Below are 140,013 nucleotides of genomic sequence, written 5' to 3' on the forward strand. Positions count from 1 at the left end.
TCTTTACCGGTATCGCTTGAAACTAACACATTTTTCCGCCATACAGAAGATACGCGACATATAAGTTAATTTCACTATTGTATTTGAATCAGAACTATTGATGTTTTTCGTTTTATAAAGGATCTGCTATATGTATATTGTATGCAGTAAAAAAGGTATTACTTTATATATTAAGCTTTTTCCCATTTCTAGGTTTCTAGTAAGTGCCATTATTGTACTCTGTACATTTAAATATTTTGCAGTAGATTCAATATTTGTATTGTAGTTAGATTTTATTAAATATAACTAATATAAAGTATAGAAATTATTATAAAGCAATGTGATTTATCAACAGAAATAATTACAATATTTAAAATTTATTATGTATATATGTAGAAGTTAAGATAGTGTAACCTCCCAATGGATTATTGGTGATCAATAAAGTCAACGAATGGAGTAAATGCCATGAATCTTTAATTAAACAAAATCACAAACATCACGGTTCACTGGTCACTGTGTGTCCGTGTGTCACCGTGGTACATAATAATAATAATAATAATAATAATAATCCCACATTCTCCCCCACCTTAATTAAAGTCCGTCTCGGACACTGAATCTTCATCATTTTCATCTGAACTTTGACAGCTTTTCCATTTTTTCATATAATCTGTTTCTGTGCTAGTTTTTACAGGTCCTTCACCTGAGCCCACCTTCAACACTTCATATCGGTTTGAACCACTTCTACCAGTGATACGATAGGATCCAAGGTACTTGCTCTTTATCTTGGATAGTGGAAGAAATTGTGTTTTTTTAATGGCAACCAAATCATCAATTCTGTAATTTGCTGCTGCCTCTTGACGTTCTGCTTCTTTTTTGTCCAGAAAACTTTTTGCATACTCTTTTTTTTATCAAATTGCATAATGGAAGTAGATCTGGATGTTTCATTTCAGTTCCAAATGTTAATTTAAATGGAGTCATATTAATTGATCGTTGCCATGAAATATACAATGCCATTTGTACTCTTGGGATATACTTAAACCATTGACCTGGATCATCAATAAACAATTTTGCTAATACCATTACTATTGTATCGTTCAACCTTTCAACCTGTCCATTTCCTCTAGGCATACCTGTGGTAATCTGTACACGATATGTGTGAATAATTACAGTACTTCTTGAAGTCTTCAGATGTGAATGCAGCACCACGGTTAGATATCAGACGTGTTGGATTGCTGAATGTAGCATGTAATATATACATTTTGTCCACAACTTCTTTAGTACTTCTTGTTGGAAAAAGCCAACAGAATTTTGTAAATGCACCAATAATAACTAGAATATGTTTATATCCACGAGGGGTATTTGTTAACGGGCCTAGAAAATCTATGTGCCACGTATGTAATGGCAGATCACCTTTGTTAATTGTGTTAAGGAATCCTTCTTGTTTTCCCTGTTTTCGATTGATCAAACTACAATATACACAATTTCTTATGAAACGTTCTACCTTTTCACGAACATTAGAAATTGAATATTCTCTATCTAACAATTCAACAATTTTCTTCACACCAACGTGGCCAATGTTATGTGCATTCCGAATTAACTCTTTTTGCATACCTTTTGAGATAACCAGTAATTTTCTATTATCTCGTACTTCATAAAGCAGATCATTTTCTACAATATATGAACCACATCCGTTCATCCTTGCTTCTGAAGTTAAGGTTTTTACCTCAATACCATCCTGCTGTGCTTTTATTAATTGGGCTATAAATTTACTATTGATAGTCATGCATATTGGATACCGGCTCAACGCATCTACATGGACCATACTGGATCCAGCTCGATGCTCAACAGTGTAGTTAAATTTGCTTAACAACAATGCCCAATGGACAACGCGGGTTCCTAGTTCCTTTTTCTTCAATGTTTTAGTGAACGCAGCACAATCAGTTACTATTTTAAATTGCAGTTCTAATAAATAGGATCTAAACTTTTTCATAGCTTCCACAATTGCTAAAACTTCTAATTAATAGCTATGGTATCTTTGTTGTGCTTGTGTAGTTTTCTTGCTCATAAAGTATGTAGGGTGCAATAAATTATCACAATCTTTTTGTAGAAGTATAGCACCGAAACCATACATACTGGCATCAGTGTGTACCTCAGTAACTGAATGCTGATTGAAAATTTTCTAATACAGGTACCTCTGTTAATTTTTTCTTTAGCATATTAAATGTACTTTCCTGTTAAGGTCCAATTATACATGGTGTCTCCCTCTTGAGCATTTCACTCAATGGACGAGCAATTAAGGCATAGTCCTCGATGAATTTACGAAAATATCCAGTGAGTCCTAAAAAGCGTTGTATGTGCTTAATACTTTGCAATCTTGGATATTTTATCACAGCAGCCAATTTTAATGGTGATGGACTCAAATTGTTCAATTCGGTATCCCAAGTAATCAATTTGCATATTAAGAAATACATTTCTTCTAGTTAATTTTCAAACCATGTTTAACTGAAGTGTTTAATACCATCTTTAATCGTTCAATATTCTCTTAAATTGTGCTTGAAATTATAACTAAATCATCAATGTAAACTAACAAATAACCCTTCCGTATTATGTCTCTGAATACATAGTTAATGAAACGCTGAAATACAGGTGGAGCATTACACAAACCAAACGATTTTTTCAAAATTTCATACTGTGCATCTGATGTAATAAAAGATATGTATTTAATACTTTCTTTGTCCGTAGCCACATGAAAAAAACCGTCCTTTAGGTTAGGTTAGGTTCTTTAGATCTAATGTTGTAAATATTTTAGCTCCTTGTAGTTTATCGAGTTGGTCTTCAATCAGAAATAAAAAAAATTTAAAAATAAATGAACGAAGAAAGAAACAAAAAAAATCATTCATGTTCTTCTAAAAAGTGAACAAAATTCCAATACGCTCCTAAACATGAAAAAGGAACTACGTTCTCGATAAGTTCCTAAAAAAGGAACAAAATCAAAGCAACAGATTCCTTTGAACGCGTTCCTACTGAATCTTAACTTGTTCATTTTGTAGTGACGTATTTTTATGAGCACAAGAAATGATTGATCTTAGTAATCAAATTAAAAATATAATCGTTTATATATATTAATATTACATTACTTATATTATTAATTATTGTTATACTAAGTGTAACATGAAATAGTTTTAAAATTAAAAATAATTATTATAGTATTCAAAAATTCTCTAACACTATTTGTAAAAAAATAGTTCACAAATAAAAACATAATTTAAATAAATACAATTAGTTATCACTTAAAAATTTAAAAAAAGTTAAAGTTGACTATCTTGATTTGATTTATTTGAATTGTCTGAAATTATGAACTTTTGTTTAAATAGAAAATTTATCATTTTCTACAGCATAAATGTCTAACAAAATAATTTTTTTGCAATTTAATATTTTAAATATGTGAAATGTACTAAAATAGTTATTTTTAGCAGCTCAAAAAAAAAAAAAGATAATAAAAATCAAATTATTTATATATATAATGACATTTTAAATCAAAAATATTGATACATTTAAATTATCAAAACGGATACCTAATATTATTTTTTATTATTAAATTTGTTATGAAATTACGATAATCTTTGAATAGCTAGAATTTAAATTTAAATGGATAGGAACTTTAAAATATTGACCATTTATTGTTCTAACAGAAGATGTCTTAGCCATCTTGGCTGATTGAATAGCATTGTATTATGATAATATGATGTCACATGAGTGTAAGATAATTTGAGTGATTTGATTAGTACAATTTTTATCATTTTTAATAACAGATTTGACTAAACCAAAAAGTACAATATTAAAAATCATTACATAAGTATATTTAAATTAGTTTTATTAATTATTATCTACTCATTTTCAAGAAAAACTTACCATATAGTAAAACAGATATGTTTAAACCTTAAGTTTTTTAAAGGTTAAGCGTTACAATATTTTCATTATTTTTTTAGGAATTAAAATAACGTAAATATTTATGTATTGAACACTATAATGAAGATTTAGATTTCTAATGTAGGAAAGATGTCCCTACTCAATATAGCCAAATTTATACAATACGTAAAACACCTTTCAAAAATCTGATTGAAATACTACTTTATTACCTAATCATAATAATTATACTGTCTTTTACACATTTTAATGAATCATTTAAAAATTTAAAATAATAAAAAAAATTAAAAAACCTCATTGATTATATCAAAAGTTTATTAATCCAGAGAAATATGAAAAAAATATTAATAGTATGAATAAATTTGTTTACAAATTAAGTTTTACAGTACATATTTTATATATAATGTTCTACACACATCAATTAATGTATCTATTAAATGTAGTTCTTGATATCATATTAATTGATTATTTTAAACATTTTTTGATTATGTCAAATAATAAGTAGTTAATAATAGTTCAAATAAAGGCCTCCACCAAACTGCTGTTGGTATACTTCAATTGTGTCATTATTCTTTATCCCTGCGTCTTGTAGAGTATTTATTCCATGAATTCGTTTTCCATCAATTTGGAATGTTATTGATGCCTCATCTAAACCCTAAAACAATATAAAACTTCAATAAAACAATGTTGTTAACTTCAATAATATACATCATTCAACACTAATATTAAAAACCCTATTCAACTTAAAATTGAATCGTCCTCTCGTATTTAGACTGTACCATCTCATACCCCAAAAGCTATTGGTTAACAATACTTCAGCGACAGTTATTGATTATTGGTGTCGATGCAATCACCATATATATGGAAAATTATAAATTTCAGTAGGAGCTATCAAGTAGTGGAAAAGTACCGATTTGAGTAAAATGAAACTAAATGCCAATTTCTAAGTATGAATTTGTCAAACATTTGTTAGTTGTTACAATGTTATTCATTGTAAACAATAAAAATAAGTGTGACGTCATTGCTTTTCTTAAAACTAAACAAGATATGCAGACAAATTCAATCAAAAAAGAGATTAAAACATAGTCAGTAGCTTTAAACATTTTTGGCTTTATTTTTAATGTTGAGGTTGTACGTTATTGGACAACAATTTAAATTCCAGAAAGATAACTTAGTTTATTTTAAAAAGGATGCTTCATTTGAATGTTTTGTAATATGGTAAATAGAATTCATTATTTTCAAGTTAATAAAACATTAAATAGATTGTATTAAAAAACATGACACTAAGTTGAATTGAACTGTTTTCCAGCAAATCAAATTGATTTATTATGAATTATTTAAAATACATAATATTAAGTAAAATTATTATTTGGGAGGATTTATTTAAAACATAATTTTGTAATAAATTAATATAACACTAAGTTACAAGGTCGTAACTGGAGAGATGATCCAGGGGTCCGGACCCTTCGCCCACAACATTTTTTTTTAAAAGTAGAAGTATTTTAGTGGAGAATATAGTTTATTGACTTTAAAATTTCAGCATTTATACCTAAAAAAATGTTAGACCACCCGCGAAATTTTTTTTCAGTTACGGCTTTACCAAGTTATATTTACATGTACAACAGTATATGGTAAAATACAGTATACATTATAGTCTAAAGAGAAATATGCAAGTAATATCACATGGTTATCAATTTGTCTTATCAATGTGTTAATATATAAGTGCTAATATTGGTTTTCAGTAATTACCTAATAATTTAAAATGATGCGGAAATACCAAAGATTTACCAAACTTATGTTTGCATACTCAAACACAAATATAGTTGACAAACGCCTTACTTTTCCACTATTTGTCAGTAATTTTAATCTTTTACTTAATTGATATGGCTACAGTATTCAAGTTAGCAACTACAGTTGCTAAACAACCGTGTTTTTGTTCACTGATAACCAATGAGTAAATTAACACAATTAAAATCAATAGCTAAATTAATTCTTGATTGAATATATTCTATTTAAAAAAAATGTAGTCTAATATTAATAGTTATTGTTACCAATGGTAAAAATTGCAATTATTTACTTCTTAATAGCTTATACTTACAGATCTTATGTAGTAAGCATCCATGAGCTTTTGTAAATGACAATGTTTCTTGATACTAAATTGGATAATATTATTATCTATGCCAAGAACATTAACTGTAATTTTAATTTCATGGGCATCCTAAAATACAAGATATTTTAATAATGTTTCATGTTTAAAAACTAACAAAATTATAATTTGTAACTAATGTTCTTATTTTATAAAATTAGATAAAATAATAATTCAATAACCATACGATTATGAACTTATAAAATCTTATGTAAGTCAAAAGTCAGTCGACTTATCGTCCTAAATATAAAGAATGTTAAAGATAACAGGGATTGAGGTACATAAATGATGGTAGTAAATTTCAGGTTCAAGGTAAATAATTAAACTTATGATTGATGCATTTAATGGTACCACCACTTCTGGGAATATCAACATAACGACCTTCAATGTGGTAAAATGACATGGTTGATCAGTACACACTATGCAGCGCTGTTGAATTTTAGAAAAACTTGATTGTTTAACGATACGTGAACGAAACAAACGAACGTGTGCGAGAATGAAATAAGACGTTAAAAAACCAGGTTGGGAACAAACGCTTAAGATGACTCCATACCCACATGTGTTGTCTCTGTCTTACTAACATACATCATAACAAATTTTGCGTTCAGAAGAACATATTTTATGTTAAATATTAGTTAGTAAGACAGAGACAACTCATACGAGTATGGCGTCTCCTTAAAATACTAGACAGAGGTTAAGACAGAATATGCGCGGGTACGATGGTGAATTGAGCACAAAAAAAAACGGGTGGACACAGGTGTCAACACGTACGGCGCGCACTAACACACGTCAAAACGGGTGGGTGGGTACCTAATAGATGCGATCGACCGTTGTGTTATCCATCGTCCGACGCCATTACAGAATGCCGACTCGTTTATTTTTCGCGCAATGAATAACTTGTTTACACTTACTCCTTTGTTTTCAGCCATTTTTGATGTGTGAAAAATCATTGCAAAACAGATGAACGGTGTTGACGTCTATGACGAAGAGAATACGGCTCCTTCAAAAAATAATGAACAATGTAGGTCACACACCAGACACAGACGCCAGTCGCCAAACGAATGATCTTGACAGAAAAAATCTCCGGTTCCATGGCTTTATAATTTTTAGTTTTTGTTATCAATATTGTTCTTATCAAATATTATGATAAAATGCGCGGCGATTTATTTTTAAATAATTTATTTTTATTTATAAGGAGCTTTGGTTAGGTTAAGCATTTGGATTGAAAGGACCAGATAGCTTTGAGGAGTAACTTGTAGATGAACCCAATAAGTTTAATATTTAACTTTATACAATAAAGGTGCAAACGATCTATCTAATCTAACCTCGTGGAGGGCTAGGTTTAATAACTTACAAAAAATTAATAAAATAACAAAAAAAGAGAAAAAAAATAAAATTTCTATTATGTATAGGTACTTAAATTAAAATTAAATTATTTTACGTTGATAGAGGTAGCTGAATACTATGCTATTTCTATAATACTATTAATTCATCATCAGATTCTAACAATCACTGAAAAATATTTATTTTAATATATTGATGGGCAGGTTTATTAAATGAGATGGCACGTTGTTACGTATTTTGGCTCCAATTATTTCGAAATGTCAGCTAGAAATGTTTTTTTTAGATTTAATAATAATAAAATTGTTTTATGCATTTCTTGTGTTTACTCTGTGTAATATTAGTTGTAATAGATTATTAGTTTTTAAATATATAGTAGTGATTTTTAAATAAATACTTATGGAACTAGATCACATTATCACGAATTTATTAATAATTATATTTATTATAATATGATAAATTAAAGATTTTATTGGTACTATGAAGTTAATATTATCACTATTTTGCTTTGAAAATTGAAAATTCCAGTAAAAACCATATGATTGGATCTAGTTCCAAGAATATCTACTAAGACAGCAGTAGTAATGCTAAAAGGAAAATATCCCCTGTACTCCGTCTGTTGTATAACATTTCGTGGTCAACGCCTCGCACCGTTCAACCTTGTCGTGCCCAGTCCTTTATATCAGATATTAGATATTAGATTCTTAGTCTGTGCTAATTACATTACGCATTTTATTTGAAGTTTGAATATAACCTTAAATAATACCCCACGGCCATCATCACTTTAATAAATAATATCAATATTATCACAAAACAATATATTGTTATAATTATTTTATTTATTTAATAATAAATCAATGTCAAATAACAATATAACAGTAAAACACTTATTTATTTTTTTAGGATTTATTAAAATACAAAATATCACTCAGCAATTTTACATTATAATAATTAATAATACTACCACAAACTATAATAAAAAATATCAATGTTACCATAAAATTAATTTTTGATTTATTTTGATTTATCATATGGATAGGGTATTACCTTTATTATGTACTCATAATAAATTAATAACATTATTACGTAACTTTTTGGCCACCAAAAATATGTTATCATAATATTAATAGTTAACATTGCTATAATATTTTTTTCATATATTAATGTTATTCTTATATTACCAAAATATTGTTTATGTATTGTCAGAACAATACTTAATGTTTAAAGAAATATGATAATAATATTATATTTCTGTTATTTAAAAAATATTAAAAGAATTATTTAGTACAATTATGTATTAGAAAGGATCTCGAGACAATAAATAATGAACAAATATTTCTTATTTATTGATTATACTTTATTTAAAATTGATTCCCTCGGTCAGTAGTGTTTAATGATATTAAACAATTTTATTTAAATGAAAAATTCCTTATATGGTATCTGTTTATACATATTATATAGTTTTGTTTAATTTTTTAATACGCCCACATACTATATACGACAATACGGGACTTACTACTGTATAACTGGCGACCGGTATTATCAATTCTTATTTTATGCTAATAAAATTGTCTAATTTTACTCTCAAGAATGGGTTAGAATTACAAACAATTCAAAATTAAATGAAACTATGAAAACTTATGGACATTTACATCTGAGTCTAAATTATAATTTTGGTTCAAATCATTTTAAACAAGAAGATTTTGTATCCAACAGGACTCCTAATAGGAATTTGTAAGTTGTATACTCATTCTATTCATTTATATAAGCATTTATTAATAATCTAATTGAATACTAATTATTAAATTTTTAATTTTTTGTTTATAAATAATATTTATAAAATATTTATTAAGATTGAAGTATGGAGTAATATCTTCATCAAATTTACCATTTATATCTTCTCCTTTAGAAATATCATTGTTGAAAACTAAAGGGTTTTGGATACTTTTTACTATAAAATATATATTATAAATAACAAAAAAATGTTTTTAGATTCAAAATTAAATTTTAAAAATATGTTTGAAAAAAAATTTAAAAAATTAGGTCATTTAAAAACTCCTAAAAAACTCAAAAGTTCAAAAAAATCATTACTTTAACATTTTCCGAAGAAAATAATATTTTATCTGAAGAATATATGATACTTAAAAATCCAATTCAGCGATCACTTTTGGATCAGATTTAGATGCATCAACATTCAACGTCAAATTTAGCAAAGATGTTACCAAAAGATGAACATAATATTATAGATGAATCAAAAGCAGTTTTGAATATATTATAATGTTATAGTTATTAAATATTTAGTTTTAGATCTGGGACATGGTTTGTGTTGTATTTTGAGGTAATGTATTATAAATTAAAATGTATTGTACTAATTCGTAAAAAATAAGTATTAGAATCTAAAGTTACAAAAGAAAAAAAATTAAGTGTTTATAAAAAAATAATTTATTTAGAAATTTGTAAATTCTTATTTAATTAATAATAATTTAAAGTATTATTTATAAATGTGTATTGTGAATATTTTGTGGATAAATGTTGCATGATTGTATCAATAACTGTTATATACTTATAATATATTTATGTGCAATATACTAATATGTTATGTGTTATATTGGTTTTAAGAACATCTTTCCTTGGTCAACTTTTTATTTTATCAATTGTACACACCTAATTTATTTTGCTAATATTTTATTATTTTACTTTTGATGATGACAATATAATATTTTTTTAAATAAGTATTTTATGAATACATATAATTTTTTGTTTTAGAAGTACTTCCTATGAATTTTTAAACAACAAAAGTAGAATCTCAAAAAATTATAATTCAACAACTAAAGGTAAAGTTAAGAAATGCTTAGAAATTAATATGTAAGAAGAAAAAACAATATTAAAACTGAAACAAAAAAATAAAAAAGAAGTGTATGACAAAAAATTCAAAATGGATCAACTTTTAAGATGTAAATGATGTAATATGATAGCTCGGTTTGGATTTCGGTTAAGTAAATTAAAAAAAACTGCAAAACGATATAAGGAAACAGAAAAGTCATTTGAACTGAGTCTATATTACCACTTCTTTGAAGCATATAAATTAATGAGATCATACCTTAATCTACCTACTGTTAGATTACTGAGGAGATGGTTGCAGGGCTTAGATGTATCATGTGGTATAAATGAAAACATTTTGAATATTTTAAGTTTAAAATTTAAAACAGCTGCAATAAAAGAAAAATTTGTTTCAATAATTATGGATAAAATGTTATTAAAAAAATTAATATCATACAATTGACAGAATGACAAATTTACTAGTTTTGAAGATTATGGTTCAAATATTTTTGAAAACCATTCATCACTAAAACATGGCAATCAAGCTTTAGTTATAATGATTAAAAGCCTTATTTTGTCATGGAAACAAGTATTAGGATTTTTTGTCTCCAGTGGTCCTGTGTCAGGTTATCGTCTAAAGCAAATTATAAAACATGTTATTCAAAAACTAATAGACTGTGGTTTAATTCCAAAGGTTATAATAGTTTGTGACCAAGGATTAAATAATATAAAAACGAGAAAATTGTTTGGAGTGACCATAGAAAAACTTTACATCACTTATAATAATGTTATAATATATTTTTTATACACGATCCTTCACAGTTATTAAAGTCTGTTCGAAATAATTAAAAAAAATATAATTTAAAAATGGGCATGAAAGTTATTGTTGGAAAGATATTGAAGACTTTTACAATACAGATAGTAAAATTAAACCACGATTAGCAAGTAAATTAAAAAAAATTCATATAGAGCTTCCACCCTTCTCACTAATGAGAGTTTGTTTAGCTGAACAGACCTTTAGTAATTCAGTTAGTGCAGGAATTTTAACATTAGTTTCATTTAATAGTTTGAATAACAAATCAACGTGTACTGCAAAATGTATTAAATTTTTTAATGACTTATTTGACTGCTATAATAGTATTAAAATTAGTGAATCAGTTGAATTCAAAAGACAAATAACAAAAAATTCAAAACATTGGTCACTTTTAGAAGAAGCTCAAGTATTTCTTTAAACGCTTAAAGTGAATAATAAAGGAGAAAATATCCCCCTTGCATAACTGGTTGGCAAGAAAATATTAATTTTATTAAACTCGTATACAATGAATTTAACATAAACTATGAAATTGATTATTTATTAACTAGACGTCTAACCCAAGGTTGAATTGAATGTTTGTTTTTAATTTTAAGATCAAAAGGAGGAAATAATGTAACTCCAGATGCATTAACATATTTTTCAGTAATTCTAATGTCTATGTGCAACATGCTAATCAATCCATCTAATAACAAAAATTGTAAAAAAAAAGTTGGTCCTCAATACACCTAAAAAAAAAATTCACAGATTTCGTAATTAGTATCTTATTAAAATAATAATATAACTGTATAATTATATATAATTATATAATGGCAAATCAATGCGTGTGATTTTTTTTTTATTACAATACAATAATTCTAGTTTATTGCACTTGTAATTTAAGTATCTAACTTTTTTCAATAATACAATTAATATAAAAAAAATGCTTTAAGCAATTAAATTATTAAAAATTTCAAGAAAGAAATTGTTTGTTTTTTTAAATATAAAATTTAGTAAAAATTGACAAAGAGTAAATTAAGTTTTTGTTTTTATAAGAATGATAAGTCATCATACTTCTGTTTGCAAAACACATTATATATACTTTAATAAACCTCGATTCAAATGCAGATTTTTTATAACAATCCATAAATATCTAATTATTATGTTGGAGCTTTCAGCAACGATTAAAATAATAAATAAATACAAATCAAAATAGTATTTTTTACTTTATTCTTTAAATTATTAAAGTTTATTTAAAAATAATATGATTTTGGTATAAATAAAGAAAAATAATTTATTTGTGTAACAATATAATAGTTGAAATTGTTGGAATTAAATGGAATACCACAAGAAAAAATAACCAACATAAAATAGTTGAATTTTTTTATTTTTATTGAAATATCCATTCATAGTTAAAATATTTATAGATTGCCATGATTAATTCTGAGTTGCAATTAAGATTTAAAAAAAATAAAAACTAAATTGCATTGATTTTCCTACATTTGGAACATACTAGATGTATACAATAAATAGTAATAAACATTTCAGTTATTGTTATAGTTATGTTGTTCAATTAAAAAAGTATCAATTATTTTCTATAACTGCTAAAAATTAAAATTACCAAATAGAAGTTGATGAGTATACAATGAAGAAAATATCAATCTTTTTTTTAAGACATATGTTGAGTAACTTTCAAGAACTTTATCATCAAACATTGTGGACAATAAACGCTTCACTGAGTCACCTACACTTTTATTAGTAACAAGCAATGACAATTTGTGTACCTGAAAATTAAATAATAAAAAATATTATGATTATTTTTTAAGCTCTTATTGTGTAGATGAAGTATACATCTTAAATGTATTCACGTGTGTCATTACTATAATAGTTTTAAAATTATTTTCATTTTTTTTTTTTTTGGAGCTTGAATTCAAATTCTTGTAGAGATTCATGATTTTCGATTGGAAGTATATCATTTAAGTCATAATCATTAAAACCATCATCTGATATTACTGCATTTTTGTTTAAATTTTCCAGCAATGCATTCATGTTAGCATTAATTTGTTGATTAGTAAGTACACAACAATTTATGTCATATTTTATAGTAAACAATGTGTTCATTACACATTTTTGAAACTCTAAAAACAATAAGACGAGCAATAAGATTAATAAGGTAACATAATATAAATTATTATCAAAGTAATTTAATACATACCAGCTAATGACATTGTAGGTTCAATACAAGTTTTACGGTTATTAAGCGTAAGACCTAGAGAAAAGAAACAATTAAATATCAGTTGATTAAGAAATTGTGTAATTATTAGTATTAATATTTACCTTGATTTGAAGCGGAAGATGATGTTTTCAAAGTAAGAAAAGTACTTCAATATAGTATGTTATAAGAAACATTGAAGCTTCCATATATTTTATCAAATGTCATTACAAAATAATCCAATAATTTTTGAGCATAGATTATTAAGTAATGATTAGAGAACGAATTTTATTGTAATATATAAATTAATATGTGTATCAATTTTTCTTAAAAAATGGAATAAAAAATCCAAAACATGTAAATATTGAAAAAATATATTAGTATTGAGAATTACAAAAAATAAATATTTCATAATTACAAATATTAAATAAAAGTAAAACAAATGATGTGATTGACAGAGAAACAATTAATAGCAGAATACTTGTATTAGACATATAAAACAATACATTTTATTTAACATAAAAATATGTTTTTTATTATATGATTTTTATAGAAAAACAATACAAAAATAAAATATTTTGTTGATAGAATATTTATGTATAATAGACGTATTATATTAAGATTTTATAGCCGCTATAGCAGCTGCGCAGCGCTGGACTTGGAGTGCGGCAACTATAGTAGACTGTAATATGTAATTTGTAGTGGAGGAGCCATGTATCTCATTATCAAAGTTTTATCAATAAATAACAATATAAGCTATCACAGTGACACTCATAGTCTACACTCTACTCCATAGTTAATACTTGATATTATTATGTTATTTATTAATTTATTATTAGTTTATTGGGGTATTTTTTTATTTAATTTATTGTTTGTCGGAATGTCTGATAACTCTCGTCGTCACTCGCAGCTTTCGCACTATCTTGTAATTTGTGTCTGCGTACTGTGGTTTCTGTGGTTTATTTTATTCTGTGACTATGACCTAGCAATGTACGGTGTACAACATCAAGATCAGCCTTACACCAAAATTAAAATTGATATTGTAAGTATGCCTAAACATCCTTATAAAGACTTTAAACACTTAGGTCGAGCTCAATGTTATAGACGATTAAATGGTATAAATGGACTAAAAGTCCCTGAAATAATAAAATGTACTGCGACGCCAGAACATTTAGTTGTAAAAATATAACGCCATAATAGTTTAGACGATTTTAACATTACCTCCTATGAAAGTGTTATTAAAACTACCTCATCTGAATGTGAAATTGAAATGGAGGGTAGTAGTAAAATGTATGAAGAAAATGCTCTTCAATGTAAATTAGCCACATTGGGTTTCAATTAATTGTGTCACTCTTAATGTAACTACCCAATTATTTAAAATTCTTAATGAATGTAATCCATCTGATGTGATTAAACTTCCTGCGAGAAATTTGTTAATATAAATTACATTTTATTTATCAGTACCTAATATATTTTAATTATAGGAACATACGAGAAAGCTAGAAGTCAATTACCAAAATATGACAATAATGATGATGCTAAAAGCTCAAATATTGAAAACCGGGGTCGTAGAACGCGTAAGAAGAAACTTTAAGACAGAGAATCAGATAGTCATTTACCATCAATGATAAGTATGTCAGAACCAGAAGCCAAACCAACTATTTGGATAAGATCCCTTGGTATAGATTATTTTATGTGCTAAGTTACTTATTACATGTGTTATTTAACATAAAAATATGTTTTTTATTAGATGATTCTAATAGAAAAAATAAATTAAAACCTTCTATTAACATCACAACTCCAGTTTCACAGAAATATAATAATGATAATAATTCAATTTCAATTTGACACAAATGAATTTACTTGTTGTTCAAGATATTTAAAATTAAATAATGTATGTTATAAAGTTATTACTTACTGACTTGTCAATTATTAATATCAAATGTATTGTAGATCAGTTACCAACAGAAACAAATTCTGACAATTGTTTATCACCACCAATGTTTGAAGATTATAATGAATCTCATATTGAAGGTAAATATTTTCTTTTGCATAAGTATAAATGTCATACATATTATAGGTATGTGTTACATATTTATATTTTATTTCGTAGAAAATGAACAGTATCAGTCTTCATCACCCAGAACCGTGAATTTGTCTCATACTATAATACATTTATTACAACAGCAAATTTTGTTAGTCCAACAAATTGTACGAGGTCAACAGATAACCAATAAGTTATTAACAAAATTAATCATGAGCAATGGAGAATAATAATAATAATAAAGAGCAATAATCTAACCACAATCAACATTCAGACGAAAATGTTCTGAACATTTCATTCTACCTGCTAAATCTATAACTGAAGTGTGTGATATTGAAGAAAAATTGCAATTGTCTGCTTCACAACAACTAATGGTATTAAATCACCCAATTATTAAAAACTACCATAATAAAACAGTAATTCAAATTTAATTTTAACTTTAGATCAGTAGATTACAGCAGTGTGGGGGAAGATCAAGGAAATAACACTACCGCATTGGTATTAAGAACATTAATCACAGACCATTGTGCATCTAACTACACTTTGAAGCCAAAACCCTGGAAAACATGCTTTCAAAGATTTGATGATGTTTAGCATTGTACTTGGTAAGACCATTTTTAATTTAAAAGTATTTACTTTTACTTTAATTACTCAAATTAATTATACTATTATTTTAACCTTTCAAGGTGTAACTATGATAAAACATCCAACAGGATCCGAAGATATGGTTAGATGCAGAATTAAAAATTGGTTACGCTTAGCATCAATCCGGGACAAATATAATAGTAATAAATAATAATATTAAGTGGTATTGTGGTTGGTAGGTAGTGTATATAGTGTATTATTATTAGGGCTGGGCCAATATCCAAACCGATATCGATTATTGGCTGATATTGGTAATATCGGTTTTATCGGCATTGGTTTTTTTTTAAAACCGATATGAAAAAAAAACAATTTGTCATTATATTTACAATCTAATATTATCTGCTCTGCGTGCAGTAATAACCACGGCTATTCATACTATTAATAGAATTTATAGCCGAGGTTATAATTGTAATCACTAAACGTATTTGCAATCATATTGATATTTTATCTTTTTTTTTCCAATAACTACCAGCAAATATATGTGGCTGATAAGCTTGTTTAATATAATATTATCATATTGTATTCATTATTCACTATTCATGTTAACTGTGTGAAGTGAAGTATTAAGACTTACTAAATATTCAACTATTAAGTTAAAAGTAAAAACTAACATGACTTCTGTAGTATGGAAATTTTTTACGGAGTGCCCTGATAATGTGTCTAAAGCACAATGTTCTATTTGCAACATGAAAATTTCTAGAGGTGGACGTAATTCTCGAACTTTTACACCTCAAAACTTAAAGTTGCATCTTATGCTTGAGCATAAAAATGAGTTCATGAAAGTTACAGCTAATAAAAAGAAAAGAAAAGTGCTACCTAAAAGTTATTCAGAAACTGGTTCAGAGGTATGTATAATTAAAATTTAAAATAATGTACTTCTTTAACATTTTAAAATTTAAATTATTTTCTTTTGGTTGCACCCGTCCACCCTCACTCCTAAATAGTTGTGGTTGATCACCCCAGTCATCAACTTAAGTTGTACTTGAGCTATTTAAATTAATCATTAATTCAGTGAATACTTATTAATATAATTATTATTTAATAATTTAATATATTTTAATTGTTTTATTAGTAATAACTAATAATGTTTAATTACTGGATAGTAGTTATAGGTACGTAATATAATGGTTCTGAATGAAATTTGGTACTTTGTTAATTTGATATGTAATAAATAATAATAGGTAGTTAATTTATAATTACTTTTGTAGGAAGAAGTAGATTTAACTGTTGTACAAACATCTAAAATATGTCAAGAAGTATCCAAGCCAACTTCTTTGCAAAACAAAATTCAACAATCAAAAGTATATCAGCCCACAATAAGTTCCATGTTTGAAAGCAAAGCTCCATTAGCATATAATAGCTCAAGAGCCTTACATATAACTGATTTGATTGCCAAAATTATACCTAAAGATCAGTTGCCTTTTTTATCAGGTTGAAAAACTGGTGATATCTTAGTTTATTTTACCCTTAGTTTTACTTTACTATGATTAAAGTTGTAAAGTTTAAACCATGCTTTGCGATTACATTTTTTCCAATAATTTAAATTTAAATTTTAGGTTTCAAAAACTTAGTTAAGTTCTTAGAAAGAGGTTCTAAGAACTTAACTAAGTTTTAACTAACTACACCATACCTGATCGGACCACATTTTCAAGAAATATTATTCCTAAATTATATTTAAAGGTATCTCAGAAAATTTGTGACGTCATAAAAAATATGGAGTTTGCATCATTTACAACTGATCTATGATCTTCAAACAATAATACAGATTATCTGTTATTAACTTGCCACTTTATAGACAACTCAAACAACAATTTTATCAGAGAGAATATATTATTAGAAATCATTCCTTTTAAACCCATGTATCACCTGGGTGAAGATATTTATACATTTATTATTGAAACATTGAAAAAGTGGGGAATTAAAGAAAAACAAATCCATGTTTTTTTTACGAGACAACGCTTCAAATATGGTGAAGGCTTTTAGTAACAAAGAATTCTTTAGTTTTGGTTGTTTTTTTCATTCACTTTAACTGGTAAAATATTTTGAATTTTCTATTTTGTTTATATAGTATATATTAGTCATATTAGATATTTAGATGTATTTAGAGAAAAAAATTGGGAAGGGACTACCGACAAATGTTATAAAAAAAATACCTGAGTACTAATATATTGTATTTATTCTTTTTTTGAAAAATATTAATTCAATCAAATTATGTATAAATTATTAATTATTTATGATATTATTATTTTAATTTTCAGGTAATAACTGATGTGTTATGGAAACAAAAAGATCATGAAGAATTATTAAAAAAAGTTAGACAAATAGTTGGCCATTTTAAGCATAGCATTTCAGCTAACAAATTACTCAATAGTTATCAAAAACTAGAAAAACTACATGAACGAAAATGTATTCAAGATGTAACAACCCGCTGGAACAGTACTTATCTTATGATCACTAGGTTTCTAGAGCAAAAAAATCTGTCATTGGTTTAGCTCCTTACATACATCTGAAAGTAACTTTGGCTAGCGAAGAATGGGTTTTATTAGATGAAATATCTAAAGTTCTTGAAATATCCTATTTGGTACTTTGACGTTATCTAAAGAAACCTCATCACTGTCTGAAGCCATACCAGTTTTAAGAAGCGTCAGTACATATTTGGAAAAAGAAGTCAGCAAATCTAACAAAAGTAGAATTGCTGAAAAACTACTGTCTAAAATGAATGAAAGGTTTAATGAATATGAACCAAATAAATTGCTTTTACTCAGTACAATTTTAGATTTTACAATTTTAAATGTTTGATTATATTAAAAATTAAACACTTTAACTGTTATAAAAAGACTTAAAAAAGGAATGTTAAAAGACTGAAAAAGGAAAAATTATTATTTTTCAAATATTATCTAAGTTGTTTTTTATTTGTTTTATTAAAAAGTTAAAATTATTATAAACTTATAAATTTATAACTTAAATTAATAAGTTATAATTTATTATCAACTAACAAGAAGAAAAGTGTTCATTTTAAGTACCTATTTTAAATTTTGAACTTTGTTATTTAATATTTATTTATTATGTACAACTATGTTAACTATTTGTATTAAATATTAATTGGATAATATAATTAAATAATTAATTATTATTTAATATTTATTAATTATTTAATTTAGTCATTATATAATATATAATAATATTGATTATTACAGTATTACTAGTAACTACTTAGTACTTATCGGTAAATATTATCGGGTATTTTATAATATCAGTTCATGCTTTTGGATAAAAATTCAAAGTTTTAAATACATTGGTTATCGGTTAAAAGTGATATCGGCCCATCCCTAACTATTATAATTTATAATTTGTAACAGTTTTTTTTTTTTTTTAATTTGACTAAATATAAATGTAAATTTCATTATAAACATCATTAAAAAAAAACTTAAAAGCTTTCATTAGAACAATTTAATTTTGACTTAACATGTTTAATTGTTATATTTTATCAAAATATTATTTACATATTATATATTGTATTTTATGGGAGTGCGCACTTTTCCAATTATTAGTTATTATTTATTTATACTTATTAAAATAAATTGATTTTTGTTTTTTAATATATTAATTACATTTAATGCCTATCCAATTGTAAATATGTACATTTACCTCAAAATTTATAATAGTAAATAAGTGGACTTATTAGTCAATAATGGTAAACGCAAAGGTTATAGTTTAAGACGAAAGACTATATTAAATTAAATTATATTAATTAGCCATGTATCATAATCCTATACAAATAATAGATATTTTATATACATCTAAAATGCTAGTTTGTATACCAATAAAAACCATCTTAAATACATATTAACAATATTCACTTAGAGACTTAAAATAGTTGTCTCATTTAGACTTATTTTTGAACGTAATAAGAACATCTATTACACATCAAAAATAGCTATTTTGATCTAATAAATTATATATAATAGACATTGGCATGTTTACTGGGAAGTTATCTACCTACTTTATTTATGTAGGTAATTTTATTATTTACTCTTTGGTAGGTCAACAATAAAGTACCTTAAAATCTAAATACAAATTACCTACTGATTTTTTAAATTTTTTTTCAGAAAGTTCATATCTATATAAGTATGCCGAGTTTTTAGCTGATACAGATGTGGGAAATTACGAATTGCTTACAAAATATTCTAAATGATGAAGATACAGTAACAAAAAAGTCTGCTGATGGATGCTAAATCAAGCAATCTCCGCGTACAGTCTACATTACACAGAATTGGTACTGGGAATGAAATAATTACCCAAAAGCAACTAGACTCAGCAATAATTAAATTTGTTGTTCATGATACACAGCCAATTAATATTGTTGACAAGCCAGTATTTTTAAATTTAATTAGGTTGGGACTACCAAAATCATTAAGTGTAATGTTCTCAAAAACATTAAAAACACGGTAAAACTCTGCAGCTGATTGAATGGTAGATAATAATTGCTAAAACACTGTCAAATATTGAATATATATCAGATACCGTAGATTGTTGGACTCAAGGTAAAAATTTTTGCTTGGAATAACAGCCCATTGGATTAATACAACAATGTTAGTTAGAGAAGGTGCATCATTAGCTTGTGCAGAGATAAAAGGTCGGCTTACTTTTGATATAATAACCAAAGAAATATATAATATAAATATAAAGTAACTAGTTATTAATTGAATATATTAACGGTTATACTTAGTTAATATTGTTATGTTACCGGTGTTTTAGATTTGATCACATATGGATGGAAAAAGAATTAGTGATCACTGCATGTCTTATTCCCAGATTTAAATTTTCTAATTTAATCATACAAACCTTTTTTATATTGATCTTAAAATAGCTTCTAATAGAAGTGTTCAATGTGTCATAGGTTTAAATTGTCTACTTTTAATTTTTTCTTTAAAGCGAGTAAAGTTGGTAGTAGATATCCCATATACAATGTATACAAAATCAAATATGTATATAATTAGTACACTAATTAAAGCTCTCTACACTGTAGATAGCTTTTTCACCTGGTCCAAATATATCACAAAATTCATTATGAATATAGCTTCTTCATTTAATAATCTTGGTAATGTATTAAAATCTTGGACTTAGTTCAATTTTTCTATGCCACCAGGTCCATTTATAATTCTATTTAGTTGAAGTCATGCATCAAATGTGGAATTCCTTCTAGTTTAATTAGGTATTCTCAAGTACACATTAATTACTTCATGGATTTTTTCTACCACAATTTTCGACTGATTTTGTTTTGACAAAATTTTTGTTAACTTGGCAAAGAGTTTTCTGTAGAACTTTTGAGTTGAAGAACATCGGCCTTTCTTTCATCTTCATTGAACCGTTTTTCAAGATCATTAGTTGCGACCCAGTTCAAAGTATGACTCGTCTATGAGATGACAAATTAACTTCATTTACAAAATCATAACGCGTTTAATTTTTGAAAGAACGTGGACGTGAACGAGTTCCTTTTTTGAGTACTGAACGTGAACGTGAACAAATCAATTTTTTTAGTTAACGTTCCGAACACTGCTTTTTTCATTAAGTGAACATGTCTAATGTTTGTGTTATTTATTCCATAATAATACACAGTGCCTTTAAAAAAAAAAAAAAAATGTCGTGCTTATCTTGAGCATTCAATTTCGATGATAAAAATGTTCGTAACATCATACCATTTACCAGTCAAGCTTGGCTCTACGAAATAAAGAAAATGAAGAGGTTAGCGTCACTTCTATAGTGTTGTATTGTGGTAGGCAGCCCAAACAAAGTCGTTGGCGGGAATACCATTTTTTTCCGTTATAAACCCACTATCGATAGTGTTGATACCTCTTGTCCAATCGTCCAATCATAGTCTTTCATTAAGTTGTCGAGATTGTATGTATTTGTTCTGTTATCTGTTGTTTGTCGTTCGATGGTTCACTGTTTTCTTTCATTTACTTGAATCCCGCTACACGGTTGACTTCTCCAACGCGGTAAACTCATTTAAGATATTTTCATTGACAAGTCTTCGATATGAATCCCAGGTGAGTAACAAATATAATATTTATGCACATGGTCGAGCTTCCAAATTTACGGTAACTCGGTTTTTATCCGCAGTTTTCGTTGTTTGCAAATGTTATCCGTTCCCATATAATCTGCTCATGACTGAGGTCCGAATAGTTTTTTTCAAAAAAAATTCATATCTTGTAATTCATCGGATATTTTGGTGATGTCGCCGCCATCATCATTATCCAAATGTAGGTAATGGTGGTTATAGGTAAATGTTCAATCGTACAAATAATTAATCACGAAATCCATTTCGAAATTATAATGGATGCCTATCAATAATTTTCCAATCGCGTAACTTGAGAGTTGACAGTATTAAGTGTTATGCATTGCCTTTCTCTTACTTTGTAGTCTTAAGTGACCAAGTAAAATATTCTACAATGCACATACGTCTTCACCTCCTGTTTACGATGGTTTTCGGACTTAGATACCTCATTTATGCGCGTTTCTGTTTTTATCAACTATCAGGATCGACCAATTGGTACACAAATGATGGTCGCAGTTTTGTTATCATTTACCTATCAAACAAACAAATAATAATAAAAAAAACTACTTTTTACTGCATGTATGTATACAAATGCATCAGGCATGAATATGTCTTAAAGCTACTGACTTATTTACATAAACTGCCCCTATAGGTGGTTCATGACGTCATGTTAATGCTCTCCGTGTCGAATAAATTTATAGAACATCCCCAACCGGCGTATCCATAACACACACATGTCAAAATAGTTGTGACTTGTCTGTTCTGTTGCCACTTTAATAAATAAGACACATCTAATACGCATTTACGCGCATATTTGTTTCGTGTTTTTCCATTAATAATGTGATTCTGCCATCTTTTGTCGGATTTCTGTTCACTTGGAAACTTATTCTTACAATGATTAGATGAGGTATTTAATTTGTTCTACATATATATAATTTTTATTTAATATATATTTTTTTTTCTAGTATTAACCATAAGTAATTAAAGCATTGTAGTGAATCATAAGGATAAAATTAATAATATCATACGAATTATATGATTTGTAAGCCATAATACTTATAGAGGTTACACGTATACAATAAAATGTTTAGTAACACTAGGTTAGTTGTCATCCGCAGCAACCTATTTCAAATAAATAATAGATCTATTTTGATGTTTCAATAATCAATATAATAATGTATTTTGATTACAGCCCAAACAAAGTCACTGAAAATGAAACAGATTCTAATTCTAATCATAAAGAACAAGAAAAGAAAAACCAGGGCTATGTTGTGGAAAAGATTTTAGACAAGCGTATTAAATATGACAAGGTGGAATACTTTCTCAAATGGAAAGATAACAGTGATACGGAAAATTCTTGGGAACCTATTGAAAATCTTGATTGTGAAGATTTGATTAAAAACTATGAAAAAAGTTGTGTATCAGATGCTGGTCCGCCTAGAGGATTATCTGTTCTAGATGATTTAATGGAGTGCTGCGATAGTTTTGATGAGTCTGATTATAATAAAACTAATTAACTGTTTTAATGGGAATAAGATTGATGAGTTTAACTTTTATTTTATATCAAATTTTATAGTAAATATCTTAATTTTTATTATTTTTTTATTATATGTAACAAGTATGCCTTGCAGATAAAAATAAAATACTTAAATGTTAGCAACTTAATATACTTTCATAAAATAATTACAATTTTTATTTCACTGATACAGTTTAATAATAGTGTATATTTAAATGTATTAATATTTAAATTTATGTTGATAAGTAACTAATTAATTATGGATTTTTTCATTATTTATTTGTTTAAATTTTAATGCAATAGCAAAAATGTATGTATGCTAATTTAAGTTTATTTACTTAGTATTTGGTTGTTTAAAATTTGGGTTAAACATTCAATACTTATTTTTTCTAATAATTAAAGCATTTTTCACCATTTCTCATCTTTTATTATTATTAGACAGAATCCTAGTACTATTGTATCATAGTTTTTTTTTATATTATTCATATACACGAATAACTAGTATGACCGAACTTGCTGATTTTCTAGCAAGTGGACCTATAAATATTTTTATTATTTCAGGTCATCAAAATATACCGATATTTACTCAGTTTCCTGCTTTTAACACAACTTTAAATAAGTATTATTTTATATTAATTTCAGTGGTAATTGTAGTCAAATTTATTTAATACTTTGATTATGTGTTTTAATTGTAAATAATTTAACAAAATTTGTAAATATGTATTTCACAAAAAGATTCAAAACAAACTACATATTCATATTCTATAATTGGTTACAAGTGGTTTATAAGATTTACAATTATAATATCATTACTAATGTTCAAATGAAATTTTATTGTTGTAGCACCATTAAGCAAAGATTTATTCACTTCACTATCCTGAATGCCAGCAATGACATAATCCATTAACGAATCTTCAAACACATCTCCTTGTTTTGCTATTTCCATCATTTTATACAAATACTGCTGATAAGATTCGTCATAATTTTTTACTCTGGCTGTAAGCTGTCTATGCACGTCAACAGAAGTTAAATTATTACGAAATCCATTCATCAAACGTTCCCGCAACAAATTCCTTGACTTAATTCCATTTTCAGAACGTAGATATAAAGCAACGGTACCTGACAATAGTCGTTTGCTATATATAAAGAGTTCAACATCAAACCATCCACATACTTCGCTTATTTCTTCCAAATCTTTTATCCATTTAGTGATCGAATAAGTATCATCACCGGTAAATATATTAAGAGATTCTCGCATATTATGAAATTTAATCAATTCTTTCACCTGACTAATGTTATCATTTTTTTCGATAGTGATAATACTTTCATTCGCCTTAGATTAGCGTGTTCTCGATATCCTATAACACCGACAAGTTTAAAATCACAAAATACAAAACGCGATTCACGGTTTACTTCACACACCCACGTCTACGCAACTTGGACAAAACGGAATAAAACACTAATTAATTTGAGGTTAGGATTTCAAGTTTACGTCCAATTCGTTAACAATTACTAGTACAAACCAACAACCGGACAGACCCTCAAAATGTAGAAATTAAGATAGTGTAACCTCCCAATGGGTTGTTGGTGATCAATAAAGTCAACGAATGGAGTAAATGCTATGAATCTTTAATTAAACAAAATCACAAACATCACGGTTCACTGGTCATTGTGTGTCCGTGTGTCACCGTGGTACATAATAATAATAATAATAATAAAAATACTAATAATAATAATAAGCCCATAAATATGTTTAATTAAAATACTTCTAAAATATAACTATAATAAGTTAAATCTTAAGGCATTTTTAGTAATTAAGTGTCTACCTAAGTAGATACCTACTTAGATCAATATTTTTACTTCGTTTATACAAATAATATTCATGAACTATTAATTATATAAAAACCTCCATTATATTTTAACTTTTTAGTAATTTTACTATACATTTTTGATTTATAAGTTATATAAAATATTCAGAGGCAGATCCAGCTCAAGTTAGGGAAAGAGGATTTATAATTTGGTTTATAGATTATTAAATATTTAAATATTTATCACATATTATCCTATATTAAATAAAAAAAACACAAAATTTACAAAATCTAATAAAAAAAAGAGTAGGAAGATACCAATAAATAATAATATGTCAAATATAAGTATTACCTAAGTATCTATACTTTTTCTATTGATAAGAAGTTAACCTTTAAATTTTAAATCCTTTATCCAAGAATAATTTATTATAACCTACACTTCTAAATCAAATATTTATAAATTATATAAATAAAACTAACATATAATAGTACATAATAATGTTTAGCTAATATAAATTGGCTATACAAATTATAACATAATTAACAAACACAGGTATATATTTAAATGTTGAATATGTATTAATAATGAGATAGAAAAATATTTAAATAAATAGCTATTATTCTTACTATTTACTATAAAAATAAACTAATTATATAACATTTGTTTAAATAATTTATAATGCTGAAAAAAATATAACTTTAATTACTAAAGATTAGTAACCATTAAAAATTTGAATGCTACATATTATTATGTCAGAGATAACTTTATAAACAAAATATGTCATTGAAGTACCCATAATAATATAATGTGTGAAATGACCAAAAAATATGCCTCTATTGTATAGACTAGGAACTAAATTCTTTACCGTTCCTTAATTTAATTAATTTAATTTAACTAAATTTCAAAAGAAGTTATACATTTTTAATGATTTAATTACTTTTATTTAAAAATAAATGAACAAAGAAAGAAACAAAAAAAATCATTCATGTTCTTCTAAAAAGTGAACAAAATTCCAATACGTTCCTAAACATGAAAAAGGAACTACGTTCTCGATAAGTTCCTAAAAAAGGAACAAAATCAAAGCAACAGATTCCTTTGAACGCGTTCCTACTGAATCTTAACTTGTTCATTTTGTAGTGACGTATTTTTATGAGCACAAGAAATGATTGATCTTAGTAATCAAATTAAAAATATAATCGTTTATATATATTAACATTACATTACTTATATTATTAATTATTGTTATACTAAGTGTAACATGAAATAGTTTTAAAATTAAAAATAATTATTATAGTATTCAAAAATTCTCTAACACTATTTGTAAAAAAATAGTTCACAAATAAAAACATAATTTAAATAAATACAATTAGTTATCACTTAAAAATTTAAAAAAAGTTAAAGTTGACTATCTTGATTTGATTTATTTGAATTGTCTGAAATTATGAACTTTTGTTTAAATAGAAAATTTATCATTTTCTACAGCATAAATGTCTAACAAAATAATTTTTTTGCAATTTAATATTTTAAATATGTGAAATGTACTAAAATAGTTATTTTTAGCAGCTCAAAAAAAAAAAAAGATAATAAAAATCAAATTATTTATATATATAATGACATTTTAAATCAAAAATATTGATACATTTAAATTATCAAAACGGATACATAATATTATTTTTTATTATTAAATTTGTTATGAAATTACGATAATCTTTGAATAGCTAGAATTTAAATTTAAATGGATAGGAACTTTAAAATATTGACCATTTATTGTTCTAACAGAAGATGTCTTAGCCATCTTGGCTGATTGAATAGCATTGTATTATGATAATATGATGTCACATGAGTGTAAGATAATTTGAGTGATTTGATTAGTACAATTTTTATCATTTTTAATAACAGATTTGACTAAACCAAAAAGTACAATATTAAAAATCATTACATAAGTATATTTAAATTAGTTTTATTAATTATTATCTACTCATTTTCAAGAAAAACTTACCATATAGTAAAACAGATATGTTTAAACCTTAAGTTTTTTAAAGGTTAAGCGTTACAATATTTTCATTATTTTTTTAGGAATTAAAATAACGTAAATATTTATGTATTGAACACTATAATGAAGATTTAGATTTCTAATGTAGGAAAGATGTCCCCACTCAATATAGCCAAATTTATACAATACGTAAAACACCTTTCAAAAATCTGATTGAAAATACTACTTTATTACCTAATCATAATAATTATACTGTCTTTTACACATTTTAATGAATCATTTAAAAATTTAAAATAATAAAAAAAATTAAAAAACCTCATTGATTATATCAAAAGTTTATTAATCCAGAGAAATATGAAAAAAATATTAATAGTATGAATAAATTTGTTTACAAATTAAGTTTTAGAGTACATATTTTATATATAATGTTCTACACACATCAATTAATGTATCTATTAAATGTAGTTCTTGATATCATATTAATTGATTATTTTAAACATTTTTTGATTATGTCAAATAATAAGTAGTTAATAATAGTTCAAATAAAGGCCTCCACCAAACTGCTGCTGGTATACTTCAATTGTGTCATTATTCTTTATCCCTACGTCTTGTAGAGTATTTATTCCATGAATTCGTTTTCCATCAATTTGGAATGTTATTGATGCCTCATCTAAACCCTAAAACAATATAAAACTTCAATAAAACAATGTTGTTAACTTCAATAATATACATCATTCAACACTAATATTAAAAACCCTATTCAACTTAAAATTGAATCGTTCTCTCGTATTTAGACTGTACCATCTCATACCCCAAAAGCTATTGGTTAACAATACTTCAGCGACAGTTATTGATTATTGGTGTCGATGCAATCACCATATATATGGAAAATTATAAATTTCAGTAGGAGCTATCAAGTAGTGGAAAAGTACCGATTTGAGTAAAATGAAACTAAATGCCAATTTCTAAGTATGAATTTGTCAAACATTTGTTAGTTGTTACAATGTTATTCATTGTAAACAATAAAAATAAGTGTGACGTCATTGCTTTTCTTAAAACTAAACAAGATATGCAGACAAATTCAATCAAAAAAGAGATTAAAACATAGTCAGTAGCTTTAAACATTTTTGGCTTTATTTTTAATGTTGAGGTTGTACGTTATTGGACAACAATTTAAATTCCAGAAAGATAACTTAGTTTATTTTAAAAAGGATGCTTCATTTGAATGTTTTGTAATATGGTAAATAGAATTCATTATTTTCAAGTTAATAAAACATTAAATAGATTGTATTAAAAAACATGACACTAAGTTGAATTGAACTGTTTTCCAGCAAATCAAATTGATTTATTATGAATTATTTAAAATACATAATATTAAGTAAAATTATTATTTGGGAGGATTTATTTAAAACATAATTTTGTAATAAATTAATATAACACTAAGTTACAAGGTCGTAACTGGAGAGATGATCCAGGGGTCCGGACCCTTCGCCCACAACATTTTTTTTTAAAAGTAGAAGTATTTTAGTGGAGAATATAGTTTATTGACTTTAAAATTTCAGCATTTATACCTAAAAAAATGTTAGACCACCCGCGAAATTTTTTTTCAGTTACGGCTTTACCAAGTTATATTTACATGTACAACAGTATATGGTAAAATACAGTATACATTATAGTCTAAAGAGAAATATGCAAGTAATATCACATGGTTATCAATTTGTCTTATCAATGTGTTAATATATAAGTGCTAATATTGGTTTTCAGTAATTACCTAATAATTTAAAATGATGCGGAAATACCAAAGATTTACCAAACTTATGTTTGCATACTCAAACACAAATATAGTTGACAAACGCCTTACTTTTCCACTATTTGTCAGTAATTTTAATCTTTTACTTAATTGATATGGCTACAGTATTCAAGTTAGCAACTACAGTTGCTAAACAACCGTGTTTTTGTTCACTGATAACCAATGAGTAAATTAACACAATTAAAATCAATAGCTAAATTAATTCTTGATTGAATATATTCTATTTAAAAAAAATGTAGTCTAATATTAATAGTTATTGTTACCAATGGTAAAAATTGCAATTATTTACTTCTTAATAGCTTATACTTACAGATCTTATGTAGTAAGCATCCATGAGCTTTTGTAAATGACAATGTTTCTTGATACTAAATTGGATAATATTATTATCTATGCCAAGAACATTAACTGTAATTTTAATTTCATGGGCATCCTAAAATACAAGATATTTTAATAATGTTTCATGTTTAAAAACTAACAAAATTATAATTTGTAACTAATGTTCTTATTTTATAAAATTAGATAAAATAATAATTCAATAACCATACGATTATGAACTTATAAAATCTTATGTAAGTCAAAAGTCAGTCGACTTATCGTCCTAAATATAAAGAATGTTAAAGATAACAGGGATTGAGGTACATAAATGATGGTAGTAAATTTCAGGTTCAAGGTAAATAATTAAACTTATGATTGATGCATTTAATGGTACCACCACTTCTGGGAATATCAACATAACGACCTTCAATGTGGTAAAATGACATGGTTGATCAGTACACACTATGCAGCGCTGTTGAATTTTAGAAAAACTTGATTGTTTAACGATACGTGAACGAAACAAACGAACGTGTGCGAGAATGAAATAAGACGTTAAAAAACCAGGTTGGGAACAAACGCTTAAGATGACTCCATACCCACATGTGTTGTCTCTGTCTTACTAACATACATCATAACAAATTTTGCGTTCAGAAGAACATATTTTATGTTAAATATTAGTTAGTAAGACAGAGACAACTCATACGAGTATGGCGTCTCCTTAAAATACTAGACAGAGGTTAAGACAGAATATGCGCGGGTACGATGGTGAATTGAGCACAAAAAAAAACGGGTGGACACAGGTGTCAACACGTACGGCGCGCACTAACACACGTCAAAACGGGTGGGTGGGTACCTAATAGATGCGATCGACCGTTGTGTTTTCATTCGTCCGACGCCATTACAGAATGCCGACTCGTTTATTTTTCGCGCAATGAATAACTTGTTTACACTTACTCCTTTGTTTTCAGCCATTTTTGATGTGTGAAAAATCATTGCAAATCAGATGAACGGTGTTGACGTCTATGACAAAGAGAATACGGCTCCTTCAAAAAATAATGAACAATGTAGGTCACACACCAGACACAGACGCCAGTCGCCAAACGAATGATCTTGACAGAAAAAATCTCCGGTTCCATGGCTTTATAATTTTTAGTTTTTGTTATCAATATTGTTCTTATCAAATATTATGATAAAATGCGCGGCGATTTATTTTTAAATAATTTATTTTTATTTATAAGGAGCTTTGGTTAGGTTAAGCATTTGGATTGAAAGGACCAGATAGCTTTGAGGAGTAACTTGTAGATGAACCCAATAAGTTTAATATTTAACTTTATACAATAAAGGTGCAAACGATCTATCTAATCTAACCTCGTGGAGGGCTAGGTTTAATAACTTACAAAAAATTAATAAAATAACAAAAAAAGAGAAAAAAAATAAAATTTCTATTATGTATAGGTACTTAAATTAAAATTAAATTATTTTACGTTGATAGAGGTAGCTGAATACTATGCTATTTCTATAATACTATTAATTCATCATCAGATTCTAACAATCACTGAAAAATATTTATTTTAATATATTGATGGGCAGGTTTATTAAATGAGATGGCACGTTGTTACGTATTTTGGCTCCAATTATTTCGAAATGTCTGCTAGAAATGTTTTTTTTAGATTTAATAATAATAAAATTGTTTTATGCATTTCTTGTGTTTACTCTGTGTAATATTAGTTGTAATAGATTATTAGTTTTTAAATATATAGTAGTGATTTTTAAATAAATACTTATGGAACTAGATCACATTATCACGAATTTATTAATAATTATATTTATTATAATATGATAAATTAAAGATTTTATTGGTACTATGAAGTTAATATTATCACTATTTTGCTTTGAAAATTGAAAATTCCAGTAAAAACCATATGATTGGATCTAGTTCCAAGAATATCTACTAAGACAGCAGTAGTAATGCTAAAAGGAAAATATCCCCTGTACTCCGTCTGTTGTATAACATTTCGTGGTCAACGCCCCGCACCGTTCAACCTTGTCGTGCCCAGTCCTTTATATCAGATATTAGATATTAGATTCTTAGTCTGTGCTAATTACATTACGCATTTTATTTGAAGTTTGAATATAACCTTAAATAGTACCCCACGGCCATCATCACTTTAATAAATAATATCAATATTATCACAAAACAATATATTGTTATAATTATTTTATTTATTTAATAATAAATCAATGTCAAATGACAATATAACAGTAAAACACTTATTCATTTTTTTAGGATTTATTAAAATACAAAATATCACTTAGCAATTTTACATTATAATAATTAATAATACTACCACAAACTATAATAAAAAATATCAATGTTACCATAAAATTAATTTTTGATTTATTTTGATTTATCATATGGATAGGGTATTACCTTTATTATGTACTCATAATAAATTAATAACATTATTACGTAATTTTTTGGCCACCAAAAATATGTTATCATAATATTAATAGTTAACATTGCTATAATATTTTTTTCATATATTAATGTTATTCTTATATTACCAAAATATTGTTTATGTATTGTCAGAACAATACTTAATGTTTAAAGAAATATGATAATAATATTATATTTCTGTTATTTAAAAAATATTAAAAGAATTATTTAGTACAATTATGTATTAGAAAGGATCTCGAGACAATAAATAATGAACAAATATTTCTTATTTATTGATTATACTTTATTTAAAATTGATTCCCTCGGTCAGTAGTGTTTAATGATATTAAACAATTTTATTTAAATGAAAAATTCCTTATATGGTATCTGTTTATACATATTATATAGTTTTGTTTAATTTTTTAATACGCCCACATACTATATACGACAATACGGGACTTACTACTGTATAACTGGCGACCGGTATTATCAATTCTTATTTTATGCTAATAAAATTGTTTAATTTTACTCTCAAGAATGGGTTAGAATTACAAACAATTCAAAATTAAATGAAACTATGAAAACTTATGGACATTTACATCTGAGTCTAAATTATAATTTTGGTTCAAACCATTTTAAACAAGAAGATTTTGTATCCAACAGGACTCCTAATAGGAATTTGTAAGTTGTATACTCATTCTATTCATTTATATAAGCATTTATTAATAATCTAATTGAATACTAATTATTAAATTTTTAATTTTTTGTTTATAAATAATATTTATAAAATATTTATTAAGATTGAAATATGGAGTAATATCTTCATCAAATTTACCATTTATATCTTCTCCTTTAGAAGTATCATTGTTGAAAACTAAAGGGTTTTGGATACTTTTTACTATAAAATATATATTATAAATAACAAAAAAATGTTTTTAGATTCAAAATTAAATTTTAAAAATATGTTTGAAAAAAAATTTAAAAAATTAGGTCATTATAAAAACTCCTAAAAAACTCAAAAGATCAAAAAAAATCATTACTTTAACATTTTCTGAAGAAAATAATATTTTATCTGAAGAATATATGATACTTAAAAATCCAATTCAGCGATCACTTTTGGATCAGATTTAGATGCATCAACATTCAACGTCAAATTTAGCAAAGATGTTACCAAAAGATGAACATAATATTATAGATGAATCAAAAGCAGTTTTGAATATATTATAATGTTATAGTTATTAAATGTTTAGTTTTAGATCTGGGACATGGTTTGTGTGTAAAAAATAAGTATTAGAATCTAAATTTACAAAAGAAAAAAAATTAAGTGTTTATAAAAAAATAATTTATTTAGAAATTTGTAAATTCTTATTTAATTAATAATAATTTCAAAGATGCATTAAAAATAATAAAAATCGTAGTGCTGAATAAAATCTTTTTCTAGATAATATTTGCAAAATTCTCAAAATTATAAATTCCTTATTATTATTTTTCTTTTCCGATTTATTTTCTTTGAATCACGCTTGCGGTGTACCGATAAGTAACAATGCAAGTGATTGTCGAAAAAAACACAAACACTAAAGGTCAAAGTATAGGTGCCTACAGGCTACTGACGATATCATCAGCATGGGGAATACTACTTTCAGATATTATGAAGATAAATTTATTTTTAAATTTTTTAAATAACGCATCAAACTAATATCAATTTTACTATTTTAGCATTTCCAGCGTATGTCAACATTGTTAACGTATTAAATTTGAGAAGTGCTCACAGGGTTTCCATTCACTTAGTAACAGGTAAGAAAATAAAACTGGCTGAGTTTGCATTAGACCTTTTCATTACCTTTTTATCTAACCGGTATTTTGGCGGAGTTTACATCGCCTGAACTTTGTATCTACTATACTGATTTATTTAATTTATATTGTATATAAATATAGGCACTTACACTGTACACTATACATTATTAACTATTAAGTTAACGTTCGTTTTTATATAAAAATTTGATTTATGTGAAATAAATAATGTAAAAGTATGTTACTCTGATAACTAATTATTATTTATTAAATAGTATACTCTCTAAACTAAGAAGTTATATTATTTATAATATATATGTACATATTATTGAGTATTGACACCAGTGGCGTAATTTGGAATTGGTTCTGAGGTCGGATTGGGATATAAATTTATACTATCATTACAATCGTTCTGGTGGCAAGCGCGCCCGAAATTCCAACCGGGGCAAGATCAAAATTTTAAGACCAAATCAAAAAGGTTATTTTAAATTTTAATATATTTCTACTGTCTTCATATTAAAATAGCATAACCTATACATAGAAAATAAACAACATTATGACATACTTCTTAAATGGATCTTGTTTGAACGCGGCTGAATTCTTGTCGAATTGTCTTCCTGGCGTCATCGCCAAAGGCTTTACAAGTCTCGCGCGATCGGTGTGGAATGTCCGCGACAGTCATACTCCCCTCTACATATTCTCGGACGGCTAATGTCCACTACAACTTTCTTAATTCCGTGCGACATTATATTTATTCATATACCCACGTCAAAAGGCTGTCGCCTTACCAGCCCGGATTCAAACGTGGTCGTGCAGAGTAGGGGAGCAGATTATCTTTTCTTTTTATTTATTGTTGTTGTTATTATTTATATTGTATGTAAACAAAAATCTGTTTTTTATTTATTATTAATTAATAGTATTGTTATGAATAATACCGGCCCGCATGTTTAATATTATTATTATCATATATACACTGTTTTTTATGGTTATTATAATAAGTTTAGCGCCCAACATCCCTTAAGCCTATTAAAATTGTATTGTATATTAATATTTCATACAGTAGGTGACACTCCTCCCGTCAATAGCATTACGCGAGTCGTTGCCTCTAACCGCGATATTAAAATTAGGAGCAGAACATCGCAGAGATCTCAATAATATTATGTTATAATTAATATGCGTGATATTAAGTGAACAATAGTTTTAAATAATTCCCGGTAGGGGCAATGACCCCTTTGGCTCCCCTGAGGGCTAGATTAGGAACATATTGAGCCCCGGGTCTGAAATTTCATTTGGGCCCTTTTGACAAAAGATGCTTCACAAAGCCGCTCGCTACGCTCACTAGAGGATACATTTTTCTAACTATTTCACAAACTGACAATTGCATTATAAAATTATAAAATTAATATGTGTAATTTATGTCTATAAAACTACCAATTGTAATATAATTAAAGTAAAAAGTTAATACTTCATATTTCATTAATTTTATTTCAAATTTTCATAGTTAATTTTAAATTTATTAACAGTATACTTATTTACATCAAATATCAAATAAAAGTTAATATATAAAACAAAAACTATTTTATCAAATACATTTTTTTCCTTGCTTACTTTAAGCCAACTCTCATAATACTTTATTTAAGTCTAATGATCTTAATAAATCATTCTCAGAATGTAAAATCATTAATATGTCTGTTTTCATTTATTGAAGACATTATTGTCTATTGATAAGAATAGAAATATCAAATAAATGTAAAATGCGTCATTTTTAGCATAGCGCTTAATTTGAAGGTATTTATTATTTAGTTATTTTTGTCAATAAAAAAAAAAAATGATTTTTAGAAAAACTATTGTTTAAAATCTAAAAGCGTCACGTCCGCGCCATCCTTACGTTGCCGGGCGTGCAACCACGATTATATTATACAATGATTTAGGTATAATCTATGGTGCAACGCTGAACGCATAGTGATTGCTATAAAATAGGAGCGGTAATAGAAGCGGGGTCTTGTGAGCCGTTGCCGTTTTAGTCTGTTTGGCAGTAGTGTTCGCCGCCGCCGCCGCCGCCGCCGACCTGGCGTCAGCTACTGTCGTATCACTATCGCGAACGCGGCCTCAGATAAGGTTATTTACATTCTATTTGTTGTTGATTATTATTTTGTTCGGCGTCTTGTGATCATACCCCGTTTAATTGTATATATTAATATTATAAAAGCAATTAAGTGACACGGTAATAATACTTTTTTTTTTTAACCATATCAGTTTTGTTGTTTTACTACATTTGATCATAGTTAATAAGACGTCCTACCCTAGACAAATGTTGCAAGTAACCAGCGACCAGCTTACGAAGTATTTCAATATTCAATAGCTCCGTGACGGTTTGAAAACATACATTTCATACAGCTAGGTGATTTAGAATGCAAATCTAAATTTTAGATAACAAAAAAAAAAAACGCAAAAATATGTACTCTCTATTTTGTGCTATATTGTGTGGTCTACGGCCGCCGACCGAATCCATATTGTTACATTGTAGCATACTGTATAACAGAACTCGGAGCCAGCAGGTAAATAAATTTTAGAAGTCACATCTCTTATACAAAAAGAAACTATTAATACAGGTGGGTGTAGATCTCGATATGAAAATGTATAGAATTATTTAATTTTGATAATACTATATGTAAACAAATATTTTTTTTAAAGATAAAATGAGATACACATAACTGTGCAATAAATTTTACACGTAAAATGTTTATCTCAATTTATGTGAAATTTAAAAAATTTAAAAACGCTGTTACGTATTAATTTATTATTATTAAGTATTTATTTTATTTTTTGTCATAATGATGTAATTATGTCCAAATTTTAAGGACATACAACTTTTTTAGTAGCCATCTTATTATTTATACGCTATTCTAAATGAGATGAGTATCGGGTGGCTAAAAGTTGTGTGCATGTTCTTATTGTCACGAAACAGAACTTAACACACTGGTGTACTGGGACGGTGTGTGCGGCTTCTGACTATTGTGAACAAAAACTGGTATAGTGATCCATTTTAGAACATAGTTTATTTAATAATTATAAATTATAATCATATTTACTAAATTATAAAACTCAAAACAATTCCTATTAACATTTGTTTGAACTTAAAAAATTGCTTCAATTGTTGCTATTTTCATTCGGTTCCTTTTATCTGTCCATTTGAATGTTTATATTAGCGAAAATTCTCATTAAATTTGCATTATGAGCTAGAATAGCATACATATATTGACAAAGTTTAAGTAATTTAATATACTGTTCACAACTGTTACAATTCCTAATGAAATTATCCAGTTTACATAACAAAATTCTATATTATTATTTAATTTGCTTTTACTGTATTGTTTTTAATCCAAATGACTTATTAAATAACTTAGCATCATCTATAATATAAAACCTTATATTCTTTATATAAATATATGTAGGTACCTACTATCAATATTTTCTCATTATGTTGAACTGTTTGAGTTCATACAAGAAAACATATATTATCGATAGGGCTAAATCCACTTATTTTTAAATAACCATAAGATATTGAGTAAAAGTCAATAATTAGTTAATTTGATTGTAGAGATATTTTGAGAAAATAAATATAGTAGTTTTGAAACTTTACACCAGTGTGTTATGTTCTGTCTCGTTACAATAAGAACATGCACACAACTTTTGGCCACCCGATACTCATCTCATTTAGAACAGCGTATAAATAATAAGATGGCTACTAATAAAGTTGTATGTCCTTAAAATTTAGACACAATTACATCATTAAGACAAAAAATAAAATAAATACTTAATAATAATACTTTAATAAGTAACAGCGTTTTTAAATTTTTTAAATTACTACATGAGTTATCTAAAATGTCCAAAATCTATTTCCTACAAAACATAATTTTTTTTTAACTTATAAATTAGACATCTGTATTGAACTTAAAATTTTAAAATTTAAATTATATTGTATCAAAGTTATAGCAGTAGTATACGAGTTTCATAAACATGTAAAAAATTCCGTACTAAAAGAAAGACTTACAGTACTTAGTACAACATACAGGCATTCCATTAATAATTAAATAGTGTAGCATATAATTTTTATTATATCTATTGAGATTTCTATCACAAAGATTTATGAGAAAACCTAATTTAATTATCATTGTTTTTTTTCAGAAACGGATGGATATTCGTGTCTTACTAATAAAAGTTGTTACAGTGGCTTGTACAAGCAAAAAATGGCATAAAATAATTGATTTAAACCTTATGATGAAAAGTTTTTGGGTTCTTTCATTTTATGAGCAACTAATTAAATTCTTGTGTTGCTATTTGAATATCATAAACAGGTATGTTATGTACAAGCTTTATAAATTTATGACAGAATAATACAAATTTCTCTACTGTTATCAATAACTGATTTTTGGCGATATCTTATCGCAAATATTAATGTGTATTTAACAATCAATATTTGCGATGAGCTAACGCTACAAATCTACTAAGTTAGTAAAATAATAAGGTATCAGTGTCATTATCAAGGTTGAGTAAGTTAATTAATTATTTAAACTCATTAAGTTAAGTTAATACAGAAAAATGTAAGTTATTTTTAATATTAAATGTTACTTTTTTTATTTAATTAACTTGTTAAAAGTTGCAATCACCCAGACTTAGCAATAATTACCTTCTTTTTTTCAGATACGTGTGAATTTGGTGACTTCTTAATAAAGCTTTTGCATAGTCTTACATGTGAAGAAAGACTTGTGAAATTATGGTGAATAATTTTAAGAAGTTTATTGGATTTGTCAAAAAAAGAGCAAGGAAATCAATACTTATTTTGATTTATTTTTTCAATGTATAAGTAAATATTTTAGCGTATAATTTTCGTTATATCTATTGAAATTGCTATCACCCAGATTTAGCAGTAATTACCTTTTTTTTTCAGATACAAATTAATTTGGGGACTTTCTAATAAAGCTTTTGCATTCGCTTACATGTGAACAAAGACTAGTAGAATAATGTTGAATCATTTTGAGAAGTCTTTTGGTTTTGTGAAAAAAGAGCATAGAAATCAATACTTGATTATCTCAATAATACAAATTGCTCTATAGTTTCAAAAAAAAAAACTGATTTTTGAAGGCAATTTATCGCAATCTTTGATAGGTATTCAACAATCATTATTTGCGATAACCTTAAACTAAATATTAGATTAATTTTTTACACATTAATGGGTAATCACCACGGGCATTTTATTATTTAAAAAAGTAGCTTAATATACAATTCATCTATATATCAATAAGACATATTTATACCTCATTTATCAAATTAAATTTCTACTTCTAAAATTCATCCCAAATACTTTAAACCATAATGATTGTTTTCTCGGTGAAACAAGTGGATAATGGAATTACAGTCCCTTGCACAATATGAATGTACCGAGTGTAATGGAATTTAACTACAATGTTATGGTTATGGTTTTTTTCATAAAAAAGCATAGAATATAATTCTAATTTTGCTTTATTTATTACATTAATAAGTAAATATCTTACATTATCATTTTAATTGTATCATGAATGATGTGAACGAGTTCCTTTTCTAATGACTAAACGTGAACGTGAACAATTCAATTTTTTTTTAGTGAACGTTCCGAACACTGCATTTTTAATTAAATGAACATATGTAATATTTGTATTATTTATTCCATATTTATACACAGTGACTTTTTTTTAAAAAAAAAATGGCGGGCTGGTCTCGAAAATTTTATTTTGATGATAAAAGAGTTCGTAACATCATGCCATATACCGTCAAGCTTGGCTCTACGAAATAAACAAAAAGAAGAGGTTAACGTCACTTCTATAGTGTTGTAGTGTAGCTGGCATCCTAATCAAAGTCATTGGCAGGAATACCATTTTTTTTCGTTACAAACACACTGTCGATAGTGTTGATACCTCTTGTCCAATCATCGTCTTTTAATAAGTTGTCGAGATTGTATGTGCTCTGTTATCTGTTGTTTGTCGTTCGATAATTCACTGTTTTCTTTTATTTACTTGGATCCCGCCACACGGTTGACTTCTCCAACGCCGTAAACTCATTTAAGATATTTTCATTGACCAGTCGTCGATATGACTCCCAGGTGAGTAACAAATATAATATTTATGCACTTGCTCAAGCTTCCGAATTTACGGTAACTCGGTTTTTATTCGCAGTTTTTGTTGTTTGCAAATGTTATCCGTTGTCATATAATCTGCATATGACTGAGGTCCGAATAGTTTTTTTCAAAAAGAATTCATATCTTGTAATTCATCATTTTTTGCACCACCTTCAGCATTTTCAATTATACTAGTTAAATTAATTAGCTCTATTTCTTCTGATATTTATTCTGATCTTCAACGAATAAGTTTTCCTCATAATTTTTATTAATTCCAAAAACCCTAAATCCTTTAACAAAAATTGCTACCATTATCAGTTGTAATATTTAAATGAAATCGGCTAACGACAAATTGAATACAGAATTATTTTTAAAAACTGAGCTTTCATTTTCTGAAAATGAAGTAGCTGATAGTAATTCAGATAGTGATTCTGATTCTGGTTCAAATTTTTATTTGAACCAGAATTTGTCAACAAAAAGCTATTTTTATAAAATAATGACTTCAGATCAAGAACTTTTAAATTTCTTAGAAAAAATGTCGATTTAAAGAGTTTATTTGCATTTCCTATAGAACTATCCAAATTCATTCAGTTTAATACAAGTTTACCCTTTAGTTATTATTTATTTATTATGTACCTATTTACTGTTATTGTTTCAATATTTAAAGTTTCAGATGAATATATTAGAAAATAAAATCATATTTTTCAATTCCACCTGAATTTAAGTATTAAATAGGAAATATTTTTTTCAACTGGTCGGCTGTGTGCATATTGCCGAAGTATTTGCTTAATTTTATCACTAGGAAATTCTTATCATAATGTATCTCAAAGAACACGTCAGATATTAAAAACATAATACAGATACTTTATAAATTGTAAATACTCTAAATTCTAAATTGTATTTTTATTTTTGGGTTGAGTCGTATATGTTTATGAATTTTAATATTTACTGCAGGTTGATTCGTAAAAAGAAATAAAAAAAATTAAATTAACGACCCAATCAACGCGTTTATTTTTTAAAAGAACGTTTACGTGAACGAGTTTCTTTTTTGAGTACTGAACGTGAACGTGAAAAAATCAATTTTTTTAGTTAACGTTCAGAACACTGCTTTTTTCATTAAGTGAACATGTCAAATGTTTGTGTTATTTATTCCATAATAATACACAGTGCCTTTAAAAAAAAAAAAAAAAATTCGTGCTTGTCTTGAGCATTTAATTTCGATGATAAAAATGTTCGTAACATCATACCATTTACCATTAAGCTTGGCTCTACGAAATAAAGAAAATGAAAATTGAAAGGTGAGCGTCCCTTCTATAGTGTTGTATTGTGGTAGGCAGCCCAAACAAAGTCGTTGGCGGGAATACCATTTTTTTCCGTTACAAACATACTGTCGATAGTGTTGATACCTCTTGTCCAATCGTCCAATCATCGTCTTTCATTAAGTTTTCGGATTGTATGTATTTGGTCTGTTATCTGTTGTTTGTCGTTCGATGATTCACTGTTTTCTTTCATTTACTTGGATCCCGCCACACGGTTGACTTCTCCAACGCCATAAACTCATTTAAGATATTTTCATTGGCAAGTCTTCGATATGAATCCCAGGTGAGTAACAAATATAATATTTATGTACTTGCTCAAGCTTCCGAATTTACGGTAACTCGGTTTTTATCCGCAGTTTTCGTTGTTTGCAAATGTTATCCTTTCCCATATAATCTGCACATGACTGAGGTCCGAATAGTTTTTTTCAAAAAAAATTCATATCTTGTAATTCATCGGATATTTTGGTGATGTCGCCGCCGTCATCATTATCCAAATGTAGGTAATAGTGGTTATAGGTAAATGTTCAATCGTACAAATAATTAATCACGAAATCCATTTCGAAATTATAATGGATGCCTATCAATAATTTTCCAATCGCGTAACTTGAGAGTTGACAGTATTAAGTGTTATGCATTGCCTTTCTCTTACTTTGTAGTCTTAAGTGACCAAGTAGAATATTCTACAATGCACATACGTCTTCACCTCCTGTCTACGATGGTTTTCGGACTTAGATACCTCATTTATGCGCGTTTCTGTTTTTATCAACTATCAGGATCGACCAATTGGTACACAAATGATCGTCGCAGTTTTGTTATCATTTACCTATCAAACAAACAAATAATAATAAAAAAAACTACTTTTTACTGCATGTATGTATACAAATGCATCAGGCATGAATATGTCTTAAAGCTACTGACTTATTTACATAAACTGCCCCTATAGGTGGTTCATGACGTCATGTTAATGCTCTCCGTGTCGAATAAATTTATAGAACATCCCCAACCGGCGTATCCATAACACACACATGTCAAAATAGTTGTGACTTGTCTGTTCTGTTGCCAGTTTAATAAATAAGACACATCTAATACATATTTACGCGCATATTTGTTTCGTGTTTTTCCATTAATAATGTGATTCTGCCATCTTTTGTCGGATTTCTGTTCTTACAATGATTAGATGAGGTATTTAATTTGTTCTACATATATATAATTTTTATTTTATATATATTTTTTTTTCTAGTATTAACCATAAGTAATTAAAACATTGTAGTGAATCATAAGCATAAAATTAATAATATCATACAAACTGTAAGGCATAATACTTATAGAGGTTACACGTATACAATAAAAAGTTTAGTAAGACTGGTTGGTTGTCATTCGCAGCAACCTATTTCAAATAAATAATAGATCTATTTTGATGTTTCAATAATCAACATATTAATGTATTTTGATTACAGCCCAAACAAAGTCACTGAAAATGACACAGATTCTAGTTCTTCTTCTAAAGAACAGGAAAATTTAATCATTACAAGTTGTACATCATCAGATTCTATGTCTTCTAGAGGACATACCTCTCTCCCACCAGAAGAAATGGATGTCAACCCTGATGAGTCCGAACATGATGATTCTAAACATCAGTATGAAGCAGAAAAAATTATAGCACTTACTAATTTTGGTGGGTCGTTGACGTTTTTAGTGAAGTTTAAAGGAATTAATGAAGCCGACTGGATACCAGCCAATGAAGCTAATAAAAAATTCCCACGAATCGTTATCGATTACTATTTGTCATTACCAATAAACTGGATTAAACAAAAATTAAATGACAATCAATAATTATTATAATACCAATAAGGATGACAAGTGTTCAAAAAGAGACTTTTATTTTATATCATATCTTATTATAAATGTCTTCAATTATTTATTATAATTATTTCAGTTTATTATATATTGCAGGTATGCCTTACAGATAAATTTATTAGTTCATAAATTATTAAATATTTAAATGTTAGTAATTAAATACTTTCATAAAATGTCAATTTTTTTTTTCATTTCAGTGATACAGTATAATAATAGTGTTCTCTTAAAAGTTGATTGTATATCAGTTTATGTTATTAAATAATTATTGGTTTTGAAAAGTTATTTCTTAAGAGGACACACCCGTATATGTTGTCACTGTCTTACAGATGTAAAACATAGCAAAAACTGTATTGCACGGGAAAGAACCAAACTACAGCAAAAGTTACTAAGAAACAACATTTTCACTACATAAAAAAGAAAAAATAGGCTGTGAAATATTGTTATTATTTTTAGATATCATGACTAAAAATAAAATTATTGAAATTATTGAAAAATTGGATTTTGTAACAATTAGAAATTATATAAGTGATATAAAATAAATAAAAACGTTATTTCACAGATAATGTTCTCAACTATGTTATTTATCAATTTGGAGTCTTAACTATCACTACACTCAAAGTGGTTTTATCCCGTGCTAAACAGCTTTTACTTTGTTTTACATACATAAGACGGAAACAACACGCGGGTGTAGTGTCCTCTTAAATGCCAAAACATGTTAATTTAAGTTTATTTATTTGTTCAAATGTTAGGTCTAAATATTGAATACTTGTGCCTTATTTTAATAATTAAAAGCATTTTTTCACCGTATATTATCTATTATTATCGACAGAGCTATAGTACCATTTAAAATCATCTAGTTATTTTGTTTTTTTTGTATTATCATTATAATTGTAAATGTATAAATAGTATGACCAAACATGCTGATTTTCCAGCAGGTATCCCAATAAATATTTTAATCGTCTCAGTACAGTAAAATATACCAAGTCTTACTCAACGTCCAACTTTAAACAAAACACAACTTCAAAAAATTTTTATTTTATTTAATATTCATTTTTATCAATTGTATATTAATTTTTAAAATGAATATGTTTTATCCATTTTAATTTTAATTGCAGTTGATTGTATTCAATACAATGATTATGTGTTTTAATTGTAAACAAATTGACAAAGGTTGTAACTTCAATTAAAAAAGTATCAATCATTTTCTATAACTGCTAAAAATTATAATTACCAAATAGAAGTTGATGAGTATACAATGAAGAAAATATCAATTTTTTTTAAAGACATATGTTGAGTAACTTTCAAGAACTTTATCATCAAACATTGTGGACAATAAACGCTTAACTGAGTCACCTACACTTATTAGTAACAAGCAATGACAATTTAAAAACCTGAAAATTAAATAATAAAAAATATTATGATTATTTTTTAAGCTCTTATTGTGTAGATGAAGTATACATCTTAAATGTATTCATATGTGTCATTACTATAATAGTTTTAAAATTATTTTCATTTTTTTTTTTTTTTGGAGCTTGAATTCAAATTCTTGTAGAGATTCATGATTTTCGATTGGAAGTATATCATTTAAGTCATAATCATTAAAACCATCATCTGATATTACTGCATTTTTGTTTAAATTTTCCAGCAATGCATTCATGTTAGCATTAATTTGTTGATTAGTGAGTACACAACAATTTATGTCATATTTCATAGTAGACAATGTGTTCAATACACATTTTTGAAACTCTAAAAACAATAAGACGAGCAATAAGATTAAAAAGGTAACATAATATAAATTATTATCAAAGTAATTTAATACATACCAGCTAATGACATTGTAAGTTCAATACAAGTTTTACGGTTATTAAGCGTAAGACCTAGAGAAAAGAAACAATTAAATATCAGTTGATTAAGAAATTATGTAATTATTAGTATCAATAGTTACCTTGATTTGAAGCGGAAGATGATGTTTTCAAATTAAGAAAAGTACTTCAATGTAGTATGTTCTAAGAAAAATTGAAACTTCCATATATTTTATCAAATGTCTTTACAAAATAATCCAATAATTTTTGAAAAATCTTTAGGTTATGATTAGGGAGCGTGTGTAATTGTAAGAAATAAATCAATATATGAGTATGTTACAATTTTTCTTAAAATATGGAATAAAAAATCTAAAATATGAAAATATCGAAAAAATATATTAGTATTGAAAATAACAAAAAATAAATATTTCATAATTACAAATATTGAATAAAAGTAAAACAAATGATGTGGTTGCAGAGAAACAATTAATAGCAGAATACTTGTATTAGACATATGAATAATACATTTTATTAAACATAAAAATATGATATTACATGATTTTTATAGAACAAACAATACAAAAATATAATATTTTGTAGATAGACTATTTATGTATAATAGAGGTATTATATGAATATTTTAAAGCCATTGTAGTAGCTGCGCAGCGCTGGCCCTGGAGTGCGGCAACTATAGTAGACTGTAGAATGTAATTTGTATTGTAGGTGCCATGTATCTCACTATCAAATTTTTATCAATAATTTAACAATATTAGCTATCACAGTGGCACTTACAGTCTACACTCTACTCCATAGCTAATACTTTTTGTATTATTTATTAATTTTTTATTAGTTCATTGGGGTATTTTTTTATTTAATTTATTGTTTGTCAGAATGTCTGATAAATCTCGTCGTCACTCGCAGCTTTCGCACTACCTTGTAATTTGTGTCTGTGATTTATTTTATTATGTGACTGTGACCTAGCAATGTACGGTGTATAACATCAAGATCAGCCTCACACCAAAATTAAAATTGATATTGTAAGTATGCCTAAACATCCTTATAAAGACTTTAAACACTTAGGTCGAGCTCAATGTTATAGCCGATTAAATGGTATAAATAGACTAAACGTCCCTGAAATAATAAAATGTACTGCAACGCCAGAACATTTAGTTGCAAAAATATAACGCTATAACAGTTTAGACGATTTTAACATTACCTCCTATGAAAGTGTTATTAAAACTACCTCATCTAAATGTGAAATTGAAATGGAGGGTAGTAGTAAAATGTATGAAGAAAATGCTCTTCAATGTAAATTACCACATTGGGTTTCAATTAATTGTGTCACTCTTAATGTAACTACCCAATTATTTAAAATTCTTAATGAATGTAATCCATCTGATGTGATTAAACTTCCTGCGAGAAGTTTGTTAATATAAATTACATTTTATTTATCAGTACCTAATATATTTTAATTATAGTAACATACGAGAAAGCTAGAAGTCAATTACCAAAATATGACAATAATGATGATGCTAAAAGCTCAAATATTGAAAACCGGGGTCGTAGAACGCTTAAGAAGAAACTTTAAGACAGAGAATCAGATAGTCATTTACCATCAATGATAAGTATGTCAGAACCAGAAGCCAAACCAACTATTTGGATAAGATTCCTTCATATAGATTATTTTATGTGCTAAGTTACTTATTACATGTGTTATTTAACATTAGCATATATTTTTATTAGATGATTCTAATAGAAAAAATAAATTAAAACCTTCTATTAACATCACAACTCCAGTTTCACAAAATCAAGTTAGGGAATCTACAAAATCTAGAACTAGTCTTATGACTCTAGTGTTCAAAAAAGTCACATCAATTTTCACCACTCCAGTTCCACAGAAATATAATAACAATAATGATTCAATTTCAATTTGACACAAATTAATTTACTTGTTGTTCAAGATATTTAAAATTAAATAATGTATGTTATAAAGTTATTACTTACTGACTTGTCAATTATTAATATCAAATGTATTGTAGATCAGTTACCAACAGAAACAAATTCTGACAATTGTTCATCACCACCAATGTTTGAAAATTACAATGAATCTCATAATGAAGGTAAATATTTTCTTTTGCATAAGTATAAATGTCATACATATTATAGGTATGTGTTACATATTTCATCATCACCCGGAGCCGTGGATTTGTCTCATACTATAATACATTTATTACAACAGCAAATTTTGTTAGTCCAACAAATTGTACGAGGTCAACCGATAACCAATAAGTTATTAACAAAATTAATCATGAGCAATGGAGAATCTAACCACAATCAACATTCAGACGAAAATGTTCTGAACATTTCACTCTACCCGCTCATTATAAAAAAACCTTAAAAGCTTTCATCACAACAGTTTAATTTTGACTAAACATGTTTAATTGTTATATTTTATCTTAATATAATTTACATATTATATATTGTATTTTATGCGAGTGCGCACATTTCCAATTATTAGTTATTACTTATATATAATTATTAAAATAAATTAATTTTGTGTAGGTATTAATTTTTGTTTTTTAATTTATTAATTACATTTAATGACTATCCAACTGTAAATATGTACATTTACTTCAAAATGTATAATAGTAAATAAGTAGACTTATTAGTCAATAATGGTAAACATAAAGATTATAGTTTAAGACGAAAGACTATATTAAATTAAATTATATTAATTAGTCATGTATCATAATCCTATACAAATAATAGATATTTTATATACATCTAAAATGCTAGTTTGTATGCCAATAATAGTCCGTCTTAAATATCAAACATGTATTATCAATATTCACTTAGAAACTTAAAATAGTTGTCTCATTTAGACTTATTTTGGAACGTAATAAGAACATCTATTACACATCAAAAATAGCAATTTTGATCTAATAAATTATATATAATAGACATTGGCATGTTTACTGGGAAGTTATCTACCTACTTTATTTATGTAGGTAATTTTATTATTTACTCTTTGGTAGGTCAAAAATAAATATTTTAAGTACCTTAATATCTAAATACAAATTACCTACTGATTTTTTAAAAATTTTTTCAGAAAGTTCATATTTATATAAGTATGCCGAGTTTTTAGCCGATACAGATGTGGGAAATTGCGAATTGCTTACAAAATATTCAAAATGTTGAAGACACAGTAACAAAAAAGTCTGCTGATGGATGCTAAATCAAGCAATCTCCTCGTACAGTCTACATTACACAGAATTGGTACTAGAAATGAAATAATTACCCAAAAGCAATTGGACTCAGCAATAATTAAATTTGTTGTTCATGATACACAGCCAATTAATATTGTTGATAAGCCAGTATTGTTCCAACCTAATTAGGAACTACCAAAATCATTAAGTGTAATGTGCTCAAAAACATTAAAAACACGTTAAACTCTGCAGCTGATTGAATGGTAGATAATAATTACTAAAACACTGTCAAATATTGAATATATATCAAATACCGTAGATTGTTGGACCCAAGGTAAAAAATCTTACCTTGGCATAACAACTCATTTGATTAATACAACAATGTTAGTTAGAGAAGGTGCATCATTAGCTTGTGCAGTGATAAAAGGTCGGCTTACTTTTGATATAATAGCCAAAGAAATATATAATATAAATATAAAGTAACTAGTTATTAATTGAATATATTAACGGTTATACTTAGTTAATATTATTATGTTACCTGCGTTTTAGATTTGATAACATATGGATGGAAAAAGAATTAGTGATCACTGCATGTCTTATTCCCAGATTTAAATTTTCTAATTTAATCATACAAACCTTTTTTATATTGATCTTAAAATAGCTTCTAATAGAAGTGTTCAATGTGTCATAGGTTTAAATTGTCTACTTTTAATTTTGTTCTTTAAAGCGAGTAAAGTTGGTAGTAGATATCCCATATACAATGTATACAAAATCAAATATGTATATAATTAGTATGTACACTGTAGATAGCTTTTTCACCTGGTCCAAATATATCACAAAATCCATTTATGAATATAGCTTCTTCATTTAATATTCTTGGTAATGTATTAAAATCTAGGACTTAATTCAATTTTTCTAAGTCACCAGGTCCATTTATAATTCTTTTTAGTTGATATTATGCATCATATGTGGAATTCCTTATTGTTTAATTAGGTAATCTCAAGTACACATTAATTACTTCATGGATTTTTTCTACCACAATTGTCGAATGATTTTGTTTTGACAAAAGTTTTGTTTACTCGACAAAGAGTTCAAAGTATGACTCGTCTGTGAGATGACAAACTATCTTCATTTACAAAATCATTTTCTGCACCACCTTCAGCATTTTCAATTATACTAGTTAAATCAATTAGCTCTATTTCTTCATATTTATTCTGATCTTCAACGAATAAGTTTTCCTCATAATTTTTATTAATTCCAAAACCCCTAAATCCTTTAACAAAGTTGCTACCATTATCAGTTGTAATATTTAAATTAAATCGGCTAACGACAAATTGAATACAGAATCATTTTTAAAAACTGAGCTTTCATGTTCTGAAAATGAAGTAGCTGATAGTAATTCAGATAGTGATTCTGATTCTGGTTCAAATAAAGATTTGATTTCCTACAGAACTATCCAAATTCATTCAGTTTAATACAAGTTTACCCTTTAGTTATTATTTATTTATTAAGTACCTATTTACTGTTATTGTTTCAATATTTAAAGTTTCAGATGAATATATTAGAAAATAAAATCATATTTTTCGATTCCACCTGAATTTAAGTATTAAATAGGAAAGATTTTTTTCAACTGGTCGGCTGTGTGCATAGTGCCCAAGTATTTGCTTAATTTTATCACTAGAAAATTCTTATCAAAATGTAACTCAAAGAACACGTCAGATATTAAAAACATAATACAGATACTTTATAAATTGTAAATACTCTAAATTCTAAATTGTATTTTTATTTTTGGGTTGAGTCGTATATGTTTATGGATTTTAATATTTACTGCAGGTTGATTCGTAAAAAGAAATTAAAAAAATTAAATTAATGACCCAATGAACGCGTTTATTTTTTGAAAGAACGTGAACGAGTTTCTTTTTTGAGTACTGAACGTGAACGTGAAAAAATCAATTTTTTTAGTTAACGTTCAGAACACTGCTTTTTTCATTACGTGAACATGTCTAATGTTTGTGTTATTTATTCCATAATAATACACAGTGACTTTAAAAAAAAAAAAATGTCGTGCTTGTCTTATGCATTCAATTTCGATGATAAAAGTGTTCGTAACATCATGCCATATACCGTCAAGCTTGTCGTTCCGAAATAAAGAATATAAAAATTGAATGGTGAGCGTCCCTTCTATAGTGTTGTATTGTGGTAGGCAGCCTAATCAAAGTCATTGGCGGGAATACCATTTTTTTCGTCTTTTATTAAGTTGTTGAGATTGTATGTATTTTTTCTATTATCTGTTGTTTGTCGTTCGATGATTCACTGTTTTCTTTCATTTACTTGAATCCCGCTACACGGTTGACTTCTCCAACGCCATAAACTCATTTAAGATATTTTCATTGACCAGTCGTCGATATGACTCCCAGGTGAGTAACAAATATAATATTTATGCACTTGCTCAAGCTTCCGAATTTACGGTAACTCGGTTTTTATCCGCAGTTTTCGTTGTTTGCAAATGTTATCCGTTCCCATATAATCTGCTCATGACTGAGGTCCGAATAGTTTTTTTCAAAAAAATTCATATCTTGTAATTCATCAGATATTTTGGTGATGTCGCCGCCGTCATCATTATCCAAATGTAGGTAATAGTGGTTATAGGTAAATGTTCGATCGTACAAATAATAAATCACGAAATTCATTTCGAATTTATAATGGATGCCTATTAACAATTTTTTCAATCGCGTAACTTGAGAGTTGACAGTATTAAGTGTTATGCATTGCCTTTCTCTTACTTTGTAGTCCTAAGTGACCAAGTAGAATATTATACATTGCACATACGTCTTCGCCTCCAGTCTACGATGGTTTTTGGACTTAAGTAACTTATTTATGCGCGTTTTTGTTTTTATCAACTATCAGAATCGACCAATTGGTACAGAAATGATGATCGCAGTCATGTTATCATATACTTAACAAACAAACAAATAATAATAAAAAAACTACTTTTTACTACATGTATGTATACAAATACATAAGACATGAATATGTTTTAAAGCTAATGACTTCTTTACTTAAACTGCCCCTATAGGTGGTTCATGACGTCATGTTAATGCTCTCTGTGTCGAATAAATTTATAGAACAACCCCAACTGGCTTAACTCCATAACACACACATGTCAAAAAAGTTGTGACTTGTCTGTTCTGCTGCCAGTTTAATAAATAAGACACTATAGACACCTAATATGCATTTACGCGCATATTCGTTTCGTGTTTTTCCATTAGTAATGTGATCCTTTCATCTTTTGTTGGATTTCTGTTCACTTGAAAAACTTATTCTTACAATGATTAGATGAGGTATTTGATTTGTTCTACAAATATACAATTTTTATTTTATATTTTTTTTTTTTTTTAATATTAATCATAAGTAATTAAAACATAGTAGTGAATCATAAGCATAAAATTAATAATATCATACAAATGATATGATTTGTAAGGCATAATACTTTTAGAGGTTACACGTATACAATAAAAAGTTTAGTAAGACTGGTTGGTTGTCATCCGCAGCAACCTATTTCAAATAAATAATAGATCTATTTTGATGTTTCAATAATCGATATAATAATGTATTTTGATTACAGCCCAAACAAAGTCACTGAAAATGAAACAGATTCTAATTCTAATCATAAAGAACAAGAAAAGAAAAACCAGGGCTATGTTGTGGAAAAGATTTTAGACAAGCGTATAAAATATGACAAAGTGGAATACTTTCTCAAATGGAAAGATAACAGTGATACGGAAAATTCTTGGGAACCTATTGAAAATCTTGATTGTGAAGATTTGATTAAAAACTATGAAAAAAGTTGTGTATCAGATGCTGGTCCGCCTAGAGGATTATCTGTTCTAGATGATTTAATGGAGTGCTGCGATAGTTTTGATGAGTCTGATTATAATAAAACTAATTAACTGTATTAATAGGAATAAGATTGATGAGTTGAACTTTTATTTTATATCAAATTTTATAGTAAATATCTTAAATTTTTTTATTATTTTAGTATATGTAACAAGTATGCCTTGTAGATAAAAATAAAATACTTAAATGTTAGCACATAATATACTTTCATAAAATAATTACAATTTTTATTTCACTGATACAGTTTAATAATAGTGTATTCTTAAAATGTATTAATATTTCAATTTATGTTGATAAATAACTAATTAATTATGGATTTTTTCATTATTTATTTGTTTAAATTTTAATGCAATAGAAAAAATTTATGTATGCTAATTTAAGTTTATTTACTTAGTATTTGGTTGTTTAGAATTTAGGTTAAACATTCAATACTTATTTTTTTTAATAATTAAAGCATTTTTCACAATTTTTCATCTTTTATTATTATTAGACAGAACCCTAGTACTATTATATCATAGTTTTTTTTTTATATTATTCATATACACGAATAACTAGTATGACCAAACTTGCTGATTTTCTAGCAAGTGGACCTATAAATATTTTTATTATCTCAGGTCATCAAAATATACCGATATTTACTCAGTATCCTGCTTTTAACACAACTTTTATAAGTATTATTTTATATTAATTTCAGTGGTAATTGTAGTCAAATTTATTTAATATTTTGATTATGTGTTTTAAGTGTAAGTAATTTAACAAAATTTGTAAGTATGTATTTCACAAAAAGATTCAAAACAAACTACATATTCATATTCTATAATTGGTTGTTTGTTATAATAATATATTAAGGGTGTCTAAAATCAAATCTAGTCATGTGTGATGCATAATATTAATGATACATTTTTATTGCTCAATTAAAAGTTAAGGGAATCACCTAAAAATCAGAATAAAATAGGAGCATGTTTAATTATTCACTAAAAAGTTAAGCCACAATCTTTTTATCATTATTTTTTGTATGAAAAAAATAGATATATGTATATTATATACATATAAAAACTAGTTTGTTCATGTTTTGTTTTAAAAAGAATTCCATCCTTAGTGCCACCTGCCATTTTGTACTAATAAATCAGCACATAGATTTTGAGCAAGGTAATTTAAAATAAAACAATATTAATACAAATATTAAATTTAAAATAAGAATGTTATACTTTGAACTAATAACAAATTAAAAACATATCAATAATAATTTGTTTTTAAAATGTGCACAATCTGTAATTTTTGTACCAATATCACTATTAAAATTTCTGCAAATAACAGCCAATAAATCTAATGAAATTGATAAATTTTTTTAAAAAAAAAAATGAAAAGGATTTAAAATTAATTTTTGTTTAATTTAACTAGAGAATAATAAAGAATATAATAATTATATTGCCACCATCAATAATCAAAAAATTAATAAACAAATATGTAGTTAATTGCTACATTTTCACGTAAACTGTAAACTATACATCACTATCTTATCAATCAGGTAGCTTATAAGATTTACAATTATAACATCATTACTAATATTCAAATGAAATTTTAATATTGTAATCAGAGAAGTTATTAGTAACTAAAACATTTAGATTGCTGTAGATGAAACATGGTCGACTCTATCATTTTATTTACTTAAGTAAAGAACTTCCTAAAACCAATCACTCTACAATATCTTGGGAAAGTTTAAGAATATTATGGCCTACAGTGGAAAATAATGTTAACCTACACTTGATTTTATCAGATTGGCAGATGAAATGAGAGAATTGTTCCGTGATGTATACAAATTAATTAGCAATGTAATGAATTATTTTTAAAGTTGCTTTCCCATATTCAACTTTATGAAGAAAGTATTACCCGATTTGCTATCGCCACTTGAACCAATTATTATAAGTTGGTGCACATGGAAAGAAGCAGTTTTATTTAATACAAATAAGTATGAGTATATTAAAACTTAAATAGAAAAAAACTAACAATGATTCATCAGCAATTCTAGAGTTGTAAGAAAATACTCGTTTGAAAAAAAAATATTAACTTTTAAGGACAAATTCGAGCAATTACAAATTTTAAAATATACTAAAATGACTTTACTATGATCATTAAAGATTATGATGAATATAATTTCAGAACTTTCAAATATTAAATATATATAATTTAAATTTCCTCACAAAAAAAAAAATATGTCGAGAAATAATGATATAAAGCTTCCGAAAACTTCAATCTTTAGTCTATGACCTTTATGATGTATGCATGACAATAATAAAAATGTTTATCAATAATTAAATTATATTTCTATTTGTTTAAATTGTTGTTTTTATAAAATGTCTGTATTAGGAAAATATTATTTTTTTTTCTCTCATAAATATTTACCAAATAAACCGTATAAAAGGATTAAATATATTTTTAAATATATACTGTTCTTTGATTAATATCATAAGGCGATATCTAAAATCAAAAAGTTAACTTTATCTAATTGACATTAATATTTATGGAAGAAATTAAGTAAGAGTACAGTATGTAAATTATTGGAAAGTCATTATCTGTGATTCAAAAAATAGTGCAGATCTTGTAGTGCATTTTTTTCATTGTAATGTATCACAAATAAGTAATAGCCTACCTTTTACAATGATCTAAAATAAAAAAGTCAAAAACCATTTTTGATTTTTTCCAAAAAAATTCTTTTAATTTGAAAATAGCCACTTTGTATTGAAACAATACGACAGAAATGTGATTGAGAATGAAAAGACATTTGAGTATACTAGCACTTGCTTTTTTTTTTTATCAAACTAACGTTATATAACGTATTAAATAAAAAAAAATCTATTATTGTGTGTGGATATTGTTTTACGCATTTTGAGCGATATTGAGTCATGTTTATGCTGTAATGGAAAGCGCAGATAAATAACTATGTAAAATGATATTACATTTTATATTCAATATTATTTGAAATATATAGGTTAAGAAAAAAAATCAATTTTCTAGAAAATATTATAAGTGATAATAACTGTAAAAATAATATGCATGAATTTATGCCCGACAGAATCATTAAATATGCTATTAAAATATGCATTTACGAAAATTTTATTTGTAATAAATTATAATAATTTATAATATTTGTAGATATGAACCATAAATAGATAAATTTGATATACTATCAGATTCTGAGATAATTATTTTTCGTTTTTCAGATTTGTTTTCATTTTACATCGAGTTTAGTCTAAAATAAAATTTTTATTTTATTTAAATGTAGTACATTTATATATTTTTAATACAGTACTTATTACCTTGAGAATTAAATTGAAGATTGAACTATTCGATGTTTTCTTAAGTTGGGAATTAAAAACTTACTCATTGATATGAATAATGGTGAAATAGGTATGCTTTTTTAAAATGAAAAATGGTCAAATATGCAATTTATGCAAATGCAACTATAAATGTTAAATATAAACTCGTATTGCTATGAAACAAATTCCTATATTACTTAGCTATGTTTTTAATGATTATTTAAAAACATGCGAACTCCAAGAAGTCCCGAGACCTACTAATATGTATACATATTTTATTATTATATGTATATAATAAATTCTAGCCATCCGGGTATAATTCAAGTAGTACAAAATTAATAACTAAAACATATTCTAATTTATTAACCCATAACAAGTTTAATTGGCCCTGGTTTGCTCAGGACAATGTCATCAAACTTATTTTTTTCTCTATGACCAGTGCGTAATATTTAAGTACCCATACAATTTGCGTTCAATAGAGCCACCAATCTTGTACTTTGTTCCTTGTTAGATTCAATATGATTATAGTGAATTAAATTATTGTACATATTAAAGTTAATGACATTATCTATTCTGTTTACATGTATAACTATAATATTACAATAACGCAACTAAAATACAATAAATGTATTCTATAATATTATGAATATTAATACTAACTACAAAAAATTGGTTTTGCTGAACTAGTTAATTATTTAATTTAATAATATATTAAATTGTTGTGTAATAACTTAATAGTTAAATACTAGTTGAATAATGTTAAGTTCGTTATAATGAAACACTAAAAATAAATTATAGTACATTGTCGAATAAATATATGTATATATATAATAATAATATTCTTTTCGTCATCACCATTGGCGGCGTACTTTTGGTGGCTGACCACCACGGAGGTAATCATCGGTTTTTTATGAAGGTATTTATAATTGTATATACATATAGCGCATTAAGGTAAAAATAAATATTTCAGTTAAAAAAAAAATCAATAAGTTAATTAATGCCAGTTTCGTCGGGGGAGTCATTCGTATCAAGAGTTGTAATAATTTTTATCCACCTCCTCCTTCCATAGTAAAGAATTATAATACAAGCCATTAGTTGTTTGATCGTTTCGAAACACAAATACCGACGGTTTACCCGTATTACAGGTCCTGTAATAAAACCTTTTGTTGTTACATACTTGTTTTGTAAATATTCACTTTCTAAATGTGCAATGTACTATATAATATATATGTACTCGTGTCTAGTATATATATTATAATAGTCTTTTAGTTTTATATACTCATATATATTTTCATCGACGACAAACCACCGGCTCGACCAAAAATAACAAAGACGATCACCCCTCGTGAATACAATTACTTAGATAGGGAGAGATCGATTGAGAGAATGATTCTGCTCATATAATATGGTTGTACATAAAATATCCCTTACCGTGAGCTGGGCTTATGCGACAGCGAAGTATACCTACAAATTGTAATACTAAGATTTGTAAAATTTGGTAACGATATATTAGGCACACATGTCCAGACCGATGAATTCAACTTCCCCCTCTATTCAGGTTACGTTCGTAAGGTAGAGACAACACATGCGGGTATGTCGTCCTCTTAAGTTACGATAATAAAGATACACATTGGGTAGTAACTAGTAGAGCACATAGCCTCATGTTTATGACTTTATTAAGAGGGGAGAGGGTGAAAGTGTATTAGTTAGAATGTTTACATATTTTACAATCGTTAGTGGTTTACTTTATAAGGAAACGTGATTCACACTAGTCTGACATAGCACGGCATGACAATATATTATATTATTAGTTTATATGAGATAATTCACTCTAAAGAATATTTTGACGGTCTGATTCGTGTTGGTCTGTGTCGGTACGTTTATTAGTGTCAGTGCAGTGTGAACACAAGAACCGGCAAACACCTATAAAAAAATATTCTAATTTATATAATTTTATTTAAAAACGAAAATTTTCAAGTTTTCAGTATTCCAGAATTAAAAAAATAAAAAATAGTTTTTGGATAATTTTCTACGAGCACTTCTTAAGCCACCGCGTTTTTTTCGCAAATTTGTACTAAAATGTTTAAATTTTAGTCTAAATTAAAAAATTTACTTATTAATTTTTTTTGTAACTAGTTAAAAATTTAAATATCTATATACTTTCCTTAATATAATCATGAAAAACAAAAAAAAATAAACAAGAATCTTTACGGTTTTTGACAACATTGATTTTATTTTTTTTTTTGTGAAACTCAAAAACAAATTACGTAAATACTTGAAAATTATTAAAAATGATTGAATTGTATACAGAAACATTTAAAAAAAATTAAGGCATATGAAATTTTGGATTTTTTTTTTTTCATCACCTAGATAATCATAGTTAAAAATGTTTATAATGGAAAACAAACATAATATAATATAAGAAGAGTCATAATTTAAATTTAAAAAAAAAAATAATTTACATATTATATCTTTTGGTACACATCGAAATTTTAAACTAATTGATGGATAAGAACATCATGCCCAAAAAAACTTTAAAATATGCATTTATGCCCTACTAAATAATATGCTATTAAAATATGCATTAAAAATAATAAAAATCATAGTGTTGAATAAAATCTTTTTTCTAAATAATATTTGCAAAATTGTCAAAATTATAAATTGCTTATTATTATTTTTCTTTTCCGATTTATTTTCTTTGAATCACGCTTGCGGTATACCGATAAGTAACAATGCAAGTGATTGTCGAAAACAACATAAACACTAAAGGTCAAAGTATAGGTGCCTACAGGCTACTGACGATATCATCATCATGGGGAATACTAATTTCAGATACTATGAAGATAAAATTATTTTTAAATTTTTTAAATGACGCATCAAACTAATATCAATTTTACTATTTTAGCAATTTCGGCAGATGTCAACATTGTTAACGTATTTAATTTGAGAAGTGCTCACAGGGTTTCCATTCATTTAGTAACAGGTAAGAAAATAAAACTGGCTGAGTTTGCATTAGACCTTTTCATTACCTTTTTATCTAACCGGTATTTTGGCGGAGTTTACATCGCCTGAAGTTTGTATCTACTATACTGTTTTATTTAATTTATATTGTATATAAATATAGGCACTAACACTTTACACTATACACTATTAACTATTAAGTTAACGTTCGTTTTTTTTATAAAAATTTGATTTATGTCAAATAAATAATGTAAAAGTATGTTACTCTGATAAGTAATTATTATTTATTAAATACTATACTCTCTAAACTAAGAAGTTGTATTATTTATAATGTATATGTACATACTATTGAGTATTGACACCAGTGGCGTAATTTGGAATTGGTTCTGAGGTCGGATTGGGATATAAATTTATACTATCATTACTATCGTTCTGGTGGCAAGCGCGTCCGAAATTCCACACGGGGCATGATCAAAATTTTAAGACCAAATCAAAAAGGTTATTTTAAATTTTAATACATTTCTACTGTCTTCATATTAAAATAGCATAACCTATACATAGAAAATAAACAACATTATGACATACTTCTTAAATGGATCTTGTTTGAACGCGGCTGAATTCTTGTCGAATTGTCTACCTGGCGTCATCGCCAAAGGCTTTACAAGTCTCGCGCGATCGGTGTGGAATGTCCGCGACAGTTATACTCCCCTCTACATATTCTCGGACGGCTAATGTCCACTACAACTTTCGTCTGATATAGCCGGTCTGTCTTTTGCCAACGGCCGAACCTGGCGTGTCCAAGTGCTCGCTCGTTCGTCCCGTATTTTTTTGTTCATTGACCTCGTGGTTAGTGGGCCTGAATTTTGGGTCACAAAGCTGCTCGCTACGCTCAGTAGAGGATACATTTTTCTAACTATTTCACAAACTGACCATTGCATTATAAAATTATAAAATTAATATGTGTAATTTATGTCTATAAAACTACCAATTGTAATATAATTAAAGTATAAAGTTAATACTTCATATTTCATTAATTTTATTTCAAATTTTCATAGTAAATTTTAAATTTATTAACAGTATACTTATTTACATCAAATATAAAACAAAAGTTAATATATAAAACAAAAACTATTTTATCAAATACATTTTTTCCTTGCTTACTTTAAGCCAACTCTCATAATACTTTATTTAAGTCTGATGATCTTAATAAATCATTCTCAGAATGTAAAATCATTAATATGTCTGTTTTCATTTATTGATGACATTATTGTCTATTGATAACAATAGAAATATTAAATAAATGTAAAATGCGTCTTTTTTAGCATAGTGCTTAATTTGAAGGTATTTACTATTTAGTTATTTTTGTTAATAAAAAAAAAAATGATTTTTAGAAAAACTATTCTTTAAAATCACTGAAAAAAGAATACCAGAACAAAATTGTTTTGGCCCCTTTTACAATGGTACTTGAAAGGGCCACGGGGCTTCCACCTCGGCTAGACCCCCTCTGAATCCGGCCTTGCACTCCTACAACACTCATAGCTATGGTGGCGCGTCACGAGCCGCGGACTAGCACTGCCGAAGTTCCGACGACACTGCGTCAACCAAACACTAGTCCTCCTTCCAACACACCTCGGTCCGTGGTCGTTGTCCCCGTCGTCGGTCTTAAAGCGTCACGTCCACGCCATCCTTACGTTGCCGGGCGTGCAGCCACGATTATATTATATAATGATTTAGGTATAATCAATGGTGCAACGCTGAACGCATAGTGATTGCTATAAAATAGGAGCGGCAATAGAGGATGTGAGCCGTTGCCGTTTTAGTTTGTTTGGCAGTAGTGTTCGCCGACGCCGCAGACCAAGCGTCAGCTGCTGCGTATCACTATCGCGAACGCGGCCTCAGATAAGGTTATTGACATTCTGTTTGTTGTTGATTATTATTTTGTTCGGCGTCTTGTGATCATACCCCGTTTAATTGTATGTATAAATATTAAAAAAGTGACACGGTAATAATACTTATTTTTTTTAACCATATCAGTTTTGTTGCTTTATTTCATTTTATCATAATTAATAAGACGTCTTACCCTAGACAAACGTTGCAAGTAACGCGCGGCGACCAGCTTACGAAGTATTTCAATATTCAATAGCTCCGTGACGGTTTGAAAACATACATTTCATACAGCTAGGTGATTTAGAATCCAAATCTAAATTTTAGATAACAAAAAAAAAAACACAAAAATATGTCTTCGCTATTTTGTGCTATATTGTATGGTCTACGGCCGCCGACCGAATCCATATTGTTACATTGTAGCATACTGTATAACAGAACTCGGAGCCAGCAGGTGAATAATTTTTAGAAGTCACATCTCTTATACAAAAAGAAACTATTAATACAGGTGGGTGTAGATCTCGATATGAAAATGTATAGAATTATTTAATTTTGATAATACTATATGTAAACAAATATTTTTTTTTAAAGATAAAATGAGATACACATAACTGTGCAATAAATTTTACACGTAAAGTGTTTATCTCAATTTATGTGAAATTTAAAAAATTTAAAAACGCTGTTACGTATTAATTTATTATTATTAAGTATTTATTTTATTATTTGTCATAATGATGTAATTGTGTCTAAATTTTAAGGACATACAACTTTATTAGTAGTCATCTTATTATTTATACGCTATTCTAAATGAGATGAGTATCGGGTGGCCAAAAGTTGTGTGCATGTTCTTATTGTCACGAGACAGAACTTAACACACTGGTGTGCTGAGGACGCGTGTGCGGCTTCTGACTATTGTGAACAAAAACTGGTATAGTGATCCATTTTAGAACATAGTTTATTTAATAATTATAAATTATAATCATATTTATTAAATTATAAAACTCAAAACAATTCCTATTAACATTTGTTTGAACTTAAAAAATTGCTTCAATTGTTGCTATTTTCATTCGGTTCCTTTTATCTGTCCATTTGAATGTTTATATTAGCGAAAATTCTCATTAAATTTGCATTATGAGCTAGAATAGCATACATATATTGACAATGTTTAAGTAATTCAATATACTGTTCACAACTGTTACAATTCCTAATGAAATTATCCAGTTTACATAACAAAATTCTATATTATTATTTAATTTGCTTTTACTGTATTGTTTTTAATCCAATTGACTTATTAAATATCTTAGCATCATCTATAATATAAAACCTTATATTCTTTATATAAATATATGTAGGTACCTACTATCAATATTTTCTCATTATGTTGAACTGTTTGAGTTCATACAAGAAAACATATATTATCGATAGGGCTAAATCCACTTATTTTTAAATAACCATAAGATATTGAGTAAAAGTCAATAATTAGTTAATTTGATTGTAGAGATATTTTGAGAAAATAAATTTAGTAATTTTGAAACTTACTACATGAGTTGTCTAAAATGTCCAAAATCTATTTCCTACACAACATATTTTTTTTTAACTTATAAATTAGACATCTGTATTGAACTTAAAATTTTAAAATTTAAATTATATTGTATTATATTATATCAAAGTTATAGCAGTAGTATACGAGTTTCATAAACATATAAAAATTCCGTAAAAAAAGAAAGACTTACAGTACTTAGTATAACATACAGGCATTCCAGTAATAATTAAATAGTGTAGCATATAATTTTTATTACATCTATTGAGATTTCTATCACAAAGATTTATGAGAAAACCTAATTTAATTAACATTGTTTTTTTTTAGAAACAGATGGATATTTGTGTATTACTAATAAAAGTTGTTACAGTGGCTCATTTTATGAGCAACTAATTAAATTCTTGTATTGCTATTTGAATATCATAAACAGGTATGTTATGTACAAACTTTATATATTTATAACAGAATAATACAAATTTCTCTACTGTTATCAATAATTGATTTTTGGCGATATCTTATCGCAAATATTAATGTGTATTTAACAATCAATATTTGCGATGAGCTAACGCTGCAAATCTACCCGGTTAGTAAAATAATAAGGTATCAATATCATTATCAAGGCTGAGTGAGTTAATTAATTATTTAAACTCATTAAGTTAAGTTAATACAGAAAAATGTAAGTTATTTTTAATATTAAATTTTACTTTTTTTTATTTAATTAACTTGTTAAAAGTTGCAATCACCCAGATTTAGCAGTAATTACCTTTTTTTTTCAGATACCAATGAATTTTGGCACTTTCTAATAAAGCTTTTGCATAGGCTTACATGTGAAGAAAGACTAGTGGAATAATGTTGAATCATTTTAGGATGTTTATTGGATTTTTCAAAAAAAGAGCATAGATATCGATGCTTCTTTTAATTTATCTTTTCAATGTTTAAGTAAATATTTTAGCGTAAAATTTTCGTTATATCTATTGAAATTGCTATCTATAGATTTAGCACTAATAACATTTTTTTTTTCAGATACTAATGAATTTTGGGACTTTCTAATAAAGCTTTTGCATAGGCTTACATGTGAAGAAAGACTAGTGGAATCATGGTGAATAATTTTAAGATGTTTATTGGATTTGTCAAAAAAAGAGCATAGAAATCAATACTGATTTTGATTTTTTTTTCAACGTTTAAGTAAATATTGAAGCGTATAATTTATGTTATATCAATTGATATTGCTATCACCCAGATTTAGCAATAATTACCTTCTTTTTTTCAGATACATATGAATTTGGTGACTTCTTCATAAAGCTTTTGCATAGTCTTACATGTGAAGAAAGACTTGTGAAATTATGGTGAATAATTTTAAGAAGTTTATTGGGTTTGTCAAAAAATAAGCATAGAAATCAATACTAATTTTGATTTTTTTTTCAACGTTTAAGTAAATATTTTAGCGTATAATTTTCGTTATATCTATTGGAATTGCTATATCTAGATTTAGCAGTAATTACCTTTTTGTTTTCAGATACCAATAAATTTTGGCAGTTTCTAATAAAGCTGTTGCATAGTCTTACATGTGAAGAATGACTAATGAAATAATGTTAAATAACTTTCATATGTTTATTGGTTTTGTCAAAAAAAGAGCATAGAAATCAATACTGATTTTGATTTATTTTTTCAATATATAAGTAAATATTTTAGCGTATAATTTTCGTTATATCTATTGAAATTGCTATATCTAGATTTAGCAGTAATTACCTTTTTGTTTTCAGATACCAATAAATTTTGGCAGTTTCTAATAAAGCTGTTGCATAGTCTTACATGTGAAGAAAGACTAGTGGAATAATGTTGAATAACTTTCAAATGTTTATTGGTTTTGTCAAAAAAAGAGAATAGAAATCAATACTTATTTTGATTTATTTTTTCAATGTTTAAGTAAATATTGTAGCATATAATTTTCGTTATATCTATTGAAATTGCTATATCTAGATTTAGCAGTAATTACCTTCTTTTTTTCAGATACGTATGACTTTGGTGACTTCTTAATAAAGCTTTTGCATAGTCTGACATGTGAAGTAAGACTTGTGAAATCATGGTGAATAATTTTAAGATGTTTATTGGATTTTTCAAAAAAAGAGCATAGAAATCAATACTTATTTTGATTTATCTTTTCAATGTTTAAGTAAATATTGTAGCGTAAAATTTTCGTTATATCTATTGAAATTGCTATCTATAGATTTAGCACTAATAAAATTTTTTTTTCAGATACTAATGAATTTTGGGACTTTCTAATAAAGCTTTTGCATAGGGTTACATGTGAAGAAAGACTAGTGGAATAATGGTGAATAACTTTCAGATGGTTATTGGTTTTGTCAAATAAAGAGCATAGAAATGAATACTGATTTTGATTTATTTTTTCAACGTTTAAGTAAATATTTTAGCATATAATTTTCGTGATGTCTATTGAAATTGCTATCACCCAGATTTAGCAATAATTACCTTTTTTTTTTTTCAGATACCAATGAATTTTGGCACTTTCTAATAAAGCTTTTGCATTCGCTTACATGTGAACAGAGACTAGTAGAATAATGTTGAATCATTTTAAGAAGCCTTTTGGTTTTGTCAAAAAAAGAGCATAGATATCAATACTTGATTATCTCAATAATACAAATTGCTCTATAGTTTCCAAAAAAAAAACTGATTTTTGAAGGCAATTTATCGCAATCTTTGATAGGTATTCAAGAATCATTATTTGCGATAACCTTAAACTAAATATTAGATTAATATTTTACACATTTATGGGTAATCACCACGGGCATTTTATTATTTAATAAAGTAGCTTAATATACAATTCATCTATATATCAATAAGACATATTTATACCTCATTTATCAAATTAAATTTCTACTTCTAAAATTCATCCCAAATACCTTAAACCATAATGATTGTTTTCTTGGTGAAACAAGTGGATGTAGAGTACCAACAATTCAATGGAATTACAGTCCCTTGCACAATATGAATGTACCGAGTGTAATGGAATTTAACTACAATGTTATGGTTATGGTTTTTTTCATAAAAAAGCATAGAGTATAATTCTAATTTTGCTTTATTTATTACATTAATAAGTAAATATCTTACACTATCATTTTAATTGTATCATGAATGATGTGAACGTGTTCCTTTTTTAAGGACTAAACGTGAACGTGAACAAATCAATTTTTTTTTAGTGAATGTTCCGAACACTGCTTTTTTAATTAAGTGAACATATGTAATATTTGTGTTATTTATTCCATACTTATACACAGTGACTTTTTTTATAAAAAAAAAAATGGCGGGCTGGTCTCGACAATTTTATTTTGATAATAAAAGTGTTCGTAACATCATGCCATATACCGTCAAGCTTGGCTCTACGAAATAAAGAAAATGAAGAGGTTAGCGTCACTTCTATAGTGTTGTAGTGTGGTAGGCAGACCAATCAAAGTCTTTGGCAGAATAACATTTTTTTTTCCATTACAAACCCACTATTGATAGTGTTGGTACCAATTGGTATCAGTTGTTTGTCTTTCGATGGTGTACTGTTTTCTTTCATTTACTTGGATCCCGCCACAAGGTTGACTTCTCCAACGCCGTAAACTCATTTCAGATATTTTCATTGACAAGTGTTCGATATGAGTTCCAGGTGAGTAACAACTATAATATTTATGCACATTCACGAGCTTCGGAATTTACGGTAACTCGGTTTTTATTCGCAGTTTTCGTTGTTTGCAAATGTTATCCGTTCCCATATAATCTGCATATGACTGAGGTCCGAATAGTGTTATTCAAAAAGAATTCATATCTTGTAATTCATCATTTTTTGCACCATCTTCAGCATTTTCAATTATACTAGTTAAATCAATTAGCTCTATTTCTTCATATTTATTCTGATCTTCAACGAATAAGTTTTCCTCATAATTTTTATTAATTCCAAAAACCCTAAATCCTTTAACAAAAATTGCTACCATTATCAGTTGTAATATTTAAATGAAATCGGCTAACGACAAATTGAATACAGAATTATTTTTAAAAACTGAGCTTTCATGTACTGAAAATGAAGTAGCTGATAGTAATTCAGATAGTGATTCTGATTCTGGTTCAAATAAAGATTTGAACCAGAATTTGTCAATAAAAAGCTATTTTTATAAAATAATGACTTCAGATCAAGGACTTTTAAATTTCTTACATAATGAAAATGTTGATTTAAATAGTTTATTTGCATTTCCTACGGAACTATACAAATTCATTCAGTTTAATACAAGTTTACCCTTTAATTATTATTTATATTTTAAGTACCTATTTACTGTTATTGTTTCAATATTTAAAGTTTCAGATGAATATATTTGAAATTAAAATCATATTTTTCGATTCCACCAGAATTTAAGTCTTAAATAGGAGTGATTTTTTTCAACTGGTCGGCTGTGTGCATAGTGCCCAAGTATTTGCTTAGTTTTATCACTAATAAATTCTTATCAAAATGTAACTCAAAGTACACGTCAGATATTAAAAACATAATACAGATACTTTATAAATTGTATTTTTATTTTTGGGTTGAGTCGTATATGTATATGGATTTTAATATTTCCTGCAGGTTGATTCTTAAAAAGAAATTAAAAAAATTTTAATTTTTTGCGTTTATTTTTTGAAAGAACGTGGACGTGAACGAGTTTCTTTATTGAGGACTGAACGTGAACGTGAACAAATCAATTTTTTTAGTGAACGTTCCGAACACTGCTTTTTTCATTAAGTGAACATGTGTAATGTTTGTGTTATTTATTCCATAATAATACACAGTGACTTTTAAAAAAAAAATAAATTGGCGGGCTTGTCGTGAGCATTCAATTTCGATGATAAAAATGTTCGTAACATCATACCATATACCGTCAAGCTTGGCTCTACGAAATAAAGAAAATGAAGAGGTTAGCGTCACTTCTATAGTGTTGTAGTGTGGTAGGCAGCCCAATCAAAGTCGTTGGCGGGATTACCATTTTTTTCCGTTACATACTCACTGTCGATAGTGTTGATACCTCTTGTCCAATCATCCAATCATCGTCTTTCATTAAGTTGTGGAGATTGTATGTATTTGTTCTATTATCTGTTGTTTGTCGTTCGATGATTCACTGTTTTCTTTCATTTACTTGGATTCCGCCACACGGTTGACTTCTCCAACGCCGTAAACTCATTTCAGATATTTTCATTGACAAGTCTTCGATATGAATCCCAGGTGAGTAACAAATATAATATTCATGCACATGCACGAGCTTCCGAATTTACGGTAACTCGGTTTTTATCCGCAGTTTTCGTTGTTTGCAAATGTTATCCTTTCCCATATAATCTACACATGACTGAGGTCCGAATAGTTTTTTTCAAAAAAAATTCATATCTTGTAATTCATCGGATATTTTGGTGATGTCGCCGCCGTCATCATTATCCAAATGTAGGTAATGGTGGTTATAAGTAAATGTTCGATTGTACAAATAATAAATCACGAAATTCATTTCGAATTTATAATGGATGCCTATCAACAATTTTTTCAATCGTGTAATTTGAGAGTTGACAGTATTAAGTGTTATGCATTGCCTTTCTCTTACTTTGTAGTCCTAAGTGACCAAGTAGAATATTATACAATGCACATACGTCTTCGCCTCCTGTCTTTGATGGTTTTTGGACTTAAGTAACTTCTTTATGCGCGTTTTTGTTTTTATCAACTATCAGAATCGACTAATTGGTACACAAATGATATTCGCAGTCATGTTATCATATACCTATCAAACGAACAAATAATAATAAAAAAAAACTACTTTTTACTACAGGTATGTATACAAATACGTAAGACATGAATATGTCTTAAAGCTAATGACTTATTTACATAAACTGCCCCTATAGCTGGTTCATGACGTCATTTTAATGCTCTCCTTGTCAAACATTGTAGTGAATCATAAGCATAATATTAATAATATCATAAAAATTATATGATTTGTAAGGCATAATACTTATAGAGGTTACACGTATACAATAAAAAGTTTAGTAACACTGGTTGGTTGTCAACCGCAGCAACCTATTTCAAATAAATAATAGATATATTTTGATATTTCAATAATCAACATATTATTGTAATTTTATTACAGCCAAAAAAAAGTCACTAAAAATGACACAGATTCTAGTTCTTCTTCTCAAGAACAGGAAAATTCAATCGTTACAAGTTGTGCATCTCTCCCACCCGAAGAAATGGATGTCAACCCTGATGACTCCGATCATGATGATTCTAAACATCAGTATGAAGCAGAAAAAATTATAGGAGCTACTGATGTTGGAGGGTCGTTGAAGTTTTTAGTGAAGTTAAAAGGAATTGATGAAGCAGAATGGATACCAGCTATTAAGGCTAATAAAAAATTCCCACAAATCGTTCTCGAGTACTATTATTCATTACCAATTGACTGGGTTCAAAAAAAATTAAATGACAATGAATAGTTATTATAATACCAATAAGGATGACAAGTGTTCAAAATGTGACTTTTATTTGATTACATATCTTATTATAAATGTCTTCAGTTGTTTATTATAATTATTTCATTTTATTATATATTGCAGGTATGCCTTACAGATAAATTTATTAGTTCATCAATTATTAAATATATAAATGTTAGTAATTAAATACTTTCATAAAATGTCAATTTTTTTTTTCATTTCAGTGATACAGTATAATTATAGTGTTCTCTTAAAAGTTGATTGTATATCAGTTTATGTTATTAAATAATTATTGGTTTTGAAAAGTTATTTCTTAAGAGGACACATCCGTATATGTTGTCACTGTCTTACAGATGTAAAACATAGCAAAAACTGTATTGCACGGGAAAGAACCAAACTACAGTAAAAGTTACTAAGAAACAATATTTTCACTACATAAAAAAGAAAAAATAGGCTGTGAAATATTGTTATTATTTTTAGATATCATGACTAAAAATAAAATTATTGAAATTATTGAAAAATTGGATTTTGTAACAATTAGAAATTATATAAGTGATATAAAATAAATAAAAACGTTATTTCACAGATAATGTTCTCAACTATGTTATTTATCAATTTGGAGTCTTAACTATCACTACACTCAAAGTGGTTTTATCCCGTGCTAAACAGCTTTTACTTTGTTTTACATATATAAGACGGAAACAACACGCGGGTGTAGTGTCCTCTTAAATGCCAAAACATGTTAATTTAAGTTTATTTATTTGTTCAAATGTTGGGTCTAAATATTGAATACTTGTACCTTATTTTAATAATTAAAAGCATTTTTTCACCGTATATTATCTATTATTATCGACAGAGCTATAGTACCATTTAAAATCATCTAGTTATTTTGTTTTTTTTGTATTATCATTATAATTGTAAATGTATAAATAGTATGACCAAACATGCTGATTTTCCAGCAGGTATCCCAATAAATATTTCAATTGTCTCAGTACAGTAAAATATACCAAGTTTTACTCAACGTCCAACTTTAAACAAAACACAACTTCAAATAATTTTTATTATATTTAATATTCATTTTTATCAATTGTATATTAATTTTTAAAATGAATATGTTTTATCCAATTTAATTTTAATTGTAGTTGATTGTATTCAATACAATGATTATGTGTTTTAATTGTAAACAATTTGACAAAGGTTGTAACTTCAATTAAAAAAGTATCAATCATTTTCTATAACTGCTAAAAATTATAATTACCAAATAGAAGTTGATGAGTATACAATGAAGAAAATATCAATTTTTTTTAAAGACATATGTTGAGTAACTTTCAAGAACTTTATCATCAAACATTGTGGACAATAAACGCTTCACTGAGTCACCTACACTTATTAGTAACAAGCAATGACAATTTGTGTACCTGAAAATTAAATAATAAAAAATATGATTATTTTTTAAGCTCTTATTGTGTAGATGAAGTATACATCTTAAATGTATTCATATGTGTCATTACTATAATAGTTTTAAAATTATTTTCATTTTTTTTTTTTTGGAGCTTGAATTCAAATTCTTGTAGAGATTCATGATTTTCGATTGGAAGTATATCATTTAAGTCATAATCATTAAAACCATCATCTGATATTACTGCATTTTTGTTTAAATTTTCCAGCAATGCATTCATGTTAGCATTAATTTGTTGATTAGTAAGTACACAACAATTTATGTCATATTTCATAGTAGACAATGTGTTCAATACACATTTTTGAAACTCTAAAAACAATAAGACGAGCAATAAGATTAATAAGGTAACATAATATAAATTATTATCAAAGTAATTTAATACATACCAGCTAATGACATTGTAAGTTCAATACTAGTTTTACGGTTATTAAGCGTAAGACCTAGAGAAAAGAAAGAATTAAATATCAGTTGATTAAGAAATTATGTAACTATTAGTATCAATAGTTACCTTGATTTGAAGCGGAAGATGATGTTTTCAAATTAAGAAAAGTACTTCAATGTAGTATGTTCTAAGAAAAATTGAAGCTTCCATATATTTTATCAAATGTCTTTACAAAATAATCCAATAATTTTTGAAAAATCTTTAGGTTATGATTAGGGAGCGTGTGTAATTGTAAGAAATAAATCAATATATGAGTATGTTACAATTTTTCTTAAAATATGGAATAAAAAATCTAAAATATGAAAATATCGAAAAAATATATTAGTATTGAAAATGACAAAAAATAAATATTTCATAATTACAAATATTGAATAAAAGTAAAACAAATGATCTGGTTGCAGAGAAACAATTAATAGCAGAATACTTGTATTAGACATATAAATAATACATTTTATTTAACATAAAAATATGATATTACATGATTTTTATAGAACAAACAATACAAAAATATAATATTTTGTAGATAGAATATTTATGTATAATAGACGTATTATATTAAGATTTTATAGCCGCTATAGCAGCTGCGCAGCGCTGGCCCTGGAGTGCGGCAACTATAGTAGACTATAGCATGTAATTTGTATTGGAGGTGCCGTGTATCTCACTATCAAATTTTTATCAATTATTTAACAATATTAGCTATCACAGTGGCACTTACAGTCTACACTCTACTCCATAGCTAATACTTTTTGTATTATTTATTAATTTTTTATTAGTTCATTGGGGTATTTTTTTATTTAATTTATTGTTTGTCAGAATGTCTGATAAATCTCGTCGTCACTCGCAGCTTTCGCACTACCTTGTAATTTGTGTCTGTGATTTATTTTATTATGTGACTGTGACCTAGCAATGTACGGTGTATAACATCAAGATCAGCCTCACACCTAAATTAAAATTGATATTGTAAGTATGCCTTAACATCCTTATAAAGACTTTAAACACTTAGGTCGAGCTCAATGTTATAGCCGATTAAATGGTATAAATAGACTAAACGTCCCTGAAATAATAAAATGTACTGCGACACCAGAACATTTAGTTGTAAAAATATAACGCTATAATAGTTTAGACGATTTTAACATTACCTCCTATGAAAGTGTTATTAAAACTACCTCATCTAAATGTGAAATTGAAATGGAGGGTAGTAGTAAAATGTATGAAGAAAATGCTCTTCAATGTAAATTACCACATTGGGTTTCAATTAATTGTGTCACTCGTAATGTAAATACCCAATTATTTAAAATTCTTAATGAATGTAATCCATCTGATGTGATTAAACTTCCTGCGAGAAGTTTGTTAATATAAATTACATTTTATTTATCAGTACCTAATATATTTTAATTATAGTAACATACGAGAAAGCTAGAAATCAATTACCAAAATATGACAATAATGATGATGCTAAAAGCTCAAATATTGAAAACCGGGGTCGTAGAACGCGTAAGAAGAAACTTTAAGACAGAGAATCAGATAGTCATTTACCATCAATGATAAGTATGTCAGAACCAGAAGCCAAACCAACTATTTGGATAAGATCCCTTCATATAGATTATTTTATGTGCTAAGTTACTTATTACATGTGTTATTTAACATTAGCATATATTTTATTAGATGATTCTAATAGATAAAATAAATTAAAACCTTCTATTAACACCACAACTCCAGTTTCACAAAATCAAGTTAGGGAATCTACAAAATCTAGAACTAGTCTTATGACTCTAGTGTTCAAAAAAGTCACATCAATTTTCACCACTCCAGTTCCACAGAAATATAATAACGATAATAATTCAATTTCAATTTGACACAAATGAATTTACTTGTTGTTCAAGATATTTAAAATTAAATAATGTATGTTATAAAGTTATTACTTACTGACTTGTCAATTATTAATATCAAATGTATTGTAGATCAGTTACCAACAGAAATAAATTCTGACAATTGTTCATCACCACCAATATTTGAAAATTACAATGAATCTCATAATGAAGGTAAATATTTTCTTTTGCATAAGTATAAATGTCATACATATTATAGGTATGTGTTACATATTTCATCATCACCCGGAGCCGTGGATTTGTCTCATACTATAATACATTTATTACAACAGCAAATGTTGTTAGTCCAACAAATTGTACGAGGTCAACCGATAACCAATAAGTTATTAACAAAATTAATCATGAGCAATGGAGAATCTAACCACAATCAACATTCAGACGAAAATGTGTATTTAACAATCAATATTTGCGATGAGGTAACGCTGCAAATCTACCCGGTTAGTAAAATAATAAGGTATCAATATCATTATCAAGGCTGAGTGAGTTAATTAATTATTTAAACTCATTAAGTTAAGTTAATACAGAAAAATGTATGTTATTTTTAATATTAAATTTTACTTTTTTTTATTTAATTAACTTGTTAAAAGTTGCAATCACCCAGATTTAGCAGTAATTACCTTTTTTTTTCAGATACCAATGAATTTTGGCACTTTCTAATAAAGCTTTTGCATCCGCTTACATGTGAACAGAGACTAGTAGAATAATGTTGAATCATTTTAAGATGTTTATTGGATTTTTCAAAAAAAGAGCATAGATATCAATGCTTCTTTTAATTTATCTTTTCAATGTTTAAGTAAATATTTTAGCATAAAATTTTCGTTATATCTATTGAAATTGCTATCACACAGATTTAGCAATAATTACCTTTTTTTTTTCAGATACTAATGAATTTTGGGACTTTCTAATAAAGCTTTTGCATAGGCTTACATGTGAAGAAAGACTAGTGGAATAATGTTGAATAACTTTCAGATGTTTATTGGTTTTGTCAAAAAAAGAGCATAGAAATCAATACTTATTTTGATTTATGTTTTCAATGTTTAAGTAAATATTGTAGCATATAATTTTCGTTATATCAATTGAAATTGCTATATCTAGATTTAGCAGTAATTACCTTTTTGTTTTCAGATACCAATAAATATTGGCAGTTTCTAATAAAGCTGTTGCATAGTCTTACATGTGAAGAAAGACTAGTGGAATAATGGTGAATAACATTGAGATGTTTATTGGTTTTGTCAAAAAAAGTGCATCGAAATCAATAGTTTTTTTGATTTATTTTTTCAATGTTTAAGTAAATATTTTAGTGTAGAATTTTCGTTATATCTATTGATATTGCTATCACACAGATTTAGCAATAATTACCTTCTTTTTTTCAGATACGTATGAATTTGGTGACTCCTTCATAAAGCTTTTGCATAGTCTGACATGTGAAGAAAGACTTGTGAAATCATGGTGAATAGTTTTAAGATGTTTATTGGATTTTTCAAAAAAAGAGCATAGATATCAATTCTTCTTTTGATTTATCTTTTCAATGTTTAAGTAAATATTTTAGCGTAAAATTTTCGTTATATCTATAGAAATTGCTATCTATAGATTTAGCAGTAATTACCTTTTTTTTTCAGATACCAATGAATTTTGGGACTTTCTAGTAAAGCTTTTGCATAGTCTTACATGTGAAGAAAGACTAGTGGAATAATGGTGAATAACATTGAGATGTTTATTGGTTTTGTCAAAAAAAGAGCATCGAAATCAATAGTTATTTTGATTTATTTTTTCAATGTTTAAGTAAATATTTTAGTGTATAGTTTTCGTTATATCTATTGATATTGCTATCACACAGATTTAGTAATAATTACCTTCTTTTTTTCAGATACATATGAATTTGGTGACTTCTTCATAAAGCTTTTGCATAGTCTTCCATGTGAAGAAAGACTTGTGAAATTATGGTGAATAATTTTAAGAAGTTTATTGGGTTTGTCAAAAAAAGAGCATAGAAATCAATACTGATTTTGATTTTTTTTTCGACGTTTAAGTAAATATTTTAGCGTATAATTTTCGTTATATCTATTGAAATTGCTATAGCTAGATTTAGCAGTAATTACCTTTTTGTTTTCAGATAATAATAAATTTTGGCAGTTTCTAATAAAGCTGTTGCATAGTCTTACATGTGCAGAAAGACTTGTGAAATTATGGTGAATAACTTTCAGATGTTTATTGGTTTTGTCAAAAAAAGAGCATAGAAATCAATACTTATTTTGATTTATTTTTTCAATGTTTAAGTAAATATTGTAGCATATAATTTTCGTTATATCTATTGAAATTGCTATATCTAGATTTAGCAGTAATTACCTTCTTTTTTTCAGATACTAATAAATTTTGGCAGTTTCTAATAAAGCTGTTGCATAGTCTTACATGTGCAGAAAGACTTGTGAAATTATGGTGAATAACTTTCAGATGTTTATTGGATTTGTCAAAAAAAGAGCATAGAAATCAATACTGATTTTGATTTTTTTTTCAACGTTTAAGTAAATATTTTAGTGTAGAATTTTCGTTATATCTATTGATATTGCTATCACACAGATTTAGCAATAATTACCTTCTTTTTTTCAGATACGTATGAATTTGGTGACTTCTTTATAAAGCTTTTGCATAGTCTGACATGTGAAGAAAGACTTGTGAAATCATGGTGAATAATTGTAAGAAGTTTATTGGGTTTGTCAAAAAAAGAGCATAAAAATCAATACTGATTTTGATTTTTTTTTCGACGTTTAAGTAAATATTTTAGCGTATAATTTTTGTTATATCTATTGAAATTGCTATAGCTAGATTTAGCAGTAATTACCTTTTTGTTTTCAGATACTAATAAATTTTGGCAGTTTCTAATAAAGCTGTTGCATAGTCTTACATGTGCAGAAAGACTTGTGAAATTATGGTGAATAACTTTCAGATGTTTATTGGTTTTGTCAAAAAAAGAGCATAGAAATCAATACTTATTTTGATTTATTTTTTCAATGTTTAAGTAAATATTGTAGCATATAATTTTCGGTATATCTATTGAAATTGCTATATCTAGATTTAGCAATAATTACCTTCTTTTTTTAAGATACATATGAATTTGGTGACTTCTTCATAAAGCTTTTGCATAGTCTTCCATGTGAAGAAAGACTTGTGAAATTATGGTGAATAATTTTAAGAAGTTTATTGGGTTTGTCAAAAAAAAGAGCATAGAAATCAATACTGATTTTGATTTTTTTTTCGACGTTTAAGTAAATATTTTAGCGTATAATTTTCGTTATATCTATTCAAATTGCTATAGCTAGATTTAGCAGTAATTACCTTTTTGTTTTCAGATACTAATAAATTTTGGCAGTTTCTAATAAAGCTGTTGCATAGTCTTACATGTGCAGAAAGACTAGTGGAATCATGGTGAATAATTTTAAGATGTTTATTGGATTTGTCAAAAAAAGAGCATAGAAATCAATACTGATTTTGATTTTTTTTTCAACGTTTAAGTAAATATTTTATTGTATAATTTTCGTTATATCTATTGATATTGCTATCACACAGATTTAGCAATAATTACCTTCTTTTTTTCAGATACGTATGAATTTGGTGACTTCTTCATAAAGCTTTTGCATAGTCTGACATGTGAAGAAAGACTTGTGAAATCATGGTGAATAGTTTTAAGATGTTTATTGGATTTTTCAAAAAAAGAGCATAGATATCAATTCTTCTTTTGATTTATCTTTTCAATGTTTAAGTAAATATTTTAGCGTAAGATTTTCGTTATATCTATAGAAATTGCTATCTATAGATTTAGCACTAATAACATTTTTTTTTCAGATACTAATGAATTTTGGGACTTTCTAATAAAGCTTTTGCATACGCTTACATGTGAAGAAAGACTAGTGGAATAATGGTGAATAACATTGAGATGTTTATTGGTTTTGTCAAAAAAAGTGCATCGAAATCAATAGTTTTTTTGATTTATTTTTTCAATGTTTAAGTAAATATTTTAGTGTAGAATTTTCGTTATATCTATTGAAATTGCTATCACACAGATTTAGCAATAATTACCTTCTTTTTTTCAGATACGTATGAATTTGGTGACTCCTTCATAAAGCTTTTGCATAGTCTGACATGTGAAGAAAGACTTGTGAAATCATGGTGAATAGTTTTAAGATGTTTATTGGATTTTTCAAAAAAAGAGCATAGATATCAATTCTTCTTTTGATTTATCTTTTCAATGTTTAAGTAAATATTTTAGCGTAAAATTTTCGTTATATCTATAGAAATTGCTATCTATAGATTTAGCAGTAATTACCTTTTTTTTTCAGATACCAATGAATTTTGGGACTTTCTAGTAAAGCTTTTGCATAGTCTTACATGTGAAGAAAGACTAGTGGAATAATGGTGAATAACATTGAGATGTTTATTGGTTTTGTCAAAAAAAGAGCATCGAAATCAATAGTTATTTTGATTTATTTTTTCAATGTTTAAGTAAATATTTTAGTGTATAGTTTTCGTTATATCTATTGATATTGCTATAGCTAGATTTAGCAGTAATTACCTTTTTGTTTTCAGATACTAATAAATTTTGGCAGTTTCTAATAAAGCTGTTGCATAGTCTTACATGTGCAGAAAGACTTGTGAAATTATGGTGAATAACTTTCAGATGTTTATTGGTTTTGTCAAAAAAAGAGCATAGAAATCAATACTTATTTTGATTTATTTTTTCAATGTTTAAGTAAATATTGTAGCATATAATTTTCGTTATATCTATTGAAATTGCTATATCTAGATTTAGCAATAATTACCTTCTTTTTTTAAGATACATATGAATTTGGTGACTTCTTCATAAAGCTTTTGCATAGTCTTACATGTGAAGAAAGACTTGTGAAATTATGGTGAATAATTTTAAGATGTTTATTGGATTTGTCAAAAAAAGGGCATAGAAATCAATACAGATTTTGATTTATTTTTTTAAATGTTTAAGTAAATATTTTATTGTATAATTTTCGTTATATCTATTGATATTGCTATCACACAGATTTAGCAATAATTACCTTCTTTTTTTCAGATACGTATGAATTTGGTGACTCCTTCATAAAGCTTTTGCATAGTCTGACATGTGAAGAAAGACTTGTGAAATCATGGTGAATAGTTTTAAGATGTTTATTGGATTTTTCAAAAAAAGAGCATAGATATCAATTCTTCTTTTGATTTATCTTTTCAATGTTTAAGTAAATATTTTAGTGTATAATTTTCGTTATTTCTATTGAAATTGCTAACACCCAGATTTAATTATAATTACCTTTTTTTTTCAGATACCAATGAATTTTGGCACTTTCTAATAAAGCTTTTGCATAGGCTTACATGCGAAGAAAGATTAGTGGAGAAATGGTGAATAACATTGAGATGTTTATTGGTTTTGTCAAAAAAAGAGCATAGAAATCAATACTTATTTTGATTTATTTTTTCAATGTTTAAGTAAATATTTTAGCGTATAATTTTCGTTATATCTATTGAAATTGCTATATCTAGATTTAGCAGTAATTACCTTTTTTTTTCAGATACCAATGAATTTTGGGACTTTCTAGTAAATCTTTTGCATAGTCTTACATTTGAAGAAAGACTAGTGGAATAATGGTGAATAACATTGAGATATTTATTGGTTTTGTCAAAAAAAGAGCATAGAAATCAATACTCATTTTGATTTATCTTTTCAATGTTTATTTATTTGTTTATTTTTAATCAGTCGATTTAATCCTTATGTTGAAAAGTTTATGGATTTATTCTTTTTATGAGCAACTAATTGTATACATTTTTTTTTACTTAAACGCATATGATAAATTTTCTTTAAGAAAAACTAATTTTTAATTGTGGTCAGATAAATTTTTTCTAATAGGACAATGAATGAACCTCCCAGCAAATGAAAGTAACCTTTATACTGGAGCAGAAGAACAGAGATTTGTATTAAATTTTACAAATAGTTTTTTTATTGTGACATAATTATTTGAAATTGATAATGACTTATTTTTGTTATTAAAAATTTATCGTTATAAATATTAAATACAGTCGAGTACGGCCAAAGATACATAAACACACCTAATATTATGCTTATTTATTATCTTTGATTACATATAAATCTGTTTTGTAAATTGTCTGAAAAACGAATAAAATACTATTTTGAAAAGTATGAAATCCAGATAAAGTGTATTGTATTTACAATACATTTTTTGTTCTCTCATAGGAATGAAATAATATCGTATCAATGATTTCATCCATAAAATGTTCATTTTAATCACATTATCTACAAGTGAAATAAAGACATTTTTTAATTCAACTATTTGCTTCACTATAATAATATTTTACAGATTTAAACGCATTAAGCTGTAGTTACACAGACTTAGGTATATTTTAGATTTAAATTGTGCAGTGTGCGTGTTAATACTATATAATGTACGATATTTTATTTTTACAATATACATCTATAGAATAAAAATATTCTTCTAAGAAGTAAGTGACAACAACATAACCGTACGATGTATATCAATATATTATTTGTCCTGTAAACATCTTTGTACAGAATTGCCTTGTAAACTGTATAATACGATTTTATTGTTCAGTATTTTTGGGAAAAAATAGAGCATCTGTTATCTACATTGTCATTCTCTGGTATCTGCTACGCCCAGCGGGGGATTAAGGCTTTAAATTGCTTTTCTGAAACGTGTCTGGCACTCCTTGGCCTTGGACTCGGATCGGTGCCAACAAAAAATGTTACCAGGTACATATTTTGGGTATTTCGTACCCTAAAATTATAAATTTAAAACAAGTTTTCTGTTCTTATTTACAGGAAACCCTGTTATTTCGACGAGTATTGCGATTGTAATAACAAAGAATTATATCTATTAATATGTATAAATTATGTATATAATGGCATTTTTTATCTATCTGTAATTTGAATTATTTATTTTCTCCTCGATTTTTTAAACACTCGGTAAATCGAAAACTTCTAAAAATCAAATTTTTAGCTCGGTCCCTTGAATTTCAAATTATCGAATGACGATTGTATCATATAAAGTATCGAGTCATTTATTTTTTTTGAGGGGGGGAGGGAGGCTAAACGATTTTTAGTATTCTAAATTCAGGTATAAAACTAAAAAGTAACAAAATTGTATTGTAATATTTTAGATGTTATATAACATAATAAAAAATTCAACTTTTCCAAAAGTTTTTCAACTTCAAAACGTTAACAATATTATTTACTAACAAGATTATTATAGTAAATAAGTAACCTCCGACATATCACGATTTGTCCTTTAAACCACCCACTACAAACTCTTTGCAGAAAATATCACGAATACTCCAACTTTGATGTTGTTTATAAATTATTTTTTGGTTTTCCTGGAGCTTTTTGGCCGGGTTTAACGAGGTTTTATATATACAGGGCCGACTGTCATGAGGAACGATAGACTATAAATACAATTTAAAAATAAATGAAAATGAAAATGTCAAAACGGACAAAACGTCAACGCAATAACTAACATTGACGTTTGTATTAATCCATCTAAATTGTTGACGTAGGTACATAAACATTTTTCACGGCTGTCGCCTCTATTAATAATCAAATAGTTTATTATATTTTGATAGATTTTTAATTGTTTTTCCTCTTATTTTATAATCGTATCCGACAATACATCATAATTATTCAACTGCGAATTCTTATTTATTCTTTCTGAATGATTTATAATAATTTATACTTTAAAATTATGTTTCAAAAAACGTACTCATAATACGACGTTTTTGTGTGATAGTTGTTATAATTATTAAAAGGGTACCTATATTTAAAATGTATCATGAAAGTGTACCAATACTATTACTAATAAATAACAATAATTTTGATGATAAACTACAGAATAGATAATAGATAAATAAATATATTTGTTTAACTTGCAGCCACTAAAATGTTGTGTTCAGTGTTTGGTTGAAATTGCAAAGCCGATAGTTTAAAAAAAATGATTTGGGCAAAATTCATTTTTTTTTTAGATTTTCTCATAAAGAATTATTATAACCATAAATATATTTATAAATTTAATACGACGATAAGACTATATTGTTATGAAAAACAAACATCTATATAAAATCTCTTATATGACAACGGTGTAGACATTAAAATTTATTATATAATTGTTATTATTTTATTAATATTAAACCAAAATATGTAATATAATTATACGAATAGAAAAATTAAGGTGTACTTATAAAAATATTTAATTAGGTTAAAATTTTAAAAAATAAGCTCATTAGCAATTACGTAAAGTAAAATCGGATAAGTATTGCTGTGTACTGTGTAATATTATTGATATTATTATATAGGACTGCACTACTGTAGCCACGGCGAATAAATCCGTAACGTCACGCATAACATTAAAAATTACCGTAATTAACGAACGGATCGTCACATACGATTTTTAGAGGATCATTTTTTTTCATCATAATATGTACTACAATTTAAGCCAAAGAAAATTCAATGAGTTGGATGGTCCTTTAAAGGCTGAACATAAAACGATCGCAAGGAATATTGTATAACACAGCTGGTATGGCCGAAAACACGTTTATTTCATTTTAAACCAAACATAATATACTGCATTGAGGTCCGTGTGCGACGCCCGCACGTCCCGCGCGTCCATCGTATAGCTACGACTGTTACACAACCGGACCACCCACTCACACATTCCTGCCGAATTCTGTGACAATAGTAGGAACACACTTATTCACGAGCATGCGGCAGTGGTGGCGTTAAATAATGTATCTTGCCCCATACAATTACTTGGTTCTCGGACCCTTCCAGCTATATCGGTGACACACGAATTTACGATTCAACACGAAATGGATTTTAGACGTTGCCGATTGTATTTTAAGAAGAATTTGTGACGTTGCCGATTGTATTTTAAGAAGAATTTGTGACGTTGCCGGTTGTATTTTAAAAAGATGCTATGATGTTGCCTATTGTATTTTAAAAACCATTTTAGACATAGGATGGTTTTACTCCATATTCAAGCATTTCTATCTGAATTATTTACAGTATTTTTATCGGAAGTAGGTCCAAGGTCCTATATAATAAGGAAAAAGATTGTAATGGACTTTAATTTAATTCAGTTATTCAATTTCCACTAACTTTTACTATTTTTTGTTACATTTATCTTATTTTATTTTAGCGTTAGAAAACAAATAATCATTTCTAATATATTAACATTGTTATTTACCTTTTGACCTTTATCATATATAAATTGAAAAAAATTGAAATCAGCTTCTTATCACATTTTGTATATACTTTATTTTTAATTATTTATTTTATGAGATGTATTAACTAATTCGTTTATTTTTATTACAATAGTACAATACAATTTTATAAATATTAATATTATAATTATACATATTGTTTATTATTTTTTTTTCTATAACTGGCAATGTCACAGCTGTTTTTCTATGGAATATTGTGTTACGTTCTGGTCAAGTAAAAAAAAAAAAAATCGTTTGTATTAGGAAAATGTGCGAAAATGGGTAGGCAAAAAATATATCGTACGGAATCGTGTGTCACTCTATGTTAGTGAATTAAATGCTAAAACATATTATATTATATATATTAGTATATTACCTACATAATAATTCACATTTATACCTATAATAATATTGTGTTTCCATGCTATGTATACATATATATTTGTATTTATAAACATAATATACATATATATATTAATATATTATGAAATTTTCAATACGTACAATAATATATAATAATATTATAATAATGATATCTATATAAATTATTAAATTATTATAAAATACGTGAAAACAATAAATAATTAAATAATTAAAATACTCAAAGAAGTCGTGTTAAATCAAACTATATACCTAGATATCAAATTTAAATTATTTTAATATTGAATTAATGTACCTACATGTCATTTTGTATTTTTGTAATTTACTATACCTATTGTTCAGCGTTAGTATATTTTGAGTCTTTTCATATTAGTATTATACATTCACAACAAAATGCATTTAATTATAAGCTGTTTAGAGGCGTATATATCGTTAATTTTGATGATTGAAATTCAAAGTTCATCGATTATACGAACAATTATTGATATTTAACACTGTTATATCCGGTTCCAGTCAGATTTTGTTCGGTTGTTTAATTGTTTGGTAGTGGGATCTTCTTAAGGAATGAAAATCAAATATCAATGCAGTTTGGGTTGATGAATTTAATTTATTGATTGAGTTGAATACTGAATAGTTAATAAAGCTTTATTAAATGAAGGATCATAAAATATAGTGTTAGAGTAAAACGACTTATTAAATATTGTATCCCTTACGATCGAGTGATCTACTGACTGTGTCATACATTTTAAAAATGATGCCTGTCGGACGTATTTCGTATATACAACGAAATTGCTTACATATCAAATTTTTAAGAGAAAAATCAAGCAGGTGAAAAATTCAAAACTACAATATCAATTTTACAAAAAAAATATGATAAATGGTTCTCATCAGTCATCATAAAAAATTACAACAATAAGAATAAGATTAGAGCAGAATCACATACAATAAATAAAATAATATGTAATAATAAAGAAAAAATATACCGACGGAAGAGCTATAATAATAACGTTGGTTAAGATATAATTATTTGTTTATTAAACATTAAAATAAAGAATATTCAAATTTATCTTTACATTTTTATCTTGAATATTTATGTCTTATATTTTTATCACTTTTTGTACTATTTACTAATGTCTTTATTTGATGTGACAAACAGTCATACTTTGTTTTCCAATGATCGATAGATGTATTAAATGTTCCAATTTTTTTTTAGTTTTAATATTTCCTTGAATATGACCATGCGGACAATTCATTAAAAAACATATAAAATCATTTTTGCGAATTTATTATACTGAATCATAGGTATTCACAGTCCAGCGTGTATTATCTACGAGTATATTGGTACAACGAGTAAACGCTTTTTAGGTAAAGCTTTAGCAGCACATTTTTCACATTTTAATGTACGTATTGTATATGTTTCTTGTATTATTTTACAATTATTTTAATTTTAATTTTCATTATTTAAAAATCAACATCCTAGCATTAGTCACTATTCGACATACCTTCAATAATAATTTATCAACGATTTGTGTGAAATATCAGTATGCATTATTTGGTTGGCCGTCAAACGAATAACAACGTTCTATATCTCAAAATCAATAAAACATAAACGATCTAAAGAAATTGATAAAATACATTGCATTGGTCTAATAACCTGTATAGTTATAATAATTATTATGCTCTGCCGATCAAACACATACAATATAAGAAGACCGGTCGTATATATTTCGTGTTATGTACCTTTTAAATATTTTATATGTACACAAATGAATAATGGTTATGTTGGAATGCGATAGCCGATAATTGATTATATAGCAGACAGTATTGTGGCGAGTGGCGTCGACTCGCACTCTAAAAGCTATTTTACACTACAAATATTTGAACCCAACAATACGAACAAGGCGACAGTCAATTTGGGTGGATTATATACCCGGACATGAAATCAATGGACGAAAGACCGTTTTCGTTCACTTCTATTGTTGATTACTAATACACGATATTCTTTTTTGTGTATAGTTACGGCTGCACCGCCTACGCCTGTACGAAAAAGTAATATTATTGTCATGAGACCTAGCAGGGGTGAAGTGTATATTATATTATACAAAAACTAACATTTATTTAATTTATTTGGAATTATTTCGTGGAATACTAATGTAAAAGCAGTTTGAGAAACCCAACCGAACAGGAGGTATATTAAGGGAAAATGTCTAATTTACAAAAACCGGATTTCTCCCCACATGTGTAATATTACGGAGAGAATTGCATTTATTTACAAAACCAAAAATCGATTCGGCTTTAAAACGTAATATAAATGTTCAAAATGTTCAAATCTCAATCGATCCGATCAACGATGTAATTACTTATTGAACGAAGAAATTAATCTAAAAATAAATGTAAAAAAATATATTTTAATAACTATTTATTAATTTTGAAAATAACCCATTTTGGGGCTGAGTATTGATTTTGCAATGATGAGTGTTTTTTTCTGTCTGTCAACACCTTTATCTTAAGACGTTTCACATGGGCGCGTGTCATACGCAATGTATCGTATGCGCGCGTTTTCAGTCCATTGGTTAAATAAATACGCACTACTCTGACGATGGCGCGTTTCCTTCCTTTATACTATAGTATAATAGTATAATATAAATTAACAATAAGCTGCACAGTTGCGTATTTGTATATTCTTGTAACATAATATTTACTGCCTATGTAATTGTAAATACAAATATTTTAAACGATTGAAAAGTCAAATTATAAAAATAATAATAATAATAATAAATTCAATAATTATAACTGTTAATAAATGTATTTATATGAGTTATTTTTTATTCTTACATTATGTAAGATAGCTGAGTGGATCAAATTGCCCCGAAAATATAATTATTTTATAATCCAGTATTGTTTTTTACGTATTTATAATGTATATTTAAAAATCTGTTTTGTAAATTGTCTGAAAAACGAATAAAATACTATTTTGAAAAGTATGAAATCCAGATAAAATGTATTGTATTTACAATACATTTTTTGTTCTCTCATAGGAATGAAATAATATCGTATCAATGATTTCATCCATAAAATGTTCATTTTAATCACATTATCTACAAGTGAAATAAAGACATTTTTTAATTCAACTATTTGCTTCACTATAATAATATTTTACAGATTTAAACGCATTAAGCTGTAGTTACACAGACTTAGGTATATTTTAAATTTAAATTGTGCAGTGTGCGTGTTAATACTATATAATGTACGATATTTTATTTTTACAACATACATCTATAGAATAAAAATATTCTTCTAAGAAGTAAGTGACAACAACATAACCGTACGATGTATATCAATATATTATTTGTCCTGTAAACATCTTTGTACAGAATTGCCTTGTAAACTGTATAATACGATTTTATTGTTCAGTATTTATGGGAAAAAATGGAGCATCTGCTATCTACATTGTCATTCTCTGGTATCTGCTACGCCCAGCAGGGGATTAAGGCTTAAAATTGCTTTTCTGAAACGTGTCTGGCACTCCTTGGCCTTGGACTCGGATCGGTAAAATGATTTGCCAATCTTTGCCGGGATGATATTCTGGCGCCGTGCCAATACTTCTCAACATAATGTGTGGATAGCTTACGTTTTCTGATTCAGTACTTATGTCGTTTTGGTTAGAAGTACCAGGATTGTTTCCGAGTGTTTTGTCTTTTACCGTGAATGTAAGACTACAACCATGAGTGATTTTTAATATTTATCCGTTTGGATCTTAGTCGCCACTGTAATATCTGTCGCCGTGTCAATACATTGAGGTGTTACAAGGATTAAAAAAAAAATAATTTTTATCATAATAAAACTGTTACTTTATTTAATATTTAAACAGTCTTTAACATAATGTTGCTTTTTCAACAGGAACATAATAAACACTTAGAACGTGCTTCTTTTAAATGTAACGTATTTAAATTTACGTCAATTATCACAATTAAGAAAATATAATAATATTACAAAGTATGAGGCCCATTAAAACTTTACACTATATTTATAAATAACAACAACAGCAGGTAATCGAAATTTCTTGATAAACATTAAACTGCACTATGAGTAGACATAAAGAGTTAATTTAGAAAAAAGAATATTTTTTTAACTGGTTGTGAACTTTTATATTTCCAGAACAGGGGAAATTATAATTAGTAGTATTGACTTTTAATTTAAATATCTTTAACTAGATTGGATGATTAAATGCAATTGCTATTTTTGGTTACACACAGTCATGTAATTTCAGTACTCTATTCATGATCTATATTTTTTATAACAAGATCTCCCATATTACGATAGCGTTCCAACATTATTAATTCTGTGATAAAACACTTATTTTTAGGAAAACTTTCTTTGAGTTTCTGAAAAGCTTGGATCATGTTTATTCTCGGTGCAGTTGAATGTTCATCTAGACATTTTGATTGAATATTTTTATTAAATATTAATGCAGTAGTCGCAGTGGATTTATCATCCTCTTTCTTCATCGACAACACTGCAGTTGACAAGGTTTTTTCTATTGGTGCTGTAATTGCCATCAGCGGCGCTTGTAAAGATATGCATTTTAATAATCGCTTTTTTCTTCGCGATTTAAAATGCATATTTTCATGTTCCGTAAATGTAATATTTTCTAATTCTTTTGCTTTAGGTTTCTTATTTTCAATAGCCCTAAAAATAAACATAAAATAAATAACTTACGTGTTTTTAAATGATAAAAGTAAATATAAATTTTATTCAAGTACTAATTAAATAGTTATTGAAATATAATATAATGGTTAACACGTTGTACAATATATTAAAGGAATATAATTGCAGATTAATACAATAATATATAACGCATTATTATTTATGATTATTTATTATTACAGTAGGTATAATATGATGTCGTTCACAAGTTTTTAGTATGTACTCGGTCTGGTGCGTGTCCGTTATCTACGCCACTTCGACCCGCAGTCCTAATGTATTTAAATACGTAAGTAGGTAAGTGAAATTGTATTGTTATAACCTAAATTATAATAGTTACACAATACCGAAGGTTTTCTATGTTACGCCTATTATTTCGACTAAGACATCTAAATCTCTGAAACAACTTACCGATACCCTCAAAACAGATTCCAATGCAAAAATTGGTTAATAATTTAAAAAATATTCAAAATAAATTTTCTCATCCCCAAATTCATATTGGGAGTCTATTAAAACCCAGGATAAAAGATTTGTGTCATTTGACGCAAACCTTGACCTATTATCAACCCAACTAACTGACGTTATTAATAAAAATTCGTCATTAAAGGTAAAGGTTGAAAAACTAGAATGTAAGTTGTTAGAAGTCGAGCGTACTTAATCTGCAGGACTTTGATCTTAATACCCAGGAGAATGTTAACTCAAAACTTTTGGATCGGCAAACTAGGATTCGAAATGTTATTCTAGTTAATGTTCCCAAAGCCTCTGCATTTGTACCTGGTGTATTAGATGATACTTCTTTTGTAAACGACGTGTTTAATACCATTGGTATCTCAGTTAACCCGGTGTTTGTATATCGTCTGAATAAATTTTAAAACAAACCACACCCTCTACGTGTTTTTTTTCTTAGCTATACTAAATCTTAAAATCAAAAAAAGAAACTGGTTGGTATCGATAGAATTAGTATTATTTGTATTTTATCAGACCTAATACTGCTACGACGTAAATACCTCTATTAGAGTTACAATAAAGAAAAGATGCCGGTGAACATAATCTATTTTTTAAATAAATAAACGACTTAAAAAAGAATTCCTTACAAACTATCTCAAAAAAAAAACGATCGAACATCGCACACGCTAAATGATACAGTATATAATGTGTAACAGGACTATTTAGCAAATACAGTAACATTTGTAATGGAAGTTTGTTAAATAGTCTTGTTACACAATGAAAAACTTGTGCAGACCCAGACAAAATATCAACTATATTTTTTACTGAATTTAAATTTGTCTAAACTATTCCTTATTGTACTTATTTAAAAAGTCATTATCATCAGGTATCTTTTCGGACGAATGGAAAATTAGTTTCCTTCACAGCTAATCTATTTTATATCAAATATAAAGCAATGCGTTAAATATAAAAGCTTTTCTTAAGTTATTTTATTGTGACTTCTAGTTCCCTAGGGGTCTCATCTTTCAATGATCTTATTAATCTATTCATTAATGACATTCAATTTTCAAATTCGCATATATTTTTATTTGTAAATGATTTTAAAATACTACTTATTATAAAAATATCTAATGGTGCCGCAATGACTTAAACCCTATATATGTTTGACGTGACCATGATAAATTATATCTTAACACTTTCGATTATAAAGTAATGATTTTTTCGAAAAATCGATTCCCATATTTTCATAATTATTATTTAATTGATTTATGTTAACCAGAATAAAGATTAAGATATATAATTGACACATTTCACTCTTTTAAAATGAATTGCATACATTTACAAAGCAAAGCGTCATCTGTTAGGTTATAACCTGAAGCTGCAAAAACTTCAAAAATTCAATTGTATTGAAATCATTATATTGCACATTCAATTCTTGAATATAACTCTATAGTCTACATGCGCCAGGAAATATGGATGTATGATACTAGTAAATAAGTATAATTTTGATCTTTATTTATGTGTAACTATTAATTGTTTTTGTAAATATTTAAATTGTGTTATTTTCTTACAACTATAATCTCATACAACAATTATATATTATTAATTAATTTATATAAGTAAAATATTATTATTTAAATTGGGTAAACCACTGGTTTAAATAGAATATGTGTAAAATAAAATAAAAAAAACTACGAGCTACTAAATCATTTCATTGTCAAACAATTTTGGCGAAAATGAAATCATTGGCCAAGTATGTCTTGATCATTAGTTTATATGTATAATCCATCAAGTTTTTTTAGATTTTTTACCCATTATCATAAAAACAAAATCTTACCTTATTTTATCGTCACAATATTTGTTTAATTCTATTTCTTTATTTCTAATTATTGAAATTTTCATTTTTTTAAATTTTCGCGATATCCAATTAAGAAATCTATTAAGATTTATATTTTTATAAACAATCGATTGATATTTAGACACACCAATTTTTTGCAAAGAAGAATTATGATTTTTTTGAATTCCACGCAACTGACTTTGAATTTTTTCTAGTTTCTATAAAACAAAAATAATAATTTTAATTTATTATTTATAAAATGTATTATCAAAAAATTAACAAAAACTTTATTGATCATGCAAGTAACTAACATAAGTAGCCAGATAAGACCCGAGAAGCAAATTTTTGCTCAGGTGGCATTTAGTTACTTAACACCAACGATGCTATGCGTGCAATAAAAATCCCGCTACAATCGTAGAGTTCAGCAGGAGTGTGTGTGTGTGTGAGTGGGTGTTTGGTATAACCAGGTGGATAGGAAAATGATCACATGATCAATAAATAATTTTATTGTTATTTGTTAATGGTTAATTAATATTTGTAGGGAGAATGTGGTAAAATAATAGTCATACTAAAAACTAATCTATAAAAGTTAATCATATATTCATATCACTTAGTTGTGTAAATGTGTAATACAGCCTAAGCTGAAGTACTTCCATGTAAAATAATATGTGTACGTTAATTATTATGTTTATTAAAGCCAACTTTACTGTGGTTCTATTGTTTGATTGTTATACAACAATAGATACATATAATATTTCACATACCTTATTTAACAGATTAATATATTCTAATTCATTCGTCCATTTCAAATCAAGAACATCAGTTACAGTTAGATCATAAGTCATTGGAATACAGCCATGTTTTACAAGATTCATCGTTAGAACCATTTGTAATTTTATTATCTTGTCATAAGGAGTCCACAAATACAATTTGGGTATAATTAAGTGAGTTGTATCTAGAAAAATATTCATAAATATTAAATATATATTAAATTATTTGCTTATTAATTTTAGATTTTTAATAACTTGAATAACTGAAAAATCAATCAAAACTATTCGTGACTAAGTTTAAAAAAAGATTTTTGAATAAATATTTTGTCAAAAATATATTTCCTAAATACTAACTTGTTCTTTGTATTTAGTTATATTTTTGCTTTTAACAAATTTTAATAAAATATATGTTTTATACTTTCTAAAAAAGCTTTATAAAAATTATTTTTGTTACAAGACGTTAATAATTAATTTTGTTATGTTTGAAATTAATCAAATTATAAATTAAAAATGTATCTTTGAAAAAAAATATAATTAATGCATCTTTTTATGACCTTACTTAAGAAATCATAATATTTTTAATATTATACTTAGCATCAGTTTGTATTTCATGAGGTATTGAGGTATATAGATACTAAATGTTACCAAGATTATTAAAGGATATTAAAGGTTACAAAGATTTTACAAATACAAAACAGTATATAATAATATGTCATATTTATGATACAGCCAAGGGATACTAACACCTAATTTATCGGAAGGAAATGGCCTTTAATAATTTTAACACTGCTTACCATTTATAATTTGCAATTATTTATATATATTATTTCAGATTTTACAATTTTTTTTACTCAATAATAGCTAATGACATATTATTCAATATAACTTAATATGTGTTTTTAAGATAACTTATTTTATTTTTTGTCTTTATGCTTCTAAAATATGTTATGTTAATAATTCTAGATAATATATATTTTAGTTATTTTACATTATATACATGACTATGCTTAAGTATTTATTAATTTACAGTAGAAAACTTTATAATTATTTTATAATGTTGAAATATTAAATAAAATATAAATATTTACATATAAAAAAAACTGATTTAGCACAAATTCATTAAATTTTAGTAGTATAATAGTAATGTATATAATCTTTTAATAACTTAATACCACACAAAATAAAAATTATAAATTTATTTGTGATATAGAGCAGCGTTTCCCAAATTTTTGTTTGAGGTTGCCCGGTAAATAATATTTTTTCCCTTCGTGACCCACCAAAATATTTTACATTTATCATTGTGTAAAAAAGGCAAAATAAAACACATTTGAATACCCACATAGAATTTTATAATAAAATTGAATCGTTAATTTGTAACAACTACGTAATAATTAAAATATAGTTACTAATTATACCAAATTATCCAATAAAATTTAATATGACATTTGTATTAAATTCTGTGACTCGGTATTATATTTTTGTGGCCCACTCTTTGGCAAACGCTGATATAGAGTACTAAAAATTGTGGATATGACATTCATTGTAACTTCGTGTTCAAAATTTAATGAAGTTAACATATTATTTAAAAAAACCTTGAAGACATATTATGTAGTAATGAAAAGCACATTAAAACCCACTGCCATAGGTATTAATTTAATTAATATTTCAGTAATAAATAACAAAAATTATTTTTACACTTTTCAAATATGTAATATTAAAATAAATAGATTACCTGAACTGGATTGATCATGATTTGTTTGCTTTGTATTATCTTCATTAGCTAGAATAGTTACCTGAAAAATACATTATTTATGAACTAGAAATACTCACTGTAATACATGATTTATTTATGATATTTATAAATAAATTATAATTAAGTAAAGGTTTAATTACATTTCTAATCAAAATAAATATTATTTATGAACAAATTAAAATAAATCATTATAATTGAAGTTAAAACTTTCTTAATTAGTTTTTTTTTTTTAAAGCAACAATATTTAAAACAATAGACAATAAAAATTGTTACCTTTAAATGGATTTCATTTTTTTTATGTAGCATAGATTTCACTTTTTCATTTTCTTCTTTACTTTGTTCTTTTGTCAATAATCCTGGACCAGCTATACTTTTCAGCTTTCTCTGGGGTGATATTATTTTAAATGCAATTGTTTCATTAACTTCATTCATCGTGGATGCAATTGGTTTATATGTTATAGATTTTTGTGCTTTTAATTTTAAAGATTCTGGTTTTGTTTTTGATTGCTTTTTTACATTAGTTTTAATATTTTTTATTTGCTGTTGTTCTACTTCAGATTCCTCAAAGTTTTGTTGGATTAGTTGTTTATTTCGAATTTTTTCATTAGTTTTTTCCTTGGCTTTAGTAGTTGTCTTATAACAGCTTATATTTTCTGCTACTTCTGTAGCCATACTTGAAAAATTATTGTATACAAGGCCACTTCTTGTTGCTCTTAAACTCTTCCTCCAATCTCCTATCCTCCTATCTTCAACTATTTTTTTAATTTGTTCTTTTTTCAATAATCCTAGACTAGCCATAAATTCTAGTTTTGTGACTAATGAAAATACTGTTTTAAAATCTGTAGTTTCAATATTCATTTCATTCATATTGGATACAATTAGTTCGTCTCTAACAGCTTGTTGCTAGTTTAATTTTATAGCTTCTTGATAAGTTTTCTGTTTTCACTTCAGTTTGTGCAAAATGTTGTATTAAATTTTTATTTTATAGTTCAGTATTATGTATAAATATGTATAAATATGTGATTTATTTGATTTTTTACCTTGTCTTTCATAGGTATTTATTACACCTTATATTTTATATTATTTGTCTAGTCATAGTTGAAATATTATTGTATTGAGTGTCATACAAAATGTTTGCAGTAAATTAAAATAAATAATAAGATTTTATCGTAATTAATTATTAAATTATCAATTGTAAAGCACACCAAATGATAACTGAAAAAAAAAATATTACTAAATTATATTTTAGGATCAAGTCAATTTGTAATTTTATTTTAAGCCATTAATTTAAATATATAAATAAATATTATAATTTATAATTTAACAGTTTCTTCAATTTCATATACCTTAAAAATATAATAACAATACATAATTAATGAGATGGCATTATATTATAATATTCAATCTCACAAAATAATATAATATAACAATTAGTAGTGCGAAATCAGTTTTTATCAGTTTTTTTTAATTACCAGTTAACTCAATTGTTAAAAAAAATATTAATTAAATACTAATATAATTATAAATTAGTAGGTGATGAAAAATAGCCATTTAATAATTTAAATCTATCTTCATTTTGAATTAAATGTATTCTCTCTAAAACATCTTTAAATAATTGACCTATTAATTTATCAAATATCATTGTTTAATTTTAATCAATTTCTATTTTACGAAGAACTGTAGAACACGAATGATCACTGTTTATATCTTATGTTTTTATAATATAATTAAAATGTTATATGAGTTGGTAGATCTATGATGGATCAGATGTTCATAATTGGATAATGTTACTAAAAATTATGGAAATTTGACAGAGAAATGCATACAGTTTTTATGGACTTTAGGAAACCATATAATAATATTGACAAAGAGAGCCTACTGATTATTATGAAATAATTTCATTTTTCTAATAAGTTACCTATTCAATCTGATATCAATTAGTAACATGGAAATTCAAACGAGAGTCCAAGTTCAAAATACAGTCATTGACCCTAAAACGATGAATATCGGTTTAAAACAAGATGATTAACTGTTGCTAATATTGCATGACATGATATCAGAATAGGTGACCAGAGATAAAAATTGGACTAAAAGATACAGCAGAAGGTATATTAGCTTAAGCAGACATTTTATTGATAGAATTCAGATATATTAAATAATTATTCAATTAACTTGAACTTTAAACTGAAATGATTAAATAGTTGGTTTAGTTTAATATCATCATCCTGGTCTTAAATGATTGGGATGATCTGATTTGGAGAATAAAATAGCAACAAAAACTATATAAGAAGCAATTTAACTGGACTAAAGCCGAAGACCCAAAAGAGCCTACATAAATATTAAGTCAGATTACTAATGAGTTAAATGATTTGAGGCCTTAGACACCTGAAATTTAAGTGGTCTGGGCTAAAGGTACTATTACTGAAGCTGCAAGTATCCGTCAAGATGCAATAAAAAAACACAACGTCTACAGATTAGAAATGATATAAGATACAAGGGAAGAAAATATACAAATTTATAAAATAAGAAACTTAGCAAATAGTATAGTAAAACGCTATAAAAGACTAGTAGAACAGAAAACAATGAATTTTTCCGCATATATGTATTAAATTATGAACAACTTTTATTAATAATAATTATTTTATTTTTCGGGGGGTGGGTTGAACATCCCCCTCCCCTCAGGCATGCCACAGATGGAGATATTTGGTTGAAGCATGCAAAATGTCTACTACCGTACCGCGTCATTAGATGTTTCACATCAATAAAAAAACTACTCTATAACATAAATATAGCCTTTGAGCACACAAATTCTTTTCAGAGTGGCTGAAGAACAAATTAAAACATTATAACTTATAACTGTCAATTAGTCACATTTCACAAATTATTTTTGTGTTATATTAAAAACCTACCAACTTTAAATAATCTTTATTTTATAAGATAATATACATGTTAAAGTGGTTCAATGTTAACTATAACTAGAAAAAGTGTATAAATGAGTAACTTCAATATAAATCCAAATATTACAAAATTTGCAAAAAATTGCACTTCAAACTTTTATATTTTAGTTTGTACTTATATGACACGCATTTCAAATGTACTTAGCAATAAATTGAAAAATTAGGTAGAAAAAAGTTACAAATGCAACAACAACCGTGCTCTAGTTATAATTTATATTATATTATTATGCTTGGGTGATATAAAATACATAGGCATATTAATTACAATATATATTGGACAAAACGTGCAAATCTAACATAAGTGAACTGAAATTAGTGCCTTTATAAATTAATAATTTATAGTTTGAACGTGTCTTGCTTCTTATTCTTATCTATTCAATAGATTAAGTACATACATTTTTATTTGTTTGCAATAATTTATTTAAAAAACAGTGCCCAGTGATGAATTATGTATAATAATAATCAGTAAAATATTCAAAGAGAATGCTGTTTAGATAATTTTTCACTACCTGTCCAACACCCACACATGTTTTCTCCGTCATACAAATACGTAACATGGCAAATTTACACTCAGCAGATCACGTTTAGCTACGTTAGTTTAAAAATTAGAGTAAATCGACCTATCATGCGACTTGGTGGAAAGAATATTATTTGTGTTTGCATGTTGGTTTTTTACGATTATTCAGTTCTTAAGCGAGTTATGAGCATTTTTAATTTGCACTATATTATATATACGTATAACTTGCTGAAAATTGATCTATTATAAAAAACCAAATACAAACACAGATAATATTCTTACCATCAAGTTTCATAATAGGTCAATTCACTCTAATTTATAAAATCACGGAGCTAAATGTTCTCTGCTGAGAATAAGCATTAATTTTCTATGTTGCGCACTTGTAATACGGAGACAACACATGTGGGTCCTCTTAAAGTGTGATAAGTCCAAGTAATATTGTGTGTAGTAGCAAAATTTACAAAAAATATGGTATGGCTCGATCAACAATGTGGTCTATACGGTACACCACATACCTACTATCTACATGGATCATAAACGCGAGGACAAAAATTTGATGGCATCCAAAACGAATATATTCAATACACTACACAGCAATTGTACTAGGACTTATCGCGTTACAAAAAAATGTCTGCAATACTGTAGCCTGTTGTAGCAATGCGAACAATAAAGAACAACATCGCCACATCAAATGTATAATAAACATTGAATACTTACAATATTTCGTGTTAATAAAAATAGCGAAATCGAGTGGAGCAAGCAACCATCAATCGTGGAACATTGTCGCGAACATTAAATGAACAGCAATAAATGACATAATTGCTAGACGAACTAACGTCAAACTCATACTAATATGTGATATGAAATAATGAAATGTTGATAAGCAAGACCCACTCCGTTGAAATTATAAGTAGTGACGACAGCGCTATCGTTAGGACAAGAACGGCCGACGAAATAAGCGACGACACCACACGAGCCGATCTGTATGATAATAGTAAAATGGACGCGATGCAATCAAGCCTTAGTGTAATAAGAATATTACTATTATTATTACTCTGTGGTATCAAGTCAAATTGGTTAATACGATAATACAATCAAAATTTAACGTTGATGCGTGGACAATTTGTGTATAATATAATTGTATATTAACGAAAATCTGAAAATATTAAAAATAATAAATATTGATCTTCGACATTAGAATTGTGCAGGCTCGTCCGCACTAATCTCGTTTCGTCCACGTTATCATATCAACGTTATTATTATTATTATTATTATTAATACTATAATCATTGTAATAACTTTTTCCCGGTCATAGACAACTGTACATTCCTGTCGTTGTTTTCTCCACTTGTGTCTTGGTTTTTATTTTTGAATTATTCTAGTGACCGTCTCACTCAACGGCCAATGTGAGCTTGCACAATGTCGCCGCTGATTACTCTCATTTTTCATACGATCAACTAAATGCATTATTTGTTATTTTATTATGATTTACATAATTAAATATAATCATTACATTTATCTATGTAACACTTCTTTAACATATCTATAAGTATAGCTGCAATCTACATTTAACATTATCGATAATAATTGTCATTTGTCAATTGTATCTACATAATTTAAAAGCATTTTGAGGATAAAAATTTAAAATAATTAAAGAAATTAAATTATTTAAATTATATACAAATGAAAATTATTTTAAATTTTTACCCTTTAACATTTTTAAAATTATGTAGCCATGTATGTACTAGGTACAAATGACAATTATCGACAATATTAAATGCAGATTGCAGCTATACTTTTAGATATGTTAAAGACGTGTTAAATAGATAAATGTGATGATTATATTTAATTATGTAAATCATAATCAAATAACTAATAATGTATTTAATTGGTACGGGGCTTTTTTCGAATACCATCAAAACACAAACTGTGTATTGTGCAAAACTTGTTCCAAAAGTTCTGACATTGGAGCTGCTCACAAATCACTAAAAATTCAACAATTTTTTACCAGTAGGAATATAACAACGCTCTCCCACACCCCGTACAGCCCTGATCTAGTTACTCTGGACTTCTGACTGTTTCCCGGTATTACATTTTACTCATTATTATTTATTAATATAAAATGTATATCTAACCATTAAATTAGATAATACGTTACTTTAAATATGAAAAGGGTATCTGCTCGGGTATCTACTAAGCTAAAAGTATCTGCTATTAAGTCGCACATTTATAGCATTGGTCCAAATCTGGCAATCACAATGTTAAAAACACAAATAGATGCCTTACCTTTAATTAGCTCCACTGCTATCTAGAGTTCATTTTTACACAGGAGAATCTAATACTGAATTTTAATTTTATGATTATATTCCCAGATACCTAGAAAAATTATATTTTCACAATAATATATCAATATTTCCAGACAAATTTTAATAAACTCAGAATATTTGTACTCAGTTGTCACAACATTTTTAAATATTGTTACAATATTGAAAGTATACTTTTTGATAGAATTTTGTACTCGCATATTATCACAACATACAATAGTTTTTATTTTAGCAATGTTGTATGCACCTGCCATAAAAACATTGTCAAAATATTTTATTTTTGCATTATCACAATAAATATATTTTTTATTTCTATAATATTATCACGACACAAGACCCTACGTTTTCATGGTGGTTATAATAAATATAGAAACTGATTTTAAGGAGGGGAGGTTAAAACTAACCTAACTAGTAGTGCACTAATTAATCTTAAAAACCTTACCTACTATTGTTATGGTAAAATTATTATACTATTTATACTGCTCACGCATTTAGGCCGGCATCTGATTTAAATTTTATGGCGAGAAAATTTACAGGACAGCTCTGGACTTGAACATATTCTACAGTGGTGTAAAAACCGAATGGGCAAGGTTAGGTTAGGTTTTATATTTCTCAAAATCAAATCGTTCAATACCGCATACATTGGTATATATCAATAACGTAGGTATACATTTATTTAAAATAATATTAGGTATCGTTTAGTACTGCATACCAGTTAACCGTAATTAATCAAGATCACAAAATCACAAAAATAAAATGTTCAAGATTGTACAGAAAAATCAGTTTTATTCCAATATTTAAAAAAAATTACAATGATGAAAGTTCACAATCTGGATTATGGTTAAAAAAATTTTTAGGTTTACCTTATTTACCATCACATTTGATTCCTAAGGCGTTTCTGGAGACAGTGGCTACTTGCCCAAATGAAAAACAATTTTATGATTTTACTGATTTTGATATTTAATTTTTAACTGTCAATCAAAAGTGTGTGGTTTTTGAACTATCAACCTTTCAAATTTTTTTTTTTAACAATATAATAAATGTGTGCTGTGTGATGACCGTTAAGTGGGCAAACGCTACGAGCCTATAATAACTGATGAGGGTACTAGTCTAATCAATAATACCCTATATTTTATGTTAAACTATAAATTTGACAATAGAATGAAAAATATGAAAATAATAATATTTTGGTATTTGAAATAAATTCCACGAATTAAGGATCAATAACCAATTATTGGTAGGTATATATTAAAATAGTACCTACCTATCTACTACTTTTTATATATCAATAATAATGAAAATGAGAGAAACAACTTTTATTTATATTCAATAAATAAGTAAGCTGTTCACAACGTGAGTTGCAGCATACTTAATCAATATATAAATACATAGGGATAAAGTAAAATGTTAACAATGTAGTAATTGTGGGCTGTGGCTGATGTGAAAAATTAAATTTTCTACTATCTCTTACCTAAAATTGACAATAATATTTTATAAAACTACTAACTAGTTATATAAATATTCTATATATATTCATAAAGCACATAAGAGTCATTGCATATGGGCCTCTATATACCTACTTACACAACTGACTATATACTATACCTTGTTATTGTTGTAAAATAATACGTTTTTATTTTACACTATTATATACACGAAAATATTGACAAAATGTTTCACATATTATATTTTGTTATATTATACACATTGTTTTAATAAATAATAACCTTAAATAAATCATATATATATTATCACTAAATTGTATGACAAAACAAGTATAATATACTTAGTTATACATGCTACATTGCATAGAAACAATTAAAAATATCAAACAATTTGAAAATTAAATTTAAAACTTTTATATGACCACATGAAGATTTTATAATAATAACAATTTATAAATTGTATACTCGTAAAACTAAATAAACACTAATTTTTAAATTTTTTATAAATTGCCAGAAGTGTAACTTATAATAATGTAGATCTTGCAGCTTATTTTAATTGAAATGGAACCTGAGCTCACCAAAGTTCTATTGGTTTTTTAATCTCTTTCAATTAAGTATCACGGAATTTAATCATCTTGTTTATGGATTTTACAAACAAAAATACAAATGATAAATATTACTGAACATCAAATATTAAAAACAGATTATTAAAATGATTTATTGAATATTAAGCTACAACATTGTATAGGTAGACTGTAGAGTAGTAGTACTTTAAATCCTTTGTTATGGTTATTAATATTTTGTAAGAAGATTACCAGAAAATGATTTCTGAATAATTGTTTTTATTGTTTCTGACAGAGAATCTCCAATACGAGGATAACAGACTTTATGAAAATTATAATATTTATGACAACTATTAATGGGAGGTAATTCATCTACCAATGTAAGCATAGTATTTAAGGCTAGGTGGTAGGGATCGCAAAGAACAGCCACAGTAACGGATTTTTCTATATTGATCATAGAATCATTGGAAAACATTAGATCAAGGAAATTACCATTAGAGTTGGGTATGAGATTTAATTGGAAAAAATTATTAAATGCGAAAACGCCAGGAACACAATGGACTCCAGGGCCAGAGGAAGAATAAATTAAACCAAAATCATCATTAGACCAGGATAAATCTAGAAGGTTAGGTTAGGTTCCAGAGAATCACCAGAGAATATAAATACGGAACCAGGATGAGCGTTGATAATATATTGAGCAGCAGACATAAAGGACTCGTATACCGGGATAGAGCTACCAGGAGGAACATAAACGGAACAAACAATATAAGCAGTATTATTTACATACAATTTAACAAATATACAATATACAACATTGTTAACGAAAGCTGGTAAGAAGTTATAGACCACATCGTTACAAATGGCAACGAGAACTCCACCTCCTCTACGGAAACTATTGGTTTGACTACTCTTATCACATTTAAACACAACATAGTTGTGTAAACCTAATTCAGTGTCATGGAAGCTATTAGTTAGCCACGTTTCAGTTAAACAAATGAAAATATAATTAAACATAGCAACATTACATTTAAAAAGACAAAGTTTGGTTCTTAGACCTCTACAGTTTTGATAGTAGCCCATGGGTAACTTCACTCCCGGGCTGATAAGTTTTTTGGGTTTTTTTTCAACATCATATCTGGAAGTGGATGGAACGTATACATCAATAAGAGGAGGACTGGTAGATGAACACAAAGATATCAGTTTTTTGGAGTGGTGTTTTGAATCATATCGGGAGCAAGACGACCCCAAAAACGTTTGACCATTACTTCATCGGGCCAGAATACAGGATCGAGGACAACATCAAGCTTTTCCGCAGGCAGGTGCACATGGAATGAAGAGTATGATAGGTGCCTTGTAACCATTTTGTTGATGATCACGTCTGAATAACCATTGAACAATTCAGATTCTAGTAGGGCAGTTGTAACACATGGATCAAGCCTCGAGACAAAAATATCTACATGCTTACGCACCGGCATTGATGACAGCTTGGAAGATGAGTTGTTTTGAGAACCAACAATGAATTTTAACTTTACGGACGAAGATAGACTGGCAATCAATTGGTTTGCGGGCTGAGTAGAACGAGTATCCGCATCCGATTTAGGGTGTACAACAACTGGTAAATTAATGGGCTGAGCATTTGATTTGGGAATTGAGGCACTAGTTGTCGCATTGAGACGGTTGAGCTTATCATGTAACTTAGAGTTACTAAGTGCCACGGATTTGAGCTCCTTGACTACGGATTGGAGAATATTGGCAACATTTATTGAGTATCCAGGCGAAAGTGTTACAGGGTTAGAAGTAGAAACTTTTAAAAACGTTGACATGTCTTCACTCAATTTCACACCAGCAGGCGGAGATTGCGTCACAATGTAGTCGACGAGCATGCTTTTAGTCTACTTATTCAACTTGACAGAAAGAAGATCATTGTTTTGGGTCATTACGCGTTTTCGACTAACTGATGAGAAAATATGCGAATACACAAAAGGATAAGTAAGGCGCCTTAACAAAAGTAGATGGGCCAAATATTTTGCACCCGTTGAGAATAACAGCGATAGGTGATGGCCTTGATACGCGCCGGATTCTAATTAAGAAATAGCAGCCATAGTTCGCCGCTGTTTATCGAAAGTCGATAAGATTCAGCCGTAATTAGCTAATAGTATAAACTTATATTAAAGTTTACCTTTCAACGATGTATACAAATTAATTAACAATTGACTGAAAGTGAAAAATAAAGTAAAAATATTGAGCAGACTGACTCAACAACGACACCAGTCTACGCAAGTACTTTTTATGGATTTAGGAAACTAAAAAACGCAAAAAAACGGGTAATTAGTTTCGAAGGAAACATAAAAACGAGCACAGAACGTATGAGCGTAATATTCCGTTTAAACGTTGATTGGTAAATCAATCTAATCTAACCGTCATTGGTAACGGTTGATTAATAGGTTGTGATAAATTAAAGTAAAAATATAACAAATATTAATTTTTTATTATTTAATAATTCGAGGTGTTGTTTTTATTTAAATTTATAATTTCTGAATAACTGTAGTTCATAATGAAATTAACTTTAAAAATAGTCCAGCCTATAAAAAAAGGTATTAACTTATAGTAAGTTAAACATTTTAAATTTACTTAAAAACATTTTTTTTATATAATTTTTTTTTTTTAATTATTTGGTTAAATTTTTATTTATTTTTTAGACAGAAAATACATCATACAATGATTTAATTTTACCTTGATCACTTTCAACCTTAATGTGAGGAGTTATCATCAAAGTATTGCTTGGATGACTGCTTATATAGTAGAGATATTGTATTTATGCTACATCAATTGAACTTGGTACTTTTTTATGAAACGTTTTCAAATTTTTATTTACTGATTCTGATAGTTCAAATGTTGAAGTTTCTTCAGTCCATGTTGACTCAGAGAGTTTTACTGATGTAGTTGTTTCAGAATTAACTTTAGAATTTAATAAAAAATTAAAATTGCTAGTATTGTAGTTTTGTCTTCTATTGAACTTGAGGTAGATACTTTTTTCATTTCCGAATGGATCATATGAAATATCTTTGTCCAAATCATCACAATTGTGACATAATAACGTAGTAAACTATTATATATTGACAGCGCTCAATATATTTTTTAAAGGACTTATTTAGCCATGCACAATAGCTATCTCGAAACCAGAACTTAGAACCGCTGCTACAGTATTATCATCAGTGAATAATATTACAATCCATATATTTTTAAGAACAAAATCAAAAACTTATTTTTATATATCTAAATATAACTTACTATAATTAAGTAAATATAAAAATTAAAGTTTCACAATTTTTACATTATTATTTGGTAGTTACCATACACAAGATTATTTAAAATATCAAATATTATATAGCAGTTACAATAGTCTATTTACAACTTTATGTGTTCACAATGTAATACCTAATACATATATAATAATGAATCTATATAAATAATATAAAATTCTTAAATTTTTATATTATATTATTTAAAAAATACCTAATAGACACATAATAATTCTATCAAGAAATTAATTTTAAACAAGGCTTATTTTATAGATTCTAATCTATATAAATAAATAAAAAAAAATCATTATTTTATACCTTAGGTCATAGAGACAAATTTAAGTACAAATAAAAAAATAAACATTATTATACTGAGATATATAATTACAACTAAAAAAATATTTATTTCAATATTAGTAAAGCCAATAATTTATCATCCATATCAAAAATCATAATTTTTTTTTCATATCTGATACACATCATTGGTTAGTGTATTCAGATAAGTTATTAACAATAACTTTAAAATTGGATTTGAAACCTTCACTTGTTACTAATTAGTAATAGCAATACTAAAATGGTCAAATCTATACAAGGTAAGTATAATGGAATAAATACAATTCATAATTAAAAATATCACTGAATTATAAATTATTTCATTAAAATTAGTACAGATTTATGTACAGAAATCAATACTTTATTTATGATGGGTTTTAGATAAAAGGGTAATTTGTTTATATTCCTAAATAATTTTATGAATAGGTACAACAAAAATAATATTTTCTCCAATTTTTAAATGTAACATAGGTACATATGTAATCTGTATTATTTTTGTAATTTCTTAATATTCATACAAGCAACATAATATAATAGCTACTGAATATACTTGTATATAATTAAAAACTTTTCAATTAAACATAAAAAAATTGTATGTTAATATTTTTTTTAAATTGTACTCTATTTTACTATACAATTCTATATACATTTATCAAAGATTACAAATATTACTCAAAATATGACATTAAAATTACCAAAAATGTTCTTAAAAATTAAATAAAATTTTTTTGACATTTAGAAAATAATAATTTCACTGCAACACGACAACGATGACTGTAATCAGTGAGATAAAATCGGATAGGTACTAATTTTAGTCCGTGGTAATTTAAAAGTTCTAAGTAAGTTATCGGCATAATTATAAGGAGCAAAGTAATATGAAATCAGTAAAAATGTGGGAAAATGACCTAAAAATGTCAAAAAATAACTTAAAAAGTAATAAACACCAAAAAATGCAAAATAAAAATTAGTTGTGCAGATTCATATACTAATGAAATACATTTGTAGCCAGGACAGCATTGTCTAAAAAGTTAATTGACGTTGAACGCAGTTTTCTGTTTACTGCTACAACATGTACGTATTTTCAATTTTGAAAACTTGAAAAAAAGAATTATCCTACAGTAGGTAAATAATATATAATAGTATATACTTTTAAAGTAGACATTTAAATTAAAATTTTTTTGTAATAATAATGAGGTATAGCTATGTAATTTAATAATTTAATATTTATAATATTTTCTAGGGCGCTTTACGCTATTGCTAAATACTTTTATATTAGCCTATAATTATTCGTTATTTGATAGCTAAAATAAATGATTTATCATATATAGCAAAGTTGCACACAAATTTGTTTTCAATCATATTGGTTTTTTGGATCAGCAATAACCGGCGAGTTCTTTGTTAATTTTAAGTGTTCTAAATCTCTATTACATATTATGAAATTTAACGGAATACTGTTATTATAGACGATTCTACAACATATACGGCATTTATATCCGACGGCGTCGCTCATTTATTATGTATTATAATATGTATATAAATATATATTACTATATTACTAAATATTACAATTTTATTATTTATTACCTAATTATTATACCTAGATGATATTGGCCCGATATAATAAGGTAGCCCGAATCCATGCAACTACGCGTGTAGTCATAAATTCCTAGAAATCGTCAAAAACTAGCAAAATTGCAAGGTAAATAATTTACTTATATTTTTTAATAGTATATATATTTGCTTTATAAATATGATATTAGAAACCAATGGATATTGTACGCTTTTGGCTTCTTTTGATATTCGCCCGTTTCTATGTCTCCACTGTGTATCGATATAGGTATAGGCAAGACTTGGTATATACACGAGTCCCGACATGCTATAGAATTATGATTAGTTTAAACTCCCGGATTACCGAACTTAGTTTAGTCGTCGGGAGCACCTTGATATCACCACTTGTACTTGTATTCTCAGTTTAATAATTTCACTAATTTTTCGGGTAGCTAATTAGCTCTACCCACAAATGTATAAGTGTAAATGTGTAATTTAATTTTGATGTTGTCTATGTATTATGGAGAATATCAAAAATATCAAATGTATCACCGTTATAGCTGCTATAGAGCTACCTATTTCAGCTTTTAGCTATACTATATAGTTATTGGGTCTTTCCTTTATTACCCGTTGACCGTTTTGGTGCTGAATACGTATACCGGTGTCTCTTGTCGTAAACCGTAAACGGATAAACATAATGTGGCAATATTAATCTAATATTATTATAGGATTTTATTATATCGTTATTATATTGATTACATTGTACCCATTATATTTATAATGTGTACCTATGTTGATCGCATCATCCGTAGATGATTATCCTGTACGATCGTTATCGACGTTCCTTATTTGTATTGTTGCGAGTTGCGATAATGTGCACCGGGATGACGAATGACTGCAAGCGTTTAATTTTGGTCATTTCATTATTTGTCGTCAGACGTTCGTCACCGATACTTTATTCTTATTCAGTTATTCTTTGATTTATATTGTAGTGATGCCGGACACTTAATATTTCTTTATTATTATTTTTCATTTTGATTACACCACATAATAAACAGCTGTATATGGTATATTGGTATACAGATTCTCTGCAGGTAGCGTCTGTTCGGGCTTCTACTTTTTAAGATTCCAACAGTTTTGGTAAATAAAATCTCAAGTTATTTAAATTGTATTTAAGTTAATTATAAGGACGTGAACGACACACTGGCACACATAATATATTGTTGCGTCTTACATACATACTATACATGTATTACCTATCAAATTTTCGTTTGTCAGAAATTTAGAATTTTCAGAACCAAATATTTAATGTTTTCATTTATACCGGGTCCACACAAAGTGCTTATAAAGATTTTTATTTTGTTGCTGTTAGATTATCTTGTCTGTGTTATGAAAAGATCAATTTACCTACGTTTTATTATGTGTCTATGTTCTATGCGGCCCTGGAATTAAAATAAACTAATCTAACCTTTAAGTGAACACAGTATTTGTGTTAGTAGGTTAGTTTTTTATAATATTTTAATTTTAATCAGGTTATACAATTGCTTTTAAATTGTAATGTTTTATTTATATTTACTTGCAGTTAAAATATTATAAGAAAAACCAGCATACAAACATCCAAACATGCATATGTTAATATTGGTACTTGAATTTGTAAATAAATAAAAGGGGAACGCAAAAGTGTAAAGTATTAACTAAATATGCATATCTGAGAATATAAATGTGTTATTGTTTTGGGTATAATTATATAAATTAGAAGGGTGACACAATGATAGATTTTTTAAAAAAAAAAGCTATACACTTGAAATTACCCAAAGATTTTGAAATTTTATTAAATCAATATACACGTAAAAATGTTATTCTTTAACTTGAGTTAAATTTAAATCACTATTCAGCTATAACAATTCAAATATACTTAATACAAATTTAACTATATTTTTGTTTATTAATTTTCTAATTACTGATGGTGCCAACACAATCTTTAAATTTCATATTATTTTCTAGTTTAATTAAACAAAAATTTCTTTTAAATCCTTTGCATTTTTTCCAAAAAAAAAATTATCAATTTCATTAGATTTTTTGGCTGTTATTTGCAGAAATCTTAATAGTGATATTGGTACAAAAATTACAAAGTTTGTGCGTGTTTTAAAAACAAATTATTATTGAAATGTTTTTAATTTGCTATTAGTTCAAAGTATAACATTCTTATTTTAAATTTAATATTTGTATTAATATTATTTTAAATTTCAGATTTTAGGCAGGCATATGCCTCGCTCAAAATCTATGTGCTGACATATTGGTACAAAAAAGCAGGTGGAATTGAAAATGGAATTCATCTTAGAACATGAACAAACTAGTTTTTAAATGTTTATAATATACAATATACATATATCTATTTTTTTCATACCAAAAATAGTGATAAAAAGATTGTGGCTTAACTTTTTAGTGAATAATTAAACATGCTCCTATTTTATTCTGATTTTTAGGTAATTCCCTTAACTTTTAATTGAGCAATAAAAATGTATCATTAATATTATGCATCACACATGACTAGATTTGATTTTAGACACCCTTAATATATTATTATAACAAACAACCAATTATAGAATATGAATATGTAGCTTGTTTTGAATCTTTTTATGAAATACATACTTACAAATTTTGTTAAATTACTTACAATTAAAACACATAATCAAAGTATTAAATAAACTTGACTACAATTACCACTGAAATTAATATAAAATAATACTTATTTAAAGTTGTGTTAAAAGCAGGATACTGAGTAAATATCGGTATATTTTGATGACCTGAAATAATAAAAATATTTATAGGTCCACTTGCTAGAAAATCAGCAAGTTCGGTCATACTAGTTATTCGTGTATATGAATAATATAAAAAAAAAACTATGATACAATAGTACTAGGATTTTGTCAAATAATAATAAAAGATGAGAAATGGTGAAAAATGCTTTTATTATTAAAAAAAATATGTATTGAATGTTTAACCCAAATTTTAAACAACCAAATACTAAGTAAATAAACTTAAATTAGCATACATACATTTTTTATATTGCATTAAAATTTAAACAAATAAATAATGAAAAAATCCATAATTAATTAGTTACTTATCAACATAAATTTAAATATTAATACATTTTAAGAATACACTATTATTAAATTGTATCAGTAAAATAAAAATAGTAATTATTTTATGAAAGTATATTAAGTTGCTAACATTTAAGTATTTTATTTTTATCTGTAAGGTATACATATAATAATAAATTTCTCATATAATAAAAAAATAAAATAATTCAAGATATTTACTATGGGATTTGATATAATAAAAAAGTTCAATTCATTATCCTTATTCCATTAAAACAGTTAATTATTTATTTTGGAAATAACAATTTTCATAGTATTTGATAATGAGTTTTGAGTATAATTGTTCGGCATTTGTTTTTTTTATTGCCACAGGTTTTTTAATTCCTTTAAATTTAATATGATACATAATCTGGTTATGTATTTTATCAATAGACACAACTTTTTCTGCTACTTTCTGTTGCTCAGTATTATCATCAGATTCATCCTCATCAGAAGATTCTAAATCAATTGAATTCGATGGCTTGCTTTTTCTTTCACGTTCAAAAATGTTAATTAAATCTTCACAATTAAGATTTTCAATAGGTTCCCAAGAATTTTTCGAATCACTGTAACCTTTCCATTTGAGAAAGTATTCCACCTTGCCATTCCTTACACATTTATCTAAAACTTTTTCAACTATGTACACCTTGTTTTCCACTTTTTGTTTTTTGTATTTAGGATTAGAATTTGTGTCATTTTTAGTGACTTTTTTTCGGCTGTAATAAAATTACAATAATATGTTGATTATTGAAATATCAAAATATATCTATTATTTATTTAAATTAGGTTGCTGCAGATGACAACCAAATAGTGTTACTAAATTTTTTTTTTCTATACCTGTAACCTCTATAAGTATTATGCCTTATAAATCATATAATTTGTATGATATTATTAATATTATGCTTATGATTAACTGCATTGTTTTAATTACTTATGGTTAATATTAGAAAAAAAAAAATACATATAAAATAAAAATTGTATATTTGTAGAACAAATTAAATACCTCATCTAATCATTGTAAGAATAAGTTTTTCAAGTGAACAGAAATCCAACAATTTCTATTCTACAAATATCCCTGAAATACTATGTAGAATTTAAAAAGATGACAGAATCACATTACTAACAGGAAAACACAAACATTAATATGCGCGTAAATGCATAATATGTGTGTAAGTATTGTCTTATTTAATAAACCAGCAGCAGAGCTCCAAGAATGATGAACTCACAATTCGCCGTTAGAAAGAAAAGTAAAAGTCAAAACTATTTTGACATGTATGTATTAAGGTTGGGTCGGTTGGGGTCGATAAATATAAACTATATATAAATTTGGGCGACACGGAGAGCATTAACATGACGTCATGAACCACTTGTGGGGCAGTTTATGCAAATTAGTCAGAAGCTAAAAGACATATTCATGTCTGATGTATTTGTATACATACATGCAGTAAAAAGTAGTACTTTTTTATTATTTGTTCGTTTGAAAGGTATATGATAACATGACTGCAACCATAATTTGTGTACCAATTAGTCGATCCTGATAGTTGACACAAACAAGAACGCGCATAAATAGGGTACCTAAGTACGAAAACCATCGTAGACAGGAGGCGAAGACGTACGTGTATTGCATAATATTCTACTTAGTCACTTAGGACTACAAAGAGAAAAGCAATGCATAACACTTAATACTGTCAACTTTCAAGTTACGCAATTGGAAAATTGTTGATAGGCATCCATTTTAAATTCGAAATGGATTTCGTGATTTATTATTTGTACGGTCGAACATTTACCTATAACCACCATTACCTACATTTGGATAATGATGACGGCGGCGACATCACTAAAATATCCGATGAATTACAAGATAAGAATTTTTTATGAAAAAAACTATTCGGACCTCAGTCATGTGCAGATTATATGGGAACGGATAACATTTGCAAACAACGAAAACTGCAGATAAAAACTGAGTTACCGTAAATTCGAAGCTCGTGCATGTGCATAAATATTTTAGTTGTTACTCACCTGGGAGTCATATCGAAGACTTGTCAATGAAAATATCTGAAATGAGTTTACGGCGTTGGAGACGTCAACCGTGTGGCGGGATCCAAGTAAATGAAAGAAAACAGTGAATCACCGAACGACAAACAACAGATAACAGAACAAATACATACAATCTCGACAACTTAATAAAAGACGATGATTGGACAAGAGGTATCAACACTATCGATAGTGTGTTTGTAACGGAAAAAAATGGTATTCCCGCCAACGACTTTGATTGGGCTGCCTACCACAATACAACACTATAGAAGGGACGCTCACCTTTCAATTTTCATTTTCTTTGTTTCGGAACGACAAGCTTGACAGTATATGGTATGATGTTACGAACATTTTTATCATCGAAATTGAATGCTCACGACAAGCCCGCCATTTTATTTTTTTTTTAAAAGTCACTGTGTATTATTATGGAATAAGTAACACAAACATTACACATGTTCACTTAATGAAAAAAGCAGTGTTCGAAACGTTCACTAAAAAAATTGATTTGTTCACGTTCACGTTCACGTTCAGTCCTCAATAAAGGAACTCGTTCACGTCCACGTTCTTTCAAAAAATAAACGCGTTCATTGGGTCATTAATTTAATTTTTTAAATTTCTTTTTGAAAATCAACCTGCAGTAAATATTAAAATCTATAAACATATACGACTCAACCCAAAAATAAAAATACAATTTTGAATTTAGAGCATTTACAATTTATAAAGTATCTGTATTATGTTTTTAATATCTGACGCGTTCTTTGAGTTACATTGTGATAATATTATCATATATTTGGGCACTGCACACAGCCCACCAGTTGAAAAAAATCTTTTCTATTGAAGACTTAAATTCAGGTGGAATTGAAAAACATGATTTAATTTTCTAATACATTCATCTGAAACTTTAAATATTGAAACAATAACAGTAAATAGGTACATAATAAATAAATAATTCATATTTAATTTCATATATTTTTACAACTTTATTGAATAAAAAAAAACAACTTGCATCCTTATGTTTTTATAATTTAAAAAACATCCAATAAAATATAACTATAGGTAAATATCTATTTATAATACATTATAGTCAAATGAATTATAGATACTTATTACTTATAATAAAAAAGAAAAAACAATTTGTTAATTTTATTGAATTTCAAAATATTTTATTTTGGTTTTATAAAACATATCATTACCTAGTCCATGGCTCTTTGAGGTAAATACATTTCCACCACTACTAAAAAACCTTTGTACGGGTGCACTAAAGGGTAAACTTGTATAAAACTGAATGAATTGGGCAGTACTTTAGGAAATGCATATAAAATTAAATTTTTTAAGAAATAAAGTTCTTGATCTGAGGTTATTATTTTATTATAAAAGTTTTTTGTTGGTATACAAAAAAAAAATCTTTATTTGAATCAGAATCAGAATCACTATTAGAATTACCGTCAGATACGTCATTTTCAGAACATGATAACTCAGTTTTTAAAAATAATTCTGCATTCAATTTGTTGTTACCTTCCAGCTAAATTAATTTGAATCATGAAATCAGACATGCTGCGATCACTAATTCTTTTACAATCCATATGTTATCAAATCTAAAACACAGGTAACATAATAATATTACCTAAGTATAACCGATAATATATTCAATTAATAACTAGTTACTTTATATTTATATTATATATTTCTTTGGCTAATACATCAAAAGTAAGCCGACCTTTTATCACTGCACAAGCTAATGATGCACCTTCTCTAACTAACATTGTTCTATTAATCAAATGAGTTGTTATGCCAAGGTAAGATTTTTTACCTTGGGTCCAACAATCTACGGTATTTGATATATATTCAATATTTGACAGTGTTTTAGTAATTATTATCTACCATTCAATCAGATGCAGAGTTTAACCGTATTTTTAATGTTTTTGAGCACATTACACTTAATGATTTTGGTAGTCCCAACCTAATTAAATTTAAAAATACTGACTTGTCAACAATATTAATTGGCTGTATATCATGAACAACAAAATTAAATATTGCTGAGTCTAGTTGCTTTTGGGTAATTATTTCATTCCCAGTACCAATTCTGTGTAATGTAGACTGTACGAGGAGATTGCTTGATTTAGCATCCATAAGCAGACTTTTTTGTTACTGTGTCTTCATCATTTAGAATATTTTGTAAGCAATTCGTAATTTCCCGCATTTGTATCGGCTAAAAACTCGGCATACTTATATAGATATGAACTTTCTGAAAAAAATTTAAAAAATCAGTAGGTAATTAGTATTTAGATTTTAAGTTACTTTATTGTTGACCTACCAAAGAGTAAATAATAAAATTACCTACATAAATAAAGTAGGTAGATAACTTCCCAGTAAAAATGCCAATGTCTATTATATATAATTTATTAGATCAAAATTGCTATTTTTGATGTGTAATAGATGTTCTTATTACGTTCCAAAATAAGTCTAAATGAGACAACTATTTTAAGTCTCTAAGTGAATATTGATAATACATGTTTGATATTTAAGACGGACTATTATTGGCATACAAACTAGCATTTTAGATGTATATAAAATATCTATTATTTGTATAGGATTATGATACATGGCTAATTAATATAATTTAATTTAATATAGTCTTTCGTCTTAAACTATAATCTTTATGTTTACAATTATTGACAAATAAGTCCTCTTATTTACTATTATACATTTTGAAGTAAATGTACATATTTACAGTTGGATAGTCATTAAATGTAATAAATAAATTAAAAAATACACAAAATTAATTTATTTTAATAATTATAAATAAATAATAACTAATAATTGGAAAAGTGCGCACTCGCATAAAATACAATATATAATATGTAAATTATATCATGATAAAATATAACAATTAAACATGTTAAGTCAAAATTAAATTGTTGTGATGAAAGCTTTTAAGGTTTTTTTTTAATGATGTTTATAATGAAATTTACATTTATATTTAGTAAATTAAAATAAAAAAAAAAAAACTGTTACAAATTATTATATTATAACAATACACTATATACACTACTTACCAACCACAATACCACTTAATATTATTATTTATTATTTTTATATTTGTCCCGGATTGATGCTTAGCGTAACCAATTTTTAATTCTCCATCTAACCACATCTTCGGATCCTGTTGGATGTTTCATTATAGTTACACCTTGAAAGGTTAAAATAATAGTATATTTAATTTGGGTAAGTAACACTTTCAAATTAAAAATGGTCTTACCAAGTACAATTCTAAAAATTATCAAATCTTTGAAAGCATGTTTTCCAGGGTATTGGCCTTCAAAGTGTAGTTAGATGCACAATGGTCTGTTAATAATGTTCTTAATACCAATGCGGTAGTGTCATTTCCTTGATTTTCCCCCACACTGCTGTAATCTACTGATCTAGAGTTAAAATTAAATTTGAATAACTGTTATATTATGATAGTTTTTAATAATTGGGTGAGTGATTTAATTAATACCATTAATTGTCGTGAAGCAGACAATTGCAATTGTTCTTTAATATCACACACTTCAGCTATAGATTTAGTAGGTAGAATGAAATGTTCAGAACATTTTCGTCTGAATGTTGATTGTGGTTAGATTCTCCATTGCTCATGATTAATTTTGTCAATAACTTATTGGTTTTCGGTTGACCTCGTACAATTTGTTGGACCAACAAAATTTGCTGTTGTAATAAATGTATTGTAGTATGAGACAAATCCAGGTTCTGGGTGATGATGAAATATGTAACACATACCTATAATATGTATGACATTTATACTTATCCAAAAGAAAATATTTACCTTCATTATGAGATTCATTATAATTTTCAAACATTGGTGGTGATAAACAATTGTCAGAATTTGTTTCTGTTGGTAACTGATCTACAATACATTTGATATTAATAATTGACAAGTCAGTAAGTAATAACTTTATAACATACATTATTTAATTTTAAATATTTTGATCAACAAGTAAATTCATTTGTGTCAAATTAAAATTGAATTATTATCGTTATTATATTTCTGTAGAACTGGAGTGGTGAAAATTGATGTGACTTTTTTGAACACTGGAGTCATAAGACTAGTTCTAGATTTTGTAGATTCCCTAACTTGATTTTGTGAAACTGGAGTTGTGATGTTAATAGGTTTTAATTTATTTTTTCTATTAGAATCATCTAATAAAAAACATATTTTTATGTTAAATAACACATGTAATAAGTAACTTAGCACATAAAATAATCTATACCAAGGGATCTTATCCAAATAGTTGGTTTGGCTTCTGGTTCTGACATACTTATCATTGATGGTAAATGACTATCTCATTCTGTGTCTTAAAGTTTCTTCTTACGCGTTCTACGACCACGGTTTTTAATATTTGAGCTTTTAGCATCATCATTATCGTCATATTTTGGTAATTGACTTCTAGCTTTCTCGTATGTTACTATAATTAAAATATATTAGGTACTGATAAATAAAATGTAATTTATATTAACAAATTTCTCGCAGGAAGTTTAATCACATCAGATGGATTACATTCATTAAAAATTTTAAATAATTGGGTAGATACATTAAGAGTGACACAATTAATTGAAACCCAATGTGGTAATTTACATTGAAGAGCATTTTCTTCATACATTTTACTACTTCCCTCCATTTCAATTTCACATTTAGATGAGGTAGTTTTAATAACACTTTCATAGGAGGTAATGTTAAAATCGTCTAAACTATTATGGCGTTATATTTTTACAACTAAATGTTCTGGCGTCGCAGTACATTTTATTATTTCAGGGACGTTTAGTCCATTTATACCATTTAATCGTCTATAACATTGAGCTCGACCTAAGTGTTTAAAGTCTTTATAAGGATGTTTAGGCATACTTACAATATCAATTTTAATTTTGGCGTGAGGCTGATCTTGATGTTATACACCGTACACTGCTAGGTCACAGTACATAATAAAATAAATCACAATATGCAGACACAAATTACAAGGTAGTGCGAAAGCTGCGAGTGACGACGAGAGTTATCAGACATTCTGACAAACAATAAATTAAATAAAAAAATACCCCAATGAACTAATAAAAAATTAATAAATAATACAAAAAGTATTAGCTATGGAGTAGAGTGTAGACTGTAAGTGCCACTGTGATAGCTAATATTGTTAAATAATTGATAAAAATTTGATAGTGAGATACACGGCACCTCCAATACAAATTACATGCTATAGTCTACTATAGTTGCCGCACTCCAGGGCCAGCGCTGCGCAACTACTACAATGGCTTTAAAATATTAATATAATACCTCTATTATACATAAATAGTCTATCTACAAAATATTATATTTTTGTATTGTTTGTTCTATAAAAATCATGTAATAAAAAACATATTTTTATGTTAAATAAAATGTATTTTTTTATATGTCTAATACAAGTATTCTGCTATTAATTGTTTCTCTGCAACCACATCATTTGTTTTACTTTTATTCAATATTTGTAATTATGAAATATTTATTTTTTGTCATTTTCAATACTAATATATTTTTTTGATATTTTCATATTTTAGATTTTTTATTCCATATTTTAAGAAAAATTGATACATACTCATATATTGATTTATTTCTTAAAATTTACTCTGCTCCTTAATCATAACCTAAAGATTTTTCAAAAATTATTGGATTATTTTGTAAAGACATTTTTATAAAATATATGGAAGCTTCAATTTTTCTTAGAACATACTACATTGAAGAACTTTTGTTAATTTGAAAACATCATCTTCCGCTTCAAATCAAGGTAAATATTGATACTAATAGTTACATAATTTCTTAATCAACTGATATTTTATTGTTTCTTTTCTCTAGGTCTTACGCTTAATAACCGTAAAACTGGTATTGAACTTACAATGTCATTAGCTGGTATGTATTAAATTACTTTGATAATAATTTATATTATGTTACCTTTTTAATCTTATTGCTCGTTATATTGTTTTTAGAGTTTCAAAAATGTGTATTGAACACATTGTCTACTATGAAATATGACATAAATTGTTGTGTACTTACTAATCAACAAATTAATGCTAACATGAATGCATTGCTGGAAAATTTAAACAAAAATGCAGTAATATCAGATGATGGTTTTAATGATTATGACTTAAATGATATACTTCCAATCGAAAATCATGAATCTCTACAAGAATTTGAATTCAAGCTCCAAAAAAAAAAATGAAAATAATTTTAAAACTATTATAGTAATGACACATATGAATACATTTAAGATGTATACTTCATCTACACAATAAGAGCTTATAAAATAATCATAATATTTTTTATTATTTAATTTTCAGGTACACAAATTGTCATTGCTTGTTACTAATAAAAGTGTAGGTGACTCAATGAAGCGTTTATTGTCCACAATGTTTGATGATAAAGTTCTTGAAAGTTACTCAACATATGTCTTTAAAAAAAGATTGATATTTTCTTCATTGTATACTCATCAACTTCTATTTGGTAATTATAATTTTTAGCAGTTATAGAAAATGATTGATACTTTTTTAATTGAAGTTACAACCTTTGTCAAATTGTTTACAATTAAAAGACATAATCTTTGTATTGAATACAATTAAAATTAAAATGGATAAAACATATTTATTTTAAAAATTATTTGAAGTTGTGTTTTGTTTAAAGTTGGATGTTGAGTAAAACTAGGTATATTTTACTGTACTGAGACGATTAAAATATTTATTGGGATACCTGCTGGAAAATCAGCATGTTTGGTCATACTAGTTATACATTTACAATTATAATGATAATACAAAAAAACAAAATAACTAGATGATTTTATATGGTACTATAGCTCTGTCAATAATAATAGATAATATACAGTGAAAAAATGCTTTTAATTATTAAAATAAGGCACAAGTATTCAATATTTAGACCCAACATTTGAACAAATAAATAAACTTAAATTAACATATTTTGGCATTTAAGAGGACACTACACCGCGTGTTGTTTCCGTCTTATATATGTACAACAAAGTAAAAGCTGTTTAACACGGGATAGAACCACTTTGAGTGTAGTGATAGTTAAGACTCCAAATTGATAAATAACATAGTTGAGAACATTATCTGTGAAATAACGTTTTTATTTATTTTATATCACTTATATAATTTCTAATTGTTACAAAATCCAATTCTTCAATAATTTCAATAATTTTATTTTTAGTCATGATATCTAAAAATAATAACAATATTTCACAGCCTATTTTTTCTTTTTTATGTAGTGAAAATGTTGTTTCTTAGTAACTTTTGCTGTAGTTTGGTTCTTTCCCGTGCAATACAGTTTTTGCTATGTTTTACATCTGTAAGACACTGACAACATATACGGGTGTGTCCTCTTAAGAAATAACTTTTCAAAACCAATAATTATTTAATAACATAAACTGATATACAATCAACTTTTAAGAGAACACTATTATTATACTGTATCACTGAAATGAAAAAAAAAATTGACATTTTATGAAAGTATTTAATTACTAACATTTATATATTTAATAATTGATGAACTAATAAATTTATCTGTAAGGCATACCTGCAATATATAATAAAATGAAATAATTATAATAAATAATTGAAGACATTTATAATAAGATATGATATAAAATAAAAGTCACATTTTGAACACTTGTCATCCTTATTGGTATTATAATAACTATTCATTGTCATTTAATTTTTTTTTAACCCAGTCAAATGGTAATGAATAATAGTACTCGAGAACGATTTGTGGGAATTTTTTATTAGCCTTAATAGCTGGTATCCATTCTGCTTCATCAATTCCTTTTAACTTCACTAAAAACTTCAACGACCCTCCAACATCAGTAGCTCCTATAATTTTTTCTGCTTCATACTGATGTTTAGAATCATCATGATCGGAGTCATCAGGGTTGACATCCATTTCTTCTGGTGGGAAAGAGGTATGTCCTCTAGAAGACATAGAATCTGATGATGTACAACTCGTAACGATTGAATTTTCGTGTTCTTTAGAAGAAGAACTAGAATCTGTGTCATTTTTAGTGACTTTTTTTCGGCTGTAATAAAATTACAATAATATGTTGATTATTGAAATATCAAAATATATCTATTATTTATTTGAAATAGGTATTATGCCTTACAAATCATATAATTTGTATGATATTATTAATATTATGCTTATGATTCACTACAATGTTTGACACGGAGAGCATTAAAATGACGTCATGAACCAGCTATAGGGGCAGTTTATGTAAATAAGTCATTAGCTTTAAGACATATTCATGTCTTACGTATTTGTATACATACCTGTAGTAAAAAGTAGTTTTTTTTTATTATTATTTGTTCGTTTGATAGGTATATGATAACATGACTGCGAACATCATTTGTGTACCAATTAGTCGATCCTGATAGTTGATAAAAACAAAAACGCGCATAAATAAGGTACTTAAGTCCGAAAACCATCGAAGACAGGAGGCGAAGACATATGTGCATTGTATAATATTCTACTTGGTCACTTAGGACTACAAAGTAAGAGAAAGGCAATGCATAACACTTAATACTGTCAACTCTCAAGTTACGCGATTGGAAAAGTGATGATAGGCATCCATTATAATTTCGAAATGGATTTCGTGATTTATTATTTGTACGATCGAACATTTACCTATAACCACCATCGCCTACATTTGGATAATGATGACGGCGGCGACATCACCAAAATATCCGATGAATTACAAGATATGAATTTTTTTTGAAAAAAACTATTCGGACCTCAGTCATGTGCAGATTATATGGGAAAGGATAACATTTGCAAACAACGAAAACTGCGGATAAAAACCGAGTTACCGTAAATTCGGAAGCTCGTGCATGTGCATGAATATTATATTTGTTACTCACCTGGGATTCATATCGAAGACTTGTCAATGAAAATATCTGAAATGAGTTTACGGCGTTGGAGACGTCAACCGTGTGGCGGGATCCAAGTAAATGAAAGAAAACAGTGAATCACCGAACGACAAACAACAGATAATAGAACAAATACATACAATCTCCACAACTTAATAAAAGACGATGATTGGACGATTGGACAAGAGGTATCAACACTATCGACAGTGTGTATGTAACGGAAAAAAATGGTAATCCCGCCAACGACTTTGATTGGGCTGCCTACCACACTACAACACTATAGAAGTGACGCTAACCTCTTCATTTTCTTTATTTCGTAGAGCCAAGCTTGACGGTATATGGTATGATGTTACGAACATTTTTATCATCGAAATTGAATGCTCACGACAAGCCCGCCATTTTATTTTTTTTTTAAAAGTCACTGTGTATTATTATGGAATAAGTAACACAAACATTACACATGTTCACTTAATGAAAAAAGCAGTGTTCGGAACGTTCACTAAAAAAATTGATTTGTTCACGTTCACGTTCAGTCCTCAATAAAGAAACTCGTTCACGTCCACGTTCTTTCAAAAAATAAACGCAAAAAATTAAAATTTTTTTAATTTCTTTTTAAGAATCAACCTGCAGGAAATATTAAAATCCATATACATATATGACTCAACCCAAAAATAAAAATACAATTTATAAAGTATCTGTATTATGTTTTTAATATCTGAAGTGTACTTTGAGTTACATTTTGATAAGAATTTCCTAGTGATAAAACTAAGCAAATACTTGGGCACTATGCACACAGCCGACCAGTTGAAAAAAATCATTCCTATTTAAGACTTAAATTCTGGTGGAATCGAAAAATATGATTTTAATTTCAAATATATTCATTTGAAACTTTAAATATTGAAACAATAACAGTAAATAGGTACTAGGATAACATTTGCAAACAACGAAAACTGCGGATAAAAACCGAGTTACCGTAAATTCGGAAGCTCGTGCATGTGCATGAATATTATATTTGTTACTCACCTGGGATTCATATCGAAGACTTGTCAATGAAAATATCTGAAATGAGTTTACGGCGTTGGAGACGTCAACCGTGTGGCGGAACCCAAGTAAATTAAAGAAAACAGTGAATCATCGAAAGACAAACAACAGATACCAAGAGGTACCAACACTATCGACAGTGTGTTTGTAACGATTAAATAAAATGGTATTCCCGCCAACGATTTTGATTGGTCTGCACACCACAATACAACACTATAAAAGTGATGCTAACCTCTTAATTTTCATTTTCTTTATTTCGTAGCGCAAAGCTTAACGGTAAATGGCATGATGTTATGAACACTTTTATCATCAAAATAAAATGGTCGAGACCAGCCCGCCATTTCATTTTATAAAAAAAGTCATTGTGTATAACTATGGAATAAATAGCACAAATATTACATATGTTCACTAAAATAAAAAAGCAGTGTTCGGAACGTTCACTAAAAGAAATTGATTAGGTCACGTTCACCTTTAGTCCTTAAAAAAGGAAATCGTTCACGTCATTCACGATACAATTAAAATGATAGTGTAAGATATTTACTTATTAATGTAATAAATAAGTCAAAATTTGAATTATATTCTACACTTTTTTATGAAAAAAACCAAAACTATAACATTGTAGTTAAATTCCATTACACTCGGTAGGTAATGAATTAAGGTAAATCTGGGTGATTGCAATTTTAATAGATATAACGAAATTTATATGCTAAAATATTTAATTATATATTGAAAAAATAAATAAAAATAAAAATATTGATTTCTGTGCTTTTTTTTTGACAAAACCAAAAAACTTCTCAAAATTATTCACCATTATTCCACTAGTCTTTCTTCACATATCAGACTATGCAAAAGCTTTATTAAGAAGTCACCAAAGTCATACGTATCTGAAAAAAAGAAGGTAATTATTGCTAAATCTGTGTGATAGCAATATCAATAGATATAACGTAAAATATACGCTACAATATTTATTTAAACATTGCAAAGATAAATCAAAATGAGTATTGATTTCTATGCTCTTTTTTTGACAAAACCAATAAACATCTCAAAGTTATTCACCATTATTCAACTAGTCTTTCTTCACATGTAAGACTATGCAACAGCTTTATTAGAAAGTGCCAAAATTTATTGGTTTCTGAAAACAAAAAAGTAATTACTGCTTAATCTGGGTGATATCAATTTCAATAGATATCACGAAAATTATACGCTACAATATTTACTTAAACATTGAAAAAATAAATCAAAATATGTATTGATTTCTATGCTCTTTTTTTGACAAAACCAATAAACATCTGAAAGTTATTCAGCATTATTCCACTAGTCTTTCTTCACATGTAAGACTATGCAACAACTTTATTAGAAAGTGCCAAAATTTATTGGTTTCTGAAAACAAAAAAGTAATTATTGCTAAATCTGTGTGATAGCAATATCAATAGATATAACGTAAATCATACGCTACAATATTTATTTAAACATTGCAAATATAAACCAAAATGAGTATTGATTTCTATGCTCTTTTTTTGACAAAACCAAAAAATTTCTGAAAATTATTCACCAATATTCCACTAGTTGTTGTTCACATGTAAGCCTATGCAAAGGCTTTATTAGATAGTCTCCACATATTTGATGATTGTACATTATGTTCTTACCAATTTATAATTTTTATATTGCAATGCTTTAATATAATTAGTTGCTTATAAAAAGAATAAATCCATAAAATTTTCATTATATGTATTAAATCGACTGATCTAATGGTTGTTATTTTGTGCAAGCAACGCGACAGTTTTATTATAAAGTCACCAAATTCGTTCTGTATCTAAAAAAAAAAAAGGTAATTACTGCTAAATCTATGTCATTTAAATTGGTAATTATATTTTTATTTTATTAACAAATTAATGGACCTAGTTACTTTATAATACTAATTTATATTGTGTATGAACATTAAAAAAAAAGAAAATAAAAAATTAATAATGACATTAATGCCATACTTGTTGAAGACGAATATAGTTTATCAAAGTGAGTTTAATTGTTAAACATTTTTTCTACTACGTAATAATTAATAATTAATATGATTTATCACATATTTTTTTCAAACGCTATCAACCTCCACTTTTTGTAATTATACAACTAATTATTTTGGTTTTTTCTCAGGCTTTATATACACTCATAAAATTAGTAGTGGTTTTTTTCTAAATATTATGTGTTGTAACAAGAAAATGTAAATTCTAATCTAGACGATCTACTACTTTTCTTAGAAAATTATAAAAAAAATATGCTTTTAAATATAATAATTTTAACCGAAACTTGGCAATACGTTAATTGTTGTAACATATCCATGGTTATAATTAAATGAAATCAAAAAGACGAAGAAATTAATATTTTAATTAAATTAAAATTTAATATCTCCAATAATCCAATAGCATTTATTTGTGTATATAGATCTCCATCAAAGGAATGTTTGACTATGTTAAATAATATCTTATCAGATGAAAATAGTTGTAATGACATTATGACATTATTAGGGGATATACATATAAATACAGTTGGCATAAACTCGATTGATAAATATGCTGTCGTTGTATGATTTTAAATCTTTTATTAATGTGTATACTAGAACATCAAATAGTTCCAAACATTCTTGTATAGATCAAATTTTTGTTAAAAATAATAGTGTAATAAATAATTTTGAGGCAGGAGTTATCCAGGAAAATATCACTGATAATTTTTGAATAGTATTAGCAATACCAATAAATGTAAATTTAAAATCTAAACACAATAATCATGATAAAAATATAATTGAAATAACTATTATGTAATCAAGAAAAGGTGAAAACTAAATTACAATCTGAATAATGGGAAGATATGTATAGTAATAATGACATAAATAAATGTTGTGATATATTTTATGACAAAATAAAAAATGCTATTAGCTCTGCAACCACGACCAAGAACGTAGGCTCTAAATAAAAACATATTAAAAAATGGATGACAGCCGGTTTACTATGCTCTGTACGTAAAAAACATCTTTCAATGAAAAATAAAAAACACTCTGAATGGAGTGACCATATTTCTTCGTAAAAAGCTAAAACTCTTTTAATGAATGTAACTTGTTGTGATTTTATTATTACCTTATTTGCATTGACAGACGTTTTAAGTGTTACACTACCAGCCAGTAGACTTTTGCAAAGTTACTATAGATTCATTTCAGAAGCATCTGATATAATCGATGGTATTATACTTATCCTGTCTGGAAAACGATCTAGTTGTGAATCAGACTTTTCAAAATTATTCGAACAAAGTAAGAATGTTATGAATAAATTGGACATTGATTTAAAATTACCAAGAATTGCCAAACGCCAAACACAAATATCTCATACTCCTGCTCAATCACTAGAAGAATATTATCGTCGAGTTTTATATATTCCATTACTTGACAACATTTCAGAAGGCTTGCAGTCACGTTTTCTTAATGCATAAACTAAAATAACGTTTATATTGATGCTGCTTATACCATCCAATGTTTTAAACATATCAAATAACAAAAAACACGATCTTCTTCAGGCTGTAACAAATCACTATGCATACTTGGATATTAATATTTTAAAATTTTAAGGAGAATTAGAACTATGGAAAACTAAATGGATTGAAAGTAAAAATTAATGTAAGTATTTGATTTATATTTGTCTTAATGTTAATATATTATAAGTATGTATTTATACTAATAGTAATTTATAAAATTGTAGGTAAAACAATTTCTGAAAATGTATTAGAATCAATTACGCAATGTAATAAAATACTATTTCCCGGGATCAGAAAAATACTGATAATATTAGCTACTTTGCCAGTAAGTGTTGCTTCCGCAGAAAGGAGTTTTTCGCCGTTACGCAGGTACTTACATAAAGTTTGATATAAAATAATAATAAATTAAATGAAATGTTATGTAAGTCTTGATTATTTTTGTTTATTCATCCTTCTTATGCTTTATTGCTTTATGATTCAATGCTTATTAGATTAAAAACTTGGTTAAGAAGTCAAATTGGACAGGAAATATTGACTGGTTTGGCACTGTTGTATGTACATCGCGATATAGAGTTGAATGCATGGAAAATAATAGATTGGTTTGTAGAACACCAAACGCTTTAAAGAATTTGTTTTATAGAATAAAATAAATAATTACTTGGGGCATAATTAAAATTTTGAATATTCAGCATTTATATTACATTATATTACACGTATAGTATTAATTATATATAATCAGCAGTATCATATTACGACCGGTGGGGACTGTCCATCGATTATTATCGAGTAAAATTACAATGTTAATCATTACGATTTATGCTGTTAATAATAAAGGTCTATAAAACACGTTTATGTTGTTATTCATAGTAATAATACTTAACAAATTGGCGACGAAGAAAATATTAATTTAATCGTAATCACTAGTCCATTAAAAGTTTCAAGTGTTTAGTGTTGTATTCATACTAATACAAAATGGCGACTCCTAAGACAGAATCCATAGTGAACTTCAATCAAGTTATTGGGTCACCTGAAACCTTTGAAACAGGTATGGATATTACAATTTTTGAATCAAAATTGACAAATTTTTTTTTGGAAAATACAATCGAAAATAATATACAAAAAGTGCAATATTATTATCATCCGTTAGTGAGGAAACTCACAAAGTACTTTTTAGTGTATGTCTTCCTAGCACGCCTAACGATATTGAGTATGACACTCTAATGAAAAGTTTGAACAAACATTTCAAACCAATAAAATCGTACTTCGCGGCTAGGTATACATTTTATCAAGCTAAACAAAGACAGGATGAATCAGTGTGCCAATGGGGTGCACGTGTCAAAAATCTTGCTTCAGAATGTGGTTTTTCCTCAGAACTAACAACGGTTATTCGAGACATATTCGTTGTCGGTATGGGTTCAGGACCAATTCAAGATCGTCAGTTAGGAGAAGATGTCTCAAAATTTGGAGTTACATATTCAAATCTAATTGAAATTGCGACAGCCAAAGAAGCTGCAATAAATGACAAAAGTGGCTGGAAAAAAGAAGAATACGCAGACTTGAAGTACCAGAAGAAAAATTATGGACATAATCAAACCAAGCAGGGTTTCAACACACATAAAGAATCAAAAATCAAATGTGGGATTTGTGGCCGTTCCAATCACTTTCAAAAAGACTGCAGATACAAGGACTACAAATGCAACAATTGCGGTGAAAAGGGTCATTTGTCTGCTGTATGTGAAAAGGGTAAGAAGGAAATGAAAAATAATAAAACACAAAATACATTTTTATATGATAACGATGATGATGACAAAATAGTTAATTATGATCTTTCAAATACTTTATTTTCTATAATTGATCGAAATTCTCAAAACAAATCTGTGAAACCGTTTACAGTAAATTTAATTGTAGAAAATTATAATGTAAGCTTCGAAATTGATACCGGTTTACAACACAGCGTAATTTCAAAAATATTATATAATCAACTGTTTAGTCATATCGAATCAAAAGATAATGACATTTCGCTATCTGATTACGTCGGCAACGACATTAAACTGATGGGAAAAATATTTGTCGACTCGGTACATCAAAACAAAAAATGTACAATGTGTCTTTATGTAATCGACAATGGTGGTCCTCCATTAATAGGTCGAAACGATATAAAAAACATAAAATGTTTTAAAATTGTTCAATATGGAAAATGACGTAAGTGTCGATAATATTATAAAAAAATATAACAACGTTTTTAAAGATGAAATAGGTACTTTTAACAAATACGAAATTTCATTAAATATCAAAGCTGGGCGGTACCTAAATTTTACAAACCTAGATCTATCCCTTTAGCATTAAAAGAAAAAATTGAAACCGAAATTGATCGTTTAATTAAAAGCAATTAGACTACAGTCGACTACACTTAGTGCACTACAGTGAATGGGCAACTCCAATATTACCAATATTAAAACCAGATGGCACGGTTAGAATTTGTGGTGATTTTAAAAAAACAATAAATCCGTAATTAGAAGGAACTGAATACCCTCTTCCAAAAATAAAACATTTATATGCAAATGTTAGTGGTTCAAAATATTTTTCGAAAATAAGACTTAAAAGACGCATATCAACAAATGGTTATTAAAGAGTCTGATCGCAAATATACCACTATTAATACACATAAAGGTTTATTTAGCTATACCCGTAACCCTTTTGGAATAAAATCGTCGGCAGGGGAGTTCCAAAAAGCTATGGAAACTTCCACAGCAGGTCTTGAGGGCATTGGTATATTCCAAGATGACATTATCGTTGCAGGTTTTACTATCACAGAACACAATTCTCGTTTAGACAAATTACTAAATATATTGTCAAATGTAGGTTTAAGAGTAAAGTTGAATAAATGCAAATTTATACAAAAGTCAATTGAATATTTAGATCACAGGTTAGATAAAAATGGTTTACACATACTAACAAAACACACAGATGTTATTAAAAATGCCATGGTCCCAGAAAATAAATAATTGCTAAAATAATTTCTAGGTTTAGTTACGTACTATATACAATTTATTCCAAACGCTGCAAATATTTTAAAACCATTGTACATGCTTTTACGTAACGGCACTGAATGGAATTGGACATCAAACAAATTTTAATCTCGAAACCCGTATTATTACATTATGACCATAATATTCCAGTTAAACGAAATTTTATGACTATTTATATTGCAGACATTTTCTATTAGAAACCGACCATAAACCGTTAATACATATTTTTGGTGATAAGAAAGGTATCCCAATTTATGCAGTTAATTGATTACAACGGTTGGCCTATGTTTTATCATCATTCGATTTCGACATAAAATATGTGAAATCCAAAGATAATACAGCCGATTTTTTATCATGAATGAAAAGTTCAAAATCGAAAATCATAATAAAGAATGTATTAGTCTCAGTTTTATTCACGAAAAATCACCCTTCACATTAGACTGGTCTAAAATAAAAATCGAAACAAGTAGAGACACGATTCTCGCCAAAGTATTAAACGCAGTCAAAACAGAAGAATGGGATAGTGATTTTTCTAACATTTTAGAATTTAAGTCGTATAATTTACCAACAACTCGAATTTCAGTGGAACAGGGATGCCTATTGTGGAGTTACCGTGTTATTATACCAGCTAAATTTCGAAATAATATATTTAGCGAACTTCATTCATGTCATATGGGTTCTTCCAATATGAAAAGTTTAGCAAGATCATACTTTTGGTGGCCAGGAATGGATAAAGAAATTGAAAATATCACGCAAAATTGCGATAGTTGTCTTAATGTTAGGCAAAATCCCCCAAAAACTATTATATCACCGTGGAAATGACCGGAAAAACCGTGGACTAGAGTTTTCTTGGACCATTTCAAAATAAATATTTCTTTATCATTGTTGACGCAACCACAAAATGAAAGGTTACATATTTGTATTTTTTTTTTTACCTATAAATAATTTGTATATATGAAATTTGTAGATCAAAGTGACTTGACCATCAATAAGTTAGTAATTACCACGTTCACTTATAAATTAGAATTTAATAAATTGATTATGCCTATATTATCAATTTTTTTTTTTAAATTATGTAAAAGTCGCCCCTCCCCCTCTAAAAACTGGGCCAGAGACGCGCGAGTGACGACTATACTAGCTGCTTTGCCTGCTTTACTGTACCTGTAAACTAATAAATTCATACCACAATAGTATCACAGGAAAGATATATAAGTATTAATTATTAAAAATATAAGATAAATCCTTTTACATTTATTTTATAGGTGGTGATGAAAAGAGTTCCAGTGAAGATAATGATGATATATTTAATGATCCACGGTATTCACTACCAACTAAACATTTTGCAAGTAGAAACATAATTATTAATTTTCAAAAAAACATTACTAACAACTTTTTATTAGCTAATGAATAATAGCTGGGCTTATTATTTATATATTAGGTATATCAAGTTCACAGAGACTTTCAAAAATTGATACCAATTTTGGTGGTATTGTAAACACAATATTGTGTTAAATATAAACAAAGTTAGCTATTTAGCAGTTAATAATATCAAAACTTTTGTTTTTATTGAATTCATATTTTAATGAAAAATATTTTCAACTAATACCTTTTATTTTTTTATTGATATATTGAAATTAGAGAGATAACTGATAATAACACAACTCCAAAAATCTGCAGATAATTCAAATAATACTCTACCAGTATTAAAGAGCTTATGTTTGATGAAACTTTGTTGTATGATATTATTGTAGAAGGTAATGTCATTATACATATTTAAATATTGTGTTATATTATAAAACACAAACTACCTGTTTAATTGAAAGGAAAAGTTAAAGAAAGAATTAAAATATTTCATTTATATTTATATATTATTACTTTCATAATTTGGAGAAGAGGAATCTATCCAAACTTCAGCATCTCCATAGTAGTCACTAATAATTATAAAATATTAACTCCTATAAAAAACTAAGCAAATAAATAATCATATAACTGCTTCTGATAAATGTTATATGTGTAAGATTTATAATGTTTAATTTTAATTTATAAGGTATATCGACATCAAACAAAAAATATAATCTTATCAATACAAATTTAATCAAAAAATATTGTAACACTAAATAAATTGTTAAATTGTATTATGTCAACAATTTGCAAATATAATAATTTTCCAAAAATGTCAAGTATCAGCAGTTTTTCATTTTAGAATTATAACAGATAGGCAATTTCATTTTTATTTTATGAACTACAAAAAAATTTAATTAACGTTGGCACTGTTAGTTGTTTATAATATATTAATGTTTAAATCTAAATCTAACGTACATTGTAATTTGTACTAAAAGTATTAGTCTTTTTTTTAAATTACATATTTTGTGACTTGGTATTCTCTTATCTCTTTAAACTTCAAAGTAGAATTAAGATAAGTTTAATTATTTTTATAATTGATTATTATTAAGACTTATTAAGTATTTAACTATGTTATAATAAATATCTATTCAATTATTATTAAAATATACCTGAAAACATATTGCATAATGCATATTAATTTTAAATATTATCTTATTAGTTTCAAGATATTTATGTGTTTTCTTATTCTAAAATATGAATATTTTGATGTAAATTCCTTTCTTTTTTTTTTTTTCAAAATAGGTATAATATTGCTATGAATAGAGAAATAGATAGCCAATTAGTGGATCTGACTTTGTTTCTGGCCCAACATTGTCTCCCTTTTAGAGGGCATAAAGAAGGATGGCAAGATAAATTAAGAGGTAATTTTAAAAATCTAGCTTTGCTTTTAGCAAAATATTCTCCAGCTTTGGCTTCACATATTATAGAAGTACAATTTAGAGGAAAAAAATACATAATTTTTTATCATGGTAAAGACAAAACTAGTTAATATAAGGTATATCTACAACTATTTGTAATGTGATACAACAAAAAATTTTAAGCACTACTTTTTTAGTGTTCTGTTAAATACAACTTTTGATACATCACGAAAAGAACAGCTTTCATGGGTTTTTAGATACATAAATAAAACTTCAGGATTAGTTTGTGAAAGATTAGTGGCAGTTCATGAAACTTTACTCACAATTGGAAATCATCTTTTTACCGTGTTTGACAATATTTGTAAAGATATGAACATAAATTGGAAAGAATACTTGATTGGTCAAGCTTATGATGATGCTGCATCGATGAGAGGAACCTATAAAGGACTTCAAGCAATTATCAAAAAAGAAAATCCTAGAGCTACTTACATTTTGTGTTGGCCACATAGATTTAATTTCATTATTGTAGATGCAGTTAGTACTTGTGTGGTTGCTCGTGAACTTTTTGGAAATTTAGAAACACTTTATGATTTCATTGGAAGCAGTAAAAAAAGAGTTGGATTTAAACTGAAGTCAACTGAATGACATTGAAAACAAATTGACAAATAAAGCATTCAGATCAAGTTTGATTTATTTGTAAACATTATAATAATAAATAATTGTATATGAAAGTATATAATAAGTAACACAACAAAAATAACTGAAAAATGTAATTAACTATGTATCAAATATAAAAAAAAATTGATTAGAAATTAGAAAATAAGTTAACAATAACATATTTTTATACAGTTATTGTTTGTTATATTTATAGTTATTTTTGTTATACCCTCAGTATACACTATACATACTAATTATATACATATTTGATTTTTTATACATTGCAGATTATAGAACTCAAACGTCATTCAAGAAAACATTAATAGTCACATTTCGTCAAATGTTATGAAAAAGAAAAAAATTAATTTGAAATGTATATATAAGGGTATACTCTTTGATTTTCGAGCATTATACAAGATATATTTGTATTTTTGAATTTATAACATTCTATAGATCCTACAGTAGTACAGTTAATATAATACTATATAATAAAATATATACTACTGACAGTACCTATATACTGCAAGAATAATAATTATTTTGTAACACACAAACCCAGGTTCATATTATGTTACATGAACATGCATACATACATAATAATATAATATAATATAATAGACCATTATACTAATACGGCTAAACATGTAAGCTATGTTATATAGTGGTAAACTCAAATTGCGGTAAACTTAATAATAGTATGATTAACTATTATATTATATATAATGCTTTCTTTTATGTATTTTAATATTTTAATTATTCATTATTTTTTATAATTGTTTGTTATAAAAGCAGTAAGAAAAATAAAACCCATTAAAAATGTCTCAAACTCAGAAATTGAAGAGTTATTAAAGATATATATTGCTGGGCAAACATTCAGTACAATAAAAAATAAAAATATTGAAATTGATATGATTAATTGTAATTATTACAAATAAATTTAATACTTAAAATAAAGAATAAAACCTATTTATTTATTAATTTCTGAAATGTTTATTGAGACCAATGAGACCTTACACTATAATAACCTATTTTAACAGTAATATTATTATGATATTTTTATGATCACAAAATATATATAACAATATAATATAAACATAGTGAAAATAATATATATTTAAATAAATTTTCAACAAAATTATAACATTATTAAAATATTATTTGCAATACAAATAATGTATTAAAAACATCATTTTTACATACTATTATTCATTGTGAAACTAATATTATAATTACCAAGGCGGAGCATTAACGAGTTATAAAGTTAAAGTTAAGTTACTTAATGAGTTACTTTTATTTTCATGAGTAACCTAACTTAAAGAGAAAACCTAGAATGATTTTAATATATTAACTATTAATTATTAAGCAATAAATTTTTTATATCGTCAACAATTATTAATTGTTCATAACATTCTGTTCGTATTGTTTCCTGTGACCTTACATGTAATTACCTTTACACAATAAAAAGAAAACTAACTAATTTTTAACCAAGGTAAGTCACTTTTTTTCAAATTAAATTTTAACAAGTTAATTAAATAAAAAAAAGTAACTTTTAACATTAAAAATAACTTACATTTTTCTGTATTAACTTAACTTAACGAGTTATAATAATTAGTTAACTCACTCAGCCTTGATAATGACATTGATACCTTATTATTTTACTAACCGGGTAGATTTGCAACGTTAGCTCATCGCAAATATTGATTGTTAAATACACATTAATATTTGCGATAAGATATCGCCAAAAATCAGTTATTGATAACAGTAGAGAAATTTGTATTATTCTGTTATAAATTTATAAAGCTTGTACATAACATACCTGTTTATGATATTCAAATAGCAACATGAGAATTTAATTAGTTGCTCATAAAATGAAAGAACCCAAAAACTTTTCATCATAAGGTTTAAATCAATTATTTTAAGCCTTTCTTCTCTTGTACAAGCCACTGTAACAACTTTTATTAGCAAGACACAAATATCCATCCGTTTCTGAAAAAATAACAATGATAATTAAATTAGGTTTCCTCATAAATCTTTGTGATACAAATCTCAATAGATATAATAAAAATTATATGCTACACTGTTTACTTATTAATGGAATGCCTATATGTTATACTAAGTACTGTAAGTCTTTATTTTTTTACGGAATTTTTATATGTTTATGAAACTCGTATACTACTGCTATAACTTTGATACAATATAATACAATATAATTTAAATTTTAAAATTTTAAGTTCAATACAGATATCTAATTTATAAGTTAAAAAAAAAAATATGTTTTGTAGGAAATAGATTTTGGACATGTGAGATAACTCATGTAGTAAGTTTTAAAACTACTATATTTATTTTCTCAAAATATCTCTACAATCAAATTAACTAATTATTGACTTTTACTCAATATCTTATGGTTATTTAAAAATAAGTGGATTTAGCCCTATCGATAATATATGTTTTCTTGTATGAACTTAAACAGTTCAACATAATGAGAAAATATTGATAGTAGGTACCTACATATATTTATATAAAGAATATAAGGTTTTATATTATAGATGATGCTAAGTTATTTAATAAGTCATTTGGATTAAAAACAATACAGTAAAAGCAAATTAAATAATAATATAGAAATTTGTTATGTAAACTGGATAATTTCATTAAGAATTGTAACAGTTGTGAACAGTATATTGAATTACTTAACCTTTGTCAATATATGTATGCTATTCTAGCTCATAATGCAAATTTAATGAGAATTTTCGCTAATATAAACATTCAAATGGACAGACAAAAGGAACCGAATGAAAATAGCAACAATTGAAGCAATTTTTTAAGTTCAAACAAATGTTAATAGGAATTGTTTTGAGTTTTATAATTTAGTTTATATGATTATAATTTATAATTATTAAAAAAACTATGTTCTAAAATGGATCACTATACCAGTTTTTGTTCACAATAGTCAGAAGCCGCACACGCGTCCCCAGCACACCAGTGTGTTAAGTTCTGTCTCGTGACAATAAGAACATGCACACAACTTTTGGCCACCCGATACTCATCTCATTTAGAATAGCGTATAAATAATAAGATGACTACTAATAAAGTTGTATGTCCTTAAAATGTAGACACAATTACATCATTATGACAAATAATAAAATAAATACTTAATAATAATAAATTAATACGTAACAGCGTTTTTAAATTTCACATAAATTGAGATAAACATTTTACGTGTAAAATTTATTGCACAGTTATGTCTATCTCATTTTATCTTTAAAAAAAATATTTGTTTACATATAGTATTATCAAAATTAAATAATTCTATACATTATCATATAGAGATCTACACCCACCTGTATTAATAGTTTCTTTTTGTATAAGGGATGTGACTTCTAAAAATTATTCACCTGCTAGCTCCGAGTTCTGTTATACAGTATGCTACAATGTAACAATATGGATTCGGTCGGCGGCCGTAGACCACACAATATAGCACAAAATAGAGAAGACATATTTTTGTGTTTTTTTTTTGTTATCTAAAATTTAGATTTGGATTCTAAATCACCTAGCTGTATGAAATGTATGTTTTCAAACCGTCACGGAGCTATTGAATATTGAAATACTTCGTAAGCTGGTCGCCGCGCGTTACTTGCAACGTTTGTCTAGGGTAGGACGTCTTATTAATTATGATAAAATGAAATAAAGCAACAAAACTGATATGGTTAAAAAAAATAAAGTATTATTACCGTGTCACTTAATTGCTTTTTTAATATTAATATATACAATTAAACGGGATATGATCACAAGACGCCGAACAAAATAATAATCAACAACAAACAGAATGTAAATAACCTTATCTGAGGCCGCGTTCGCGATAGTGATACGCAGCAGCTGACGCTTGGTCTGCGGCGTCGGCGAACACTACTGCCAAACAAACTAAAATGGCAACGGCTCACAAGACCCATCTTCTATTGCCGCTCCTATTTTATAGCAATCACTATGCGTTCAGCGTTGCACCATTGATTATACCTAAATCATTTTATTATATAATCGTGGTTGCACGCCCAGCAACGTAAGGATGGCGCAGACGTGTTGCTTTTTGACCGACGACGGACCGAGGTGTGTTGGAAGGAGGACTAGTGTCTGGTTGACGCAGTGTCGTCGGAACTTCGTCAGTCAATGAACAAAAAAATACGGGACGAACGAGCGAGCACTTGGACACGCCAGGTTCGGCCGTTGGCAAAAGACAGACCAACTATATCGGACGAAAGTTGTAGTGGACATTAGCCGTCCGAGAATATGTAGAGGGGAGTATGACTGTCGCAGACATTCCACACCGATCGCGCGAGACTTGTAAAGCCTTTGGCGATGACGCCAGGTAGACAATTCGACAGGAAATCAGCCGCGTTCAAACAAGATCCATTTAAGAAATATGACATAATGTTTTATGTTTTAATAACGTTTTTGATTTGGTCTAAAAATTTTGATCTTACCCCGGTTGGAATTTCGGGCGCGCTTGCCACCAGAACGATTGTAATGATAGTATAAATTTATATCCCAATCCGACCACAGAACCAATTCCAAATTACGCCAATGGTGTCAATACTCAATAGTACATATACATAATAAATAATATAACTTCTTAGTTTAGAGAGTATACTATTTAATAAATAATAATTAGTTATCAGAGTAACATACTTTTACATTATTTATTTGACATAAATCAAATTTTTACATAAAAACGAACGTTAACTTAATAGTTAATAGTGTATAGTGTAAGTGCCTATATTTATTAACAATATAAATTAAATAAATCAGTATAGTAAATACAAACTTCGAACGATGTAAACTCCGCCAAAATACCGGTTAGATAAAAAGGTAATGAAAAGGTCTAATGCAAACTCAGCCAGTTTTATTTTCTTACCTGTTACTAAGTAAATGGAAACCCTGTGAGCACTTCTCAAATTAAATACGTTAACAATGTTGACATCTGCCGAAATTGCTTAAATAGTAAAATTGATATTAGTTTGATGCGTTATTTAAAAAATTTAAAAACAATTTTATCTTCATAGTATCTGAAAGTAGTATTCCTCATGATGATGATATCGTCAGTAGCCTGTAGGCACATATATTTTGACCTTTAGTGTTTGTATTTTTTTCGACAATCACTTGCATTGTTACTTATCGGTATACCGCAAGTGTGATTCAAAGAAAATAAATCGGAAAAGAAAAATAATAATAAGGAATTTATAATTTTGACAATTTTGCAATTATTATCTAGAAAAAAGATTTTATTCAACACTACGATTTTTATTATTTTTAATGCATCTTTTAATAGCATATTATTTAGTAGGGCATAAATGCATATTTTAAAGTTTTTTTGGGCATGATGTTCTTACCCATCAATAAGTTTAAAATTTCTGTGTGTACCAAAAGATATAATATGTATATTATTTTTTTTTTTTTAATTAAATTATGACGGTTGTTTTTGAGTTTCACAAAAAAAAAAAAAATCAATGTTATCAAAAACCGTAAAGATTGTTGTTTATTTTTTTTTTGTTTTTCATGATTATATTAAGGAAAGTATATAGATATTTAAATTTTTAACTAGTTACAAAAAAAAGTAATAAGTAAATTTATTAATTTAGACTAAAATTTAAACATTTTAGTACAAATTTGCGAAAAAAACGCGGTGACTTGAGAAGTGCTCGTAGAAAATTATCCAAAAACTAATTTTTTTTTTTTAATTATGGAATACTGAAAACTTGAAAATTTTCGTTTTTAAATAAAATTTCATAATTTAGAATATTTTTTTATAGGTGTTTGCGGGTTCCTGTTTTCACACTGCACTGACACTAATAAACGTACCGACACAGACCAACACGAATCAGACCGTCAAAATATTATTTAGAGTGAATTATCTCATATAAACTAATAATATAATATTTTGTCATGCCGTGCTATGTCAGACTAGTGTGAATCACGTTTCCTTATAAAGTAAACCACTAACGATTGTAAAATATGTAAATATTCTAACTAATACACTTTCACCCTCTCCCCTCTTGTCGTATGTGCTCTACTAGTTACTACCCAATGTATATCTTTATTATCGTGACTTAAGAGGACGACATACCCGCATGTGTTGTCTCTACCTTACGAACGTAACCTGAATAGAGAGGGAAGTTGAATTCATCGGTCTGGACATGTGTGCCTAATATATCGTTACCAAATTTTACAAATATTAGTATTACAATTTGTAGGTATTCTTGGCTGTCGCATAAGCCCAGCTCACGGTAAGGGATATTTTATGTACAACCATATTATATGAGCAGAATCTTTCTCTCAATCGATCTCTCCCTATCTAAGTAATTGTATTCACGAGGGGTGATCGTCTTTGTTATTTTTGGTCGAACCGGTGGTTTGTCGTCGATGAAAATATATATGAGTATATAAAACTAAAAGACTATTATAATATATATACTAGACACGAGTACATATATATTATATAGTACATTGCACATTTAGAAAGTGAATATTTACAAAACAAGTATGTAACAACAAAAGGTTTTATTACAGGACCTGTAATACAGATAAACCGTCGGTATTTGTGTTTCGAAACGATCAAACAACTATTGGCTTGTATTATAATTCTTTAGTATGGAAGGAGGAGGTGGATAAAAATTATTACAACTCTTGATACGAATGACTCCCACGACGAAACTGGCATTAATTAACTTATTGATTTTTTTTTTAACTGAAATATTTATTTTTACCTTAATGCGCTATATGTATATACAATTATAAATACCTTCATAAAAAACCGATGATTACCTCCGTGGTGGTCAGCCACCAAAAGTACGCCGCCAATGGTGATGACGAAAAGAATATTATTATTATATAAATACATATATTTATTCGACAATATACTATAATTTATTTTTAGTGTTTCATTATAACGAACTTAACATTATTCAACTAGTATTTAACCATTAAGTTATTACACAACAATTTAATATATTATTAAATTAAATAATTAACTAGTTCAGCAAAACCAATTTTTTGTAATTAGTATTAATATTCATAATATTATAGAATACATTTATTGTATTTTAGTTGCGTTATTGTAATATTATAGTTATACATGTAAACAGAATAGATAATGTTATTAACTTTAATATGTACAATAATTTAATTCACTATAATCATATTGAATCTAACAATGAACAAAGTACAAGATTGGTAGCTCTATTGAACGCAAATTGTATGGGTACTTAAATATTACGCACTGGTCATAGAGAAAAAAATAAGTTTGATGACATTGTCTTGAGCAAACCAGGGCCAATTAAACTTGTTATGGGTTAATAAATTCGAATATGTTTTAGTTATTATTTTGTACTAGAATTATACCCGGATGGCTAGAATTTATTATATACATACAATAATTAAATATATATACATATTAGTAGGTCTCGGGACTTCTTGGAGTTCGCATGTTTTTAAATAATCATTAAAAACATAGCTAAGTAATATAGAAATTTGTTTCATAGCAATACGAGTTTATATTTAAAATATATAGTTGCATATTTCACAATTTTTCATTTTAATAGTGCATACCTATTTGACCATTATTCATATCAATGAGTAAGTTTTTAATTCCCAACTTAAGAAAACATCGAATAGTTCAATCTTCAATTTAATTCTCAAGGGAATAAGTACTGTATTAAAAATATATAAATGTATTAAATTTAAATAAAATAAAAATTTTATTTTAGACTAAACTCGATGTAAAATAAAAACAAATCTGAAAAACGAAAAATAATTATCTCAGAATCTGATAGTATATCAAATTTATCTATTTATGGTTCAGATCTACAAATATTATAAATGATTATAATTTATTACAAATAAACTTTTCTTAAATGCATATTTTAATAGCATATTTAATGATTCTGTCGGGCATAAATTCATGCATATTATTTTTACAGTTATTATCATTTATAATATTTTCTAGAAAATTGATTTTTTTTCTTAACATATATATTTCAAATAATATTGAATATAAAATGTAATATCATTTTACATAGCTTTTTATCTGCGCTTTCCATTACAGCATAAACATGACTCAATACCGCTCAAAATGCGTAAAACAATATCCACACACAATAATAGTACGATACTCCGCAGATTCATTTGAACCAGACATACAAAAAATTGTATATATTAAAAAAATAATAAATAATTAAAAATGGGTAAAATTGTAAAAATATCAAAATATAAATAAAATATGTTTAGCTTCATTTTCTAACTATCAAGTTTAAGCTTTTTTTTTTTATTTAACACGTTATATAACGTTTGTTTGATAAAAAAAAAGCAAGTGCTGGTATACTCAAATGTCTTTTTATTCTCAATCACATTTCTGTCATATTGTTTCAATACAAAATGGCTATTTTCAAATTAAAAGAATTTTTTTGGAAAAAATCAAAAATGGTTTTTGACTTTTTTATTTTAGATCATTGTAAAAAGTAAGCTATTACTTATTTGTGATACATTACAATGAAAAAAATGCACCACAAGAGCTGCACTATTTTTTGAATCACAGATAATGACTTTCCAATAATTTACATACTGTACTCTTACTTAATTTCTTCCATAAAAATTAATGTCAATTAGATAAACTTAACTTTTTGATTTTAGATATCGGCTTAAAATATTAATCAAAAAACAGTATATATTTAAAAATATTGTTGTGAACCCCTGTCTGTATGCTATACCCAGAATAGGATATAGTTATAATATAATGTAATATAGTATAGTGTGTAAGCATATTAACATGTGAACCGATAGAGTCACACGGTTTTAGGGAATTCGCTTTGTGGACAGTTTTGAGCCCGAGCGAGCTCCTACCGTGTCTCGCCGTCTGTGTAATATTGAGTGTAGTCCTGGCAGACTATCGAGCAGAGCCTCTGTTATTTTCTTAAGGCTAACAATTATTCTGTGTAACTAATTTCTTTTAAAATTGATTATATTAATAAAGTATTAGTGATAACTTAAACACTGCGTATTTATTACTAACGAACAAACTCGGTTGTGGAGACGTCCATAACATTGTAATTTTGAGTTAAAGTAAATCTATGCTTATAATATAATTAAATACAAGAAGAAATTCTGAAGAAGAAAATCCGAAGTGTCCAGAAAATCCAAAACATCGAAGTATACAGAAACTCCAGTTTACAAGACGACAAGGAAGGGAGCCCGCAGTACCGCTGTACTCGTAGCGCCGCCCAAACTAATGGTTAGTAGCGCACGCACTCACACGAACGCGAATCCGTAATACGAGCATCACAGCCGCCGCGTCCGTTGTTCGTGGTACCGCTGAAATTTATAAGCGCGCATACACAAACGCAAACGACGCATAATACACACGCCGCCGCCGCCGTGTCGATAGTGCCGCCCGAACCGAACGACACTCACTTACGCACGCACGCATTTGCCGTGTATGCTATAGTTACGAAACCGGACGTCTGTGCCGCCGCCGAATATATATACATATATATATATATTATAATATAGTACCAGCAGCTGATAGCCGCTGAAAACACTGATATCCAGTGCATGACGCTCGTAATCCGCGCCGCCGCGAAGTGTAAACAAACAACACGATTCGCAGTTAGCGGTTCGAATTCGTGATAAGCGTTAAATTTAAAAAATACGCGATCGTTGTAATCGGTGTAAATACGCGATCGTCGTTATCAAATAAATACGCGACCGTTGTTTATTAACGACAAGTCGTAAGCAAGCAGAGAAACCCACTACAGGGTGTAGTGGTCCCCGCGCCAACAGTTTTGGGGCTAGCGAACGTCGATTCCACAAGTGCAGTCGAAGAGGAAAGTCGTCGTTAACATCCAAGGAATTCGAGCCAAGCCAAGCAGAACATCAGTGCAGATCATTTGAGCATCCAGTAGAAGTGTTAAAAAAAATCAGTAAATATAAAAAAAAAAAACATGGCAAGGATCATTTTAACTGCACTACTGTAAGTAAAAAAAAAATAATAAAGAAATAATAATAATAATAATAATAAAAAAAAAAAATTTTGAAACCATATCTCGACTACACTCCGTACTGATCAATAAGTACGTTTTTCTTATCTATTTTTTATTTTTTTTTATCATTATTATTTCTTTCTGTATAATTTAGAATCGTAAATCTGTAGTATTATTGTATTAATATAATATTAATATCGTAGTTAACATTAGAATTAATTTATAATTGCATGTAAACATACACACATATATATAAATATAGGTTAGCAATTCGTTAAGTATCAGCCAAGTAGATAAGTAGTTAATGAGCGGAAAACGGGAAAACGGGTCGGATAGATCGTTTCAAAATCCAGATAACGAATCGAGTGATCCAATAACACCGCCAAGTCCTACCCCTCGTGTAAGTTTACCAGTACGATTCTCAAATCCAGAAAATCCGACATCCGAACGTTCTATTGGGAATATCAGTACTGATAACATTTTCATCAGAACTGGCGTACTAATAGACCATAATTCGGAGTTAATACATAACGTCTCCGTAACTTTGGGGGAAGTAGATACTGTTTTGGGGGAAGCAGAAAATCAACTCAACCTTAATATCCTAGACCAAACCATTGAAGAAAATCTTTTAAATCAGACTATACCCTCCCCTCCTCTTAACTCCAGCTACCAAAACATGAATCAAGACACTCAGGAAGCAGTTCAGACAACGGGTATTAACGATAATACTCGACAAAGCATCATGGTAAATTCTGAAGGACAATCGAATACAGATACACAAGCAATATCAAATCCTCCAATAACTGAAGGAAACCCGAATCAATCAGGTGTCCGATATTCATTCGGAC

At 27.1% G+C, this 140,013-nt stretch overlaps 15 protein-coding genes, 7 long non-coding RNA genes and 3 pseudogenes across 27 annotated transcripts; 15 read left to right on the plus strand and 10 right to left on the minus strand.

Moving 5' to 3' along the window:
• Positions 1–4,237: 4,237 nt before the first annotated feature.
• Positions 4,238–7,393, minus strand: LOC113549697 (small ubiquitin-related modifier 3-like). Its single transcript, XM_026951110.1, has 3 exons — positions 6,964–7,393; positions 6,005–6,124; positions 4,238–4,561 (listed from the first exon to the last, which is right to left on the minus strand). Exons 1-3 carry the CDS (start codon positions 7,000–7,002, stop codon positions 4,412–4,414), a joined length of 309 nt encoding a protein of 102 aa, XP_026806911.1. The 5' UTR covers positions 7,003–7,393; the 3' UTR covers positions 4,238–4,411.
• Positions 7,394–8,972: 1,579 nt separating this feature from the next.
• LOC113550099 lies at positions 8,973–11,445 on the plus strand (the record flags this gene model as incomplete). Its single annotated transcript, XM_026951736.1, has 3 exons — positions 8,973–9,127; positions 9,247–9,327; positions 11,352–11,445. Coding segments are annotated over 3 exons (330 nt in total), but the record flags the coding sequence as incomplete, so codon positions are not given.
• A 209-nt stretch (positions 11,446–11,654) lies between these two features.
• Positions 11,655–13,094, minus strand: LOC113550104. The gene is made up of 3 exons (XM_026951742.1): positions 12,884–13,094; positions 12,625–12,787; positions 11,655–11,752 (listed from the first exon to the last, which is right to left on the minus strand). The coding sequence occupies exons 1-3, from the start codon at positions 12,977–12,979 to the stop codon at positions 11,697–11,699; spliced, it is 315 nt and encodes a 104-aa protein (XP_026807543.1). The 5' UTR covers positions 12,980–13,094; the 3' UTR covers positions 11,655–11,696.
• A 1,011-nt stretch (positions 13,095–14,105) lies between these two features.
• Positions 14,106–16,827, plus strand: LOC113549275 (annotated as a pseudogene).
• On the plus strand, positions 16,516–20,694 carry LOC113550094. The gene is made up of 6 exons (XM_026951731.1): positions 16,516–16,749; positions 17,113–17,335; positions 17,700–17,842; positions 18,163–18,340; positions 18,507–18,668; positions 20,663–20,694. The coding sequence occupies exons 1-6, from the start codon at positions 16,516–16,518 to the stop codon at positions 20,692–20,694; spliced, it is 972 nt and encodes a 323-aa protein (XP_026807532.1).
• A 921-nt stretch (positions 20,695–21,615) lies between these two features.
• LOC113549655 (heterochromatin protein 1-like) lies at positions 21,616–23,608 on the plus strand. Its single transcript, XM_026951051.2, has 2 exons — positions 21,616–21,954; positions 23,155–23,608. Exons 1-2 carry the CDS (start codon positions 21,944–21,946, stop codon positions 23,477–23,479), a joined length of 336 nt encoding a protein of 111 aa, XP_026806852.1. The 5' UTR covers positions 21,616–21,943; the 3' UTR covers positions 23,480–23,608.
• A 4,065-nt stretch (positions 23,609–27,673) lies between these two features.
• LOC113549802 (small ubiquitin-related modifier 3-like) lies at positions 27,674–30,518 on the minus strand. Its single transcript, XM_026951267.1, has 3 exons — positions 30,360–30,518; positions 29,401–29,520; positions 27,674–27,957 (listed from the first exon to the last, which is right to left on the minus strand). Exons 1-3 carry the CDS (start codon positions 30,396–30,398, stop codon positions 27,808–27,810), a joined length of 309 nt encoding a protein of 102 aa, XP_026807068.1. The 5' UTR covers positions 30,399–30,518; the 3' UTR covers positions 27,674–27,807.
• Positions 30,519–32,368: 1,850 nt separating this feature from the next.
• On the plus strand, positions 32,369–33,129 carry LOC113550087 (annotated as a pseudogene).
• Positions 33,130–35,887: 2,758 nt separating this feature from the next.
• LOC113558241 lies at positions 35,888–38,796 on the plus strand. Its single transcript, XR_003405610.1, has 4 exons — positions 35,888–36,191; positions 37,822–37,991; positions 38,338–38,500; positions 38,585–38,796. It is a non-coding gene; the product is annotated as an uncharacterized LOC113558241 (long non-coding RNA).
• An 869-nt stretch (positions 38,797–39,665) lies between these two features.
• On the plus strand, positions 39,666–43,053 carry LOC113558154 (heterochromatin protein 1-like). 2 transcript variants are annotated; one of them, XM_026963669.1, is made up of 2 exons: positions 39,666–39,772; positions 42,564–43,053. In XM_026963669.1, exons 1-2 carry the CDS (start codon positions 39,762–39,764, stop codon positions 42,937–42,939), a joined length of 387 nt encoding a protein of 128 aa, XP_026819470.1. In that variant the 5' UTR covers positions 39,666–39,761; the 3' UTR covers positions 42,940–43,053. The 2 variants fall into 2 exon arrangements, with proteins under 2 accessions (XP_026819470.1, XP_026819464.1); XM_026963663.1 differs by lacking the exon at positions 39,666–39,772 and adding an exon at positions 41,195–41,389.
• Positions 43,054–50,183: 7,130 nt separating this feature from the next.
• LOC113558187 (heterochromatin protein 1-like) lies at positions 50,184–51,984 on the plus strand. Its single transcript, XM_026963692.1, has 2 exons — positions 50,184–50,388; positions 51,597–51,984. Exons 1-2 carry the CDS (start codon positions 50,378–50,380, stop codon positions 51,919–51,921), a joined length of 336 nt encoding a protein of 111 aa, XP_026819493.1. The 5' UTR covers positions 50,184–50,377; the 3' UTR covers positions 51,922–51,984.
• An 8,245-nt stretch (positions 51,985–60,229) lies between these two features.
• On the plus strand, positions 60,230–63,243 carry LOC113558226. Its single transcript, XR_003405608.1, has 5 exons — positions 60,230–60,538; positions 62,347–62,509; positions 62,594–62,755; positions 62,841–63,002; positions 63,087–63,243. It is a non-coding gene; the product is annotated as an uncharacterized LOC113558226 (long non-coding RNA).
• Positions 63,244–63,340: 97 nt separating this feature from the next.
• Positions 63,341–64,289, plus strand: LOC113558220. Its single transcript, XR_003405607.1, has 4 exons — positions 63,341–63,496; positions 63,581–63,743; positions 63,827–63,989; positions 64,077–64,289. It is a non-coding gene; the product is annotated as an uncharacterized LOC113558220 (long non-coding RNA).
• Positions 64,290–64,725: 436 nt separating this feature from the next.
• LOC113558170 (heterochromatin protein 1-like) lies at positions 64,726–69,023 on the plus strand. Of its 2 annotated transcripts, none has more exons than XM_026963683.1 (2): positions 64,726–65,240; positions 67,726–69,023. In XM_026963683.1, exons 1-2 carry the CDS (start codon positions 65,230–65,232, stop codon positions 68,066–68,068), a joined length of 354 nt encoding a protein of 117 aa, XP_026819484.1. In that variant the 5' UTR covers positions 64,726–65,229; the 3' UTR covers positions 68,069–69,023. The 2 variants fall into 2 exon arrangements, with proteins under 2 accessions (XP_026819484.1, XP_026819479.1); XM_026963678.2 differs by lacking the exon at positions 64,726–65,240 and adding an exon at positions 66,038–66,821.
• A 328-nt stretch (positions 69,024–69,351) lies between these two features.
• Positions 69,352–70,188, minus strand: LOC113558197. The gene is made up of 4 exons (XM_026963698.1): positions 70,033–70,188; positions 69,911–69,964; positions 69,577–69,833; positions 69,352–69,483 (listed from the first exon to the last, which is right to left on the minus strand). The coding sequence occupies exons 2-4, from the start codon at positions 69,921–69,923 to the stop codon at positions 69,442–69,444; spliced, it is 312 nt and encodes a 103-aa protein (XP_026819499.1). The 5' UTR covers positions 69,924–69,964; positions 70,033–70,188; the 3' UTR covers positions 69,352–69,441.
• Positions 70,189–71,942: 1,754 nt separating this feature from the next.
• LOC113558232 lies at positions 71,943–72,887 on the plus strand. Its single transcript, XR_003405609.1, has 4 exons — positions 71,943–72,008; positions 72,055–72,292; positions 72,486–72,648; positions 72,734–72,887. It is a non-coding gene; the product is annotated as an uncharacterized LOC113558232 (long non-coding RNA).
• Positions 72,888–73,032: 145 nt separating this feature from the next.
• LOC113558203 lies at positions 73,033–77,951 on the plus strand. 4 transcript variants are annotated; one of them, XR_003405602.1, is made up of 15 exons: positions 73,033–73,143; positions 73,229–73,391; positions 73,475–73,637; positions 73,723–73,884; positions 73,969–74,131; positions 74,216–74,377; positions 75,450–75,612; positions 75,696–75,858; positions 75,944–76,106; positions 76,190–76,352; positions 76,437–76,599; positions 76,684–76,847; positions 76,933–77,095; positions 77,180–77,342; positions 77,426–77,951. It is a non-coding gene; the product is annotated as an uncharacterized LOC113558203 (long non-coding RNA). The 4 variants fall into 4 exon arrangements; XR_003405604.1 differs by lacking the exon at positions 76,437–76,599; XR_003405603.1 differs by lacking the exons at positions 73,723–73,884; positions 73,969–74,131.
• A 7,667-nt stretch (positions 77,952–85,618) lies between these two features.
• Positions 85,619–88,546, minus strand: LOC113549996. The gene is made up of 2 exons (XM_026951565.1): positions 88,507–88,546; positions 85,619–86,207 (listed from the first exon to the last, which is right to left on the minus strand). Exon 2 carries the CDS (start codon positions 86,138–86,140, stop codon positions 85,793–85,795), a length of 348 nt encoding a protein of 115 aa, XP_026807366.1. The 5' UTR covers positions 86,141–86,207; positions 88,507–88,546; the 3' UTR covers positions 85,619–85,792.
• A 528-nt stretch (positions 88,547–89,074) lies between these two features.
• Positions 89,075–95,317, minus strand: LOC113550074. Its single transcript, XM_026951685.1, has 5 exons — positions 95,221–95,317; positions 91,303–91,974; positions 91,009–91,069; positions 89,271–89,461; positions 89,075–89,086 (listed from the first exon to the last, which is right to left on the minus strand). The coding sequence occupies exons 2-5, from the start codon at positions 91,894–91,896 to the stop codon at positions 89,075–89,077; spliced, it is 858 nt and encodes a 285-aa protein (XP_026807486.1). The 5' UTR covers positions 91,897–91,974; positions 95,221–95,317.
• Positions 95,318–107,402: 12,085 nt separating this feature from the next.
• On the minus strand, positions 107,403–109,279 carry LOC113550070 (chromobox protein homolog 3-like). The gene is made up of 2 exons (XM_026951682.1): positions 109,178–109,279; positions 107,403–107,874 (listed from the first exon to the last, which is right to left on the minus strand). Exons 1-2 carry the CDS (start codon positions 109,186–109,188, stop codon positions 107,403–107,405), a joined length of 483 nt encoding a protein of 160 aa, XP_026807483.1. The 5' UTR covers positions 109,189–109,279.
• A 2,993-nt stretch (positions 109,280–112,272) lies between these two features.
• LOC113548481 lies at positions 112,273–114,353 on the minus strand (annotated as a pseudogene).
• A 508-nt stretch (positions 114,354–114,861) lies between these two features.
• LOC113550017 lies at positions 114,862–115,418 on the plus strand. The gene is made up of 3 exons (XR_003404984.1): positions 114,862–115,002; positions 115,071–115,124; positions 115,202–115,418. It is a non-coding gene; the product is annotated as an uncharacterized LOC113550017 (long non-coding RNA).
• Positions 115,419–116,029: 611 nt separating this feature from the next.
• Positions 116,030–133,036, minus strand: LOC113550498 (heterochromatin protein 1-like). Its single transcript, XM_026952371.1, has 3 exons — positions 132,978–133,036; positions 130,960–131,129; positions 116,030–117,291 (listed from the first exon to the last, which is right to left on the minus strand). Exons 2-3 carry the CDS (start codon positions 131,121–131,123, stop codon positions 116,916–116,918), a joined length of 540 nt encoding a protein of 179 aa, XP_026808172.1. The 5' UTR covers positions 131,124–131,129; positions 132,978–133,036; the 3' UTR covers positions 116,030–116,915.
• LOC113550507 lies at positions 117,298–120,619 on the minus strand. The gene is made up of 3 exons (XR_003405022.1): positions 120,397–120,619; positions 120,236–120,311; positions 117,298–120,063 (listed from the first exon to the last, which is right to left on the minus strand). It is a non-coding gene; the product is annotated as an uncharacterized LOC113550507 (long non-coding RNA).
• On the plus strand, positions 123,542–124,928 carry LOC113550492. The gene is given in 2 exon segments (XM_026952365.1): positions 123,542–123,815; positions 123,818–124,928. Coding segments are annotated over 2 exon segments (1,227 nt in total). The 5' UTR covers positions 123,542–123,667; the 3' UTR covers positions 124,897–124,928.
• Positions 133,037–140,013: the final 6,977 nt, after the last annotated feature.

The sequence above is a fragment of the Rhopalosiphum maidis genome, chromosome 1 (genome assembly GCF_003676215.2).
Source record: "Rhopalosiphum maidis isolate BTI-1 chromosome 1, ASM367621v3, whole genome shotgun sequence".
Taxonomy (NCBI): Eukaryota; Metazoa; Arthropoda; class Insecta; order Hemiptera; family Aphididae; genus Rhopalosiphum; species Rhopalosiphum maidis.

Excerpts from the sequence above, each read along its gene's own strand:
- LOC113549697 (XM_026951110.1), bottom strand. The coding sequence starts at position 7,002 with ATGATTTTTCACACATCAAAAATGGCTGAAAACAAAGGA. Across the intron at positions 6,125-6,963 it reads AAATGGCTGAAAACAAAGGA|GATGCCCATGAAATTAAAAT; the intron begins GTAAGTGTAAAC and ends CTTGTATTTTAG. Across the intron at positions 4,562-6,004 it reads ATGCTTACTACATAAGATCT|GGTTTAGATGAGGCATCAAT; the intron begins GTAAGTATAAGC and ends ATATTGTTTTAG.
- LOC113550498 (XM_026952371.1), bottom strand. The coding sequence starts at position 131,123 with ATGGATATTTGTGTCTTGCTAATAAAAGTTGTTACAGTGGCTTGTACA. Across the intron at positions 117,292-130,959 it reads TATTTGAATATCATAAACAG|CCGAAAAAAAGTCACTAAAA; the intron begins GTATGTTATGTA and ends ATTTTATTACAG.
- LOC113549996 (XM_026951565.1), bottom strand. The coding sequence starts at position 86,140 with ATGCATTTTAAATCGCGAAGAAAAAAGCGATTATTAAAATGCATATCT.
- LOC113549802 (XM_026951267.1), bottom strand. The coding sequence starts at position 30,398 with ATGATTTTTCACACATCAAAAATGGCTGAAAACAAAGGA. Across the intron at positions 29,521-30,359 it reads AAATGGCTGAAAACAAAGGA|GATGCCCATGAAATTAAAAT; the intron begins GTAAGTGTAAAC and ends CTTGTATTTTAG. Across the intron at positions 27,958-29,400 it reads ATGCTTACTACATAAGATCT|GGTTTAGATGAGGCATCAAT; the intron begins GTAAGTATAAGC and ends ATATTGTTTTAG.
- LOC113550094 (XM_026951731.1), top strand. The coding sequence starts at position 16,516 with ATGACTTCTGTAGTATGGAAATTTTTTACGGAGTGCCCTGATAATGTG. Across the intron at positions 16,750-17,112 it reads ATTCAGAAACTGGTTCAGAG|GAAGAAGTAGATTTAACTGT; the intron begins GTATGTATAATT and ends TTACTTTTGTAG. Across the intron at positions 17,336-17,699 it reads TCAGTTGCCTTTTTTATCAG|ACAACTCAAACAACAATTTT; the intron begins GTTGAAAAACTG and ends GCCACTTTATAG.
- LOC113550104 (XM_026951742.1), bottom strand. The coding sequence starts at position 12,979 with ATGATATACTTCCAATCGAAAATCATGAATCTCTACAAGAATTTGAAT. Across the intron at positions 12,788-12,883 it reads ATAATTTTAAAACTATTATA|GTACACAAATTGTCATTGCT; the intron begins GTAATGACACAC and ends TTTAATTTTCAG. Across the intron at positions 11,753-12,624 it reads TACTCATCAACTTCTATTTG|GTGTATTGAGGACCAACTTT; the intron begins GTAATTTTAATT and ends TTTTTTTTTTAG.
- LOC113558197 (XM_026963698.1), bottom strand. Across the intron at positions 69,484-69,576 it reads ATAATTTTAAAACTATTATA|GTACACAAATTGTCATTGCT; the intron begins GTAATGACACAT and ends TTTAATTTTCAG.
- LOC113550074 (XM_026951685.1), bottom strand. The coding sequence starts at position 91,896 with ATGAATGAAATGAATATTGAAACTACAGATTTTAAAACAGTATTTTCA. Across the intron at positions 91,070-91,302 it reads AAAATGAAATCCATTTAAAG|GTAACTATTCTAGCTAATGA; the intron begins GTAACAATTTTT and ends TGTATTTTTCAG. Across the intron at positions 89,462-91,008 it reads TCATGATCAATCCAGTTCAG|ATACAACTCACTTAATTATA; the intron begins GTAATCTATTTA and ends ATATTTTTCTAG.